Source organism: Chenopodium quinoa, unplaced genomic scaffold, assembly GCF_001683475.1.
Source record: "Chenopodium quinoa cultivar QQ74 unplaced genomic scaffold, ASM168347v1, whole genome shotgun sequence".
Taxonomy (NCBI): Eukaryota; Viridiplantae; Streptophyta; class Magnoliopsida; order Caryophyllales; family Amaranthaceae; genus Chenopodium; species Chenopodium quinoa.
The window spans coordinates 5,412,825-5,557,003 of NW_018743212.1; the positions used below are offsets into that span (position 1 = coordinate 5,412,825).

The 144,179-nt window shown below is 35.5% G+C and overlaps 7 protein-coding genes and 4 long non-coding RNA genes across 28 annotated transcripts in view; 6 read left to right on the forward strand and 5 right to left on the reverse strand.

Annotated features, from left to right (window-relative positions):
• Nucleotides 1-344, reverse strand: part of LOC110734521 (non-structural maintenance of chromosomes element 4 homolog A-like) — a 3,983-nt gene extending 3,639 nt beyond the window's left edge. Inside the window, exon 1 of the mRNA XM_021914686.1 lies at nt 1-344. This exon is cut by the window's left edge and continues 204 nt beyond it. Coding sequence (XP_021770378.1) covers nt 1-28 — 28 coding nt within the window. The 5' untranslated portion in view covers nt 29-344.
• A 10,801-nt stretch (nt 345-11,145) lies between these two features.
• On the forward strand, nt 11,146-11,892 carry LOC110734168. The gene has a single exon (XM_021914212.1). It carries the CDS (start codon nt 11,146-11,148, stop codon nt 11,890-11,892), a length of 747 nt encoding a protein of 248 aa, XP_021769904.1.
• Nucleotides 11,893-25,551: 13,659 nt separating this feature from the next.
• Nucleotides 25,552-26,673, reverse strand: LOC110734169 (protein MAINTENANCE OF MERISTEMS-like). Its single transcript, XM_021914213.1, has 2 exons — nt 25,735-26,673; nt 25,552-25,653 (listed from the first exon to the last, which is right to left on the reverse strand). Exons 1-2 carry the CDS (start codon nt 26,671-26,673, stop codon nt 25,552-25,554), a joined length of 1,041 nt encoding a protein of 346 aa, XP_021769905.1.
• Nucleotides 26,674-49,342: 22,669 nt separating this feature from the next.
• On the forward strand, nt 49,343-53,724 carry LOC110734522. 2 transcript variants are annotated; one of them, XM_021914688.1, is made up of 3 exons: nt 49,343-50,358; nt 50,486-51,113; nt 52,520-53,724. In XM_021914688.1, the coding sequence occupies exons 1-3, from the start codon at nt 50,003-50,005 to the stop codon at nt 53,474-53,476; spliced, it is 1,941 nt and encodes a 646-aa protein (XP_021770380.1). In that variant the 5' UTR covers nt 49,343-50,002; the 3' UTR covers nt 53,477-53,724. The 2 variants fall into 2 exon arrangements, with proteins under 2 accessions (XP_021770380.1, XP_021770379.1); XM_021914687.1 differs by having other exon boundaries at nt 49,346-50,358; nt 52,487-53,724.
• On the reverse strand, nt 53,693-60,434 carry LOC110734523 (protein EMSY-LIKE 3-like). 5 transcript variants are annotated; one of them, XM_021914691.1, is made up of 10 exons: nt 60,185-60,434; nt 59,185-59,384; nt 58,991-59,100; nt 58,365-58,548; nt 58,097-58,237; nt 57,948-58,016; nt 55,826-56,026; nt 55,665-55,733; nt 55,516-55,579; nt 53,693-54,032 (listed from the first exon to the last, which is right to left on the reverse strand). In XM_021914691.1, the coding sequence occupies exons 1-10, from the start codon at nt 60,216-60,218 to the stop codon at nt 54,013-54,015; spliced, it is 1,092 nt and encodes a 363-aa protein (XP_021770383.1). In that variant the 5' UTR covers nt 60,219-60,434; the 3' UTR covers nt 53,693-54,012. The 5 variants fall into 5 exon arrangements, with proteins under 5 accessions (XP_021770383.1, XP_021770382.1, XP_021770381.1 ...); XM_021914690.1 differs by having other exon boundaries at nt 53,693-54,062; nt 60,185-60,431; XM_021914689.1 differs by lacking the exon at nt 53,693-54,032 and having other exon boundaries at nt 55,272-55,579; nt 60,185-60,433.
• Nucleotides 60,435-60,690: 256 nt separating this feature from the next.
• On the forward strand, nt 60,691-63,794 carry LOC110734524. Of its 2 annotated transcripts, XR_002513838.1 has the most exons (6): nt 60,691-61,105; nt 61,187-61,318; nt 61,464-61,516; nt 62,011-62,210; nt 63,009-63,078; nt 63,390-63,794. It is a non-coding gene; the product is annotated as an uncharacterized LOC110734524 (long non-coding RNA). The 2 variants fall into 2 exon arrangements; XR_002513837.1 differs by having other exon boundaries at nt 63,009-63,794.
• A 1,940-nt stretch (nt 63,795-65,734) lies between these two features.
• Nucleotides 65,735-66,686, forward strand: LOC110734525. Its single transcript, XR_002513839.1, has 2 exons — nt 65,735-66,076; nt 66,607-66,686. It is a non-coding gene; the product is annotated as an uncharacterized LOC110734525 (long non-coding RNA).
• A 2,992-nt stretch (nt 66,687-69,678) lies between these two features.
• LOC110734526 lies at nt 69,679-72,885 on the reverse strand. 6 transcript variants are annotated; one of them, XR_002513841.1, is made up of 7 exons: nt 72,328-72,885; nt 71,877-72,010; nt 71,616-71,671; nt 70,957-71,489; nt 70,744-70,860; nt 70,323-70,661; nt 69,679-70,222 (listed from the first exon to the last, which is right to left on the reverse strand). It is a non-coding gene; the product is annotated as an uncharacterized LOC110734526 (long non-coding RNA). The 6 variants fall into 6 exon arrangements; XR_002513844.1 differs by lacking the exon at nt 71,877-72,010 and having other exon boundaries at nt 72,328-72,459; nt 72,571-72,883; XR_002513845.1 differs by lacking the exon at nt 71,877-72,010 and having other exon boundaries at nt 72,328-72,459; nt 72,568-72,883.
• A 4,863-nt stretch (nt 72,886-77,748) lies between these two features.
• On the forward strand, nt 77,749-81,083 carry LOC110734138 (cytochrome P450 81D11-like). Its single transcript, XM_021914190.1, has 2 exons — nt 77,749-78,612; nt 80,431-81,083. Exons 1-2 carry the CDS (start codon nt 77,749-77,751, stop codon nt 81,052-81,054), a joined length of 1,488 nt encoding a protein of 495 aa, XP_021769882.1. The 3' UTR covers nt 81,055-81,083.
• A 1,430-nt stretch (nt 81,084-82,513) lies between these two features.
• Nucleotides 82,514-90,412, forward strand: LOC110734527. 7 transcript variants are annotated; one of them, XR_002513850.1, is made up of 7 exons: nt 82,514-82,854; nt 83,360-83,567; nt 83,772-83,846; nt 83,932-84,002; nt 84,320-89,199; nt 89,277-89,544; nt 89,642-90,412. It is a non-coding gene; the product is annotated as an uncharacterized LOC110734527 (long non-coding RNA). The 7 variants fall into 7 exon arrangements; XR_002513853.1 differs by having other exon boundaries at nt 83,470-83,567; XR_002513848.1 differs by lacking the exon at nt 83,360-83,567.
• A 33,142-nt stretch (nt 90,413-123,554) lies between these two features.
• On the reverse strand, nt 123,555-124,211 carry LOC110734170. The gene has a single exon (XM_021914215.1). The coding sequence runs from the start codon at nt 124,209-124,211 to the stop codon at nt 123,555-123,557; it is 657 nt and encodes a 218-aa protein (XP_021769907.1).
• Between the last annotated feature and the right edge of the window lie 19,968 nt (nt 124,212-144,179).

The window sequence follows — 144,179 nt, forward strand, 5'->3', positions numbered from 1 at the left end:
TTCCTTTCTCTTTCTTTACTTTCACCATTGTTGCTAAAACCCTAGAATTCAGAATTAGAAATTAAGGTACTTTCCCAAAAATTTGATTGAGATTGAAGAAGATGGAACCCTAAAAAGGAGAAAATCTGAAAATTGGGGGAATTAATTAAAGAAGATGTATTGAAGAAAAAGGGAAGAATGAAAATGAAAAATTACAAGTGTAGAAATAATGAAATTGTGGAATAATTTAATGAGAAGAGAGCGGGGTTTGGGGTTCGAAATTTCGAAGAGTTGGGGTTTTTCCCGCACTCTCTCTCTTTTACCTCAAAATTGTGAAAATTGGATAAATTTTGTGAAAAATTTGTTTACTCGTGGTTTTGATGAAGAGGTCAAGAGGATAGGTTTAGGTAAGATTTTGAGGACTTTACCCCCAAGAGCTCTACTTGTTGGAAGTTCTTTTCTTTTCTTAGGTAAAAGGTGAAAAATAGAATAAGGTTATCTACCCTATTTGGCAAGTGTCGTAAGGTTATGGGATTCGACCATTATTATTCAGAACACTTTAATGCAACGAAAAAAAATGAAACTTTGATGAGTAATAATTAATAAGTTGTATTTCTAATACTAGTACTAGTATTTGCTTGAGTTTGGTTCTCTAATTGCTTTTAAGACTTTTTTGCAATTTGTACATGTTTTCATTCTCCTCCCAATCGCAGTTCATCTTATATCCCTTTAAAAGCCTTCATTTGAGCTAACTAGTATTGGACGTCATAATATCATATTGTCTTTCTAACCACTTTTTCTATTTGTCACCCTATTCTTGCTTTCCACCTCTTATATTGCCCCACATATTTCTTCCAAACACCTCATAATGGGAATTAAAATCTCGTTAATATATTCCTCTTTGATTTGTATGTCATTTCCCTTTCCAAAGAAGGCTTGTTTCATATGAAAACAATTTCATTTCTACGGTAAAAATGCTCCACAATTACTGTAATGATGTACTTTGTGTGCTGTAAGTTCTTCATTTTTCGTATTGATAAAGTACTTAAGTGATTTTTTAATCAACAAACCAATCCCTTAGTTGCTGGTCTCAATTCTAATTCCCAACTCACTACAAGTCCCTATCCTTCTATTAAGATTGCAATCTCAGAATCAATGAGCCCCTTTTTCCTCCTCCCTTGGATGAATCACGAATGACACACTTTTCATTTACGTAAACACGATAACACCCATTTTTCTAGGCCCCCTTCTTCGTAGCTAGCGCATCTTTGTTTACCTTAATTTTCAAGTGAATATGATGTATATTGGCATGACATATATTTTCTAAAAATTCTTCCATGTCCTGAAATATTCCAAAGATAAGTCAACCCTTTTATTTATGTGTTAATAGTCCCATTTCACCCTATACTCCACATTTTTGCCCCCTCCCCCCCCGATCCATTTGTGTGATAATTGTGCATGTTGATTAGGCTCACCTGAAATGATACACCTTTCTAATATATTTTCTCTTTTTTTTTTAATTTAATGGTTGTTACCCACCTTGTTGTCATAACCAAATTAAGCTTGGGCTAACCTAGGCCACCCTCCAACATTTTTGTTTCAACGTTAACAAATTATACAACAAACAAGTCTTCTTAGATAATTACAAATCTAAAAATAATCTGATAATTTGATTTTTGAAATATAAACTCCCTTAATTTAAAAATCACATAAAATTCAGTATAGTTTTTGGAAAAAAAAATCCAATCCAACTTAATAATTTGATTTGAATTGGATTGAAATTTGAAATTTATCTAAATAGTTGACACTCTTATTAGTTATAAAGAAAGAAACTAATAAACGAAGTAAATCTATTGTGATCACTTTTCCAAATATGTTGATCAATGTATTGTTAATTTGTTAGGTTGATTTGATTCGAATCTTTACCAAATCAGATCTGATTTATGATTTGATAGTTTAAAAGAAAAACTATTAAAAAAAAAAAAAAAAAAAAAAAAAAAAAAGAAGCCAAACTCATTGGAGTTTGATCTTAAAATAAGCAAACTTTTTTTACTAACTAATAATAAGTTGTCCTTTATGGGGTATTTTATTTAAATAACTCTTCACTGGTTGACAACAAGTTGATTAAGTTAATATGACACGTGTTGCAACTTTAATGGTTCAGCTTTAAAAAAAAAAATCTTTAACTTAATTTTTATATGCTAAATTTTTACCCCATTCTCTCTCCTTTTCCCATTCTTCCACTGTCACTTTCTCTTGCTGCCACCTTACCACTCCTTACTCTCTCATCCTTTCTCCGTCACTTTCTCTTTCCTCCCCCCTCATCACTAGGGATGGCAATGAGTTAGATCTAAATCGGATCCAGATCCGCTTTTAGTTAATATAAGTGGTCCGATTCGCGAATCCGAAATATATAGATCTAGATCCACGTGAAAACTTTTTTATGCCATTAAAAATACTTGTTTTTCATTGATTTTGGAAAATTTTGATGATTACCACCTACTATAGTTCACGTTTTCGTAATTACCACCAACAAAAAAAAATTATATTACCACCAACAATTGTTCAAAATCTTAAATTTTACCACCAGTTTGCCCAAACGCCTTTGCATTACGTCATTTCCTTCAATTTCCCTTCTTTTTTCCTTTTTTTATCTCGATTTCCCCTTATTTGTTCTTTCACTTATTTTCTTTCTTTTATAATTCCCTTTAGTGACGCTAACCCACCATAATTTTTCCTCACAATTTAGATTCCCACTGCTTCTCTCTCTCTCTCTCTCTCTCTCTCTCTCTCTCTCTCTCTCTCTCTCTCTCTCTCTCTCTCTCCTCTCTCCTTTTCAATTTTTTTTGGTAATTTTTTTCAACAACACGGATCGAAGAGACTAAAAATGAACAAAGACAACATTAGAGGAGTACCAGGCTTTGGAAATTTATTGTTTTTAAACTCATGCATATCAGACAAAGAGCTAGGTAAATTGGGGGTTTTTTTTTTATAGATTGTGGTAAATTAAACATCAATGACAACCATAATTTTGTTAATCATAACATGAAATTTATGAAATTTGAGTTAATTTAATTAATTCGCCGAATGCTTCACTATAATCAAATCACAATTTTATTTCAAAACCCTAATTTCATTTCAAACCCCCAATCTAAGTTTCTGAAAGCATAAAACAACAATAATACATACCTTTTTCCTTGATTGTATTTGAGTATTGAAGCAAGGAGTATGATTTTTGAAACCCTAATTTTAGTTCTCACTTTTCAATTTTATGTTTTTGCCCAAATTTGAGATAGATGAATGAATAGAGAAGGGAAAATCATGAGAAGAAAGAAAAAGAAATAGAAAAATAAAGGGTGGGCCCCAAAGTGACGTCATGCAAGAGGCTTTTGACAAAGAAGTGGTAAATTTTGATGTTTAAGGCCTTGTTTAGTTCAACTTATTTTTACTTATTTCAAAAAAAATAAGTTCAGATCAAATTATCGTTTTATGTGCAATTTTTTTATCGCTAAATATCTTTAATTTCGTAAGACAAAAATTATGAAAATTACATATTAATAAAATACACATTATTACGAATGTAATAAGACCCCGCTTGATACATTTTTTCCTAATAGATTATCTTACATTTAAGGTCAAAGTTTAGACAGATCAGATCAGATCGAATAAGATCAAATAAGATCAGATAAGTTCAGATAAGCAAAAATAAGGTGAACTAAACAAGTCCTAAGAAAACTATTGGTGGTAAAATAAAATAAAAAATTATTGGTGATAATTACTAAAATTTGAAGTATAGAGGTGTTTTCCATATATAACAAAAAAATCGCCAATTAAAAATATTTATTCAACTTATATGTTTGTGTCATCAATTATCCAAATTAACTAAAATTAAAGTTGTTGAATAAGAAATATAAAAAAAATAAAAAAAAAAATCACAAAACAAAGTTGGTAATGATAAACAACAAGAGTAACGTCAAAAATATTTTATATTTTTAAAGAGGAAAGTCAAATTAAATAATGTACTCGTATAGTTATTTAAAAAAAATAGTTTTTTTTTTTATAAAAAACAGAATAACAGTAGTATATGGTCCAGATCTGGATTTCGAAAGTGAGTGTAACACCCCCATAATTCTCAATTGTATAAAATACTTAGTTTGGTGCATGTCATCATAAAAATGAGAATCAAGAGGGTATAACTGTCATATGCAATCAATTCTATTGATTGAATATTACGACATTTATCAAAGTAGGATAACGAAACTTTAAAATAAAACTTCTTGAAAATTTATTTAAAAATCGCTTAAGTCAAACTTACAAACAAGAAGGCGAGAACCATTAAAGGCCTCTTTAAAAATACTCCAAAATAATTAATCCTTCAAACATTGTCTCAAATAAACCAACATAGTATTTATTCATAAAAATAAACAAGAAACTCTCTACTCTCAAGTAATTCCCATGCAATCCTTTAACATATATAAATAAACTTGAATCACCTGAAATTCAATAATTTCTGCCCCCCCAAAATCATAAGTGTGAATATGAATCATCACATTGCAATCGAAGAAAAAGATATGGCAAAACAAATAACGTAACACAACAAGTCAGCGAATGCTGAGCATGTACACTAATTAAAAGAACTTAATCTAATTAATTAAAACTCATAAAATAAACTCCAAGTTAGGCTCATTAAAAAACTTCATTAATTAAAACCCTTTAAATAAAATTAACTTACTTTAGAACAAACAAAGCAATACTAGTCTAATTCATTTTAAAAACGAGTACCTCGAATAATTAAAACTTCATTAATTAAAAATCATTTAGACATGGTAGCACACAAATCAACAATTAATACATTATCAGCACTTTACTCAACTTGACTTGACTTACTTTAATTTTTCACTTTAAACTTTACTTTACTCTTCACTTTTCTTAGTTAGGTATATGAACGAAAATCATGGGAAGTCATGACAATACTTATTGCATTGTCCTCCGTCAACCCTATTATTTCTAACAGGAAAGAGATCAACTTTCCAATAAAACAATGTATGCACTCTGCTTCCACATAACACCAAAACCTTGGGAATTTCACTAAAAACAGTAGTGCAACGTCTCACACTACAATTAGGAGACTAATAAGCATTAAAACATTAGACTCCCCCCCCCCCCCGGTACTCAATACTTGTAGGGATCCTTCTACAAGCATCATGCCCTATTAATTAATTGATCTTGACTTACTTTAAATTCACATAACACTTAAATAATTCTTTCTTGACTTTATTAATCACTCTCTAGGTGATTAATAAAAATAAACATACTTGACTTAACTTGCTTGACTTAACTTTGACATCATATTCATACTTTAATTCGCATAATAAAAATCATCATTTCACTTTACTTCACTTAATTAGCATAATTCACGTAATAAAAATTCATGAATACATACTAATATAATAATATGAATTAATCATACATACAATTAATTATAATATTCTTTCTAACTTTTTTTTTTTTGAAAGAATATATGCTTTCTAACTTGCATAAAAATTCAAACCTGCTTCTCATATATCAAGTAGTACATCAAAATAATATAGGCCTCTCATTGACCCTATATGCTTCACGCATAAATTTTGAGGCCTAACATGATACTACTTGTGATAAAATAAATCTACCTAACATGATACTACCTAGAGTGAGAGTATGTGTGCACATACCTTGCCTAGCAAAATCCAAAAACTCAAGCACAAGCACTAAAACGTGTCTTCTACGATTTACTCTCCTAAAAATCATAAATAAACCATAATCAATACTACTAGTCCATAAACCATAATCTAAAATAAAATTTCAACTTTATAAATAAATTAAATCTCTTTTTATAAAGCTTTAAAATCCTTTTTAAAATCAAACAAATAAACTAATTCAATACTACATTCATACTCTTATAAAACCCTTTTGAATTCAATGATAGATATTAACTAATTTTCATGAATTTAAATATGAAAATTAACATAAAAACCCCTTGAAATTAAGTAAATTAAAATCTGAAAAGTAATTAGAAAAGAATAAAGAAAAAATATTTTTTTTGTATATATATAAAAACGAACACCACTCACACCACCATCAAGGTGGCGGTAGCCGGCTGCGCTGGCTACCCCATGGTGGAGGGTTGTGGTGATGGGGGTGGCCAGTGCTCTTTGGCCGGCTGCCTTCATCCCCTTCTTTTTTTTTTCTCCAAAAACTTAAAATTGTAAAATGCTTACTTGATTTCAAAATTCAACAAACTTTGAAAATTCATGAATAAATGAGTTTATATAGCTCTCCCATTTAGTCATGCTTGCCATAAAAATCCATTGACTTGTTCCTCAAGGTTATTTAGTTATCATAAAATGAAAATAGAATTAAGGCAAAGATTTTGCAACAATAGAAAAGATGCTCTAGCATAAAATTATTTTCTTGTCATTAAATACTTTCTAGAATATTTACTAAATAAGATTATCATCTTCATCCCTTAATTTTGGGTGATCATAGTAGTTTATTATTTTAGAATATTCTTACATAATAAAATCCATGTCATAAAATAAATTCAAATACTTACTTTAAAATATGATAATAAATATTCTCAAGATACTTATTAAATACTTGTGTAAAATACTAGTATAAATACTTGTTACTCGTATTTATACAATTCAAATACACTTTTTTTTATATCGTATAAATACTCATAAAATACGGGGTATTACAGTGAGATCTAAATTCGATCCATAAAAAACGAATTCAAATGCACATTCGAATCTGCATGTCTACCTTTTTAGGTTCCAGATCTTATAAAACGGATCTAGATCCTCCAAATCTGGACTGAGTTCGGAATCCAATGCCATCTATTTCTCCACTTTTTTCCAATATATCACTTGATAAAATGATAAAATTTCTCTAAGCTCGCCTTCCCCATCACCACCCCTTTCTCTCTTCTCCTTTCACCGCCACCTTATCTCTCCTCACCCTCATCTCCCCTTTTTCTTCCCTCACCCTCACCACCCTTTTTTCTCTCTTACATACATAAAGCTTTCAACAACAACATCTCAATCTCATCACATACACTTGCGAACACTATATAACCACCGCACTCAGTCATTGGTAAAATTTAAATTACAAACTGACACTTTTCGGTCTCACTCATCTTACCATTATAAACAAAATCCAAATCATTATTAAATCCAGACACTTTAGACCAGTTGGCATATTTATGTGATTTCAACAATTATGAAGACTATTAACTAAGGGGGTGCTTGGTATTAGCTAATGAACAAGCTTGATTCCTTGGCCTTTGTTAGGTTGTTGCTTGTAATGATATTTTTGAATATTCCCTTTAATTCCCTTATTATTACCCCCAACTCCTCTACTTTGACTCCCCTCAATCTATGGTATTTGCATTCCCTGCCCTTTTCCTTACAATCACCAATGCACCTTCACACCCACTAACACTAATGCATGTCCACCACTGCACCACTAACTAAATTGACACCACCGCTACTTACACCAAACCACCATCACTTGCACCAGAATCACCCCCACTCTAATCGGCAAGCCAAAACCACCATTACCCATCCAAATATCACCCTTACCCACATCGAATTCACCCCACCACCCACCCAAAACCATCCTAGTTGGATCAGCTTTTGACACCTCTATTTTGATACAATTTTCAAGGTGATTGTCCTTATATATGAAAATTAATTATATTTCCAAATTTTGTTTTGTATTTAAATTAGGCTCGACCTAATCCATCCACCAACTTTCTCGTGTCAACACTAACAAATAAGAGCAACTTTCATGGTTGTAGATAGTGACTTGCTTACAATTTTAAATAGTCTCTAGCTACTAGCTTGACCATTGGAGCAAAAATATGCTATTAGCTTAGCTAAGCAAATTAGCTTGGCACCATTGGAGCAAAAGTATGCAATTAGCTTAGCCAAATAAATTATCTTAGCCAAACAAATTAGCTTTGCCAAGCTAATTTTCTCTAGCTACTAGCTTGATCATTGGCGCAAAAATATGCAATCAGCTTAGCCAAGCTAATTTGCTTGACAAAGATTTTCCAAAAAGAAAATGCTAAATTTCCATTAGTAATTAAGATAAAAATAATAAATTAATAATTTTAATAGTAAGCTAATAGCTAGCCATAGGGGCTCAAACTAGCTACAAAGATAATTAGCCATTAGGGCTCAAATTTTATGTGACGTGAAATTTGACAATTAGCTTATCATATTGGAGTTGCTCTTAAACAACCAAAACGCATTTTCAATAATTAACTAGTGTTTAGCCTGGGCAATGCCCCGGGTCATACGTTGTATATTATTGTTTTATAGTTTTCATGTATTATACTTATATAGATGAATTTGTTAGGCCTTTCGTCCCCAAGAGGTATGAGGTAATAGTTACATTGAATAGTTATTGAATTTATTTTTTGAGTATCTTAATTTTTATAAAAAATTGAACCTTATGCTTTTCACTTATATACTTTTTTTTTTTTAACATATTGATAACGTAGTTGGTAATTGGCTTAGATGGTTAAATAGTCATACTTCTTATAAGATGTTAAACGATTTAATTTGTTTTTTTAAATCTAAATTCCCTTTAACCTTACATTCACAAAAATAAATAATAATAATAATAATAAAAAAATCATCCTATTTAAAAAATTTGATCCAAGGAATTAATTTGATTTGAGTTGGACTGAAATTGATCCGAACATTTAACACCCCTATTATTTTAAGAAAGGAACTAATTAACGGCAGCATATCTAGCTACTATGATCACTATTCAATAATTGTTTATCAATGTTGGTTAATTTGATATGAATTCACCAAACGCGATACAATATAGAATTTGGTAGTTTTTATCCAAATCGATTTGAATTAGATAGAAATTTGTAATTTATTTGAATAGTTTTTGCGCTCCCATATATGTACAGGTACAATTATTGTATACCCTCTCTGTCCTCATTTATGTAACCTATTGCACTTTTGTCAATTAAATATTAGTATAAACTTTGTCCACACTTGTAAATAATCCAATAAAAAATTTGTTGCATTCATTTTAACGTCTGCTTTTAGTTTATTACATTATTATAATTACTATATAGCTAGATTGTGAAGAAACTTACGCTGTAAGAGTCAAATAGGGCAAATGTATGATAGGAGTAATGATCCATACAAGGCACTACTAACAAAGTCCTTAAAATAAAGCTCTATCCAGCTAAACTTATTTAAGTTGATACTTCGTTCTTATATAAACTTATTTAAGAAATTATTAGATCATAACATATTAGATCAAATTTTATCTTTCTGGTTGCTTTTATTTATTGTCGAATATCTTTGTTATCGTAATTTTAAAAATTATGAAAATTTCATATTTCCTTCGTGTTATTTTGTTGACACACTTTTACTTTTGCACTGGTAACAAATTACACTTTGATTCGCTTTTGTGATTATTACCTATGATAAAACATAGTCATGTGAGATTTTATTCGAATCGTCTCGATTACAGTTTATTAATTATTAATATCCGCTTTTTATAATTTTATAAAGTTGTTAATTAGAGATATTAATTGTTAAATTTGTGCGTTGACAAGCGTGATAAAAGTAGCCTGTCAACTTAAAAAACTAAGACAATATTTTTTATTTTATCGGCAGCTTATAAATTAGGAGAAAATACAAGTTTTTCTCATTAATAAACAAAAACTATTTATCACATAGCATTTTTGTAAACAAATTAATAAATTTTTCAATTTTTTTTGAAGGAAAGATCATTTCATTAATAAGAAGCTATACGACATTTACAAAAGAGATAAAAAACGATAAATACAATGAAAATTGAATCAAATAACAATTCTAATTATGTAGAACTACGATCGCGAGTGAGATTTGAAATTGATGAATACCCTCGTCTCTTGAATCGCTGTCCTCTACAGCCTTCTTCTACAAGGGGGCCTTGCGATTTTGATAGTTTTTGAATTGAACAAAACCTGATTCAATTAATTGTAGTCATTGATCTGACAACTGATTCAGCGCCGCACGAACTACCACCAAAAAATTAGAACTTCTAATGACAAAAGAGAAATCATCTACACCGATCAAGACCATCGTAAGGATGGGATCTATTATCATAAGCAATTAAAAAGGGATTTTGGGGCTTACCACTGATCAAGGAACCAGTGGTAGCCCCTACCAGTAATCACAATGGAGATCAAGGAGAGAAGGATGAAGGAGGAAAAAGGGAGAAGGGAGAAGATTGAAGGAAAACCCTAAAAAACTTGAAAAACCCTAGCAAAAAATTAGGAAAAAACAAACTCCCAAGGAGAAAACCCTAGCAAAAAATTAAGAACCATTATCATATTAAACGGCATTAATAACTTTTTCATTAATGTGGGCTCTACAGTTGATGATGATGGATAAAATTGTTGATTTGTTTACGAAAATGTAATGTGATAAACAATAATTGTTTATTTTTTGTTTATCACTAAGAGTAAATGAGGCAAACTCATAAATTATATTCAAATTTAAAAATCAAATCACATCAGAGAATTTTCAATTAGGTTATGTGAAATGACAAAGTATTCAAACACAAACCTAAAAATCATGGATCCACTTCTGAATTTACTCATATTTAAAATTTGAATTACAAACAGACACTCCCCCACAGTCCCACACATCTCAACATCGCAAACCAAATCCAGACAATTTTTTAAACCCCGGAATCTCCGCAAACCTTACAAAAAAACAACGTAACGCATCAATAATTCCCTTATTCATTTCAAAAATCTCTCTTATTATAAATTAATCAAAAAAATCCCTTGAAAAACCTACCTTCATATTACATTCTCTCTCATAAAAAAAACCCAGAAAAAAAATGAAGGCTTCACTAAAATTCAGAGAAGAGCAAAAACCCCTTTTCAAAGCAAAAATACCCCTCAATATTTAAGGATTACCCTTTCAATCATCTCTTTCAGCTGGAGATTCAAAAGAGCTTTCATTAGGTTTAGGAACCTTCTTCGATTCCGGCCCTTCGTTTCGCCTCTCGTATCGTCCAAACGATGCGTTTAACCCTTTCTCTCTCCTCGTTAAAACTGGAATTGGGCATTTTGGGTCTCCAATTGAAGCTCCCATGACTATGACTGCCGAATTCAATTTCGTCGCTAATTCATCATCTTCAAACCCTAGATTTTCCCTCCATTTTAAGCCTCATTTCGGCGATTTCTCGATCAAAAAATCGCATTCTTCTTCTTCGTTATCGTTATCTCCGTTCAATTCGATCAACCGAAACGACACCGTTTTTGAGGCTGAGGATAATTCTTTGGAGATGGTTGAGAAGCCGATTGTAGATGCGGATACAGGGGATTATTTCTCGGTGAAAAATCCAAATTCAGAGAGTAAAATTACCACATTACCCTTGAAATCATCGGTTGAGAGAGCCGTTGATGGGATGGAGTTAGGGGCAAAAACGGTACTTCCAATCAAAAACGGCGCCGTTTTAAAGCTCCGGTGGGGAGTGAAGATACCCGAAGGATTCAAATCTCTGATGAAGAATCCGACGGCTAAGATGTCGCCACGTGGGATCCCGCAATTGGTGCTGAATAAGATTGGGATTGAACACGTGGCAAAGGAGGATAGGAAGGTGGGTCCCAATGAAGTGGTGGGCCTGGGCCCGTATGGTGGCGGTGTTAGTGGTGCTGACCTGGCAGAGACTTGCTTTACTGTGAAACGGCAGCTTGAAACGCTGCGCTCTGAGAATGCGGTGTTAGGGAAGGCGTTGGATGATTTGAAGGCTGAGTTTGGGAATAAAGGGTTTAAGGTTAAGGAAGGAGGAGAGAGAAAATTAAATGAGATTAAGGAAGGTGATGCTGGGGTTGGAAATTAGTTTATAATTCTGTTAATTAGGATTATTTGGGATGTTAATTAGTATTATAGTATATGGTTTAAACTGGGCACCGTGTCGGGCCGGGCCGCCGCGGGCCGTGCCTGGCGGGCCACGGGCTGGTTCGTGCCGTGCCGGCGGGCCCAGGATTTCGTGCCGTGCCGGCCATTTTCACAGGCCAGCCCACGGCACGGCCCTCGTGCCTGGCGGGCTCGTGCCGTGCCGGCCTGCGGGCTGGTGCAGTTTTCAATTTTTTTTTTTTTTTTTTTTTTTTTTTTTTTTTTTTATGACAACATTATAAATTAATAAGTTTATAATGTATATAAGTTATAAAATTATAATTATAAGTTTTATAAGGTTATAATTATAAGTTTATAACTTATAAGTTATTAAGTTATGAATTTTATAATTATAAGTTGAATATTTATGTTTTATAATTTGTATATTCAATATTTATATTTATATATTTACTTTATACTATTACTTTAAAATTTAATGTTTATGATTTATTAGTAATTGGTATAATTTTTTTTTTTTAATATGAATTTACAAATTGTAACAAAACGGGGAAAAAAGGCAAATTGGATTTTGGATGTGAATAATGCGTACTTTATATTATTATTACTTGAGTTGAGAAAATTGTACAATGATAACAATGATAAAAATCATACAATGATGGTATTAAACAAAAATTGGAAAATGATAAAATTGATATTTTTAAAATCGTACAATATACAATAATTGTCTATTCTTCTTCTCCTTCTTCTTGCTCGTCTTCGTCTTCGTCTTCGCCTTCAAGGTCATCGGCTAGTTGCATAGATTGGGAACTAGCCGAACCCGAACCGGAAGCGGAAGTTCCTTCTTCGTTGTCGTTGTGGTCGTAAGAACGGTCTTGTGAGCGATTTTCCGCATCCAACCAATCTTTGAAACACACGCACATTTCTAGTGTTTCGGGTTTTAGACTTGTTCTTCTATCGTCTAAAACCCTTCCGGATGCGCTGAAAGCTCGTTCGGAGGCGACGGAGGAAACTTGGATAGCAAGAATGTCTCGTGCCATTGCCGCCAAAGTTGGATGCTTCGAGCTTTGTTGTTTCCACCATGCAAGGAGGTCGAGGCTGTTTATCTCATCGTCGTCCATGCCTTTGGTGAAGTCGTAACTCAGGTACATCTGCAACTCCGAGACGTCGCTTTGCGTTCTCCTGATTGATGAATCACCTGAAAACCTTGAAATCAAGTTAGTAGCTTGTGAAAATAAATGTTTGGCCTTCTTACTTACGTTTTTTGATGTTTGGGAAGGCCCTGAGCGAGGAACGGTGCCATATTTGGCTTCATAGACTCTATATAAAGCAAAAAACTGATCCTTCACATTAGTCTTATAGTTTTCTACATCATCGTCAAGAAACATGCATTGAAAGTAAATGTCAACTAACATAAATGTGTTTTCATACTTTTGCCTAGGATCTAATATGGAAGCAAAAATATAAATCAAAGGAATCTCACTATAATATTTACGCCACTTTTTTTCCATTGCTGGAAGATACTGATCATAATCATTTTGATGACGATGATCAGCGAAAAGTTGGGCGAGTAAGCATGCATTAGAAAGAAAGTTTTGAGCACAAGGATTGTAAACAGTAGAAAAACAATACGTCATGTTATATAATAACTGTAAAAATTGCATATATCTTTCACAGTTATTCCAATCATCATCATATAAAGCATTTTGTGGAAATTTTTGGTTGTAAAATAATGTTAACGGGCCCTTGTACTCAATTGCCTTTGTTAACATGTCATAGGTGGAATTCCACCTAGTTGGGCAATCGGTTCTAATTTTTATTACCCTTATCTTTTGTTGTTTTAGAAAACTCTTCCATTCTTGGTATCTCATGTTAGAGCTATTAATAGACATAATAGCATCTCTGATTTTGTTGTAGTATGGGCCAATTGCCCGAACTCCATCCTGTACACATAAGTTAAGTACATGGCAAACACATCTAGTATGAAGAGCTTCACCGTCTAATAGTACATCGGTTAAGTTTTGTTTGATAAGATTAACTGTGTATGTCATAGAGGTTGCATTATCAAAAGTCATAGACATCATTTTATCTCGAAGGTTGTATTCGTCTATTGCTTGCATTAAATGGTGAGCAATGTTAATGCCGGTGTGTGGGTATTCCAGCATTTTGAAATGTATTATTCTTTTTTGTAACATCCATTGATCATCTACCCAATGGCAAGTCACACATAAATAGTGATATTTATAACCACTATCCCAAGAATCGGCTGTTAAAGATACTCTACAGTTAAGGTTACTCAATTCGGCTTGTAACCGGACTTTGTACTCTAGGAAATTTTTCATTGCGGCGGAACGAACGGTTTTCCTAGAGATTCTTTTATGTTGGGGTTGTAGTGCTTTGTTAATGTAGGTGTTGAATGCGTCACTTTCCGAGAAAAGAAAAGGTTGTTCGGCGTGTACTATCATTTTTCCTAGTTGATCCCTATCCCTCTCATAGTTGTATGTAAAGCCGTATGGATGGAATTGGGAAATTTTGGGCTGGGTTGGATCACTAGCTGGTTTTTCACAAGCTTTCATGTGTCTAGATAAGTGTCCCGTCCCGTTTTTGGTAACTGCCGTGAATACACTATTACATGTTTTACATTTTGCCCATTGTTCACCATCTTTACTTAGGACAAAATAACGCCATACCTCACTCCTTCGGTTTTTCAAAAGTAGCATCTCAGTTTCGGTTAACCATTCATGATGTGTGTGATGGTTAGTAGTGGGACTAGTGGGAGTGGCAGTAGAAGGGGTAGAACCGGAGGGAATTCGGGTACTTTCTTGGCTACCTTGGCTAGAACAATAGTTTTGTTGATCACCGATATAATTAGGTGGAAATTGGTATGGTGGTAGTGGAAATTGGTTTAGTGGTGGTGCTGGAAATCCCGACGTATTATATGGCTCATAGCCCGGGGGGAAGTAAATGGGGTCATTGGTTTGACTCGTAATTTGGGGGCTCGTTGTATTTGGTGTTTCCCTAGAACTACTACTACGAATAAGTCGGCCTTTCCCCCTAGACCTAGATGATGGGTTGTTCGATGCCATAATTAACAATTAATTTTTTAATAAAAAGTGGTTAACTATAATAATAATAATTAATAACAACAATTTTAACAATAAAAATATCAATAATATTAATTAATAACAACAACTATAACAATAACAATAACAACAAAAATAAATAATAACAACAATTGTAACAATAATAATAATTAATAACAACAATTATAACAACAACAATAACAATTAACAACAATAATAATTAAACAAGATTATTCTAATAATAACAATAAAACAATAATAAATTTAAGATTAGTTTAGATCTTACAACCGTGCTTCAACGCTCCACTAATTACGATTACGAACTTTTTAATTTTTTCCGATATTAGGAAAATAATTAGAAAATTTAAGAGAATAATTAGAGAATTTAAGAAAATAAGGATTATTAGAGATTTAGAGAATATAAGAGATAAGAAGAAGAGATTGTGATTTGGGAATGAAATGGAGGTGAGTATTTATAGAATTTTTGGGGAGCAAATTGGCAAAAAACTAGCCGTTTTTTAGCCGTTTTTTTGGCTTATTAAGGAGATAGAATAAACGGTAACATTACCGTTGGCCCGCGGGCCGGCACGACGGGCCATGCCCGTGCTCGTGCCGGGCCGTGCCTGGGAATTCTCAACCCTGTCCGTGGCACGGGCCGTGGGACGGGAGTTGAACTTCGTGCCGTGCCGTGCTTGAATTCGGGCCGTGCCGGGCTGCGCCGAACGGCGGGCCGTGCCGGGCGGCACGCGGGCCAACCCGACCCGTGCCCAGGTTTAGTTTAAAATGGAATGTATAGTTTTATGTTGGTTCAATGTTTTTGGTTCAAGGGTAGCATGTATTATGCTCTCATTTTCTATTTTATTTTTAATTTAAAGATCGTATTTATTTCCAATAATTCTGTTGTACTATTATTTTTGTAATAAGTTAGTAACACATAAGTACATATGGTTCAATCTCATAACTCAATTTTTAGATAAACATTAAACAAGACTAACATGATGCATCACTCAACTCGACATGACTAAAGCCTTCCTCATCTATAGAACAAAATTTTAGCCTACCTGTTACATATTCTTATGGTTGGTACTTCAGAGTTTAGACCCTTGAAGTCGTCTTCTTCCTCATCTCGTAACAGTTTGAGAAGACTTCTCCTCTTAAGAAGAGGTACCTAATGTTTTCCTCTTTTTCTTTAACTTTATAAAGAAAAATATTTATACTCCATAGGAGCAAATAGCAATGGGCTGACCTATAAGTAGCAAGATACTATGCCATATGCAATCATTCATTTCCTTTTTCTGTTGGACCAAAATACACACACTGACAACCATCTGCCCCAATTGACATGTACTCCATATAATGTACTACGAAATACAGATTACGAAGTAGAAATAAACAATACTCGATTAATGCGTGTATTTTGGTTGTTAAATTTTAGGAAAAATTGGGCTGAGGGCTGGGGACTTGGGCTGGGCCGGTGGGAGGAGGGACGCTGGACGTGGGTGGTGGCGTGGTTGTTGTAGGTTGGGGTTGGTTTTTTTTTTTAAAAAAAATTTATTTTCAACCATTCATGCGGTGACACGTGTTACTTTACTCAAAAAAAAAATAAAAAAATTATCTCTTTAACAGGTTATCGGTCACTTGAAATCATTTAAAGCGAATGACCCCAACGTTCGAATTATTTAAAAATAATCCAAAGTTGAGAATATTTAAGTGAATGCGTGAACGTTGAGATTATTTTTACCAATTTTTCCTAAATTTTAATATTACAAGACCTATAGTCATGTACTCCTGTCTGAAATTTTGTCATATTAAATCTCTTCCTTGTGTACTTCTTTAATCAGAGAAAAAAAAAAAAAAATCATTTCACCAATCAAATTAACTCTGGATCAACCTTCAAACCTAAACACTAGTGAAGACAGAAAGTAGCCCAATTGTGCCGATACAACATCCTGTCCTCCTTTAGTTCTCTTTATATAACTCACCAGCTATTGCTGAACCTTCAATCTCACAATCCACCACCAATAGCACCGCCGCAGCAACCACCATAACATCGCGGAATTAGATTGAAATTTGCATTTTATCAGTACAGTCAACACTCATAGTACCAAACATATATTGATCACGCCATAATTCAATTGTAGTTTACACGCTATTCAGCTATACAAGCCAATAATAAACTCCTCAAATTATTAATCCTAAATGACAAAACTTCGATGATCCAAATTTCATTAACCACTAATCAAATTATGAATTACGGAGTATAATATTGACATCTCACCATTATTAACAAAAACCCACACAAATTTTTTATATCCGGAATCTCCGCTAACAAATTTAATTAATTTCAATTTCAAAAGTCTTTGAATACAACTAATCTTTTTTTTTTTTTTTTTGAAAGGGGATAGTTCATTTAATTAATTAGAAAGATCGTCCAACAGTATATATGGGGAAATCTCGTGAGGAACGTGATTCACCCAACATTGTTCAACTCCACAAGCATTATCCTAACGAGATGATGGGCAACAAAATTCCCATCTCTCTTCCCATGAGACCAAAAAAATGAAACAAAACTATTACATGACGAGACAATGTCTTCCAGAACACTATCAACCATCGAAAGATTAAAAGAGCACTTCAGCAGCTTTAAAACCATAAGTTGCGAGTCCAATTCCAAAATGATATTATTGAACCCAAATTCCTTTGCCTTGTAACACCCTAAAAATTTCTTTTCTTTAAATTACTTGTTTGGCTCTTTATAAAATACGACATAGGAAATTCTAAGACATTACTGTCACCGTGAAAACAGCTAAGACAATTATCAAAGACACACAGCGAAAGATTTATTTTAAAACCATTCAAAACAAGCTAACTTAAAAAGTCAAACTAAACGAAAGTAAGGTCAAACCAAAGTCAACCTACAACTTAGAACCATTGTAGGCCCTTATCAAAACCCAAAACGAATGTTAAAACCTTTGTGTTAGTCTCACAAACAAATATATAACAATCAAAGCAAATAAACACATCATATTCTTATGGAAACTAAACAGGAATCGCTCTTCACTTATGCCCATCATGAATATGCTTCAACACTTGAAAAAACTTCCCTTTATTTTGTCCCACTACTCGCCATTAGAAATGGGTCGTCGTAGGGCCAAGATAAAAACAAGACCAATCAAACATACAAACACACAATCAGCAAAGCTGAATACATAAACGTAAACAGTACACACTAACATGCTTTTATCCTATCAACACACAACTTACCTTGTTACACCTCTTACAAGCATACAACATACCATATAACCAACCAATAAATAAATGAATTGCTTATTTAATTTGATTACGTATTGAATAGGTTTCCCTCCAAATCCCAGCCCCATATAAATTGAGGTAAACTACACTGGGAGCTAACCGGATAGGCAAATGCCACATGAAAGTGACTGGATGTCCTACGCATAAAATAAATAAAGGAAAATACAGTGTGCTGTACTCCTAGTAGAAGCTATGGTTAAATATAAAACCCCATAACTCCCCCCATATGTTTATACTTAAGGTATATACCTTCCAAGAGTTTTGGTGCGTAATATCTTTCACTTTACGTTGTTTACATATTTTTAAAATTATTGATGACTCTCAATCCATAACACAATCAATCATCATAAATCATTCAAGCAATCAAACATATCGATTTAATTCTTGAATAATTAGTGACCACATAAATTTAATGTTGAACCCTTTTTAAACTACCTCGGCGTTAAATAACACCTTAAGCGCATAAAGCACTGCAAATCCTATCCCTCGGTGTTTAGAACACCTTAAGTGCACTTAGGCACCACATTTCCTTTTTTTTCCCGTGTACTAAGACACTCGATAGCTCAACTCCCAGCTTAAAGCATTAATAAAAATTATATGAACCATAATAAAATTCCCTTTTTATATTCCAAACCAAATTAAATATTTAGTTTAATTAAACATGTTCTCAATCATGCCAATAATAAAAGTGTGGTTCATATCAACATGCCAACATAATTAATTCCAATTATCAATTCACCACAAATAATCCATACTTCACAAATCAATTACCAACATCAATTCCATCAACAATTCCAACCAATACCTATCATGATACTACCTTGGAATTAATTAAACAAAGTGTAGCATGCTTCTGTACACTTAAATTATTAACAAGTACGCGAACGTACCTCAAATATGATCTCAAAATCGCCACGACTACACGAAATCACTCACTTGGAAATCTCCTACAACCCAAAATTACAAAGAGACATTAATACCTATTTATAATGAATTTCCAGCAATATATACACTCTTTAAATCACTTTTAAACCCTCTAAAACATGCTGAAAATTAATTTAAACCACCTACTTTTATTCCCAATTAATGGGTAATTAAAAATCCTTTCAAAAAACATAATTCTAACCTTTATATAAAAATTCTAGTTTTATAAACACTTATAAAATTGCTGTAATTATGTTTTTGAAAACACCTATTTCCTTAATTTCAATATACTACAATCAATTTCCATCAATATTCATTAATTTAGAAACCTAGGGTTTTCAATTTGGGGCTTTTTAATTCAAAAAATAAATCTGAAAATTATATGCATACTAATCATAATTAAAACATCATAAAATCATCACACAATCCAAAAACAATAATTAAATCAAGGCTAGATTAAATTAAAACAAAGAAGATTTTTATTTTTTTTTATGAGGGTTGCGCACGCACACCACCACGGCAGGGCTGCTGCTGCGTGCCCTCTGGTGGTGCTGCTACCTGCGCCTGCCGGTGGCGGTGGCCGGCCGGTGGGTGGCTGTGGTGGTGGCCGACCACGTGTAGGTGACATGTGTGGTGTATGGCGTGGAGGTGAGAAAATAAAAGGGGAGGGGTTAAGGGGAGAAAATAAGAGGCGAGAGAGATTTTACCTTTGGGTATTTTCCACCTTGGCAAAGGTCTAACTTGCTCATGTGATGGGTAGTTATACCCTCTCTCAAAACCCTCATAGTTTAAATTCCCCTTCTACCCTTAATGATTTCTTATCCTATTCAAACTAGTCTTTGACTATCTTGAAATTCCATTGACCTTAAAACTTTCTTTTATAAAATAGTATGCCCCAAAGTTTTTAAATAATAAAATAAAATATTTTCAAAACAATTAAATAAATAAAAATGGACCTTTAATTAAAATAAACCTTTTTAAATTAATAAAATATTATAAATAATTCATTTTGAATTATTTAAATATTTCATAAAATAATGATTTAATTTAAAATACGTATAAAAATACGGGTTTTACATTCCTGATCCCAAAAAGAGCAGCCCTGCACTCTGCTACCAGAGGTTCCCAACTAGAGGTGGGCATGGGCCGTGCCGGCCCGCGGGCAGCACGAGCACGACACGGTGGTGGCACGGCCCGGTACGAGCTCGCCATAGGCACGACACAACACGGTGGACAAGCAATAGGCCGTGCCGTGAACAAAATTTTGATAAATTGGCACGAGCACGGCACGACCACGGTGGGCGGCACGGTCGTTTGGCCTGCGAGCACGGCACGCGACATGGCCAGGTACGACCCAGCACGACACGCGGCCCGCCAGGCACGACCTAGCACGACACTCGGCCCGCCAGGCACGGCTCGTGCATAACGACTACTTTCTGCAGCTTCTAACAGCCATAAACGGCTATATTGTAACAACCATATTAATGGCTATATTCTAACAACCACTCTAACGGCTAATTCATCATTTTTCCTATATATACTTCACTTCTTCCTCCATTTTTTTCCACAATTCATCAACTCATTTATTCTTAAATCTCTTATTCTCTAATTCCTACTCTCTTATAATCTCTACTTCTCAAAAAAAGAAAAAAAATCTCATATAATATTTAATTCTCTAATTCTCTCAATTATAAAAATTAAAAAAAATATTATAAGTTCGGGGAATTAATTAACGGAAAACAATCGAAGCGTCGTTGTAAGATCTAACTCTACGTTATTTTAATTTATTATTATTATTGTTATATATTAATTTATTATTATTGTTATAATTATTGTTCTTGTCACAATTATTATTGTTATTGTTATTATTATTATTGTTAGTATTATTGTTATTATTATTGTTGTTGTTGTTATTATTATTGTTATTGTTATTATTATTATTGTTATTGTTATTATTATTTGTATTATTATTGTTGTTGTTGTTGTTATTATTATTGCTATTATTATTAATCATGGCATCAAACCCGAACCCTTCCTCCTCCTCTAGGAAAGCCAAGTGAAAACGTACTAGTATTAGTAGGGAATTACCAAATTCATACACTTCAATGCCCTCCCCTGACATGCCCATTCCGAACACTTCCACCCCCTTCTTTCATCCCCAAACCATGGGAGGATTCGAACAATTTGACAATATGTCTCCTTGAACTATGTCTAGTTCAGGATTTCAAAAACCAATTCTCACCTCATTTATACAGCTCACAACATGAATTTTCTTATCTTACTAGTCAAGGTAGCCAAACACATGCCGCCGGGTCGAGTGAACAATCCAACCAAATGCCAAACACCCAAATTCTAAATACATTAGAATGGTGTACCAAAGAGGAACAAGCCGCTACCAACCGAAAGAGTTATGTTTGGACACATTCTCAATTAAGTAGAGATGGAACCAAAGCCAAGTGTAAGACATGTAAGAAAATTTACTCGGCCGAAACCAAGGGAGGGACGGGACATCTTACTAGACATGTAAAAAAATGTGGTGAACCATCTAGTGATCTAACCCAACCCAAAATTTCTCAATTCCATCCACATGGCTTCACTTACAATTATGAGAGAGATAGGGATGAGCTTGGGAGAATGTTAGTACATGCCGAACAACCCTTTCTTTTTGTCGAAAATGATCCCTTTTACAATTACATTAACCGAGCACTACAACCCCAACACAAAAAATCTCTAGAAAAATTGTCCGTTCGGCTGTCATGTATAAATTGAAGTTATATGATGAATTGAGTAATCTTAATTTTAGAGTTTCTTTGACCGCTGATGCATGGGATAGTGGTTACGGATATCACTATTTGTGTGTGACTTGTCATTGGTTGGATACTGATTGAATATTACAAAAACACATTATCCATTTTAAAATGCTTAAATACCATCACACTGGTCTTAATATTTCTCGTCATTTAATGCAAGCTATTGATGCATATAATCTTAGGTCCAAAATCATGTCTATGACTTTTGATAACGCAACTTCTATGACATTTAGTGCAAATTTAGTTAAAGCACAATTGACCAATGTAATATTAGATGGAGATGCACTTCATATTAGATGCATTTGTCATGTTCTAAACTTGTGTGTGAAGGATGGAACCTAAGCAATTGGTCCGTTTTATCACAAAATTAGAAATGCTATTATGTCTATTAACAGCTCTAACACGAGATATCAGGAATGGAAAGCTTTTTGCAGGCAACAAAGGATAAAAGGTATTAAAATCAAAACGGATTGTGCAACTAGGTGGAACTCCACCTATGAAATGTTGAGTATGACAATCGAGTACAAGGGTCCATTAACAATTTTTTATAATAAAAAATTTCCAAAATTTGCTTTATTAGATGGTGATTGGTCTAACTGTGAAAAATATATGCAGTTTTTACAATTATTATATAGTATGTCACATTGTTTTTCTTCTGTTTATAATCCTTGTGCTCATTCTTTTCTTAGCAATGCATGTTTACATGCACAACTTTTTGATGAACACTGATCACAACACGATTATGATGGATATCTTCCATCAATGGAGGAAAAATGGCGTAAATATTACACTACTCTTCCTATGATTATATTTTTGCTTCTATATTATATCCAAGGCAAAAGTATGATGACACATTTTTATTAATTGATATTTATTTTCAATGCATGAAATTTGAAAAAGATGTTGAATCTTATAAAACTAATGTGACCAATCAATTTTTTGCCCCATATAGAGTTTATGAATCTAAATATGGAACCGTATCTCGATTTGCTCCTTCTCAATCATCCAAAAATGTAAGTAAAAGGGCCAAAGTTTTATTTGCACAAGCTGCTAACATGATGTCTAAGTTTTCAGGTAGTGAATCATCATTTAGGAGAACACAAAGCGATGTTTTGGAGTTGCAAATGTATTTAAGTTTCAACTTCATGAAAGGCATGGACGACGAAGAGAAGCACGACCTCAACATCCTTGATTGGTGGAAATCACAAAGCACGAAACTTCCAATTTGGCAGCAATGGCTCATGATATTTTTGCTATCTAAGTCTCATCTGTTGCCTCCGAAAAAGCTTTTAGTGCGTCAGGAAGGATTTTAGACGATAGAAGAACAAGTCTAAAACCCGAAACACTTGAAATGTGTGTTTGTTTCAAGGATTGGTTGGATGCCAAAACTCGCTCCCAAGATCGTACTTATGCACAAAACGACGATGATGAAGGAACGTCGGGTTCTAACAGTTCCCAATCAATTCAATTGGCCGATGAACTTGAAAAAGAAGAAGAAGACGAAGATGAACAAGAAGAATAGATTACATACTATTAATTATGGCTATTATTTGTATTATCGAACCCGGTATAATAAAATAAGCAATGAAGTTAAGTTATTCATAAATTATTGTACCATTTTTATCATTATCAATTATTGTTTTATCGATTTATCGTACCGGCGTATAATAAGATAAGTTATTCATCAATTCTTGTGCTATCGCACTAGTCAGTTTTTTAAGTATATGCATTGTTGTTTTTTTCTAAATAATAATAAAGATGTATCATAATAAAAAATAAAATTAATTATAATATATTAATAATAAAAATAACATAAATAATAATAAAAATAAGAAAAATATAAAGAACAATAATAATATAATAATAAAAAAACATAAATTAATAAAATATTTAAATATATCGATTTAAAAAAAAAAAATTGGGCGGCACGTTGCCCTAACCGGCACGGTACGCCAGGCACGTGGGTCGTGCCGTGCCGTGGGCTGGGGTGTGCCAAATGGTGGCCCAGCACGGCACAACCCGCCAAGAAGCAGGCACGACACGGCCCGGCACGAGCCATCACAAGGCACGACGAGGCATGGCTCGCGGCAGCCCGACACGTCCCATACCCACCTCTATTCCCAGCGAGCCTGAACCCTCTTGACCGCAACAAACTTAACAGCCCCAAGGCTGTGTCGAGCCACAACACCCACACTAATTCAACCATCTTCCTGAGTTGAGGCATCCACGTTAATCTTCACCACTTCAAGGGGTGGGGGGAGACCACACACCTCTGGTAACAGGTTGCTTTGCAGTGATAGTACTGTATATACGTTCTGTGTAATTGCTAAAATCTACCACCAGTCTCCTATGCCTGTCAAGAATAGCCTCATCAGGTTCACACTGCTGCTCAAACACCCAATTGTTTCGTCGAAACCAAATGAACCTAGCCAAGAAGAGACATCTTTGTCTAACATTTTTAGACAATTTTTCTGACCAAACATTCAATACCTCACCAAAGCTTTCAACATCCCTAAAACACAAAGCATCCTCACATCCACTTTTTTGCCATAAATTACGAGTGCTCGGGCAGGATATCACAACATGAATAATAGTCTCTCGCTCAGTTGGGAACCATGGGCAATGAGAGTCATCAGTCAAGTGCCTAGCCTCAAGAATATTTCTGGTAGGAAGTGAATTTGAGCATTTATTTTGTGTAGAATATCAATGTGACATCAGTCAATGCAGGTATTTGCACTTGCTTCTAGGACCGATGTTGCCTTACATCAGGGCATGGAAGGATGTAATTGGTGATGGAAACTGTGGCTTTCGTTGTGTGGCTGACTTCTTCTTTGGTGATCAAGCGCAATGGTTTACCGCTCGAGAAACAATAGCAAACGAGGTCGCCGCTCATCCAATATTGTACGAAAGGATTTACAGGATTGGATGAATGTAAAACGTATTCGATGGGATGGTGGGGCGATTGATTCACAGCATTGGATGGTAGCAATTCAAGATTTATTTCCTATTGCTACTTGGTTCAACGCAAGGGTGATTCTTCTCGGTGTAGGCACCGTACCAACTTGCTACTACCGATGCATCACGGTGTTACCGTTACGGGCACGAAACACGGTCAGGGCACCCGCTCGAGAGTTCGTGATCGCTACAGTTGGTGGGTCACACTTCATCCGTCCTGATCTTGCACAAGATTCACCTCTTCCCCCGATTGCAGGTTGGTGGACCGAGCACCACGAGCCAAGTGTTGATGGATGGGATCAGCAATATGAAGTTATAAGGAACATGTGGGATGCATTAATTAGGTAGTGAACTCATTTATGTACTTTCACTAAGGTTGGACATTTATAACTATGTAATATAGGTTAATAAAAGTAATTAAACTAAGTTCCAACCCCATCATCGCCTTCAAGTTCTTACATTACATGCCGAATACAAAGTAATATAAAATAATGAAGACAAGTAATAAAAATGCAACCAATAATACGAATAAAGAGTAATCTACAACCCCATCATCGCCTTTCAGTCAATTACTAGCTGCTTAGTCATTGCCCTTGTTTCAGGCGACATGTTGGGATACTCATCCAGTGCTCTTTGGTGAATCTCCATGGACCGATTCATCCACTATAAATAAGAAAACAACATATTATAGAAATTACAATTATTGGAAGTCGGATTAATAGTATAATAAAACACAACTATTACATAATCCGTGTTAGTCCTCTCAGGTAGATTGCTACTCCCAGCTGATGAACCCCCAGGAGATACACGAGGGTGAGAAAATCTATACAACCACTTCATGTAACCAGGAGCGACCATAGGAGCTCGACGACCAAGTCTGGTGTGGGTGCCTAAAACTACACTTAAAGGCGAACCAGGGACAAACCTAGTCCACATCACAGATGTCATCTCGGTCAGAAATTCTACTCGAAACGTCTTCAAGTTGGTCGGTCTCTTGGCCTTCTCAGGCGTGATAATGCTCTTTGGAATGTCCTGCACGAATCCAAGTTGTCGAACTACTCGATTAGGCATGTACGGCTCAATGATGCTACGGTACTGGATGCACCCTGTAAATAAAGTGGGTGGCACGTGTTGTGCAGGATCAACTCCGTACGGGGGCCAGTTAACCTCACGATCAATCAGCTTATCCAGTCTAGCACGAAAAGCTAAGAGGCGCTTCATGCTCTTGTTAGGGCATCTCGACCCAACATCCCAAGCAGACGCACGAGGGATATTAAGCTCCTCCGTCAAGGTACCCTGATGAGGCCGAAAGCACAGAAAGTACTCGTAAATCCACGCTTGCAGAAGTGTGAGACAACCAGCGATTGAATCAACATCTTTTCGTGATGTCGTACTCAACTTCCAATACAGGTAGGCTAGAGTAGCTGAGCCCCAAGAGTACTCATTAATTGGTACATCATTAATATCAAGCTCGTGGAGGAAGGAAGGATGAGTGCGGTTACCACTCTTGTCTAAAAACAGTGATCCTCCTAGTATTAACCACATATATGTAGTATAATGGACACTGAAGGGCCGCTGTGCCTCCAAAGTCGTACCAAAAATCCTCTCAGTCAGCACCCAACTAACCTGCCAATTGGTTTTAGTACCGCACTTCTCATTCAACTCTTCCGCAGTCATATCCATGGTAACTGAGCACGCGTCCCGTATGGCGTCCGTGCTAGGAGTAGTGGAAACCATGGAACCATCAACACGAAGCCAAAGAATATGGTACACATCGTGCAGCATGATCGTGATCTCCCCAAATGGCATATGAAATGTGTTCGTATCTGGCTGCCATATCTCAACAAAAGTAGAAATCAACGGTCAGTCGAGACGCTTAAACATAATCTCGGGTAAGTGAGACATACCACTGCCATAAATAAATTCGAGGTGCTCCTGTGCAAGACAACCTCGCCAGTTAACCAATTTAGAACACAACTGTGTCCTACTCAAACAGCGCAAAACATTTCGCTCTGTCCCGCCCCATATATATGACGCCTTGTGACCACCAAAACTAGGGATAACAGTCCCATCCTCAGGACCACTTGGCATCGGCTGCTGCACTAACCATGTCTCTGCTGAGCTAGTAGTAGGTTGACTCGCTTGACTACTAACAAATCTCCCATGCTGACCCCTATATACTGTATGATAATCCTTAGGGTCATACTCTTCGTCTCGATTAGCATGACTTGCCCGCTCTTCGTCCTCATCGTCAGATGTAGGCAGTCCACCCGACGAGTACATGGGGAGGCTCCCTTGTGACTGATGCTCTCCCGACCAACTACTAGGAGACCCATATTGCTGCCCATGACAAAACGGTTCCCCTGTAATTACTGAACGACCTGACTTCCTCCTAATAGACGCATTCAAACGTCTTGATATTGCATGACGAGCACTTGAACCCTCAATCTACATTAAATAAGTACAAAATCAAATATCAGTAATAATTACAAATATAACTATTTGATTACAGTTGAACAACAAATATTAATATTCAAAAAAAATAATTTCAGAACAACACCATCACCAACAACATTATTAATAATAATAAGGACGATAATAATAATAATAATAATAATCATAATAATAATAAGAATAATTACAATAATTACAATAATTACAATAATAACAATAATAATATTAATAACAATAATAATAACAACAATAATAATAATAATTATAAACCACATATTTCGCAACATACTAATAGCAATAGTTCAAAACAACAACTACAAAAACAACAATAATAACAATAATAATAATATTACCAACAATAATAACAACAACAATTACAACAACAACAACAACAATAATAATAATAATATTACTAATAATAATAACATTACTAATAATAATAATAATCAGTTTTTTTAAGAAAATTAATCACGAAAAAAAAAATATAAATTTGGAACATCCGCCTGAAATTTTCAGATGAACCAAGGAGGATCCGGAAATTTCAGACGGATCCACCTTGGTTTTTCTTGAAATTTCAAGCGAATGTTCCAAGTTGCGATTTTTTTTTCGATTTAAACACATACCTAATTGCCTCCGGTGCTGCCGCCTCGACCACCGTATGTCACCAGGATTCGCTGTGGGTCCGCCATCGCCGAATTTCTTCTACCCTCCTTGGATTGGTAGTTGTCGATGGTGGGTTGTGGATGTGTTTACTTTTTATTTTATTTTATTTTTATTTTCAGATTTTTAAATTTTAGAGAGATAATATGAGAGGGAAGTATGAGCGTACAATGTGTTGTGAGTGTCGGGAGTATTTATATACGAGGGGTAAATACGAAATTTCAAGCAAAAAATACGAGTGACGCCTAGTAAAATGGGAGCGACGTTTAACAACCCCCAAAAGAAAGATGAGGAACGCGCCTCACGTGCGAGAGAACAAAACTCCCAAAAAGCAAACTGCTTTCAAGGCCCCCAGTTTTCTAATTCTAGTTTCTCTAGCATTCTCCGGTGAGCCGCTGGCGATCTGAGTAGGCCGTGTTCCCTCTCGATCGCCGGCGAGTCCATTAAAGCTCATATCCGACCACTTCGCGGAGTCGGCACCACCTGATCGCGAGGAGGCCTTCATTTCTACAGGCTGTACCTCGTGTTGACCGAACAACTGTTGTCCTTGCCGCCTAAGGAAGTGCTATTCGGTTGCCGACAATCTGATTGACGGCCGATCCGCCGCTTGATTCCTCTCTCGTTTGTTTTTTTGGGACTTGTCAGTCCTTCGTGAGGGAGCCCAAGGTGGTTTTACCGCTGCCAATGTCTGTCTTGGTGGTAGGGTCTCGGCCACCGTCGATCTACGACTGTTGTCTGGGTAGGCCGCCAAATGCCTTCCCGTAGTTTTTCAGTTTTTTAATCTGCTGTTCTACTTTGTTGCCAGTTTCTTTCGTGAAGTTTTCGTCAATTTCCTTTCCCTTTTCAATTTTCTAGTGTGGACTGTCGCTTATTACTTGATGGCCTAATGCACATCCACTTGAACGATGATTTTGACGAAACCATTGTCAACTTTGCCAAAAATAATTGCCCTCAGAACATTCTTAATCAAGCAAAAGATTTGAAATAGGAGGGTAATTCTTACTTCAAGAAAGGTGAAGTCGTGTTTGCTGGGCCTAAGTATGACAGAGGGCTAAAACTTTTATGCTTTTGTCTGCCGAGAAATGAAGATGATTGTGTCTTCCTATGGAACCTTGCCATATCCCTTGAGCTAAACCTTGCATCTTGCACCCTGAAAGTATGTGATTTCAAACAAACTAAGTAGCTCTTCTCATTAGTCATTGTGCTTGATGGTAACAATATTAAAGCCCTTTATAAAAGGACTTTAGCCGAAATCAAGCTTTATCAACTTGAAGAGTCCCATGAAGATCTTGGCAAAGCAGCTAAGACTGAGCCTAAAAATCAGGACATCCTTCGCGAATTGGAGAAGGTGAAGGGGTTAAGAAGAAAATCTAGCATGATCAAGGGAAAGAGGGGCACTGAGGAGTTCGACTTGTCATACACAACATTCAACAAAAAAGGGAAGATCAGCAATCCCTCTATCAATCTAGACTCTATCGGGTTGCCTAGTAGCGATACTCAGAGTGATATTACGGCCTTACCCTCCATGGAAGCTGCTAATAAGATGATGGTGTTGGGTTTCGTAGTGACTGACACTACGCGGAATGAAACCTCCCAAAATCCGTACACAAATTAAAGTAACTAAACATGCATGTTAATTAATTAATTATCACATAATTAATTAACAAGGAGAGAGAAAGAAGAAAAGACGATCTTACCCTTGACGCGTGCTTCTCTCTTTCTAAGAGCTCGTACTTGAAAGCGTTAGCTCCGCAAATGCGTAAGCCTCCAACAGCTCTCACCCTCAAGACCCGACCCGAACGGTCCCTACCCCGAAGCTTAATCAGGGCTAGACCAAGGAAACTTAAAGTATTAGAATTAAGGTATTCTCTTCTTGGAGATCCCTTAAAATTCACAACTCAAGTGTCTCTTCCCCAATCCCGAATGATGGGTATTTATAGGGAAGGGAGCCTTGAATTCCAATCTCCCATAAATGCGGGAGAGTTAGTAAAAATGCACTTTATTCAATTTATTTTAATTCAAAAATCAAATTGAAAATGCAAGTGAATCAATAAACGCCAAGTGTCAAGAAGTGAGCAAGGGGGTTAGGTGGGGACCATAAGGGGGGGACCAAACTCCCCTTGCTCCCCAAGCAACCCACCAAAACCGGTCCCCTCTTGAGAATGTGCTGGCACACGCATGAGCTGGCTGGCAGCATGCCTTGGCTGCCAAGGCTGCCTCGCTGGCGCCTAACACCATGGCCGGGCTTGCCAGCCAGCTCGCATTTGCATATGCACAGCAAGCAGGCCACGCACGCCATGCGGGCTACTGCTGCTGCTGCGTTGCTTATGTTGGGCGCTGCTAGCTCGACAACGAGTGCGAGCAGCCCAGCACGCATGCCACGCTTACTACACTAGCACCTGGTGCTATGCTTGCGAGGGGTGATGCTCGCCCTTGCACGCCAGCTGCTTGATGCCTTCGCCAAGGCCTTGATTCCCAGCCATGCGTGTTGGAGCTAGCGTGCGAGCGACTAGGCACACTAACCCTGAAAGTATGGTTGGCCAATAAGCTTAGCACGCACATGCATGCTTGGCTTGCGGCATAGCCAAGCGATGCGGTTGGTGCACTATGCTAGCCTAGCACTCGCATGGCTAGGCCAATGCGAGGTTACGGCTTAGCTTGAACTTGTCGTCTGCTTGATTTCTCGTCTCGTCGATTTTAAATTCGACTCGACTTATGACGCTCGGTTTTGACGCTCTAAGCTCAATATCTAACGTCTTTGTTTGTAATACTCTAATGACTCATCTAATCCTTCAGATTGATTTGTCGCCTCGGATCGGTTACTCGATTGGGGTGTGGAAGGGTTCAGTCAAGATTAAGCTGTAATATTAATTATATATTAATATTACTGATCGGAAGCGGCCTCCAGCTAGACATTTCGATCACTTGACCTTACTGAATAATTAACTTTCTAATAATTCCGAACCCTCTATCGGAATAATACACTTATTGGAAGGACACCATTCCTTTCAATCTTCCACTTGTCCTTCTGGACAAGTGTGTAGTTAGTGTATAGCCCATTTTCTATGTCACTTAATGTCTCTTCATGAACTATAAGGTAAGATTCTTCGTAATCCTTATTACGTCCAGAAGTGTTTCCCGATTTCCGAGTTTGACTGTCAATAAGCAGATGATTTCTAAAATCCATTTGAGCAAGATCATGCATTTTCACAGTCTCGCTCTTTGAGAGGCCTTGTAAACAACAAAGACATGTTCCCTATTATTAATAGGGGGACATTCCCAGTCTTGTATTGTTAGCTTCCCTTACTAAGAGGACCCAGCCACTCGAGTGTTGCCGTTATAATCTTCATTTACGGCAGACGTTTGACAACATCAAACAGACTAGTACTCAAACAAGAGAACTTACAATTCTCATGGGCGAGGAAAAAGGTTTCGATAGCTATAATGAGAAATATACTTATGACGATTTTAAATCTCTTAAAGTATTTTTATAGGTCTATCCGGTATAGTTCCAAACCAATACCTGTGCAAATGATTTATGACAATCATGTCCTTGTAGCACAAGAAACAGTGCTATAAATCATACTAAACACTAATCTCAAGTGGTCATTGATCGTCCATCATTTAAATGACCTTGATCAGGGATAATTTTCGATTTGGAATATTCAATGTTCACTTAACAGGTGTTTCTTTATCCAAGACATGATCTTGACACCCTGTTTTGAATATTCTCAGAAATCGAATGGACTCATTATTTAATTTCTAAAGCACAATTAAATTGAAATGGAGTGATAATAATTTTTCAGAAGATTTAATTACTCCAAAAACGAATGGTTCAACATAGTTTTAACAAGGGAAACAATAAAGATGGAAGACACTACTTTTGCAGAAGATGCAAGAATAACCACCCTGGGAAAGATTGTGACGGTAATTTGGTTACCTGTCGTGCTTGTAACAAGCTAGGACACAGAGAGTATGAATGTTACTCCAAGGATCCCAATCAAAACAAGCAGGGCAACGGTCAATATGGGGCATAGAGAAACCTTCAGGGAGGAAATAACTATTCTGGGAACAAGGGGGCACAACAGAATGGAGCAAAAACCAACAATAACAATAATGGAAGCAACCAACAGAAAGGTTGAGCTGCAGGGAAGTTGAATGTTATGAGTAGACATGAGGCTGATTCCACGAAGGATGTCATCACTGGTACTTTTTCTATTAACTCTATTCCTATTAAAGTCCTGTTTGATTCCGGAGCAACTTTTTCTTTTATTTCAAAGGCTGTTATTCCAAAACTATCAAACTTTTTGAAAGCCGTAGATGAGATAGATTTTCCTGTAGTAATTCCTACGGGTGAGGTAGTAAAGTGCAATAAGATCTATAAATATATACCTTTAGAAATCGAAGGAAAAGTGTTTCTATCAAATCTCATCGAATTTGGGTTGAGTGACTTCGATGTCATCTTGGGAATGGATTGGTTGAGCAAGTACAATGCAGAGATTAGCTGTCGATCACAGAAAGTGAAAATGAGTACAGCTGATAATGAGTTGGTGACACTATTGGGTGCATGGTGAAACAAAGAGCCTAAGGATCATATCCGTGTTAAAATTGGAAAAGTATATTAAGAAGGGGCATCCAGTGTATTTTTGTAGTGTGAGGAATATGGAGCATGAGGAGACAACTAAGCCTGAGGATATAGAAGTAGTAAATGAGTTTCTAGATGTGTTTCCAGAAGAATTTCCTGGAATGCCGCCCAAAAGGGCAATCGACTTCACAATAGAGCTAGTTCCAGGAACAACACCAATTTCCAAGGCACCGTATTGAATGACACTTGCAGAGATGGGTGAGTTGAAGGAGCAATTACAGGTTTTGTTAGAAAAAGGTTATATCAGATCAAGCGCATCACCATGGGGAGCACCAGTGTTATTTGTAAAGAATAAAGATGGAAGTATGAGGTTATGTATTTATTATAAGGAGTTAAATAAGGTCACCATAAAGAACAAGTACCCATTACCAAGGATTGATGACCTATTTGACCAGTTAAGAGGCGCAAATGTGTTATCTAAGATTGATTTAAGGTCTGGATATCATCAACTTAGAATTGTAGATGAGGATATTCCCAAGACTGCATTTAGAACAAGGTATGGACATTATGAGTTCACAGTAATGCCATTTGGATTAATGAATGCTCCAGCAATTTTTATGGACTTGATGAATAGGGTGTTTCATCCATTTATGGACAATTTTGTGGTAGTGTTCATAGATGATATACTAGTGTACTCTAAGAGTAAAGAGGATCATGTAGAACATTTAAAGGAAGTTCTGCAAACACTAAGGGAAAACAAGCTTTATGCAAAGTTCTCTAAGTGTGAGTTTTGGTTGGAGAAAGTGGCGTTTTTGGGACATTTTGTGTCCAAAGAGAGAATAGAAGTAGATCTAGTAAAGATTGAGGCGGTGAAGGGTTCACCTACGCCAACAACAGTGTCTAACGTTAGGAGTTTCTTAGGTTTAGCAGGGTATTATAGACGTTTTGTGAAAGATTTCTCGAAGATTGCTAAACCTATGACCTCTCTAATGAAAAAGGACAAAAAGTTTGAATGGGATGATAAGTGTGAGGAAGAATTCCAACTCTTGAAACAAAAGCTAATCACAGCGCCAGTTCTTACACTACCAGACGATAATGGAGTTTATGATGTATATAGTGACGCATCCAAGAATGGTTTGGGTTGTGTGCTTATGCAAAATGGGAAGGTGATTGCATATGCATCAAGGTAGTTAAAGACTCATGAGGTAAATTACCCTACTCATGACTTAGAATTAGCTGCAATCATATTTACGCTAAAGATTTGGAGACACTACTTGTATGGGGTGAAATGTAGGATTTATACAGACCATAAGAGTTTGAAATACATTTTCACTCAAAGGGATTTAAACTCACACCAAAGGAGATAGTTAGATTATACGACGGATTATGACTTAGACATACAATATCATGAAGGGAAAGCAAATGTAGTCGCAGATGCTCTATGTCGTAAAACCAGTCATGGACTGAATACTTTGATAGTGGCGGATGAGTTATGTAGAGAAATGAGGAGAATGAATCTAGAGGTGGTAGAATAGGGAGTGCCAGCAGGCATACTTGCGAATCTGAGTATTCAACCAACAATATTTGATGAGATAAGAGAAAATAAAAAAGGAGATGTAAAGTTGGATAGGATTCAGGAGAAAATAAGGCAAGGAGAAGCCACGAATTTCAAGATTTATGAAGATGGGAGTTTCAGGTACAAAGGCCGTTGGTGTGTACCACAAAAATGTGAGGAGGTGAAGAGAAAATTGATGGAAGAGGGTCACAATACCCCATACTCAGTACACCCGGGAGGGGAAAAGTTATATAAATACTTGAAAAAGGTGTATTGGTGGCCCAGAATGAAGAATGAAGTTGCAGTATTTGTGTCAAAGTGTCTAACTTGTAAAAAAGTGAAGATAGAGCACAAAAGACCTCAAGGAACTGTGCAATCATTGGAAATTCCTGGATGAAAATGGGATTGTATCTCAATGGACTTTGTGACTTGCCTTCCAAAGTTAAAGAGTGGAAATGACACCATTTGGGTAGTTGTGAATAGACTCACAAAATCTGCAGTGTTTATACCAATGAAGTAGACCTGGAAGATGGAACAACTTGCAAAAGCTTACATAAAAAATGTGATGAGATTACATGGATTTCCAAAGGATATAGTGTCCGACAGAGATTCTAGGTTTCTTTCAAGGTTCTACAAGAGTGTGCAGGAAAACTTTGGTACAACACTTAAGATGAGTACAACTTTTCACCCTGCCACAGATAGGCAAATTGAGAGAACCATTCGAACCTTGGAAGACATGTTGAGGGCTTGTGTAATAGATTTCCAAGGGGGATGGAAAGATAGCTTGGACTTAATTGAATTTTCCTAAAATAATAGCTACCATGCAAGTATCGGCATGGCCCCATTTGAGGCATTATATGGAAGGAAGTGTCGCAGTCCAATTTGTTGGAACGACATAAATGAAACAATGATTCTAGGGCCTCAAATGATCGAGGATACAATTAAGAAGGTGAGGGAGATTCAAGCTAAGATCCAAGCGGCGCAAGATCGTCAAAAGAGCTACGCAGACTTGAAGCGTAGAGAGGAGGAATTTGAGGACGGTGATAAAGTATTGTTAGAGGTGTCACCAAAAGGTGTAATGAGATTTGGAAAGAAATGAAAAATTAGCCAAAAGTATATTGGTCCATATGAGATATTGCAAAGGATAGGCAAAGTGGCTTATAGATTGGCCTTACCTATGGAACTAAGTAAAGTGCATGATGTATTTCATGTATCTTAGTTAAAAAGGTATATCCTTGATAAGTCACATGTGCTACAACCAGAAACTATTGAGTTAGATCAAAGCTTAACTTATGAGGAAAGACCTGTCAAGATCCTTGACAGTAAAGTGCGTAGTACACGCAATAAGGAAGTTAAGGTTGTCAAAGTGCTATGGTCTAACCAAGAGCATGAGGAAGCAACTTGGGAAGCCGAGGATGAGATGAAGAAGAAATATCCTGAGTTGTTTAAGGTATGGTGAGTTACGGGGATGTAACTCGTGTTCTTTAAGGGGGGTAGAATGCGGTAGAATTTCGCGTTTTCCCGTATTTTTCAGTTATTTTTGTGCTTTTTGCACATTGTTAACGGTTATTTTGAGTTTTCGATTTCAAAGAGATGTTAAAGGTAAAAGTACAACAATATATACAAAGTGAGGAATAAATTTTGAATTTCGTTACCCAAGTTTCGGGACGAAACTTCTTTTAAGGGGGTAGACTGTAATACCCCGTATTTTAATACGTATTTTAATTTAAATAAGTATTTTCTTAAAAGTATTTAAATAATTTGAAATGAATTATTTAGGGTTTTTCATTAATTTAAAAAGAATGATTTTTATTAAAAGTGTATTTTAAATTATTTAATAATCTTGAAACTATTTTATTTCGTGATTTAAAAATATTGGGGCATATTATTTTATAAAAAGATAAATTTTAAAGTCAATTATATTTATGGAAAGTCAAAATACAAGTTTGACTAGGAAATGGATCATTAAGGGTAGTAAAGGAATTTTTAAGTAGGAGGGATTGAGAGGGTGTATAAATACCCATCATATGCCTAAGGTGGAGTGCACCTAAAGGTAAACTCTCTCTCTCCTCTTATTTTCTTTTCTCCTTAATTTTTCCCCTTCCCTTAATTTTAATTTATGTTATTTTTTTTAATCACCACACACACCGGCCGGCCACCACACACCACCACAGGCCGGCGGCCACCACCACTAGCACTCGCCGGCAGCAACAACCACCAGGCGGCGGCGGCAGCTAGCCTTGGTGGTTGTGCACCGGTGGTTTACAAAAAAAAAAACTATTATGATGATTTTGGTTTTAATTAACTCTACCTAAATTTAATTATTGTTTTTGGGTTTTGTGGTGATTCTATGATGTTTAATAACAAGTATTTTGTATATAAATTTCCAGATTTTGGTTTTGAATTAAAAAGCCCTAAATTGAAAACCCTAGGTTTCTAAATTAATGTTTATTGATGGGATTTGATTGTAGGTGATTTAAATTATTGGAATAGGTGTTTTAAAACTTAATTACAACAATTTAAGATGTTTTAATAATGCTGGAATTTTTATATATAAGCTTTAATTAAGTTTCTTAAAAGGATTTTTAATTACCCATTAATTGGGAATAAAAGTAAGGGTTTTAAGTTAAATTTCAAATTATTTTAGAGGGTTTATGAGTGATTTAAAGAGAGTATATATTGCTTGAAATTTGTGTGAAAGAGGTATTAATACTTCTTTGTAATTTTGGTTTGTAGGAGATTGCCAAGTGAGTGATTTTATTTAGTCTCGGCGATTTTGAGATCATATTCAAGGTACGTTCGCGTGCTTAGTAATTACTTGAATATGTAGAAGCATGCTAGGCTTTGTTTAATTAATTCCAAGTAGTATCATGATAGGAGTTGGTTGGAATTTGTTGATTGGATTGATGTTGGTGAATAATTTGTGATGTATGAATTATTCATGGTGAATTGGTGATTGGAATTAATTATATTGGCATGTTGGATATGAACCACACTTTTATTATTGGCATGTTAGAAAGCATGTTTAATTAAACTGAGTGTTTAATTTGGTTTGGAATATGGAAAAGGAATTTTATTATGGTTCATATAATTTTCATAAATGCTATAAGCATGAGGAAGGAGTTATTTAAGTGTCTATGTACACGAGGATTAAATTATAGTTTGGTGCCCAAGTGCACTTAAGGTGTTTTAAACACCGAGAGATAGGTTTTGTGGCGCATTATGCGTTTAAGGTGTCTCTGACACTGAGGTAGATTTAAAAAGGGTTCAACTACAAATTTATGTGGTCACTAATTATTCAAGAATTAAATTGGTATGTTTGATTGGTTGAGTGAAGTATAACGTTTGATTGTGTTATGGTTTGAGAGTCATCACCAAGTCTAAACATATGTAAACAACGTAAAGTGAAAGAGATTACGCACCAAAATTCTTGGAACATATATACCTTGAGTATGAACATATGGGGGGAGTTATGGGGTTTTATATTTAACCATAACTTCTACTGGGAGTACAGGACGCTGTATATTCCTTTTTATTATGCGCAGGAATTCCGCCACTTACAAGTGGTTTATTTTATACTTTCACGGTTAGCTCCCGTGTTAGTACCCCCTTTATTGGGGCAGGTTATAGGGGAAACCCGTTCGATGCGTAATCAAGCTAAATAATTGGACTGGTTATTGTCTAGTTAGGTGTTGAGTGTCTTGTGTGCTTGTAAATAGGTGCAACACGGTAAGTTGGGTGATGATAGGATGAAAGCATGTTAGTGTGTTTTTATTAAGCTTATGTACTCAGCTTTGCTGATTGTGTGTTTGCATGTTTGTTGGCCTTGTCTTTACCTTGGCCCTACGACGACCCATTTCTAATGGCGAGTAGTGGGGACAAGTAGAGAGAAACTTTACAGGTGATGAAGCATATTCATGAAGGGCATGAGTGAAGAGCGAATCATGCTTAGTTCTCATAGGAATGTGATGTGTTTTATTTGCTTTAAATATTATTTATTTATATTGGTCATGAGACTAATGCAAAGGTTTTAAGTATGGTTTGGTTCTAAGGGCCTACAATGGTTCCAAGTTGTAGGTTGACTTTGTTTGACTTTTACTTTTGTTTTGGTTTGACCTTTTAAAGTTGACTTGATTTTTAAATGGCTTCAAAGATAGTCTTCCGCTGTGTGAGACTTTGATGTTAGCCTTAGCCGTTATCACGGTGGCGGTAATGTCTTAGATTTTCCTTCTTCGTATTTTAAAAGGGTAAAATTGGGTTTTTAAAGGAAAGAAATTTCTAGGGTGTTACAGATTCACTTGAGGCAAAGGTTTAGTGAGTGGATTGGCTACATTGTCGTCCGTTCCAATCTTACAAATTCTGATTTCACCCTTGGACTTCCATTCCCTTATCATTTGAAATCGCCTCTTGACATGTTTGACCTTCTGATGTTCCCTTGGCTCCCTGGCCTGAGCAATAGCTCCATTGTTATCACAACATCAAGTTCACTAATGAACTTACGAATCCAAACTGCCTCCTTAGCTGCTTCTGAAGCTGCTAAGTATTTGGCTTCAGTGGTAGAATCTGCAGTAGTGCTTTGGTTAACACTCTTCCAACTAAACGCTCCTCTATTTAGACAGAATATGTACCCTGACTGCGACTTGTAGCCGTCTCTGTCAGTCTGGAAGCTTGCGTCGATATAACCTTCAATAACCAATAATTACATCCACCATATACCAGGAATTTACCCTTGTTCCTTTTCAGTTACTTTAGGATATTCTTTGCTGCAATCCAATGCGCCTCTCCTGAGTCTGATTGGTATCGGCTCGTAGAACTCAAGGCATACGATACATCCGGCCTAGTACATATCATGGCATACATGATCGATCTAATAAGCGAAGCATATGGAATCTGATTCATCCTCTCTCGCTCATCAGGTGTCTGTGGACACTGCTTCTTGCTGAGAGTTATACCATGTGACATGGGTATGTGCCCTCTCTTGGCCCCTTCCATGTTGAATAGTGCTAGTACCTTATCAATATAAGTACTTTGGCTCAATCCAATCATCCTTTTAGATCTATCCTGATAGATCTTGATGCCTAATATGTACTGTGCCTCTCCCAAGTCCTTTATTGGAAAGCACTTTCCAAGGCAGGCCTTTACGGACTCTAACATTAGAATCCTATTTCCAATGAGCAATATTTCATCGACATATAAGATGAGGAATGAGATGTCACTCCCACTGACCTTCTTGTAAACACAAGACTCCTTTGGATTCTTGATAAAACCAAACTTACTAACGACTTCATCGAATTGTAGATTCTAACTTCTGCTTGCTTGCTTTAATCTATAAAATGGACTTCTTAAGCTTGCATACCTTCCCGACATTGCTTGGATCAACAAAACCTTCCGGCTGTGTCATGTACACAGTTTCTTCTAAAATCCCATTAAGGAAGGCAGTTTTGTCATCCATTTTCCATATTTCATAATCATAATATGCGACAATTGCTAGGATAATCTGGATGGACTTAAGCATGGCGACTGGCGAAAAGGTTTCATCATAATTAACGCCGTGAATTTGCCTGTAACCTTTTGCCACCAATCTAGGTTTGTATACATATACATTTCCATCTTTGTCAATTTTCAACTTGAAAATCCATTTGCAACTGATAGGTGTGTAACCTTCGGGCAAATCAACCCAAGTCAGTACCATCACATCAAGGCGACATTCTTCCGGTGGCTTTATATTCATGTTTGAGGGTGACTTAGTCACATCAAACACAAGTCCATCATAGTTTCCATTGAAACTCTTGGCGACTCTCACATTAACAATGTCCTCAAGTACTTTAAGGAACGTGTCCGAAAAATAGGAGAAATTTTCCTTCCATTCTTCCGGGATGGAATTAGCCATTAGTCATGAGACTTTCTTGCAATCGGAAGACCATGCATCATGAGTCTCATCACTCATGATTCCCTTTAGAGAAGAAGCTTGGAATGGGAGTATCAAGAATGTACTCCATGGAACAATTCCAAAGAGTTTTCCGGAGTTCCTCTTCCCATTCCTTGAAGTTAACCAAGTTTAGGCTAAATGTCAACTTGTCTGGGAGTTCCAGGCACATAAGGTTGTTGTTGTTGTTATTAGCAGACATGATTCTACAATTGAAAGAATTCGAAATGAAAAACCATTCATAAAACCAATAAGTTTGATATTTAAAGCATACATGCAAATTTTTCAATCTTATTGAGCGTCTTATCCACGCATTAATATTTGTCCCCTTTTGGTGAGAATAAAACGATTCCAAGATCCCAAAAATCAAAAAGTGATTAAGCATGCTTTGGCTTGTCTTAACACTTAATATTTTAAGGTAAGAAATCTAATTGCTAATAGCTCTAAGCTACTCTTTGTTCGATACAACGTCGCATCTAATGCTTTCTTGACGTTTTATCTCCATTGCCACGACATCTAAGGACTCCTTACTGATATCGTTGAGCTTAACCAAGATCAACTCGTATACCTAGTATACTTTACGTTCCTAGGGAAGTAGTGATGCTTTGCTTTGGCGTAGCCCATCACTATGCGCATTAGTTTGGTAAGTGTTGTTCTTGGAATGGCAAATTTGGCTCAATATTATAGGGACCTAGGGTTTCTATGTTCGTTGATTTAAGTGAGCTTAATAAATCATCGCAACACTCGAAATCCTAAAAATGCATCTAACATACCATTCATTCATTTATAAACATAATTATATAAATAGAAAACATAAGTAAAAGATGCAATTGGCAACTAGCATGACGCCTTGAGTCTTCGAGTCTTCAAGGTTCTTTGATGCATCCTCTTGGCTTTTCTTCTTAGAAATATCGTGTTCGAGACATCTCCACCAAATATGCAACTACTAGTTATTATGACAAGGACTAATCTAAATATTAAGGTACAAAAAGACGCAACGGTATGCATACAATATTTAGATTTACAAAAATACATAAAGGATCCCAGTCTGTATTTACTATCCTAATCAGACCCCACTAGTTGCCATTTTCATTAAACCCATGATAGAATATACATTCCATTCATCCATTCACTATATGTGAATGGCCCATGCATTTTACAATGAAAACAAGTAACAATGCATAACACGCGCAAACTAGTAACTAACTTAGGTGGTTAATCCGATTAACGCGCCTAATTAAAACTAGTCAAAGTTGTTAACCGATTATGTGATTAAAACGCAATAAAATTAGCTCAAGTAATTAACGAAGCTCACACTAAATTCCGCATCCAACTTAATTAATCCAATTAATTAAGCCGGTTAACCCAAATTTTGCCAAATTATTTTGCAAGTGCCGGCAAAACCGAGGCCTAGCCTCGTTAAAATTATAAAATAATTAAAACGGCAAAAAAATCGCAAAACAAATAGCCCAACGATGCCCAAGTGCCTAGCACCAAGCCCTGAGGCTCGGTGTTCTAGGCACTTAAGCGCGGCTGCCATGCGTGGCTGCTGCCCTCGCACACCCCTTGCTGCGCCATGCACGTGGGAGTGGCTGACAGCATCGCTCGTGCGTTATGCTGGCCACATCAGCAAGACTCAGCCTCAAAGGTCCTAGGCTGTGCGGGGTTGTGATGCCTACTGCCGCACACCACAACACCCCACGCATCGCACCGAGCTTGCACCAAGCGTGCACGAAGCTCGCACACACGCACCACGTCACAGCACTAAGCGTACACGTAGCTCAAGCATACCATACAGCAGCACACCTTCGAGGCATGAGCAGCCTACACACGCACCTTGGCAGCCACATGTGGGCTGCGTGAGCAGCCCAGCTAGCCGAAGGGTGTGCTTTGGCAGTCTTTGCCTTGATTTTCATGCTCTAAGCTCGGGATTTTATCCCGATTTATGTGTGATATTAAGATTAATTCTAAATTTATTTTAGAACCAATTTTGAGCAAAAATTAAAATAAATCAAGTCCAACTTAAATAAATTCAATTTTAGTGCACAAACCAAAATCAATTAAAGAACCATTCTTTACATTATTTTTGGTTCATCTTGATGCTACAAAATTGAAGGGCTATACTCACAATTAATTTAACTAAACACAAATTAATAATGAGATTTGACAAAATTAAAGGGGTTGGAAAAATAAACACAATCATCCAATGATAAATTTCCAACACTAATTTGTGTAAACTTAAAAAATTACGTCTTCCAATATGAAGATTAATTAAATTTCATTCACCAGTTTTGAACTTTCAAGACTTTAATCAACTCAAACATGATTAAATCCAAAATTAGTTCAACATGGAATCTAGAAAGTTAAGTTCCAACCAAATAAACAATTAAAGATTGGATCTTTAACACTTTTAAGGACTTCAAAATTACAAATTCACCATTAACATTCACACTTGAAGCAATTAATTCGCAAAAATGTGAAATTGCAAGTTTATGTGAAAAATGAACTCACCAAATTAAGCACCAAATATGACTTCATAAACATGCTTAATAAGGGTTATTATTGCAGTAGATTAATGATGTAACCATACACATAATCTAACATTAACATGCCATAATTAATCAAGGTTTAAAGATTTAAATTTTTTTCGTCAAAAACGAAAACCCCCTCGAAAAAACATGTTTTTGGGTGGATTTTGGCTTTTGGACAGTTCTCAAAGAGGGACAAAAACAATTTAGAACATCGATTCCACCCATAATTCACTATTTTTGGGTCGAAATCTGGGTTCTTGAGCCAAAATTAGTATAAATACGGGATTAAAACTAATTAAAACGAGCTTCTAATCTAATTAGAAAGCAAAACCAGAAATTTAAATCCATTTTAAACCACCTTAATTAATTATAAGTTACAATAATTAAATGAGCGTGGCTCCGATACCGCTGTTGGGTTTCGTAGTGTTTGACACTACGCGGAATGAAACCCTCCCAAAATCCGCACACAAATTAAAGTAACTAAACATGCATATTAATTAATTAACAATCACATAATTAAATAACAAGGAGAGAGAAAGAAGAAAAGAAGATCTTACCCTTGACGCGTGCTTCGCTCTTTCTAAAGCTCGTACTTGAAAGCGTTAGCTCCGCAAATGCGTAAGCCTCCAACGACTCTCACCCTCGAGACCCGACCCAAACGGTCCCTACCCCGAAGCTTAGTTGGGGCTAGACCAAGGAAACTTAGAGTATTAGAATTAAGGTATTCTCTTCTTGAAGTTCCCTTAAAATTCATAACTCAAGTGTCTCTTCCCAATCCCAAATGATGGGTATTTATAGGGAAGGGAGCCTTAAATTCCAATCTCCCATCAATGTGGGAGAGTTAGTAAAAATGCACTTTATTTAATTTATTTTAATTCAAAAATCAAATTCAAAATGTAAGTGATTCAACAAAGGCCAAGTGTCAAGAAGTGAGCAAGGGGGTTAGGTGAGGACCACAAGGGGGGGGGACCAAACTCCCCTTGCTCCCCAAGCAACCCACCAAAACTGGTCCGCTCTTGAGCATGTGCTGGCACACGCATGAGTTGCCTGGCAGCCTGCCTTGGTTGCCAAGGCTGCCTCGCTGGCGCCTAGCACCATGGTTGGGCTTGCCAACCAGCTCGCATTTGCATATGCACAGCAAGCAGGCTACGCACGCCATGCGGGCTTCTGCTGCTGCTGCGTTGCTTATGCTGGGCGCTGCTAGCTCGACAGCAAGTGCGAGCAGCCCAGCACGCATTCCACGCTTACTAGCAGGCTGCTGTTGGGTGCATCCTTCGCTAGCGATGTCTAGCGTGCTACGCTAGCACCTGGTGCGATGCTTGCGAGGGGTTATGCTCGCCCTTGCGCGCCAGCTGCTCGATGCCTTCACCAAGGCCTTGTTGCTCAGCCATGCGTGCTGGAGCTAGCGTGGGAGCAACTAGGCGCACTAACCCTGCAAGCATGCTTGGCCAGCAAGCTTAGCACGCACATGCATGCTTGGCTTGCGGCATAGCCATGCGATGCGGTTGGTGCCCTATGCTAGCCTAGCACTCGCATGGCTAGGCCAATGCGAGGCTACGACTTAGCTTGAACTTGTCGTTTGCTTGATTTCTCGTCTCGTCAAATTCTAAATTCGACTCGACTTATGACGCTAGGTTTTGACGCTCTAAGCTCGATATCCGACGTCTTCATTCGTAATACTCTAATGACTCATTTAATCCTTCGAATTGATTCGTCGCCTCAGATCTGTTACTTGATTGGGGTGTGACTCGAAGGGTTCAGTCAAGATTAAGCTGTAATATTAATTATATATTAATATTACTGATCGGAAGCGGCATCCAGCTATACATTCCGATCACTTGACCTCACTGAATAATTAGCTTTCTAATAATTCCGAACCCTCTATCGGAATAATACACTTGTTGGAAGGACACCATTCCTTTCAGATGGTAGAGAGCCTTATCACTACATCCAATGTTATTACCTCTTTGGAAAAGGAGGAAGATGATGTTGCTAGCTTTCTAATCAACCAGGATTTTGGACGTGCTAAGGACAAGGGACCGAGGAAATTTCATATGTTTCTCAACAGATCAAGAAGTAATCAGTCCCTTAAGATTTTCGATTTGTCTCATTCAAATCTCTGTCAAGGGAAAACCTTGAGTTTCTGCAAACATTCTGCTACATCATGGATGACTGAACGAGTGAAGGAAAAGACCACTTATGATGGGCTTTCAGAATCCCATTAGGCAAAGGAATCTAAAGTTCCCGAACCATTACTCTTCCCCAATAGGATGGTGGGTCAAAAAAAGAGGTTTCGCAACATAAAGGGCCAAATGGAAAAGGCCAAGCGAACCCTAGACTCCACCATGGTCAGCCACGTTGTTGGACTTCCCAAGCCCAACAGCGTTGCCTTGGAGAAGTTATATGATCATTTACCTAGTAGCCTAGCTTCTAGCAACAATGAGGGTACGAATATCGAGGAGGGGAGCGAGTTACCTAAGAGAGATTTAACTACCACTGATTTCAATGAAGTAGAATATATAGGTTCTAACGACGAAGACCCCATGAATGTTGAACCCGATCAAGTGCAGTCCTCTCCACCTCTCATCACCTTCATGTTCTCTGCCACGTCAAGAAAAAATGGAAGGCCAATCAAGTCAAGGGTGAAGAACAAGAAAGGTATAAGGTATTCTAGTCGTTTTTACAGGATCAAGAATCGCAAGGGAACAAGTTTGGAGCAGCTGAGGACTAAATCTGGTGATGGATATCCTCAGCCCCCTTATTTGTATTGTCAAACATTTCATAGCGTTTGTAACCTCAATCCCCTTTTTAGCTCTTGTATAAGTTTGGATAAGAGATTTGAATTTTCTTGCTTTTGTCCTGAGTATGTTGGGAGCTAACCTCCTTTTTGGACCGTTGTAAAAAAAGAAAAAGAAAAAACTATTGTCATATAACTGAACAAAAAGATATTTTTAGAGGAACCTAATTAAATTTGAACTATATCAAACCTTAAAACATTCTCGCATTTATAAACGTTCCTTTTCATTCTGATACATAGTAATTTAAACATTGTAAGTTGTATCAATAAAAATGAACATTTTTACATACTGGGGTAAACTCTTCTTAGTAATTTGAAAATGAAAAGCAATACGATGATGTTATTATAAAGGAGAGGAGGGTGTTAATAGTGATTGCATAAGGTTGTAGGCTTGTGGGTGTGTAGGGAAAAACTTGTATGGATATTATGGACAATGGGATAATAATATATAGATATCAAGATTTTCCATACACGTTTCCTTTTTCAATTGGACCATATATACATTGATATCAATTTGCCCCAATCACCATGTACTTCTTCTGTTCCTTTATATTTGTCCAATTTTCCTTTTTATTCCGTCCCTTTAAGTTTGATCATGTTATTTTTAACTGTCAGAACTACTTCCTCTGTTCTTTTTTACTTGACCTGTTTCTTTTATCACGCTTGTCGATGCATAACTTTAACCATTAATAACTTTACTTCTCTATAAGTAAAAATTATATATTGTGATAGTACTTATTGAGACAATTTCAACAAGATCCCACATAAAAATATATTTTTCCTTATATATAATTCACAAAATACGGTCAAGGAAAGGGTGGTGAATAGTGTAAAAGTCAAAGTGGGTCAAGTAAAAAAGAACGAAGGAAGTATAACTTTACTTTCACAACCACCACATTAATCTCACCACTCTTCTAACCAAAAATTTAAAAAATCAACTCCTTTAACCAAAACTTTTAAAAAACAACTCACCTCTATAGCGAAAATAAAAATAAAAAAAACGGAAAAGGTAATAGAAATAAACAACACAACATACACTATTACACTATACAGCAACACTGTACAATGATTTTTAATTAAGCCCACGTACGGAATTTTTCATAATCAACCTTGAGCCCCATTGTGATCATGCTTTTAAGTATGATGGCGTCCAAAGGGAAGGAAACTAGAGATAGAAGAGTCGCCAACAAGTTTTAGGAACTTGTAAACCGTTCATAGATGTGAAGGTTAAACCCCCATTCACGATCACGGAGATCGCTAACTTCATAATGGTCCGGAACCATGACTGAATATTCGGAGATGATGGTACGAATCAAACCTAAAAGAGATTGAACCCGCCCTAAATCGACCTCTATTTAATTCTTATGATATTCATGTGCGCTTTCCGATCAACATACATACAACAAGTTAGCCCTAAACTTGTTTAATCTATGTTGGTTGACTATTAATGCACAATCAAATCCATTATGGGCGATCACTTGAATTAAAATAATATTAAGCCTAAATCAAATTATTAATTATCCTATTAGGCTTGATTTCAAATACAAATTCCCTTTAAACCTGCAAGAAGGACGTGATGAAGAAATAGCAATCAATCACGAATAATCAAGAAACATAATTATTGACACATCAATCATCATCATCATAAAAATCATCAAAACATGATTAGTAAGATACTAGGCATGATACTAAACGGATTAAAACAAACCCTAGTATGTCACTAATAAAAATCATGATCAAAGCATTATCTTAAACATGATACTAGGAATCAAAATCAACATCCTAACATGATATTAGGAATCAAAATCAACATCCTAACATGATATTAGGAATCACAAAAGCATCCTAACATGATTTCTATATCGAAAGAATAACTAAGTAATCAAATTACTTATTTTGATGCCTCGTATCACTTTCTACCAAAACAATACACACATTATTAACTTCAAGAAAGGTTAAATCAAATAAAAATTGAAATATAGATTAGGGACCAAACCCTCAGAACTATCAACCTTTCACGTCGAGGTCGAAGGCAATTTCGAGATTGGCTGGGAGTATCCAAAGCTCGTGAAGGAGGTATGGTGTTTGCTTAGGGAGAGCATCAAAAGATGTGTGTTTGGATGTGTTGGGATGTGTTTAGGCTAAGGCTAGTAATCAAGAAAGAAGAGAGAGTGAAACTTTTAGCTTAGAGAGAGGATTAGATAATGATTGTTGGTGATTCAAAATGGGATGAAACGACCTCTATTTATAAGGAAATAAAAAGGGTTGAAGGATCAGAATAGAGTCATAATTCAAATCAAAGTAAAACAGTTTCCATGTGCTGTCGCTCAACGATGGGTTTTGGAAAGACTGAATCCGTACGGAATTCTATTCCCAATCGGATTGGGTTAATCGAATATCCGTACGTATTCTATTTTGATTGGGATTAGTATCATTGAAAAATAAATGTTTTATCCGATGAAAAACTCTTAAATCTTTATCTTTTTAAAAACAGGATAAATTAGAACCCCATAGAGGATTCTAGAAGCTAATAATAAATTATAAGGGATTTAGGATAAAAAACAATCTTTCTAGAGGATTCTAGAAGGTTTTAATAAATCCTAATTGGTTTAGGAATGAGGTTAAGGTTAATGGACCCTTCACATGGTTATTGGGTCGTAGGTAAGGCTTGGTTTGGATTCGGTTTAGTATTTTGGCCTTGACTTCTTCGTTATAAGTCGGATTTGGGCTTATAATATATCGTTGGAAAGCTCTTTTCAATCCCCATCCAACTACACAATAATTGGACTAGGATTGTGGACCAAAACAAACTGGTTTGGACGTTTTATAAAGAGGACACGAAATGAATGATTGACAAAGACACGAAATGATTGATTTTGGTTAAAGGACACGAAATAAATGATTTTGATTTAAAACATATAAGGAAAGGATAGAAATGGTCAAGGCTAAAGGGAATTCACGAGACTCTTCAACTCCTCACCTAACTCGATAATCAAAGACGTGAAAGGTACTCATTACTAGGTTTGATTTTTAAGGAGACACAATCAGGTGTCTACAGCCCATAACATGTAAAGGTCCATTAGAGCGTATTATAATCTCCTCCTTGTGTACTTTTTTAAACAAGAAAAAATAAAGGGTTTTTCTACACAATAACACTTCTTATTTCACTTTTTTACGTTGTGCCCCTTCATTTAACACTTTCCACACTGTAACCCGCAGGTACATGTAGTAAGTATACAGTAACCTTGCCGTTATCCCGCTGTTAACAAATTCCGTTAGTTGGGTCCACTTTCCAATTATTAATATTTTTTTTTATTGTTTTGTGTGTTAGAAAATGTTATGTTAAAGGTTTTAAGGGCTATTTTGGGAATACGGAACCAAATTGAGCTCAGAATTGACAAAAAAATAACGTAAATGCCTCGTTTTGCATATTAAAAACGTAAACACGCAAATTGAGACATTTTTTAATACGCAAAACGAGGCGTTTACAATTTTTTTGCCAAATCCGAGCTCAATTTAGACCATTAAGAACCAAAGTATCCCCCAAAATCATAAACGGAACATTTTTCAACACACAAATCGATAAAAAAAATATTAATAAGTAGAGAGTAGTCCCCACTTACAGAATTTGTTAACGGCGGGATAACGACAAGGTTACCGTATACTTAATACAAGTACCTGCGGGTAGGGATGTGCAAAAAAGGACCAAGATCGGAAACCGGACCGAGACCGGACTGTTGGATTCTGGGTCGGTCTTCGGTCCTCACAAATTGATGATTCAGGGTTTCTGGTCTGGTCCGGGTAGAAATCGGAATATTTAGGACCGGACCGGAATGAACTAAAAAATGTATTTTTTTTTTTGGGTGAAAATTTTAAATTTTATGTTTAAATTTCTAAAACATTTAGTTACAAAACTTGTTATTTATAAATTATAGGTGCCAAATAAGAAAGCACACAAATAAAAACAAGACGTTAAAATTGATGTATATATAAAGATATTAAAATGCAAAAAAAAAAAGAAAAGAAAAAAAATATAATCGGTCCATTTTGGTATAAAATCGGACCAGAATAAACAGGTCTAGATCGGAACCCAGATTGGTTGATTATGGTCCGGTCCGCAAAAAAAGGTGATTTTGGGTTCCGATCCGATTTTTGATGGATGCACAACCCTACCTGTGGATTACATGGTGAAAAGTGTTATATGAAAGGATACAACGTAGAAAAGTAAAATAAGGAAGATTATTACGTAGAAAAACCAAAAAATAAAATAATCTTAAAACACATTTCCCATTTCACCAATCAAATTAACTTTAGCTCGACCTTCAAACCCGACACACCCTCCAAACTTCCATTATCCAAGCCGCTAATCCGAGCCACTTATAGCCCAACCCAAATCCAAACCCAAAAAAAAACAAAAAAAACCCAGTAAAATATCAAACACCACCACCAACAAAACATATGACAACAAACCAGAGGAGAGAGAAACCAACCCAACCTCCTCTCCATGGCTGAACCTTCAACCTCTCAAATCCAGACCACCACTACAACCGCCGCAACAACCACCATCACACCGCCGTCACCTTGGGGAACTCAGGAAGAACTCTTACTAGCCTGCGCCGTTCAACGTCACGGCATCGACGCTTGGGACTCCGTTTCCAGAGAACTCCAGAATCGCACCTCTTTCTCTCACTTCACTCCTCTCATATGCCAGCAGAAATACCGCGACCTTAAACGCCGCTTCGCTTCCGATATCGCCGGAGAAATTGCCGGCGATGATGCCGGTTTGTGGCTTGAGGAGTTGCGCCGCCTTCGTGTTGCCGAACTCCGGCGTGACCTTCAGCGTTACGATCTTTCTATTGTGTAATAATCTCGATCTAAAATTATGTTATATTTGATTAATTCGGTTTTTTTTTTATTGATTCTTTGATTGATTTAATTTATAAATTTAGGAATTATTTTGATTTATTGTGGATTTTTGTTCATGCAGTTCGTTGCAATTGAAGGTGAAGAAATTAAAGGAGGAAAGAGAGAGTAACGTGAAAGAAGAAATCAAAGAGGAGAGAGAAAAGATTTCCGATCCAAAGAAAATCGAGGAGAGAGAAACGGAAATCGACGAGGTGAAAACTTCCGAAGCTGAACCGGATGAGCCGGTAGGAACCGAACCGGGCCGGGCGAGTGAACCGGTTGGCGGTGAGGAGGATGACTCGTGCAACGGGAGCTCGAACTCGAAGGAAGAGCGAAGAAGCGAGCAGGAGAGAAGGGAGCGAGTTGATTCGGGTGAGTTGGTGGAATCGGTAGCGGAGTCGAGGGATGACGGTGGTTGTGGAGGAGGAGGGGTGAAGGAGAGTAGTGACTTACAAAGTACGGCAAGTTTGTGGAGGAGTGAGAAGAATGATGATGATAATAATGTTAATGATAATGCTAAAAATGGTGATGAGAATAAGTGTAGGGAGAAAAAGATTGGGGTGTTTTCCGGGAATAGTAGCGGCGAGGAGAATCAATCTCCGGCAGTTAAAGCGAATGGTGAGGGAAAATTGCGTTCGTTGGTTGAGTTTCTTGACGTTGTTCGTGCTCGTAAACTTGGGTCGTTTTTTGAGCGTCGGCTTGAGAGTCAGGTAATATTATGGATTAATTACGATGTTATGTATGCTGCTAAGTATATTTATTAATTTTAAATATTAAATTATCAAATTATTATACTCCCAATATGTAGTTCCTGTTTGTGTTTGTAGATGAAGGACGTTAAAGGTGGAAAAAAACTACTAGTGGATAATTTAATGGAAAAAAAAAAAGTATAATCAGAGAAAGGGAAAAAAAAAAAGTAGAAAGCTAGTGGATAATTTAAGCGTAAATTAAAAAATTTAACAAATAAAGTTAAAAAGAAATTAAGGGTATTATATAGTCTTTACATACTATCTAAAAATAGAAACAGAATCAATATTTTGGGTTTTCAAAATAGATAAACAGGAATTATAATATAAGACGGAGGAATAGTATCAATGATTAGTTTATAAAGGTGATATATGGTGATAATGAGAATAAATATGTTTACCGTTGTACTTGTGGCTGTGTGGTAATACTAGTTTACCTTTTTTTTTTCATTACCATTACTAGTCAAGTTGTCAATTTGTCGTTGACCTTTATGTAAAATAACATGAGTTTGAGAAGTTATTTTACGGAGTATTATTGATGGAGGAATAAGAATAGAATAATACTCCTTTCGATTGCAAAAGTCAAAGTATTGCAATTATTCCGAAATGAAGGAGTACTCTATATCCATATTTTGTTTGGTATTTCATTTTTAATTATTGATATCTATAACCTACCACCATATATGTCATACCGTATTATAAGAAACAAAATTTTTAAGTCATAAGGGATTATAGGAAACATAAGTTTTAACTTTTAAGTATTCCATTTTAACACTCCTTATTGGCTATTAATTATTGTAAAATAAACATATACTCCTTATATTACAATAAGTTATTGTGAGTTTGTGTCCTCTCAATTGAGATTTGAGATTGATTTTCGTCCATTTTATGTCCTTTAAAACTATCTCTATATGGAGGGTGACCGAGGAGATAGCTCAGAGTCGTTATCCTTGATTGGGATGCTTCTTTCCTAGTGAATGGTTACATGATGTTTTTTTTTTTTTTTTTTCTTCCGAATTAATCAACTGGAGAACATTTTAAATCAAAAAAAATAAATAAATAAAATTACATATCAAAGAAGTGTTGGGCAAAAGAAGGAATTTTGATTTTGCTCAAAAAAAAAAAGTCAGAAATAGAAATAATGATAGTAGCTAACCATTGGGGTACAACTTAACTAAAAGTGAAATCAGTTTAAAATCTCATGTGGCAAGGTAAGCCAATCTGAAATTTAACTTGCCATTGGACTTCAGTGACACCTGCAAACCGATTTTTGCTTAAATATCTGTCCTGTGCTGTACATTTATCATTAAGAATGAAAGTGTTCATTGTGATTGCAGGAAAATCCCAAATATACAAACCTAATAAAACAGCATATTGATCTGGAAACTATCCAGAGAAGACTGGAAGAAGGTCAGTATTCAGATTGTCAAACCAAATTCTACCGTGACCTAATGCTCCTCATCAACAATGCCATTGTCTTCTTCACAAAAAGATCTTCAGAACACAAAGCAGCACTCGAGCTTCGACAACTACTCAACAAACAATTTCAGCCACACTTATCATCTCCACAAGATCACAAGTCTCGCCCTTCCAAACCTGTCCAACCAGCACCCCTACCAAAGCCAACAAAACCTGAGGCCAATCAAGCTGATCTCAAGCAGCCTAGTTTAACTGTAAATGGTCTGGTGATTGCTTGTAGAAAACGAAGTTCCATAGCAGGAAAATCATCAAGAGGAGTAAGTGAGAAAAGGGAGCCAGCACCGGTTACACCACCTGATGAAAAAGCTTCTATTGGGGAGATGGTGAAGCAGCAAAGGGAGAAGGCATCATCAACGTCATTCAATGCTGTAACTAAGAAGCGAACCAGAGATCAGAGTTTTGGGTCAAGAAGCTCATCAAGCAGGAACAACAGCAATCCGAACCCAAACACTCCTATATCGAGCAAGGGAGAAAGTTCAGAGGTTAAGGCCGATAAAAAGAAGCCAAGTCCTGGAAATTCTTCAAATAAGGTAAAGCAGGTTTCAGGATCAGCCTCAGGTAAAACTTTATTTTTGCAGTCATTGAAGAACTCAGATAAAAGAAAGACTGGTAATGGCGACAGTAGTGGTAATGTTAAGAGTGACAGGAGGAAAGATGAGGGTCCACAGAAAGGGTCAGGTAGTAAACTTAGTAAGGAAAAGACGGGCAAGGAGGAGAGAGAAAGTCCAGGGAATAGGAGCAGCAGTCGACCACCTAAGAGAGCTGCAGCAATCGCAGCTATGGGTAAGAGAGGCCGAGATGGTGGCAGTGTAGATGTAGAGTCGCACTCAAAGAAACGCCAGAGATAGTAGGGGGGATGTGTATAGTTATGGTGGGAATTGGGATCTTTTCGATTTGATTTTGTAATGTTTAGGCAAGTAGATTATTATGGCACACAGGCTTGGTGTGTAACCCACCTATTATTTGTTGTATTTGACGGTGGGTGCTATGCTCAATGCATCTAATAGAGGTGTATAATTACCCTCTCATAAGTCTCATTGTTTTTGAAATGCTTAATCTAGAAATCAACAAAAATTACATTGTTATTCCTGCAAAACTAACGTACTATCTATAAATACATATCAAAATATTATTAATTTTCACATGAAACCTACTTGTACAATTACTGATCACTACTTGGTCAGTTTTAAAAAAGAATTTCCCGGTTCATCTGTTCTATAACAATTACAAAGGACCAGCAGCAAGTCAATTGAGGAACGTGCCTCTGATTCACAGATAAAGCTCGATTGTGCGCACAACTTGCATCCTACCTTAAGCAACTGCTAATATGTCGGCTTTTGCTAATTGCCAACTCCAGATGCGCTCAAATATCTGATTCGCTACGCTAGTATTGTTGATCTCCATCTGGTTGAAGTCAATGCATATCAGTCCGTTCTGTTTAACAATCACGGACACAAAAATCAACCTAAAAATGAAGACAAGAGAATTTGCCTAAAAGGCTAAAACATTTAAATGAAGCCAAATGAAATTGCATATAACAGAGAAATGAAACAAAAATTACATTGACTTCGGTTCTCACCCAGCGTATTCACCCTCTACAACACATCCACACCAGATGATATGAACTACAGAATTATAGCTTCGATAAGTAGTGTTAAAACCCTTCTACCCATTTTGCATAGTTACACAGCTTACACCTCTAGATGAAAGGTGAAGAGGGTAAAAAGGAACAATCCCTCCCAAGCATAGATGAATATAGGTGTCATATATATGGCTGCAAGAAAGTACAGTGCATGTTCGTACATCGATTTTTAAATTCTTCATTCCAATTACTCCCAACTCCATGCTTGACCTGAGGGTATGGGATGACCCTTGTAACCTTGAGGTCATGAGATCAAACCCAACTTTGGGCTTTTTATAGGTGGCGATTTCCAGTTTCCCTAAGACAAAGAAAAATCACTTCCAAAGATATCCTCCCCCTCCACACACACAAAAACAATTTTTTTCCCTAAGTGCTCTGCAATTGGGTTCGTCCAAAAACAGATATCAACGAAACCCTTATAGGTGAAAAGATGAGTTTAGAACAACATAATTTGACATAAAAGTAATAAAATGTCTCAATTTCACATAAATGAATACTTTTTGATTACTTTGAATATTATTTCCACCGTGTTAGTTTTTAAGTTGTCAACCAATGGAATGATATGATTGCATCATTTCTATTTAAGCCCAAATCACAATTTCCCTTGCTATCAGATTCTCATTCATTTTAGTAATTTCTAAAAAATGAACCTTCTTTTTGGGAGGAAATACAGCTAGCTCATAATCTCAAACCGTTAAAACACATTTTTTTTTAACATCAATAACATTTTGGTAGTGGAATCCAGAACTTGCAAGAAACTGATCAAACTACCTTCATATTTCTAGTCAATCAGCAATGAGGCCGATAACATCACACTGGATAACCAACAAGAAAATTAATAATTTAGCATGTTGGGTAAGCTTATCATTGTCTGATCACCCTGACCGTGCAACAGTTGCTCATCTTCCACGCCTAAAAAGGTAACATCCACCACAAAAGGATGTACTGCAACCCTCTGTTGTTTTTTTTTTATTTTTTAATTTTTTATTTTTTTTTGGGGGGGGGGGGGGGGGGGTTAAGAGTTGGAAGTTCTAATGCTTTTTAACTAATGCTAAGGGAATGTTAGTATTGGCATGCAAGTTGTTCCTCTATGTTCATTTCGTTTCAAATTTCAGAAGAGATTAGAGTGGAGAGAGGGAGGGGGAGAGAAGGGGGGGGGGGGATGCTTAATCAGTACTTCAAGTTATGTCCTGGTTATAGGCGGTATACAGACTTTTCATCACATAATATATACGAGTCTATTACCACTGTCACCATCTGATACATATGAAAGCCTTGAGATTGCATTGACAAGTGCTTGCTCGTGTTCCTGCAAAATGTACATTTGACTGCTTATCAGTGTCTAGCAGTTGCATGGAACACTAGAATACTTGCACAAGCAAAGAGGAATATACCTTCAGCATCTTCTTTGCCTTCTCAATTTCAAGACGGTCAGGATTACTTGCAGCAACTACCTTTTCAACCTGGTATGAAAACAAAGAATAACACATAAATCAAACTTGCAACATAAGCATAAAATCCTGCCTACAAATACAATCCGTTTCATATTGTTTACCTCCTTAATCAATGTGTCAGTATGGAGAATCTCAATGTCATCTGTCATATTTCCAGCGCCATTCTGAATCTCACTCCGATTCTGCTTTCTTCCAGCACCTGGAACTGCACCAGTGTTGTTCATTGATCTCTTTTCTCCAGGGCCCCCTCTATGAGATAGTCCAGGGTCTTCATTCACCCATTGGATATCCTCAAAAGGTATCTACGAAAATTTGAATAGACAAGTTTAATTCTAATAGAAAAAGTAAAAAAAATAAGCAAAAGGCAAAGAAAGAAACAGCTGACAACAGAAAGCATTTCCCTCAGATCAATAGCAAACGGGCATGTAAGTTCATGAAATGTGTCTTATTTTGATTGATATGCACCAGTTAATTGAATTATACAAAAAAAAAATTAGTATGATTCCTACCATTGGCAACGTAAAATTAATATTGTTTGAAAATCAGAAATACACCCATGTGCATGAAAGCAAAATAGTTCATTTACCACTATTGAATTATCTCAAGTTTCAACAATCATCATAGCATGGTTGTAATAATATCATCAACATCTTGCATCCTCAGTACGCGATTATTCTTGATTTTAAGTTCTCAAACTGCTATAAATGCACAGGTTACCCACACCCACCCCTACTACTGCTTGGAGGGGGAGGGAGGAGGCCAGAGGCAAGGAAAAACCACTATATTCTTATCAGGTAATTCTAGCAAACAGCAAAGCCACCATCTTCAGTCAGGTAATTAAAGTTACCAACCCATCAAGCAAAAATAGGTGATCAGCATTATAGACACTCCAAGCATCATAGTGCATATGAAGTTCAATATACCCATCAGTAGTTAGCTTACAGGTGCGTACTCAAAAACTGCTCAGTACTTAAAAGTTCAACATAACCTACTTTGTCTTCATTACAGTCATAAGTTCTTTTTTTACATGGTCATTCTCCAAATTTTGACAGTTATACACTAAAAATGGGTTTGATTGACGGGACAAAGGTGATCCAAAGTTGGTAATCATGGACTTTTCAAGATTTGAAAGTTCCAGCACACTCCAACCTTTATCTAATTCCTACTACACACCTGTTCGGCTCAAAAAGTTGCAAAAACAAAGCTATATAATTGACCAATCACCACGGGCTAGAGACCATGAGCACAATACATCTGGCTATGTTCTTGAAATTCTGAGTAAACAAAAATCGTTTGTTCAAATACACCAATTCAGATAGGAACTTTTAATCTATATGATCAGGATTGCAATATAGTCAATAGCAGGTGAGCTTACACCAGCATTCTGCTCATGCTGCTTAAATACATCTGTGTCGTTTGAAGTAGGTGGTATGATAAAGGATTTTCAATTGACCGAACCAAAATCGGCCAGTTCATTAATGGATGTTTTAAAACCTGCATTCTCGAACAAATCAAATGTTACAACCCTGAATTGCCCCATGTGTTTCATTCAAAAGTTACTTTTCAAGATATAGTGGAAAATTCCTCATTCCTCCTCATTAATGGTTCTAAGCCTCTAATAGTCTAATGTAATTACTCTAATAACATAGAATTTGATATAAGTCCTTGAAAGACATTGAAATTAAATTCGTATCATGATAAATGGCAACACGGTACGCGATCAATGCACCTTTTCCGCTCTTGCAACACTGTGACCATTCCCGCAACCGCAACCAAAATTGTATTTTCAAACCATGATTCAGCATTACTAATCAATATCAGGAGGTACAGAATCCATAACTCTAGTCATTAATACATGTGTAGCAGAAGACAAAGCATGAGATGAGGGCATGAGGCAATGAACGTCACAACTTACAAGCACCACTGCCCTAAAGCTAAAATCTCATCATGTCAAGGGATCCTACTTCCTTATTGGAGGGGAGAACTTTCGACAACCTCTATTATGGTAGAATAAACTAGCAATTAGGAGACATAATGTCACATAACTCTGAACCTAAATTCACACAAGGCATTAAGGCAACATGTCTTGCTCATGTCCTCTAAAAACAACTAATTGATGTCATTGCAGAAACCTAGTAGCATACCACAATCAAATGCAGAATATATTTGCATTGGATATCCCGTTGAATTAAATTAACACTTATACATACTATTCACACTCACCTCCTTGAGATTAACCCACTCAAAAGATTCATCTTGTGTTTGAGTACCATACACTAACTCATGTCGGCCCTGATAATTATCCATAGAATAATTAGAATGGTTCTTGATTTTGAGAAAACTGAATATCTATTTGAAATGATATGACATACATCAGATGCATTGTATCGAGTAATCATGGCCTCATAAAAATGGTTGTCATCTGGCCACCTGGTCAACACTTTCTTTCCTACCAACCCTTCACCATCTCCAGGCATAGAAGTTTCATGCGCAGCAGAGTTACTGTATGGGAACTGTATGGACATGAATGAGAATACATCAGATATGACCTCAGATATATCAAACAGGTTAAGAAACTACAGAAATGGAAGTTGTCAACAAACATCAGATGATATACTTATACAAGTAAGATCTACAAACCTGTTTGGGTTTTCTGCCTCGCGGTCCAACAGATCCAGTTGGAGGTGGTGCTACATGGCCAGCATGGGTGGGAACAGATTGTGTTGTTCGCTGCTTCTTGCGGGAAACAGGAGTTAGGCTGGACACATCATTTATAGGATGCGATGTACTCAGAGTCTGATGCCCTCCAGCCTGTCTCCATTCCCTTAATAAACAGTACAAATAACATATTGCATCACAACGAAGAAACAGAAGCATTTAATACCTTCAACATACAAGAGATACAAGAGGACTTGTCCTTGCCAAAAAAAGGGGAAAGTCTTCCTAAGAAAAGAAAGGTAGGATTTTTGTAGCAATCTATTTACATATCAGCTAGAAAACAATGATGTTCAATTGAAATGCAAACTTTTCAACTTAGGCGTATTATTTCACGCAGTGTTTAGCATCTTCTGACAAGACATACGATGGAGAGCCATAAAACATGAGCAACTATTTTTCCAAGACAGAAAAGTTTAATTTTGAGTTAGATTCTCAGTAGAAGCATTATACCCTACAGATTCACAGGTTAAAAAGTAACTGAATAATCATAAACATATCTCAGCAATAAAGCAATAATATATAAAACAGAAAACATAAAAAACCCAAACCTTATTCTGCGAATGATATCATCATTATTGACCCTCACGAGAAGATCTCTGTGTTCGTCATCTGAAACTCTCAACTCTTTCCGGAGTTCCGTTATCAAACTTTCTTTTTCCTGAAAAACAGGTTTTTTAAAGTGATTCAGAATCTGACAACATTGGCATCTGACACCCCACTGACTTCAAATAGAATAAATTACCCAAGAAATTGCATCAGATTGTGCTTTGAAGGCTCGAAGAACTCCACAATAGGCTTCCTTTTCAAGATGATGTATTTGGTGCTCCATATCTCCCTGCACTCTACGATAGGGTCCTGAACCTAGCATTGAATTTCCGTTTCCTGAGATGTGGGGTGCTCTCTGAACTCTATATTGGTGTGGAGGAAGATCTTCATCAGTATCTACGGTATTCTTCAATCAGAAAACATGATTATTTTTTTAATAACCGTGTATCCTTTACAGTTAATTTTAAGCGCGTATAAATACAGAGATAAATAAAGCTGATACAGCAAACAAAACTAGTAAATCAAAGGCAACCTCCCAAACATAACCATTTTAATTTATATCTCATGCCAAATGTCCCTCATAATCTATAAATACTGGGCATTTCCACTGGAGTAAAATAACACTTCCTACTAGACATCCCAATTCCCAAATCATAATCTCAAGCACATGTCTGGCATTTCCTGTCGTCCCGAACCCCGCTATAATGTAACGAAGACATAAAATCACTCAATTTGGGCAACAATTTCGACAACATGAAGCAGAAGCAGTTAAAGTCACCAGAAATTTGAACTCCCATTAAACAAAGCTTAGCTTCAAAATCAAATTTCCCGCCTACCTACTGCAATTACTAAATCATTGAACTATTATCGCATTCGCTCAAATTATTTTACTGAAGTTCGTAAACCACTAATAGAGAATCACCAAATAAAGGGAGCAAATAATAAGCAATTCCAAAAATATCAATCAATTCAAATGTAGCAAAACAACCCTGATAATTAGATGCACAATCAAAGCAAAAAAGTTTGGAACTGTATAATTTCAACATAATTCAACACACAGCAACAATAAAATCATTAATTCATGAAAAAACAAGAACCCTAAACCCTAAAATTCGAACAGAAATTGAATTAACTCAAAATTATATCACAATACAACAATGTAATTTCTAAAAACAAGACAAAATACACAAACATACCACTGATATCAGAAGGACAAGGCTCGTAATCCATAGCCAGAATGACCAAATTCTTCAATCTTCACTTCAAATCAAAAATTCAAAACCCCTAAAAACCCTAGAAACCAAAATTGGGGAAAAACAAACTGACGCTTCTGAAGAAGAAAATTCGGCGCAATAGAAAACTAACAAAAGAATTTATTTTTTTTGGTTATATTTTTTTTTATGCTTTGGAATTTCAGGAAGAAGTAATTAATGAGTTTAAAGAAGCGTGGTTTATATAGAGAGGAGAGAGAAAATAAGAGGATTAGGAAGTTTTTAGCCTTTTTTCCTGGGTTTAATCGATGATTTTTAATAAAGTTTTGAGTTACGGGGTTTGTTATTATCGGGCCCAAAGTAATGTGGTATGGTTTCATTAGGGCTTGTAGCCTTTAGGTAAAGGCTACACATGTGGGCCAATCATACACAATGACATGATAGTAAGACCTTTTAATCGGGTCAGTTGGGTTATTTCGGGTTACGAGTTATTTCGAGTTGGGTTACGGTTACGAATCGCTCAACCCTATCTCAAAGTTTCAGGTTTGTGTCAACCTAACAAGCCGAAAACAATTTTTTTATTTAATTTATTTTAGCTAATCCCTATCTTTTAAAAAGTGGGAGAATATAACCTTAAAAATATTTATTTACCATTATACCCCCGTTAATATTGACTGTTTGTCTCGCTGTGCGTTATCCCTGATGTGACTAACTAATGCTTTTCCTCTTTCTTCCTCATAAGCGTCCCTTTCTCTCCTTCCTCCTCTACCTCTCTACTCTCTCTCCTCGATTGAAGCAACTCCATCGAAGTAGTTTATGCGGTGAAGCAAACAATTAGTTCTCCATTGAAGCGCCTACTGTGCTTTATCTCCTCCATCGAAGTAGTTTCTAACTTGCTGCATTGAGGTAATTTTTTTTTATTTTTTATTTTTTATTATTGAATACCAAATTCACAATCTGGGTTAATCATTAATTTAATTGTCACAGGTTCTCTCTACATTCACTCTTGTTCGCCCCCAAATTTTGGCGTTTCTAATTACACGACTTCGTTAATCTCGTTTTTCTGATACATATTTCTGTAGCTGTTGAATTTGTAAGCTCAATTTAGCGCAATCGAAGGTAAATTTATACTTAAGCAATTTGAAATCTCGAATTTCTGAATTTTAGGCTATTTTCTCAAATCATCTCTTTAATCATGTTAGTGGAAAACCTAATTTGATTGAGTTTTTGATTTTTTTTTTTTTTTTTTTTTTGGCTCTATTAGTGGAATTGCTGAACTTTGCATTTGGATATTCTTTAAATCGACACTCAATTGATGTAAGTTTATGATTTTCACTTCAATTTCTTTTTTTGCTCTATTTGTTTATTTATTTTTATTATTGAATATCAAATCAATTGGATTGCTTTGCTTTTGCCTTTCAACCATCCTAATGGTGCTAGCATCTGATAGAGATTCATTCTACCCTGACTGAAAGTTTTTCTTCTCACCTATTATAATAATTTCGGTTGAAATTTGTGTTCATTTCTAATCTATCTTGTTCTACTTCGCTAATTTCTTTGGTCATTTATTTCTAGGTTTATTCTCATACTTTCTTATTGGATTTTTTTTTTTTTTTTTTTTTTTTTTTTTTTTTTTGTTTAATATGACTTATTGCTTGAATTTTTTTATTTTCTTTGTAACCTAAAAATTTGGCCTAATTTAGTGTCTAAATTGAGCTCTAAAATGGTAGCCGATTTCGTAAATTTAAGATTATGTTTCCCGATTTCGTATTTTTTGCTAACTTTTCTCTATATCCTGTCAATCACTGAAGTGTTGGAGTTGGCTGTAAACACAGCACAAAACAAGATTGCAATGATGAATGTGCAAATAAGGCTATTATGCTGGAGTTCCCTGCAAGGATAACAAAATCGAGTGCTTAGAAGTGTCAGAATAATTAATGGTTGCTTTGAGAGTTTGAGTCCACTAAAGGGAATGAGCATTAAAGGAAAAAGTAGTCTCGCTCAAGGCCAGGTTTGCAACCTCTTGGCTTTCTAAGTGATACTTTGTATATTGAGTTCTTATTAATTGCAACTACTACGTATAACAAAAAAATTATGAACAAAAAAAATTACATTTGTTTCTGCTGTTTAGTACATCTTTCATGTTGAGATTTGAGCTGAGGTGTATCATGCATGTGTGTATTAAGTAGGATTAGAGCAAAACATCAATTGGCTTACTTTTAATCACAAGTCGATAATACATGGTTGCTTGGTATGAATGTCTGTCCATATGTAAAAGAATTTAGATATTGTTTGCTTAGTTGTATCCATTTCTACATGATATGCTAGATATTACAAGTAGTAAAATTATCACCTTGTGTTCTTCTGTGGAGTAGAGAAGATCAAACTTTAGAAGTCGGAAAATGCTTTGTGCCTGTTGGATTTCACTAACACTAGCTAGCTTCTATGACAGCCTTAGTGGAGGGTAATTTACTCGCCGATTAAAAAAAAAAAATATATATATTTCATGAAATTCAAACCCAATGGTTACGACTTATGAGGTTTTAAAAAAAAAATACTAGTTATTTCATGAAATTCAAACCCAATGGTTATGACTTGTGAGGTTTAACAAGTGCAAAATATAATTATTTAATGGATTTTAAGATCGGGAGAAAACAATCTTGTATATTAATATTAAAATTAAGTTGTTAGGTACCCAATACCTATGTGTATGTGTATGTTTTTGTTTGCAGATGTGATTAAGAGGCTTAACACATGATATGGAACACATGATGCTGATATATACGTATGTGTATCTTTTTATTTGTAGATGTGATTGAGAGGCTTAACAATATGAGAGGGAGAGGCATGGCTTCAATGTATTCGTGGTCTTCTTAAAGGTAGTCATACATTGTCTTGTCATCATTATTTTTTAAGGCTCAATACGTAAGTTTCCATATTCTTTATGTCTAACACCTGCTGGACATGAATATAGCAAGGTAGTGGTGGAATCATAGTTAGTGTTATAAGTTGCATACTATTAATTTGGATGCATAGTAGTGTAGCTGAAGTAGATGTAGCAAAAACTTGAATGTTCAATATGAAGCCCAAGGAACTAAGGAACTCAAGTGTAGGCTGGTGAATCGGTTGGATTTCGTAGACTGTAATTACAGAAAACTGATGTCCATGCTCATGATATTAAATTTACAAGGGTATTGGTTCGTGAAAGTGAAATCCGAAAGATCATATGAGCAGCTCTAGCAAGGAGGGGGGAAAAAAACTAGAAGCTAAGACAAAGGTTGGTCAAATACAGCAACTAGAACTCGTGTCCAGGTGCAAAGCCACATTTCTTGATGTATTGGAGGCGTGCTTGCATCACATAAAAGAAGTCAGTTTCAACCGTTCGTTACAATTACTGGTATTGTCTTGTCATGACTGTCACAAGAATTCTTCGATTTGGCATCTATTAATCTAAAGTTTTTATCGACATGGACCAAGGCTATAATTGAAAGTTAAAATCATTGTAATTATAACACCATACATCTGTACAAGTAATTAAACAGGTTCCTATCTTTCATACTTGTTCGTTATAATGCAAGTTTTTTTTTGTCGATAATTCTATTTTTTTTTTTTTTTTTGGGGGGGGGGGGGGTGGGGGAGGGATAACTCTAAATTACAAATAAACTCAGCAAAATTTGACTTGAATATGAATACGATTATTGCTTGAAAATGTAAGTTATTAAGAGATTTCGCATTTTGGTTAATGGTTGTTGAGATAGTTTAGCTAGCTTGGTGACTCTTAGGTCTAAGCAAAATATTGCCCAAGTTTTTACTAATTGGACCTGAAGACAAGCTTGGTTGGAATTTGGGAATGAGCTTGTTTGACACATGCAATCATTCAACATCTATTGTTTTTTATCCTTGGAACTTTACTTCTCCACTTAACTTAGTTTTTGAGGTTAATAGGTCATTTTTGCCCGTCTACTACATTTTTTTTTACCCCATTAAGAAAATAACTTCAATAGTTTTGTAACTTTAACAAAATAAATTAATAACTTATAATTTCAATTTACTCCTTAAAAAATTTGTTTTACAGAGAAGAATAATAAACAATAGTTATATGACATTTACAATAATTATTATGATCACAATTGTAACTGATTAAAATTTAAAGCGAGGTGTATTTGGTATCTTATGTTTTTCAAAGAAACTCAATGGACAAAACACTAAGAAAATTAAACTAAAAGAAAAAATTATCCTTAAAAAATTAAAGGTAAGAAATATAGAAAATAGACTATTTCATCCTAAACAATTAAGACACATGGGATCCCAAAATAGTGATTGCTAGGTTTTAGATTTAATTGTCATATTACAATTAAATAATACTTCTATTCAAGAAAAAAAAATGAATGATAAATAGTTTTTTTTTTTTCTTTGTTCACATCCCTTCTTTTTCTTAAGGCTAAATGATTGATAATTCATAAATTAAAATTTGTGTTTTTTCACATAATAACCGTACCTCTTTTACTCTCTCCAAATTATTGATAATTCATAATTCTATTATTGTGGAATACAAGAAAATGTAATGTCTTGTTAATTGAATCATCTCAATGTGTACTTTAAATATAGCAAACATTTGCATTTATAGAAATCGATACTTTTTGCAACTCTTTCACTAATTCTAAAGTAACTTGCCAAATTTTTGAACATTGCAAAGATACATAGCATTTAACACATTAATCGCGTATGCACAAATAACTTAAATATAAAAGGTCATGCAAACATGCATAAGGTATTAAGACCTACTGCAATAACTCTTCTCGAAACACTACCTATATCGCACGCATCGCACGCGTAGGTACCCCTAGTTTTTAGAAATATTTGATTTTTTAATTTGCTATATATTTTTCAATTTTTTTAATCAAACATTCTCACCAATATTATTTTTAGCCATCAAATGTCTACTACATAATTTAAATCGTCACCGAAACACATCAATTCCTAACTAATCAAAAATGATAATAAGTTAAAAATAAAACTTTTTGTAAGTACAAGATTTAAGGAAGAAGCCAGCCTTACTATATATGTGGAGTATAGTATCTCTCAACATTATTCTTAATATCATTTAATTATCTCTTCAAATCTTATATTTGACAATGTTAATATTTAGGTGTATATAATCGCTTTTTTTTATGTAATAATATTCTCATATTGTTGACCATTATCTCCCTTATCAAAATCGGAGCATTATGTTTTATTAAAAAAGAGTTATAGCATTGTGTTATCTTTATTGACTATTTTGTAATATATACGAAGTATTATGTATAGTTTATGAATGCAATACAATATAACCAGTGGCGGAGCCACGGTGGGTTCAAGTGGGTTCATTGAACCCACTGATTTTTTGAAAAAAATTAAAAACTTTTTTTTTTAAAAAAAAAAAATCAAAATAGGTTTAAATAGAATATTTGTGTATTATATGGCAACAAGTAAAGTTGTAGCCCAGTGGTTATTTTTACCTCTCATCATACAATGATACAAGAGTTTGTGGGTTCAGGGTTCGAAACCCATAACTCACACTTTTATTTTTTCATTTTGTTTCCTTTCATCCTGCTTCCCCTAATCCCCTGCTTCCAGCTTTCCTCTTCCTCATTCCCCCAAATTGCAAAACCCTAACTTCTTCCTCCTTCTCTTAATCTCTTCCCGTTCTTCCTCCTTGGCTCCTTCTCTTCCCGTTCTTCCTCCTTGGCTCCTTCTCTTCCCGGCGCACGGGCGCAGCACCGCAGAAGTCCGCAGCAGCCACTCAGGCACTCAGCCAGCACCGCAGCACGGCAGGTCGGCAGTAGGCCAGTAGTCACTAGTCAGCCCACTTTGCCGGTTTCCTTTAAGGCTTTAATTGTATGTCGTCTTCTATCTAGTTCTATCTGGCCTTCTGGGTTAATAATATATAAAGTTTTTGGTTTCATGATTTTTGTAGATAATTACGTGAATACGTGGTGTTTGAATGTGTGAATGTGTGATGAACTTTAGCTATCAATTTTGGGTTTTTGGGTGACTACTGTCTATTGAAAAAATGGTTGAAATTGGGGTCTTGGGGAAGGAAGTATCTGATTTTCATTTACTGATTTAGGGTTTGTAGATTGTAGAAGTAGTTCATTTGTTGAATTGTTGTCTGTTGACTTGAATTAGTGTAATTTGTATAGCCTGTACTTGAATTGTTGTTTGTTGAATACTTGAATTGTTGCCTGTTGAAGTGTTGAATGTTGATTGTCGGTTGAAGTGTTGATTGTCTATTGTTTTAGAGTGTTTATCAATGATTCAATGGAGGTTGTTTTAGAATGTACTACATTGTTCTCATGTTCTGTAATTAGTGTAATCTGTACATTGTTCTTGACTTCTTGTCATGGGTTATCATCGATTTATTGCAGAAGTCGATTAGAAGGGGATAATCAGTGCTCGGTGCTCCACTGCTCCGTCATCCACTCATCCATATTTCGTGGCTCTGTAGGTGAATAACTGAATTTTTACTTCTTAATTTCATATATTTTACATACTATTTGTTTTGATCTTGAATGAATGAATTCTTGATAATAAATTATGATGTATTGATTTTTATTATCTAAAAAAAAATCTGAAAAAAAATTGTATGCAATTGCAAAGATATTCTTCTTCTTAGTTTGCTGTATTGCTGTATGCCTCTATTGCCGTATTGCCGTATGCAAAGATATTCTTCTTCTTGAATCTTGATAAATTATGATGTATTGATTTTTATTATCTAAAAAAAAATCTGAAAAAATAATTTTATAGTGATTGTGTGAACTTCTGTATTGCAGTATTGCCGTATTGGTGAGTGGTTTGCTTATTGATATTTTTTGGTTTATTTCTTTCTCGTATCCATTCTTTCCAGTTTCCAGTTAGCCTATTGTTGCTGTATTGTTGCATGTTGCTGTTAATTGGCGAGTGGTTTGCCGTATTGTTGCTGTTAGCCACTTAGCCTATCATTGAAACTGGTGAAATTCGTTGAGTTACTTTTGGTCTTTACATAATTGTATGCAAATATGCAATTCGTATAATTGTATTCAAATATGCAATTCGTACATAATTGTATGCAAATATGCAATTCATTCAATTGTAAATTATGATTCTGAACTTTCGAAATTTCGAACCCCCTATTTGGAAATCCTGGAGACGCCACTGAATATAACATTTACTTACAAAATAAATGTTGATTATATGGAACCAGTGGCATGAGGATGATATTGATTATATGGAAACTATTGGTGTGGGTCGATAGTTGGTATAGAAGATGGTTGGTGTGGATTGCTGGATTTGAGACAAAGTTATCTGACACAAATAGATGAGTAAAAGAAATAATGTAGGATGGTGAACAAGTGATCTAATTCAATAAAAAAAATAAAAATAATAAAAAAAAATCTAGATTTTTATTTAAAAAAGGAAAAATTGTCAGGAATAGTATGACCTTTGGTCAATCTTCCAAAAATAGAACGACCTTGTGATTATCCCAGAATAATATGACCTTTGGTCGATCTTCCAAAAATAGAATGACCTTGTGATTATCTAGAATAATATGGCCTTTGGGAGGTATATGTACAAAATATAATGTTACAAGTTGGTAACCTGATGAATGGGTTAAACCAGAAACGTGCCACGTTATGATTGACTACATGTTTTTTAAAATATATTTTAACAATTAAAATCTTTAAAAATAAAATTTTAAATTAAAAAAAATCCATTCCTTTTCCCCTACCCCATCCATAACTTGCGGCAGAGCACCACCATGTCGCACCCACCAACCAACTCAAATTACTATCCTTCATCACCACACAAATGATATCGCTCCTTCCTCCACCACAGTCCGCATCCACCAAACACTTCATCTCCCACCTCCATCACAACCACCTTCAAACACACTAGTACAAAACTAACCTCAAGTAACACCCAAAAAGTGTTACATAAAGTGGTAAAAATGTTATTATAGACAATAGGTAACACTTTAGTGGGTGATACATCCGCCCATGTTACCTAAGGTCTTATGTAACACTTTGGATAATGTACGGTAACACTTTTAAAAGTGTTACTATATAACCTCTTAGGTAACACTTTTTTATATATTTAGTATCATTTTTAAAGTGTTACTTTTTATTTTTTTATGTATCACTTACTTATCTTTAGTAACATTTTTCAAGCATATAGTATCATTTTATCCGACATTATGTATTACTTTTTCGAACTAATGTAACACTTTGTTGATTATTAGGTAACATTTTTCAATCATGTTTTGACATATAGTAGCACTTTATTCGACATTATGTATCACTTTTTACAAAGTAATGTAGATTATTATTATTATTATTATTATTATTACTATTATTATTATTATTATTATTATTATTATTATTATTATTATTATTATCTCAAAAACAGACAAAGTCATACAACCTACAATAAATTAGTGGGAAGCCGAGATACAATCTAGGCCCCCACTCCTCTAGCTATAGCAAAGCCTACCCTAGTGAAGATATAAGCTGCAGCACGAGCCCCAATGTCTTGCGTCGTCGAGAACCTCTGAACCCGCTTCAGCAACGCAACTGCCTCCTTCTCTAATTCCCCAAGTGAAGAAAAGGAGAAGGGAATGAAACCGTATCCAATCAGCCGACAACTAGCCTCATACTTCACACGCTTCTGATTAGCCGCATCAGCTACAACCCGCCCAGGAACAAAGTCAGATAGCCCTGTCTGTGTCAAAGGAGAAGACCCTGTTAAGTCCACACAAACATCGCGACCACGATCCCAGGAATAAAGTAACACATCAGCAGGTCTGAGGGCCCCATCATTCCCTCCAGACAACCCTATGTCAACTTCCTTTCTTGCTGAAATCCCAGATCTGTAGCAGATATCAACAAGGGTATCCTGGACAACATTATGTCGATGTTTAATACCCACAATACCAGCACACGATACCGCGTGATCACCGAAAATATCCCCAGTAAAAACCCGAGAACAAGCAGAGCACGACATCGAGATAGAGAACAATGGAACACCCATCCTATAACACAACACACATCGGTAGGTCTTTGGGTTCATTGTCTGTCCCAACCCAGAAATAGGGACTGCCCGAAGCCAAGCACATGTGTGATCTCCCTACTGCGATTTCCATAATGCTGATTGCCGAGGAGACAAAGAATATGCGGATTCTGCAGAAGCGGTAACCTTTGTGAAATATATATTTATTATTATTATTATTATTATTATTATTATTATTATTATTATTATTATTATTATTATTATTATTATTATTATTACTACTACTATTACTATTACTATTACTATTACTATTACTATTACTATTACTATTACTATTACTATTACTATTACTATTACTATTACTATTACTATTACTATCAAATATAAAAAAAAAATTATATGTACAACAACTATATGAATAAGAAATCAACACATATAATAGAAAACAATTTGGATTGAAATACTTTCACAATTCTTATAAAAAAATCCATAAACACCAATTTTAATGTTTAGCCAAACAATAAAATAATCCAAACAAAAATTAAATTAAGTTCGATCTCTAGCTTGGAAAAATAAAAAAACTTCCAAATTTCAAAAAAGTCAGCAATAACAGTAAAGAGCATTAATAACAACGTATAGCAGCAGCTACACAGCTAGCTAGTAGAATGGCAGCAGCTACGCAACTAGCAGAATGGCAGAAGCAGTAACAGAAGCTGCTAGCAGCAGTCTTTAGCAGCAACCAGCAGTAGCAGACAGGAGTGGCAGCTTCCAGCAGTAAAAGACAGCAGTTGGCAGCAACCAGCAGTAGCAAAGAGCAGTGACAGAAAACCGAAGTAGCAAGGGTCAGCAACAGATCAGACAGCACTAGCAGTGAAAAAACAGCAGTAACGGCAAATTACAGCAGCAAAACAGCGGTAGCAGCAGCAAAATAGCGATAAAAGTAAGTTCTTGTAGCATCATCAATTGCTATCCTAATTCTTCATCTTGATCCAATTGATCCTATGTGTGAAAGCATCATATATCAAACAACTAGAACAAAAATGAAATAACGCAATAATAAGAGTTAGTGCTTTTTAAAAGATTATATATTAACCATTACCTCATTTTGCTGTTGTTCATTAGAGTGTATAATGGGAATATGATCTGTAAGTTCGGGATCGGATGACACATTTTCAAGTGATCAAGTCAAAGTATCCAACACTTCAAGATCAATTTTCTTGAGTGTCTTCATTAATTCTGCTACAGTTTCTTTCACAATTTGGTCTTTATAGGGCTTCAAGAACTCATCGGGAATTATTGGTTTGTTGCTCTTTCCCCTTAATGAACATATCCCCGGTTGCTTTTTTCTATGGCCAAAGTTATTTGGTTTATTCATTATTTCATAGTATGCAACATCTCCATCAATTTCACTTTGAATTCGTACCTCCTCCATCTTGTCCTATAATGGAAATATAACAAATAAACAACTAATTTGAGACAAATAATCATATTTTGAAAAATATGGAGACAATAGGACTTACAATGTTACTTTGGGTGGGCTCATAAGATGTTTTGTATCTTTTGTCTGCTTTCCTTTTACGACTTTCTTTGTACATGAGTGCTAAGGATGGTGGCTTGTTTTCAATATCTAGTTGTTGCTAAAATAAAAAAAAATCCAAATAATAATTGAAATAAGATTGTTTACATGATCATAGTGAGAACGATAAAGAAGGAAGAACGGTATAAAAACATACCAATTTATGTGTTTCCTCGCAAAAGTCATAGGACCCATAGTGTGCCTATCATTTTGATCTATACTTATTTCCCTTTTCTTTTTGCTATCTTCCTGCATGCATTCATAACACACGGTTCATAGCTTAATACATTTCATTTTGAGAGGGAAATAAGCAATTGTAATATAATGGAAACAAACAACATAACTTTACATGGACTAGTTCCAAATTCCAAAATTCTAGCAACTCATTGAAATGCGCTTCCGGAATTGTATTAGGTGGATTTGCCAACCTATCACCATCATTGTCGTATGGAGTTTGGCTTGGCAGATTCCTGTTCAACAGCGTATCTGCACCTTTAGTCCATTACAAGGAACTGCAAATATACTTGGCAGGCACCCTAGGCGTGAAATCTTTGTGAGGTGGATAGTGCCACTTAGCAGCTGGTATGCTCTTAATACAAATGGAGCAGCCAAGGGCTCTCCAGGATAGGCTGGTGGTGGTGGAATGATAAGGGACTGTGTAGGTGATTTTGTTAAGGGATTTGCAGCAAGCTTTAGCATAAAAACACAGCAACAATAAATGCCAGCTTTTGTATACGTAAATAAAAGGTGCATACCTTCACGAAACCCAACATAAAATAGCTAGTAAAAGAGCATTGAAGGTTAGATTAAGCTTACATTTTATAAGGATTAGCACTGGTGTATCCAATTGGCTTCAGAATAGGAATCAAAACCTATGCAACATTCAAATAAGTGAAGTTAAGTATTCATCACCCAACTTGTTCAAAGCAAGAAATTAGATAATTGAAGAAATAATTGAGAGGTAATTTACCGAATACATAATTAATTGTGCAACGATCATCAAATCGAGCATTGTGGTGAAAAAAACACTAATTTATGAAATTGAAGAAATAAAAAAGTATAAATTAGGGGAAATACCAACAACGACTTCTTGGCTCTGCCTAATTCTCTAAACCTCACCACGGTTGCACTATTGATAGAATCAAAATTATTGAACTTTTAGAAACCCTAAAATGTTACCCTTTGCCTTGAATCAGCACCAAAAATAAACCCTAGATTGAAAATATTGACAATGGGAAATCAAAAATCAAAGAAAACTCACAGCTTAGTGTAACTTGATTGAAATTACATAGTGTAATTTGATGAACTGTATAAAAAAAAATTGATTGAATCATTTCCCTACAATTAGAACTTTGAAGTTTTTTTTAATCCACCTAAAATTCGAATCAAATTACTGCAATTCGAAAAATACGATTGATTTATTACTACTGAGTACAATTTAATTAAATAAATCGATTAACAAAAACAGCTATTAAATAGATTAATTCGATCCAAATTATTGCAGAAGAAGAAAAATTCGAAAGCCTACCTGGACAATGCAGTGGTGGCGTGACGTTTAGAGGCGCAACGTTCATAGTTGCGAAGATTCAGTGGTGCATAAGTGTTGCAGCGGTGCGTTGGTAGATCAAAGCAGACTTTCCAAACTGCGAGGAACCCTAAACTGTCAAAGAGACAAACTGGGGATCGAATTAGCGTTCAAAATGAAGAACCCTAGAAATTGAAGAGTTCGACAAGAGAGAGAAAAAGGGGAGAGGAAAGGTAGTTCGACCACCATTGTTAAGTTGTAGATTTCCTTGATTATTTGCCTTCAAAGTTTGAACCATCAGCTTCACAGAGGAGAAAGAAGAAGAAGAGTGAATGAAAAAAGAGGTTGTAGTCTTTTTTTTTTTTTAAGAATGAATGAAAACCGGGTTAATTCCAAGAAAACCGTGGAGAAATTGAATAAATAAATAAATTAGTGCTACCATTAAATGTTACTTATTTTAAAAGTGTTACTTTGTAGTGTTACCTACGTTAAAAGTGTTACTTTAAGTGTTACCTTATATAAAAGTGTTACCAAAGTTGAAGACAGTCAGTCCTGGTCTGCGTAAAGCCCAAGTATTCATATAATGCAAAGCTTGAGGAGGCAAATCAGCAGTATACTTAGAGTCTTTTTATTAAGATTTTAATAATTTATTTTTGTTAGGATTGCTATAAATATGTTTGGTTTGTTTATGCATGAAATCTATTAGAATCGTGACAAAGCTTTATAAATATGGAAAGTCTTAAAAAAAAAAGATAAGTTTTAAATTCAGGAAAAGGTCTTTGAGAGATTTTATCTTATAAAATCTGGTTTGCAAAACAATAATCTTTTTTCTAAATTATATCTTTGTTAAGTTTTCTAAAAGATTTTCTTAAAAGATTTATTTCATAATTGGTTTTATAAAATGGCAGTTTTAGAGATTCTATCTTTTGAAAACCCTACTTTACATACGAGAGTTTCTTGTATATAAACAAGAGATCATAATTGAAATTACTTGTGAGTTTATGCGTGAAGAAGAGTGCTTAAGTGTAAGTTTGCCATGTTCATAGCTTTGTCATATTAGTTTCGGATTTCATGTGTAGCTTTCCAATCACATATTAGAGTCAAGCGTTTGTGTTGTTTTGGGTATTGGGTGAGTATTTAGCATATTGCATACAGTTTGTAGGCTTCAAGGGTGAAGTTGAGTTGTTAGTACTCTGGGAGTGCCGCGTGAACTTAAGTCAAGGACTTAAGTTGGGTAGAATAGGGTTCTACTGTGTAGCAAGTTTAGTCTAAAACTTGTGAGTAAAGGTCTGTGAGTAATAGGTTGTAACTAGGTGTGTTGCCTTATTATAGTGGATTGGTTTGGTTGAAATCTCTTGGAGGGTCGAGGTTTTACTTCCAGTTGGGCCTTGGAAGGTTTCCTCGTAAAATCTTGTGTGCATTGCAAGTTCCTATTATATTTTGTTTTATTATTCCGTAAAAAAGTAGTCACTAGGAACTCACTACAATTCACCCCCGCTCTTGTAGTAGTTCGTCTCAACTAACAACATTATTTTTCAACCAATTCAATTTATCATAATCTAGTTTGGAGCAAACTCAATCTTTCCTTGTATACCTTTGGAATCGCAAGAAATACTTTTCACTACAAGAATCGAGTAGAGGTCAATTCAATATGGGAAAAGTTAACTTCCATGACTCAACTTCATACCATCATCACCGATCCTTCATTCGTGGTTTGTAACCATATAGCCACGAATTTAAGGCGATTTTCTAAATGAAACACGTTCAAGTGTTTGATTATCATATGGGTCCCCTATTGATTTTATGGGGAAGAGAAAAGACTACTTCTAGTTTCTTGTCGACAAAATTGTTAGTTGCACAATGACGCTCAATGTTGTCCGGATTTCTCAATCACAAAAGTTAATTTTTCATCAACTCAATTCTGGTAACTATGGCTTCTGATCTTCTTTATTGATTTGAAATCCCAATCTCAATAGCTGAAAAAATTGATGCCTTATTATTGAATTTTTTTTGGTCACATTCGGGAAGTCATGGTATGCATTGGGTTAATAAAGGGAAAATTCATCTACCTCAGGGTATGGGTGGATTAGGAATTCTGTGTATCTCGACTCTAAATAAAGATCTTCTTATGAAGCAAGTTTGGAGAATTGTAAACAACCCTCAGCTGCTTATTTCCAAAATCTTTACTGCTCGAGCTCAATTCTTATCTCCTACGCCACATCATGCTCGACGCTACTCGAGTTAAAAATGCTATGGCCTTCATGGACTACTTTGCGCATATGACATTCTGTCAACGGGGTGTAGCGGGAAAGTTGGTAATGGAAAATTCATATTTAGCTTGCAAGGAACTCTAATTAGGTCAAGAGTACTACTCCTGATTTTAAACCAAGAATCCTCCTAGACAATGCGAAGGATTGAACTGTAAATTCTTTGTTCATCCGCAAACTCTCACTTGAGATGTTAACAAAGTACAATAGTGTTTTCAATCCACAGACTTTTCCACAGCCTTTTCTATGGAATGTCTTGCTATACATGAGGCTAACTTTCAGTTTTAGGCGCGGACAACTTCGGGAAATTATTTAGTCAAGACGGGTTATACACTGCTCATGCAATCACTTACTGCTAAAAATTTTAATCCTTTTTGGAAAATCCTTTGGTCCCTACATTTACAACCAAAGTGGAAACTATTCTTATGAAAGTTATTCCATAACAGCTTAGCGATTAAAGGTAAACTTCATTGCAGAGGGGTTCTAATTAGGGGTGGCAATGCATCCGTATCCGACCCGGATTTGTGGATCCATATATGTTTTTCACGGATATAGATCTTGTAAAATTGGACCCGACGGATCCGGGTCAGATACAGATCCTGTACTAAAAAACAGATCTGGATAAGGGTTAGCCGGTCAGACCCAAATACGCATTTCCAGATCCGTTTACCCATTTTTTTAAAATATATTTTTAAACTACAACTCTACAAGCCCAGCCCAAATGATATTAAAAATCTAACTCTGATTCTAACTCTACCAAACCCCCCAAACCCTAAAATCTCACACACCTATCAGATTCTCTCTCCCCTCTCCCAAAAGGCAGTTCTAAACTCCAGCAACTCCACCGCAAGTAGCTCCAGCAGCTCCACCACAAACAACTCCAGCGACTCACCCTCTCCGGTGACCGTGATTCCAACACTCCAGTCGCTTACTTAATCTTTAGAATTTAGATTCTTTACTATAAGTATGGAAGTTTGGTTTTATTATGCTTACTAATTTGTTAGTATATAGATGAGTGGATTTATATGTTTGTTACTAATTTGTTCATTTCTTCACAAGCTTGCTTGTTTTAGATTTTACAGTTTTACTTTTTGTTTAGTTTTATCAATTTTTGTTTTGTCATTTTAGTTAATTGTAAATTGTGGTTATATTGTCTTAATGATCTTAGCTTTAAAAAGCTACTGAAATTGATTGTAAATGTTGATGAAAATTAGTTAAACTGTTGTTTTAATTGAAATCTAGAGTATTTTGTTCAAAAAATAAGTTCAATGTGCAAGATTCGTTTTGGACCTACTTCAGACTCGGATATGTGGGATCCAATAGATATGGATATGGATCCTCCTCCATACCCGATAGATCTGGATTGGATCGGATCTGCATCCAGGGTGCAAAAACGTATCTAGATCTAGATCCAGTCGGATTCGTTCCAGATCCGACCCGTTTCCATCCTTAGTTCTAATGCAGGATATGTCCTGTGATCGTTGTAGTACGCAGTTAAGAGATTTTAACCATCTGTTTAGGTATTTCAATATTGCAAGAGTAGCATGAAGGGTGGCATTTGAGCATCCACTCAGAATTACATGGACACCTTTCTCTCTCAGATTGGATCCAAGATTATATCCGACATTTCATTAGTCCGGACGAGATTTCGAGTCCTAGAATTAGCACCTTCATTGGTACTCTTTGGGGTCTTTGGTTATTCAGGAATACCAGGGTGTTCACATCTAATACACCTATTACAACACTAATTGGATTGCAAATTTTGGATATCCTACATTCTCATACTATCTTAATGGCTGAGGACGCAGGTATGAAATCTTCTCCATCTTCTACTATTCTCGTTGGTTTGCCCCCCGCTTGGGATTTATGTAGCCCATTTAGGGAAAAATCATATAGGCTCGAACTTGGTTAAGATTAAGATCGACGAATCGTGGTTCAAAGACACAAGCCGAGCAGGAATGGGTTGGTGTCTCGACAATACAGATCCTTTGGACGAGAGGATTATTGGTGGGAGTAATTTTCACCTTTTCATAAGAAAGCCTTAGCCTGTTTTTATGGATTACAATGGGCTTCAAATACTAACATTCAATCGCTTATAATATTTACGGGGGATTCTTAAAATCTGGTCACTCTTCTGCGGGGCAATGGCCATGGGGATATCCATTATTTATGGTTGGTGCAGCAGATACAACTTTTAGGGTCCACTTTTCAACACTGCAGTATTTACAAGGCAGATAGGCAATGTGTTCACAGAGCTCACCAAATTGCAAGAGATGTTGTCGTCCATTTCATTTGCTTTAATAGTAATGTGTATTAGTTTTTTTATTTGATTTAACCTTTTTCAAAAAAAAAAAAACAAAATATTTAACTTACAACCAATTAAAATCTGATTTTCAGCCACTTTAATGGGAATATAACATCATTAATCATTAATTGATATAAAAAATAACCCCCAACCAATAGTCAATACTAGTTTGGAATCATTTATTGATATAATGAAGTCATATTTTGTTCAAAGAAAAAAGATAATGAAGTCATATTCCGGTGAAAGTGGCCGAAAATCGAATTTTGGTTGTAGTTTAAAGTGTTGGGTGACTTTTTGGTTGTAATTTGCAAAAATAAACTTTGATGGTTATAACTCGCAAAATGTGTACTTTTACTGATTGTAATTGGAAAATTTTTCTAAATACTTCCATTCAAAAAAATTAAATGTTTATCAATTAAAGGGAATTAAGATTGTCAATTTTGTGTTTCCTTAATAATATTTACTACATGAAAAAAATAATCAAATTAGGATATAATCTCATCTTACCCCTTTTTCTAAAGTTTAAATATCTTCCTTATATGTTAAGAATATTTAATTTCATAATAAATATTGTTTTATTTTTATTTCCTTACGTTTAAATATCTTTATTTTATGTTATGAATCTTTAATTTCCTAATAAATATTGTTTTATTTTATTTTAATTTCCTTACCTGCTACAAGCCCACATGTCTCACATGCATTGTCATCATCTTTGACCACCACATAAGACCATGGAATTTTTTTATTGCCTGAAATCGTGAACTTAGGCCTTTTTGACTATATATACTCTCTCCACTTTAAAATGTAACAATATCCTTATCGCAAGCACCTACATTCATAGAACAAAAACCCATGAAAATGGAGAAAGTGTACTTATTTTTATCTCTTTTTGCAATCACAATCTTTCTTTATAAAATCCTTCTACCATCTAAAGCAGAGAACAAGAACGTCCCACCTAGTCCACCATCAATTCCTATATGGGGCCACCTACACCTACTCAAGTCCCCTTTTCCCAAAACATTGCTAACCCTTTCCGAGCGCTATGGCCCAATTTTCTCCCTTCGTTTGGGATGTCAGCCCGTTTTGGTTGTCTCTTCTCCATTGGCCGTTGAGGAATGTCTCAACCAAAACGACAATGTATTTGCTTATCAACCTAAGTCCATTGTTGGTGAGATTTTAGGATACAACTACTCGATTCTCATATGGTCCACATATGGAGACCTTTGGAGGGTTCTCCGACGTGTTGGGGTCTTAACTATGTTTTCCTTTCGTAAGCTTAATGAAGGAAGCCCCACTCGAAAAGCTCAGATCCATAACATAATCTTAGAGCTTCAGATCGAGTTTGAGGGTGCGGATCGAAAAGTGAACTTAAATAATGTTTTGAAAAAGGTGGCGCATAACTTTGTGATGAGGACAATAAATGAGAAGCCATGGGATGACATGGATTTGATACCCCCTAGTCCCATGACAATGTGTGACTTCTTTCCCATCTTGAGGTGGGTACGTTTTAGAGGGATTGAGAAAAATTTGAAAAAGCTTTGGAAGAAGAGAGATGAATATTTACAAAATTTGCTTGATGAGTGTAAAGAAAGTATTAAAAGAAGATCATCTTGTGATGAGGAAGTTGTGACAAAAAATTTGATTGAAGAATTACTAGACTTGCAGGAAGTTGAACCTGATTGCTACACTGATGAATTCATCAAAAGTTTCATTTTGGTAAGATTACTCTCTTTTCCCTCGAGAATTACATGTTAATTCCTTAAAATTTTAATTAATTGTGATAATTTGACCTTAGTACATGTCAATGCATAAATTTGATTACTATCGTGTCATTAATTGTGTATTAGTTTAAATTATAAATTAATACTTCGTAATATTATTTTTGGAAACTATAAAATAAGGTTATGTTCAATTCTAATTATTTAATTTGAAATATGCTTATTGCAAGAATAATTAGATTGCCTAAATGGTTTGGTCATATAAGATCTTATCTTACAAAAAATCATCTAAATATATATTTATGCTTACATATACAAATTATAACATATAATCAAAGGAAGGTTCATAATTAATAAATAATTAATAAAACGGGAATTATTATAAAAAATTTTGTAGCTTAGATTTAACGAAAAATTTTTAAGAACACAATGTGTGATAAAAAAAAATTTGTTACAAATTTAATGTGGCAAATGATGTGGAGAATAGAGATGACAATGGATCAGATTTGGATCGGGTAAAGCTTCACCCACATCCATCCATTATTCCAATCGCTACATCAATATCCATCCATCACCTATTTCACCCATCATTCATATCTGTTCGTCCGTCATCCGTAGATAAAACGAGCGGATCAGGTGCCTAATGGATGAATATTTAAAGTGAAAAAAATTCACATAAACTTTGTTTATGGTTATTTATACAATAGTTTTTTACTCTATTTTATTAATAAAAAAGGACACAATATATTGTTTGAAAAAATTAATTTGCAACAAAAAAAAAAGTAATTTTCTTGCATATTTTTCTATTAAAATTCTTAGATAAAATATTTAATATACGTTAAAACTGTAGGTGGATTGTTAACGGGTGGAATAAAGTAGCATCCACATCCATCATCCGCTTCATCCATCACCTGCTTCTCATCCATTTAATTTGTATTTTCGTTCATTTATATTGTTTGAAAAAATTAATTTGCAACAAAAAAAAGTAATTTTCTTGCATATTTTTCTATTAAAATTCTTAGATAAAATATTTAATATACGTTAAAACTGTAGGTGGATTGTTAACGGGTGGAATAAAGTAGCATCCACATCCATCATCCGCTTCATCCATCACCTGCTTCTCATCCATTTAATTTGTATTTTCGTTCATTTATTTAAACCGGGTAGATTGGTTAGCGAATATCCATTTAAGATTGACATCTTTAGTAGAGAATAGAAATAATGAAGTGGCAAATAAGAAAATGGAAATAAATAGAATAATAATATCATATATTCTCTAGGAAACTAGAAACTCCATAACATACTAGAATATTTTTAGGATAAAACAAAGTAAGAAAAGATTTTATTCTAATTTGCCACAATTTTTATGAAAAATGTAGTAAATGCAATATTTATTTGTAAGGACAAGATTCGGCTATTGTTGCTGTTTTTAGTCATCAATCATCATCTCACAAGTAAGGATGACTAATGGTTCATAACAAGAAACAGAGATGCACTAATGTAGCATCAATAATGCAATGGGGGGTTTTAATATTTGTTGAAGTATAGACTTCTCAAACAACAAATGTAAGTGTCCCACATATACGACTTAGAAGGTACTTATTTTGTTGTCACATGGTTTTGTGATAAAATCTTCTTGGACCGGCATAGTGAACTTTATTCTATTGACAAATTTTTATCTCATACTTGTAACGTTAATATTAATAATGTGGTAATGTCATACTAGAAAATAATAAAAAGTAGGAATTAATAGAGTTTCTTTTTATTATAATAAATGGATGAAGTGTTATAATAAATGTGATTATCTATATATCAGATGCAACTGTTAGCAGGAACAGATACTACAATTTCCACAGTGGAGTGGGCAATGTCAAACCTAATAAATAACCCCGAAATTATCGTGAAAGCAAGGGAAGAAATTAATCTAATCATTGGCAACAGAAGACTCGTAGACGAATCCGATGTACCAAAATTGAGTTATATACGTTGGATAGTCAATGAGACTTTAAGACTTTTCTCGCCAGCACCACTGCTATTCCCACATTGCTCATCCAAAGACTGCACTATTGGAGGGTTTCATGTACAAAAAGGCACTATGCTCTATGTCAATGCTTGGGCAATACAAAGAGACCCTAGCTTATGGGACGAGCCGAACAAGTTTAAGCCGGAGAGGTTTGCAAATGAGACTAAAGGGTACAAGTTTTTTCCGTTTGGAATTGGGAGGAGGTCTTGCCCCGGAAGCGCCTTTGCCACTAGGAACATCACTTTGCTTTTGGCTACACTTATACAGTGTTTTGATTGGGAAACTCCCGAGGATGGAGTAGTAGACTTCACAATGAAAAGTGGTGCCAATATTTGTCCTGAGGAAAAGCCTTTAGAGGTAATTTGCCACCTTAGGTCTTCAATGGTGGATGTCGTTGCTCAACTCAAAGTTAATTAATTATGTTTTTTATTAGTTGGCTAGTAATATTGAAGGGGTATGTAGTTTTAAAATTTGGATGTATGATCCATTTGTATGTTATCTTTTACTTCGTATGACTTTATTTATAAGTTCTTGTGTACCCTTAATTAAATAACGAGCTAAGACTTTTACTATATTTACCTTATTTCACTTATTTCTAAGTATTTATTTTCTGTTAAATAAATTCATCATATAAAACTAAGATACAGGTTATAAGGTTGCGTTCTTTTCACCTCATAAAAATAAGTTTCAGGTTAATAATTTCAAATTGAGAAAAGAATACTATTAGTATTACTATTTTTATCGTGCTTCATAGCTGATAAGATAATTAATTTAGACAGTTTAATTGTGACTCAATGATCCTAAATTCATAATTGACTAATAACTTTTTCAACCCAAGCTTAAGCATGGAATCATGTACTAGTCACCATTTTTATTTGCAAGGAAATTATAGTTGTTAACTTGTTTTTAGCATCACTCATATCTATACTAATATATTAAAAGACGTTTATAAAAACGTCCATGTGCCACGTGGTTTAAATTACGCCACGTCACTTCATAAATACTTTATGACGCCACATCACCTACTCAACATCTCTTTATGCCACATCATCATTGAATTAAGCTTAATCATTACGCCACGTCACCCATATAAAAATATAAGGTTAAGGGGATTCGAACACCCAACCACTTGTAATAGTGTTAGGTATTTAACCATCTTAGCCCATTATCAAGCATGTTATTAATATGAAAAAGAAATGTAGATAAGTGTAAACAACATGATTTAATTATTTAAAAAGAACACATTCAATAATAGCGATTTCAGATTTCAAAATCCTTGAAAAAAGATACCCCAATTACACGATTACAAAAATAGCAACCCGGGGCAACTCGGGCTACTCACTAGTTAGTGCTTAATTTGTGGTTCATTATCATCATCACAAATAGGGTGGTCCAATGGATCATCACAAGAAACAGACATGACTCACATGAGACATGCATTAATGCTTTGATAATGTAATGTAAATCAACTATTCAACTCTTTATACAACCTAAATATATATGTCTCTTGAAAATATATTTATTTCTACAAATCAATCGTTATGTTATTTAACTTTTTTACAAAATACATCAGATCAATTACATCTTTTAATTTGTTGTAAATTGATTTTTTCAATATAATGTAACATTATTTATACACTAATGTTGATTCTGTACTTGCTATTATAAATTTATTTATTATTTATAGATATTATCAATGAATAAGAACATATATAGAAAGAAAATAAAGAAACAGTACAACATAATTTACATTTTATAGCGTTATTTATATAGCGGTTTTATCACTTCCGCTATAAAAGGTATGAAATTTAGCTTATTATAGAGATTATAAAACAAAACACTGTAATATTTGTCATAATTATAGTGTTTATTTACTTGTAAACCGCTGTAAAAGGCTGTTAAAAATTACTGTACTAGAACTACTAGTACTCCGTATAAGGAAATCCCACTCTTTCGATTTCGTCCTATTCTACTTAGAAACCACCGCTTCCTCAAAATCCTTTGAACGGCGACCTTCCTCGTTCTAGATGCCGACCACCGTGCGTGCTCTCCCTGTCCAGGCTAGCCGCCGACCACCAATAAACGTCATCCACCTCTTCCTCATGGTTCTCCAGCATCGTTCGTGGCCGCTCTAACAAGGATTTGAACTCTGTAACCGCCCTTTCTTTCATCTCCGTTCGTAGTGTTCTCTTTCGATATGGTCCCAAGTCTATGCAGGTTCATCTATTTACTTTGTATTTTTTTGATTTTTTTTGGAATTGGATCCTTTTTATGCTATTTTTATAATTTGTGTTCTTAATTGTTTGATCAAATGTGGGTTATTTTGGTTTAATTGAAAGAATTGTGAGTATGTAGTGAATCATGAAAAATGCATCTACAAGAAGAAATTGTAGAGAATGGTTTTGTATGGATATTGGATTTGAATTTTGAATGTGAGGTGTTACCAGGAAAATGGGGGATTATGTTTGGATATTATGAACTAGGGAGTAAATAAGTCAAAATTCGAATTTCGTCTTTGTTATTCTTCGAATTTTATATGTTGTTATTGTTGTATTTGTTATATATACTACTAGATTTCACATTCGATGATTATATTTAAGTGGGAAATGGTATATATATAGTCTGTTTTTCAACCAATTAAATTGGATGGATATAATGAGTTTGGTTTTCATAATTTTATTGTGAAAGATCTAAAATTTGTTGATTTTTTTGGGGTTTTTAGGGTTAGGGTTTAATTTCTTTGGCTTGTTGATGGATGATGCTATGTCCCTGTTGCCCTGACCTCTAGCTCTCTTTGTTGGTGTCTTGGTGTATTGCTGCTGCTTTATAAAGTTGTTGTTGCGGAACTCTGATTCTGATACCCTGTTGTCTTGAGTTGCTGCCACTTTGCCGTACTGGTTGCTTCTGCTGAGATGGCAGCCTGTTTGCTGGTACGATGTAGTAGTGATGATATGATTTACTTGTTCTTGTTTGTGTGGTTTTGTTTTAGATTAAAGTTACAATATAAAGCTGTTTATATAAGTGCTTCGGCGTATAAAATAAGAAATTATCTTAGTCTAATCATGTTTTCATCAACTCTATCTGAAGTTAAAATGTGGTAAATTTTGCGAAAATGTCTATACTATATTTTGCAGAAATCAATAACTTTATGCATGTTCATCCCAAGTTCCTTCATTCAAATGCCACATCTTATAAATGGGATTTTGGAGGTATCTTCAGCTTGTGGACTTGCAATTTAAACAATTTCTTGTATTATCCCAATATTTCTTACTCATTAATTGAGTATTTGTGCAGCTATTGCCAAACTTTTTGACAAGGAACTTGATGAGGTAATCTTTTCAGATGCAAAAATTGTCCTTTTCCTGGTAATTCTTAATTTCTATTTCGCTTAAACTTTATTTTGGATGGTTTTGAACGATAAGGTGGAATTGGATGCTTGTGACTAATCTTTTATTTGTGTTAAAGTTTGTATCTTTAGACATGTTTTTATATTATGCTGTCTGGTTTGAAAACATTTCTTGTGAGTTGAAATAAAATTCAAACATTGTTCTATACAAGTAATCAGAATTAATGTCCTATAAAAGTTAATGTTTCTTTTTTTTTTCCTTTTATTTGAGTTAAGTATAGAAGTGTACTTCGGCATAATGTTAGCTAAGACCTTTATGTTTTGCTCTCTTTTTAGCCATATTGGCAGTTGTGGCTTGCGTTGTTCCTTGCTCGACAAAAGTGCTGCATTACATCTTGTCTTTTCAAAGGTTAGTGAATTTGAATTGGAATTTCAAGATGGAAAATGTATATTTTTGGTGAGTATAGGTGCTGAATAGTTAAATGACGGTGTGGGTTATAGTGGACAGATTGATGGTGTTTTAGATATGAGATGTTGTTATAGCATAGCTTGTAGTTTCAATTTCTATTCTACTTACGCATCTACTAATTTTAATTTGTGACTAAAACTTTTTTTGTTGGAGTTTGGAGATTAATGAAAAAAAATTCAATTTTAGCAAACTATTTATAACTTAATTTACTGTATTTTATTAAGTGTGTTTATTTTAAGCAATAATGAAATTATTTATTTTTTAGAAAATAATTAAATCACTATTAAAAAAGTTGGCGGTGAACAACATTTTATAGCGGTTCTAATTTGCTGTAATTGCAAACTTTGAACTGCATCCTAAAAGTACATTTTATAGCAGTTTTATGAACAGCTATTGAAAGTGTCATTTTCATTTTACGGCAGAGCCATTAATAGCGGCCCAAAAACCGCTATAAAAAGAAAATTGAACCGCTATAAAATGTAATTTCTGTTGTACTGAATATTTTATTTTATTTTATTGGAAGTGTTTTTGGGAGGGAAATGATAGCACCAGTGACACGTGTCATTCTTGGTGTCTGTTTTAGTATTATGTAATTGATTGATAGGTGTCGTTTGAATTGGGTCTATCTTAACGTGTGAGAATATGCTCGACAATCATAGGAATTAGGAATTGACTAATATATGATAGAGACAAAAAAAACAAGGCATTGGTAACACATTTGTAAGGAACTTGTAAATCATTCACATATGGAATATTTAAGGTAACCATGAAAAGGGACAAACCCCATATATCTCATCTCTGACGAACGGAAACACCCAACTACCCCTCCCCCACCCCCGAAACCCTAGCCGCTAGGGTTTCAAGGGTGATGAGAGGGGTGGTTTTGTGTTTCCGGCCGTCGGAGAGGAGTTATATGGGGTTTTTTGAATGAGGGAGGGGTTACAAGGAGGGTTGCAATGGTTAGGGGAAGGGAGAGGGGGGTTTGGGCGCCGGGGGGCAAGGGCCGGGGTCAGCTTGCACGTGGGTGGAGGGGGGTGGCTAAGTGGGAAAGGGTGGTTGTCATTTTTAATTTTTTTCAATTTTTTAAAGTTTTTTCTGGACTAGTCACGTGTTGACACGTGTCTTGATAACCTGTAATAATGGTTGTAAACCGGTTGGGACTACTAGAGGCAACATGATAGGAAAGTTAGGAAGGTAACCTGTTACACCACCTCTCTTGTCTTTCAGTTTGCTGAAGCTAGTTGGGCAAAAAGGTTAAAGGATTAGGTTGAGGAGATTAGGTTAAAGGAGGAAGAGAATAGGAGGAAGGTAGATCAAGCAGAAGCTAAGGAGCAGCTTAGAGAACAAGTGCCATTTACTATAACAGTTGAGGTTCCAATTTTGAATGCAGAAGATTTAGGGGTTGAATAATATGTAAGGGTATTTAACACTGATGTAGTTGATGAGGTTTTTCCAAGACATTTACAGCCTGAGCCTTCCTAAAATCAATCACCACCACATTAACCCCATTCACCTCCACCAAATCAAGCTTTACAGTCCTCAAATGAACCAAAGCAGACACCAAAACAAAATAAAAAAAATTGTTAGGAGGAAAAAAAATAACTCCCTAAAGGGAAAAATCAGCAACACCACAACAAACACCAATTCATGACCCTTCTCCACCAGCAACACCACCACATCAACCATCAACAAACAACCCAAACAAGCAGCCTACACCACCACCATCTCCACCAAGAGACCCCACACCACCAACATGTCCACCAAGAGAGGCCTCACCACCACCATTTCCACCTACACACCCCACACCACCACTATCTCCCCCTACACACCCTACACCACCACCATCTCCACCTAGACAGCCTACACCACCAACTAGGTAGCCTAGTAGTTCATCTGCTCAACCTAAAAGAACTACTAGGGAGAAGCTTAAAGAGTGGAGAGTTCCAAAAAGTACAACCATAAAGAAGGGCACCTACATTAAAAAGGGTCAAGCAGGGAGTAAACAGGGAAGTGAAAGGGTGAGAAGGCATGTACTCCCTCTGTCCCTATTTTTTTGCCCCATTTGACTGTGCACGGTCTCCAAGACGTCTATTAAAACGTCTATATCTTTATTTCCATACACGTAAAAGTTACAAAAACGTCATATTAATAAAATATAGACGAATTTAACGCGGCCTAAATTTTCTTTTATAGATTAACGGTATTTTATGGTCAAAGGTTTCAAAGTTTGACCCCAAAAATGATAATGGGGCAAATATAAAGGGACGGAGGGAGTAGAAGTTAGGGAAGATGATGGTGATGATGATTTCACTGAAAATGATGACAGTGATGATGAAGATTATGAGCAGTCTGATGTAGATGAAGATGATGATTGTGTAAGTGATCTTGATTTTATTGAAGAAGAGGATTTTGTAGAGTATGATGATGTGTAGGAGAAAAAATTTTGAAGATTATTTGGATGGGAGTCATAAGTTTGATAAGTTGTACAACAATGGTAAAATCTGGAGCCACTCACCACTTGGGTCTGATGCATTAGAGAAATGGTTGATTATTGAGAACAAAATCGAGTTTCTACAAGTGTTTAGAGATTTCTACATTCAAGAGGGCTTTGCTGTGACCAGGCACAGGGCCCCCGAAATTTTAAGGGCCCAAAATTTCGGAGCCCATATTAAAAAAATAATAAAATTCTATCTCTTTCTCCGCCTATCTCTTTGCCGTCAAACAACTCCATTAATGCTCTGGTTTTCACAACAAAACAGTCTAGATTCATGCTCCCTTCATTTATGTTCCCAAGTTTGTAATTCCTCTAATTACTCCATTAATTCCGCATCTCTAATAATACAAATTTGTAAAAATTTTCATATTTCATTTACCTGTCACACCGTATTACTTTCTTGTTTTGCCAGTATTTCCTTAAAACTCTCACCTTCCAAGATGCCTCCTAATAATTACTTTCCCTCATCCCATTAATCTTGCAATTCCAAGAAGTGCAATAGTTTCTAATCTTCAATCTTCCTCTAAAATTTTCCTTAAATTCCTTAAATACTTTATTACTTTCTAATCTTCAATCTTCCTCTAAAATTTTCCTACTTTCTCATTTAATTTTTTGTTTTTCCCCCAAATTTTAAATTTTCCAAATTAAATGTTATACCTTCTATCAACTACAACGGGTATGAAGAAATTGATTTCAATGGGGAAATTAAGTTCGTTTTTTCCACAATTAAACCCCTTAATTTTAGTTTATCAAACAACTAATTTTTTTGCCCTCTATAAATTTTGTTTCAATCTCCTATCTTTTTCAGATTTGAGAATTAAAAAAAAATTAAATTTTATAGTGATAATAATAAATTGGGTATAAGGGTTAAGTGGTTAAGTAGTTAACAAGAACTCAAGAAGAGCAAAGGAAAGAGGCAAATTGTCAATTGTCATGGTCCCTCATGGAGTTCCGGCAAGGCGCAATTAATCAATTATAGAGGTCATTCAAAGACGGCCCATTTAAAAGAGTTGCCGCAAGCCAGGTTGTTTCAATCCTTTTCTATTTTTTGCATTTTTATTTATTAGATTAAATTGCATAATTTGTTGTTTTTTGTAATTTTGTTAATTGTTTGACTATTTGTTTAATTACTACATATTATTGCAATTTTTATTTTATTTTTAGATTTTAATTATGCCTCCTAAAAGAAAGTATCTGTCCGGTTATGATAAACGTATGAAAAAGAAAAAATTGGAAGAGTTAACTCAATCTCAAAGCGGGGCTCTTGACAAATTTTTATTAAAAGAACCGCAAATTGTAGATGAAAATCCAAATGTTGTTGATGTTAATGCTGAAATTTTTGAAAAAATGGCTGTTAATGAAAATATTAATTCGGATAATCAAAGTGTTGATGTTAATGTGCCTGCCTCTGATAATAAAAATGTGGATGATATTATAATATATAGTAGTTTGAGTATGTGTTTCGTTTAAAAATGTTGTTATAATATTATAATATATAGTCATAGAGATAATTTCGGCATTTTTTTTATTAGGGCCCAATTTCAAAGTTTAGAACAGGGCCCCCAAAATGATTAAGACGGCCCTGGCTGTGACTGTAGAAAGAGCTGATAGTGAGAGGTATACAACCAGTTGTGTAGTGGAGTAGTCATGCAATTGGAAGATACATGCAACTATGTTAAAAGACAATGTCAGCTGGGCTATCAAGGCATTACCTGGTCAACACAGCACTTGTGGCAGACTAGAAGAAAATCCCATGGTGTCTTCAGAGTGATTATGCAGGCACCTTTTGCAAAAGCAATGTATGGAGACGGAGAGGTATAGGATAAATGTGAAGCCAAGGTTATTTTACAAGGTTAAGAGAATAACTAGGGAACAGATACATGGTGGAGTCATATGGTTTGTTCCCAAGTTATGCTAAGATGATTAAGGCTACAAACCCTGGAACATGGACAAATCAAGTTCTTCAGTTCAAAGCCTGTTTCTTCTCATTTGTTGCTTTTGTCAAAGGGTTTTGGAATGATGTAGGCCTATCATTAGGATAGATGGTGCACGTCTAAGTGGTTATTACGAGGGTATAATGTTGACTACTGTTGGCATTGATGGCAATAATGAAATTTTTGTAATTGCATATGGTATTGTGGATACTGAAAGCATAGACAGTTGGAGCTATTTTTTTTTAGAAATTTAAGGATATTGTTTGCAAATGAGAGCTGCAAGAAGGATGATTAGACATTCATAATTGATAGAATGAAGGTAAGAATTACAACTTGATAGTTCATTACAACTTGATTCAATTCAAACTGTATGCCTTTAACTATGTGTTTTATCAGGTTCTGCAGGGAGTTGAATCAGCATTGTATGAGGTCTTTCCTAGAGCTACAAGAAGGGTTTGCTGCCAGCATATGTACTCCAATTGCAAGAATACAGGTTGGAGTAGAACAACATTTCACAAGTCGTTCCGGATTGCAGTTAATGCTTACAATGATTATGTGTTTGACACACTATGTCAAAAATCAAAGAGCATAATGCAGGCACAAATTTGACAACAAAGTTTGATGTGATCATAATACAACAAACTTGTCCTGACATTATTAGAAGGTAATCATAATTCCCACCGCTTATTCAATAGCACTATACATATTACTTTAACTGTAGGCTGATTATATGTTTATTTTTGGCATGTTGCATTCATTAGCTGTGAGATCATGGACATGAAAAGGGTGGGATCAAGATTTGACAAGGCTATTGACATGGACCCTAATGAACTAGCTAAGCATGCACAACACATTTTGAAGACTAGGAGTGATGATTCTAGATTTTGTCTTGTAATTGCATGTGGAGGTGGGGAGTTTGAAGTGAAAGATGAGCATGTTAAATTCCCTGTCACACTAAGTACTATGATTTGTGGTTGAGGCAAGTGTAGGGATCTGGTATACCATTGTTACACCCAAAAATTATATTTTTGACTTTTCTTGACTTTTCCTTGACTTTGACCAATTTGACCGAGTCGAATGGACTTTAGAGTCTGTAAAAGGTTTTGGGTCAGTCGATGATAACAATTAAAGATGGCTGGAGTTAGTCAAAGGCCCAATATGAAGAAAGGACCGGTTTGGAGGCATAGTAGACAATTTGATTTTTTAAAGAGAGTTAGGCGCCAAGAAGAATAACTACAAAACAATTATGGGAGTCAGCTATAACCGTTCTAATTTGTATATAAATAGAGGCAGGGGGCCCGTTTGAAGGACATCAGCAAATCTATCAACAAGCATTTCATATTCCTTAAGCTTTCTTTTTAACTGTCTTAGTTTTCCCTTGGCTTGGTAGCCAAACGATAACGTAGTTTTCCATAACATGTATTGAAGATCGATATCTTTTCTTGAACATAGAGGTAACCTTCCTTCAACTTGTACAATTATGGACCTGGCTTTATCCTTTAATTAATGGAGAACATTTGTATCTTTTGTCATATGTTTATCTACTCGTTTCTTTAAGCAATCAAACTTGTTTAATTTCTTTGGGAAATTTTCTTATTGGTTGTTTTTGTTATGGTAGCGAGGTTATGAATATTTTGAAACCAATAACTTGAGGGCAGCCCCCTAATACTCTAAAACAAGATAGGGTATTTGACTTGTTGGCAAAGAACAATATTTGCCTCAACAACCATACTTTGCAAACATGGTTTGAGGGTCATATACAACCAAAGATTGGAAGCTTCCACCTTTGTTTCTGCGTACTACAAGGGGGCAACTTATAAGGCTACTTATGCTTCACATATTCATTCAATGTCCCTCAAATCAACCCACCTATTGTAAAGAGAAGTGCAAGCAGACCACCCAAACAGAGAAGAAGGGGCCAAATGAAGCAAGAAAAGGAAAGAGGCATAAGAACAACAAATGCAGCATCTACAAGGAGTTGGGACACAATATCACAACATGCAAAAAAAAAACAAAACTCAAGCTGGAGGTTCTTCTGCTGGCCAAGCTTAAGGCAGAGGGAAGAAAAGAAAGGCTGCTGATGCAAGCACTTCTCAGCAACCACCCCTAAAGGGAAGAAACACTAGGAGCTTAAATCAGGCTTCATAGTGTAGTCACTATTGGAGATGGATTTAGACAGTTATGCACCTGATTTTTATTTGCAAAGAATTGGCAGGTGGCTGATCAATTTTTTGCAAAAATTCTGCCAGTTGGTGTTATTTTTGTACAGCCTTATGATTGTAGGTGCTATTTTTTAACAGAATAATGACAATTATATATGTTGCATGTATTTAAAAGGCAATATATATTTTTGCAAATAATATTTTGTTTACATTACATTAAGTGACCAAAAATCATTTGAATGTTGCAAAAACAAATATTACAAACATCACAAGCCCTATTTTTATAGCTGCACCCACTAATCTCTCTGTTGCTGTTCCATTTTCTTCTTTAATATCTTCAATTCTTGCTTCACCTTTTTGTCCCCTGCATTTTCTTGTCTTCAATGCTTACCTTTCTTTGGCATTCTTCATATCCAACAACATCATGCTCTGCAATTCCTTACACCATTTAAAAATGTCACAACTATCACATTTGTAATATAGCCTTTAAGGATTTTTTGTTGTTTCGTCCACAAGAACATGATTTATTTGGACTCTAATGTACGAACTTTCATATGATGAAGATGAAGTTTTAGAATATGAAGATATGATTTTATGGATTTTGGAGTTTTGGAAGTGAAAGGTTGAGAAGGCAGGGGAGAGGTTTCATGGGTACATTTATATACACCAAACTAGCCGTCATAGCCGTTTGTTAGCTAAAAGAGCATTTGATGACAATGTATAGTAACTGAAGGGTATATGGTGAATTTCAAAAGTTTTATGGGTATATCATGAATAAGTAAATTGCTCAGGGATATATGGTGAAAAAATTATTTTATTTATTATATCATATAATGATATTTATTAGATCTTTTAGTAAACTATTTTAAATGTATGTTAATGTTCTTTGATTGTAAATATAATGTATTTTTATTTTCATATAATGTTCATTGCTTATATGAAATGTTCTTTAAGTTTTGTTTTTGGATCATGCTGGGTAAATATAAATAATGTACATTATTACATAATATAAGCATGTCTTATTGATATTACGGATTTTCTTTAGCTTATTAATAGAGGAGTTCCCAAAAGAACATAGACATCAATCTTCATGATCCTGTACCAGAAAAAATACACAATTAGATAATAATTAATATACAAAATTATATACAGAATTAATAAATGATAATATTCAATGTTAAGGGTCAAAATCAAATAGCATAAGAGATAAATTCAAAAAAAGTAATTCCTAAAACACATACAAGCTTAATAAAAAGAACAAGAACCTTAAACAATATAAGAGATAATATAAAAGAACACAATGACAAAAAAAATGAATACCCCATAGTTAAAGATTGATAACAAACGAACATTGAACATAGAAGATCAATTCTTCAAGTAAATAGAACATACTTCGTATCATTGAAAGAATTTTTTAATCTACGTACCTTAAAAAACATAATTTATAATGTAAAGAACATATAATTTAGACCTAGAGAACTGTTAATCATACTCAAAGAACATATTTCATTCAATCAAAAAAATAAATATGGATTGAAAATATGATAAAAATAACATTCATTATAATCTGATGAACATTATCGTCAACCTCATAAAATAACAGAAAAACAGGAAAACATGAAAAACTAAAAAGTACCTCATCTCTCAACAAAGAGTTCTTCAACTACATCTTTATATTAAATGATTCATCAAAACTATAATATCAACTCCATAATTGCACATTGAATCACTTCGAAATTCAAAATTTACCATTGTATCTGTCTATGTAAAATCAATTTATCTTTTATTCTATACTGAAAAAAATGAAATTATGTTCACCAAAAATTTCTATTAATATATAATGTAAATAATAGATCAATTGCTTAATCAAATAATACATATAACAAAATCAATCCCTTAAATATAGGAGAGAATCGTTTTGAATTTTTTTTGCCTGTGTACTTTATATTAGTATACAATGTTCTTTCCACGTTTTTTTTATAAACCTGGTATTTTGATTAATTAGGTGCACCATGCCATTGTACACATGGGTGTATGATAATTTTTATTTTTTGACATATGCTTAATAAACGAAATTAAAATTACAAACTATAGAATATGTTTGGTGAACTACCCAACAAAGCCTTACCCGCTTCAATGTTACAAGCGTTACAAATAAAACTATATCCCAGCTTCCTTACAAGAAACTTCTGGTTTGAAAATCCAACTATTATTTGGCTTCGAGCATGCATCAAGAGCTACCAAAAAACATCATTGTTTCATTTGTATTATATATTCCATCGAACTTGGTGAAAGAGAAGAAGAGCAGATAACACACAACCTTTGTTAAACAACAAAACGAGCTCAAAAGGACACCAGTGATATAAAGAGTTCGCAATAAATGAGGAAAAGTAGACATGTTATTAAGAGTCTTATTAAACAGGGGAAAAAAAATATGTTAAGAGCATTATGAAACGGATGTTGTAAATACTCCAGACTTGCATTATTGGTACTTCTTTTGCACTATCCAAAAAGTTGGCAGTAGGACTGTTAATGAGCCGAGCCGAGCCTGCGCTAAGCCGAGTCCGAATACTAGCAGGCTCGGCTCGAGCTCATGGCTTGTTGAGCCTTGAAAATTGAGCTCAACTCGAGCTCGAGTGCTCTAAAATAAAGCTTGGCTTGTGGCTTGGCTAGAGCTCGTTATGTGCTCGAGCTCGAAATCAGGCTTGTTATAAGCTCGATTTTGAAACTATACACTTTTAGGCCCATAAATACACAACCTATGTCACATAACTTACCCAACTACCCAAGTATAGTAGTGGGTTGCTATTCTTGTGCTTATTAACTTTATTTAAATGTAGAAAACATATAATATTTATTTTAAAAAGCAATTCGAACCGCTCGCGAGCTTTTCGAGCCGACCTTAGCATCGTGTATTGTCTTGTTTGGTCTCAAGCCAAATTCGAACTCGAGTTGAGCCTAGTCGAGCCAAGCTTTGACCGAGCCGAGCTCGAACAATTCACGAGCAGGCTTGGCTCATTACAACCCTAGTTGAAAGTGATGTGTTATAAATTTCCAAATTAGTAAGTATGCCGATCTAAATTGAAAAAAGCGTAAGCTGGTTAATCAAACTAATAAGGAGTAAGGAACTAAGGACTGTGTCTTGGGTCTAAAGTAGTGAAAAGAAGATTCAGATTTGGGTATTTTTATTTGTTTTTCACGTGATTAATCACATGCTTAAACATAATTTAATAATTTTGGATTGGAACAAAGTCAGATAACACATTTCATCAATTCAGCGTCACATGATGATAATCAATAATTAAAAAGATTTCAAAACTTGATTAACAACTAAGCGTACTGCATTTTCCTTCTATTCTTCCCATTGCTTCTTAACTTTTACTTCATTCATATATTACAGAAAGTACAGAGTATACTACAACAAATTTGTAATTTACCTAAAGAAGATGGGGGCTGATTCGAATGTAAGATGCTCTTTGTAAAGCCACTATAATCAATTCAATAAGATAAAATAATAATAGCCGGCTCACTCTCGTAATATAATTGAAGGATCCCATTTATGTAACTCTGATTGTCAATCTGTATAGATCATACACAAACTCACGTTTAAGTAGAGTTTGGCTACATACAAGCATATTAGAATTTAACGTAGGACAGCTGGAATTTTTTCCAAAGTAAGTTTTATTACAAAACTATTTTGTAAAGTAGACTCGTGGCCAAACTATTTACCAAACTAAGCTTCTGGACATCGTTTTATACCCTGGTTTTTAAAAAAAAAAAAATTCAACGCGTAAAACGCTGTCTACATGTTGACTTTTTATTTTATTTTAAAATTTCGAAATTTTTGATTTAATACACTAAAAATGCTGACTTAAGAAAATTACACTAAAAAATTTCGAAACTTTTTTTTAATTCTTATTTTCTGATTTAAAAAAAATCAGAAATTAAGAATTTAAAAAAAAAATACTAAAAACGCTGACTTTTTAGTGTAAATAATTTTTTTATTTTTTTATTTTAAATCAAAAATTACGATTTTTTTAAAAAAAAGTCAACATGTAAAACACTGTCTCATGTTATCCAAAAGCGTTTTACACATTGAATTTTTTTTTTAAAAAAATCAGGATATAAAATGCTATCCGAAACAGCGTTTTACCCTAGAAGCTTAGTTTGGTAAGTAGTTTGGCCACGAGTCTACTTTATAAAATAGTTTTATAATAAAGCTTACTTTAGAAAAAATCCAGGACAGCTAGTCATAATGTACATGTGAGTTATATATCTTTGTAATAACTAGCTAGTAATATCATATTTGTATAGCTTAGCTTATCGTCTCATCCAACAATAAAATCCAATCTTTGAAATCTAAAATTTATATAAATTATCTACAGTTTGACACTTAAAAGGTTTAGTGTATTTAATTTGAGACAAGATAAGGAATTTTGTTTAGCCAACCATAACAATACTCCTATACCAATATGCATAGGGATACTTAAAAATAAAATTACATTTGCATTCTAAAATTTTGCACTAAATAATTAAATATTTTCCTTATATATGGTTGTTAAATAATTAAATATTTTCCTTATATATGGTTGTTAAGCTACTCTTATACTATAAGATTCTCATATATAGTATGTAGTCCAATAAACTTACATTACATTGGTCAAAAGGATCACACTATTTTCAATTTCCAAGTGAGCTTTAGACATCTAGTCTAACATAACATTATTAACAACCCACACAATAATTGTATCTTTAAGCAGATTTTTTTATTTGTATTTTCATTTATTTATTTACTTATATTCTTTTTAACAAATTTTATAAAACTTTGTAACTTGTTGCAGACCACATGCACTACACATGCACCCACACCACCCTACAAAAAAAGTATATATAAAGCCAATTTCCCTACACTCTCATTTTAATCATTCATTATACTTTAAATTTCATCACATCTACCTTATTAACTTTCCTAATTAACCACTAAATCTCATCATCTTCTTATGATCTAATCTTCTCATCTACTAATGAAGATCCTACGTTCGAAATCTACTCTAACTTTGTTAACCTTGATCTTAATTCTCATGCTTTCATTCAATTCCTCCTTATGCATTACAGACCAACAAGTTTCTTTCCGGTCAAGAAAGTTGTCTGCCGCGGCACCAAGGGGTAAAACCACAACATTAGATTTACGTGACGTAATAATTGGCGGAGGAGCAATGAAAGAGCCCAAGAAAGCTGTGGATTCAAGCTTGAGATCACGCCCACCGAGTAGGGCGAACCCTACTCAAAACAAGTAACTTTAGTCTTGGATAATATTGTTAGAAACAGTTTGATCAGCTAAGCTAGCTAACATCTACGCGTTAATAGATAAGTAACAACCCCCCGCTAGAAGTCTAAATTTTTCCATATTAGTTCATTCTATCTTTTTTCTGTTCAAAATTTTGTTTAAGCCTTTTTTCACCTAGTTGAGTTTCATTAGAGATCAGGGAAGTAGCTAGAGAAAGCTACCTTATGTATATACATAAACTTTGTAGATTTAGAATGTAGCATATTTTGCAGTTTTGCTTAATTAGTACGGAGTTTATTTAAACTTTGTTCTTAAGACATCTTATATTTATTTAATTATATAGTAATACTTATTGTATGTACTTTGTTATTCTTGGTCACATTTGCTGCTATTATGATTGTTCTGAATAGAATGTACGTATATTCCTGCTAATTGAGGTATTTTAATTAATCCAGTAGATGAATGATACATTCCCTGCAGCTTTTTTGAGAAATATATCTACGGAGTGAATAAATATAAGTGGAATTCAACTTGTAGAAATCGGTAGGGCTCAAAGCTTACCCTTCCTCTCTTCCATTGATCAATATATAGCATACAAAGCTATCACCCAAAAATATGGGATAAAATCAAAAGATACACCAAATATATTCATGTACCAATCTAATCCTATAAACAAGGAAACAATGAATAAAGATATATCACGAAATATTCTCCTAATATTCCTAACACCCCCCCCTAAAGTTGGAGCATGTGGATGGAAGATGCCAACTTGTGAAGTAGAAGATCAAACCGTGTTTTCCCGAGAGCCTTAGTGAAATGTCGGCCAATTGCTCACGAGTAGGAACATAAGAAGGATCAATTAAGCCATCAGATATTGCATCATGAACAAAGTGACAGTCAACTTCAATGTGTTTTGTTCGTTCATGAAAAACAGAATTCTTGGCAATGTGCAACGCCGACTGACTGTCACAAAATAGCTTAATAGCCTTGGGATGGTTAATACCCAAGCTTAACAAAAGACCCTTCAACCATTTCAATTCACAAGTTATAGCTGCCATGGAGCGGTATTCAACTTATGCGGAACTTCATGACACTGTGTTTTGCTTTTTATCCATGAGATAGGAGAATGGCCAAGAAATACTAGCTAAGCTGTCAATGATCTTCGTGTCAAGGGAGACACGGCCCAATCAGAATCACACCAACCCTAAAGAGTCAAATCACTGTCGGATCGTAACAAAATACATTGACCTGGAGTACCCTTCAAGTACTTCACAACTCTCAATGCAGCTTCCCAGTGGTCTGTTCTCGGTTCTTGCATAAACTGAGACAATATATGGACCGAATAGGCCGAAATCCGGCCATGTGATAGCCAAATAAATTAACCTGCCAACAAGTCTTCGATAAGGTTCTCACTACAAGAAAAAGGGTAGATTCCGACGGACATCTTTCGACGGACACAAAATTCTGTCGGAAATCTTATATATTCCGGCGGATTTATATTCCGTCGGAAATTTCCGATTCCTACGGAATAAAAATCCGTCGGAATATATGGGCATTCCGACGGAATATTCTGTCGGAAATAAAATCCGTCGGAAGTTTCCGACGGAATATTCCGTCGAAACATTAAATTTCCGACAGAATGTAAATCCATCGGAAAATTAAGTTTTCGACGGAATATTCTGTCGGAAATTAATTAAATAATAAAGAAAAAACCTCTTTAAAACCTAAAAAAACCCTAAAAACCCATACACTCCTTTATCTCTCCCCGCCTCCCTTCTCTTTCTCTCTCCTCTCTTCTTTCCTCTTCCCCTCTTTCTCCTTCCTTTCCTCCCTTCTCCTTCCTCGGCGCACGCAACCTTTCCTCTTCGCTTCTTTCTCCTTCCTCTCCTTTCTCCCCTCTTCCCTGTTTCTCTTTCCTCTTCTCCTCTCTTTTTTTTTTTCGTTTCGTTTTCTTTGGCAACTCAAGATTATTTCAAGATATTCAATGGCAACTCATGAAAATCAAGGTTTTCATGTCAAATTCGACCATGAAAACTCTAGATCTAGAGTTTTCATGGTCGAATTTGACCTTATAAACCCAATTTCGACGTTTTTTGGTCAAATTAAAGTATGTTTCTCTTTTTTTTTCTTCTAAATTTTGATTTTAATTAATTTGTTGAATTTTCTGATTTTTTTGAAATATATGGTGTTGGTGAAGTATGGATTTTTCTTATGTTTTTTTTTGGTGTTTTTGGTGGTTGTTTCGGGTGGTGAGGTGGGTTTCGGTTTGGGGAGGTGGGTTAAGGTTGTAGGTGGGGAGGTGGGTTTCGGTGAGGTGGGTGGGTGGGTCTGGTGGAGGGGCTGGGCGATGGGGGCAGTGGGTTAAGGTGGTAGGTGGGGTTGTGGGTTTCGGTGAGGTGGGGAGGTGGGCTGGGCGATGGGGGCAGTGGGTTAAGGTGGTAGGTGGGGTTGTGGGTTTCGGTGAGGTGGGAAGGGAGATGGGGGCAGGTGGTTGGGTTGGTTGTGGGTTAAGGTGGTAGGTGGGGAGGTGGGTCTGGTGAGGTGGGGAGGTGGGTGGGTTAGGTGAGGTGGTAGGTGGGTGGGTCTGGTGAGGTGGGTTAAGGTGGTAGGGGGGCAGGTGGTGTGGGCTGGTGGTAGGGGGGCTGGTGGTGTGGGCTGGTGGTAGGGGGCTGGTGGGGAGGTGGTGTTTTTTTTTTTTTTTTTATTGAATTTTCTGACGGAAATTTCCGTCGGAATATTCCCCTTCCGATGGAACTTTCCGTCGGAATCCACTTCAGCTCTGTCGGAAAATTCCGTCGGAACTTTGCGACGGAATTTCGGTTAAAGTCAAAACCAGCTTCGACAGAATGTATTCCGTCGGAAAAGTGGCTTCCGACGGAATTTCCCTCGGAAAACGTCGAATTTCGTACAAAGGATGTTCCGAGAGACAGTTTCCGACAGAATTTCCCCTGTTTCCGACGGAAAAATTCCGTCGGAATTCAGCTGTTTTCTTGTAGTGTCTGGATCTGAGAGTAGTTCACCATTAGCTAAGCCAAGTTTGTGGTTTGTTCAATCGGAAAGCCAACAGGTTTAGAACCTAACAAGCCAGCTTCCGATATGATGTCAAGAGTATACTTTCTTTTACAAAGGAACAAGCCGGAAGAGCTTCAAGCAACTTCAATGCCCAAAAAATATTTCAACGAGCCAAGATCTTTCATATGAAAACAATCAATGGTAAAGTTCTTGGTTAACTATCATAATGATAATTGTATTAAGTATTTATAATGGTATTCCTACATTAATATTTGGCCAAATTAGAAAATAACACCTGTTAAAAGACCGTATTTTGATTTTAACACCTTAACATTTCAAAGTTTTATTATAACACCTACTAAAAAATTAAAATTTTGGTTTCACCACCAGAAAACGGATTCCGTGACGGAAATTTTGCATGGGCCCCACAAATTAGCTTACCCTCCAAATTTCTTCCTATTCATTTCGACTATCACTCAAAATAGGAAAATGGTAGAAAAATTATGAAAAGTGGTCCACCTAAATTATGTATTAATGCTAACTGCCCAAAAAACTGTCTCAATAAATGATTAAATTTAACTCAAATTTAATACTCAAACAACAACAAACAACCCCTCAAAAAATAAACTTGTTCATCATCTCTCTCACTTTCTCTCTCCTCTGCTTGTTCAACGCTCTTTTACAGAGCTGTAGAAATTTGCTCTAAACCAGCTTTATATACTGTTATTTTTCTGGGTTTTTGTTTTCTATTAGCAAAATCGATCGAAAATTCTTCAAATTGCAGCAGATCATGCCATGGTAAAACAGTAAATTACCCATTTTGATTCGTGGATTTGGGTTCGCGTGGGTGAGCTAGGTGAGTCGAGAGTTTTGGTTTCGCGGTGTGATGAGTTTGTGTTCGTGGTGGTGGGTTCGTGGTTCTGGGTTCGTGGTGGTGGTTCTGGATTTGAAGGGTGGGTGTTTCTAGGTGGCGTCGGTGGTGGTGCTAGGTCGTTCTGTTTAACTTTGGTGGTTTTGTGGGTTGGTGGGTGGTGAATCGTGGGTTAGGTGGGTGGTTCGTGGGTGGTGGGTCGTGGATTTAGGTTCGCGTGGGTGAGCTAGGTGAGTCGGGGGTTTTGGTTTCGTGGTGTGATGAGTTCGTGGTTCGTGGTGGTGGGTTCGTGGTGGTGGGTTCTGGATTTGAAGGGTGGGTGTTTCTAGGTGGCGTCGGTGGTGGTGTTGTCGCCGGCGAAGCAGGCAGGTCGCCGACGATCTGGGGATATTGATTACGATTGATTAATCACTGGATTGTGAAATTGATTTTCTAAAATCATAGAAAGCACAAATAAAAGTTAAAAACATCTTACCTCAGAATGTTCAATGGAGGAGAGAGGTCGAAAGCTGATTCAATGGAGGATTCAGAATGCGCTTCAATGGAGGAGAGAGAAATGGAGGGGGAGGGGGGGTGGGGGGAGAGAAGGGGGGTGCAGTCTGTGGAGTGACTCAGTGAAGCAATTTGGGAATGTGGGTGATAGTCGAAATGAATAGGAAGAAATTTGGAGGGTAAGCTAATTTGTGGGGCCCATGCAAAATTTCCGTCACGGAATCCGTTTTCTGGTGGTGAAACCAAAATTTTAATTTTTTAGTAGGTGTTATAATAAAACTTTGAAATGTTAAGGTGTTAAAATCAAAATACGGTCTTTTAACAGGTGTTATTTTCTAATTTGGCCTTAATATTTTATGTATAAATTCGTTGTACATGATAGTAAACTATTGATTGGGATCAATATAATAACTATATTAAGGGTTAAATTTTTAGGAGCCATATTCAAAACCTCGATCGAATCTTTTCTACATCATTGCTCTTTTAGTTGTCTTCACACGCACACATAAAAATTGAAATATACCCGGCACACTCTTAAGAGTATTAACTCATTCATGTATGCATAATTAGCTGAATTTATATTTACTTAATCCCACATAACATAACGATAACGGTAAAGTTCTTGGTTAACTATCATAACGATAATTGTATTAAGTATTTATATTGATATTCCCACATTAATATTTTATGTATAATTGTATGGTTCTTGGTTCGTTGTACATGATAGTAAACTATTGATTGGGATCAATATAATATATTCCCCTGTAAGATGTTTAAGTCCACTAATGTTATTATATTTACACCTTGATATTAAAAAAGTAATTAAATTTTTTAAAATTCATTTCAAATCAACTATTGATAATGAGATGCATAGTTGAACTATATGGGATCGAAAGTACTTCGTAATTCATACAAGTTGGATGTACCTTAATACAATCATACATACTACATAGAATACTTGTGATTTGTGAAGTTGATATGCTTATTTTGAAGGAACATTATGATTATTTTTTTTAGCGTGACGTTATGTGAACTGCTAAACATCGTCCACAAATCTTTATATAAATCCCACAAATTTTAGGGAAATTGACACTTTTGCCCTTATATGTTAAAACAAATAAAAAAAACTCTTACACACACTCATCTTCTCTCTACTCTCATAATCTCTCTCTAAAAAAAAAAAATTCAAACTACAATGCCGAGGCGGCAAGGCAAGGAATTGGCAACAGTGGAGGCGGAGGGAAGGCGGCCACACGGTGGCAAGGTAATTTAAAAAAAAAAAAATAAAAAAAAAACCTCGAAGAGGCGGTGCGGTTGGGCAGGACATCGTGGCCACAGTGGCGGCGCCCAAGCCAAACGCTAGCGACCCGTGGCCTTGACGTCCTGCCCAGCCGCCGCCGTGGGGCTGGCGTTTGGTTGGGACGCCGCCCACCTTTTTTTTTTTTAATTTTTTTTTGTTTATGTTTATATTTTTTTTTTTTCAATTTTTCTTATATTTTTTGGTTTATTTTTATATATTTTTTTTCAAATTTGTTGTATTTGTTTTATGTTTATATTTTTTTTTCAATTATTTGTATATTTTTTTTCCATTTTTGTTGTATTTTATTTATTTATTTATTTAATTTTTTTATGTTTATATTTATTTTGTATGTTTTGGTATTTTTTTCATTTTGTGTGTATTTTTTTTGTTTATATTTTTTTTCAGTGTTTTGTAATTTTTTTATGTCAATTTGTTAGTAATTTTTTTTTTGTTTATTTGATATTTTTTTATTAATTATTTCTAATTTTTGTTGTTGGTACTTAAAAAAATAGATTATTAATATAAATAATAATAATAACAATTGCTATTATTTTTCGTTATTTAAATGGAGTTAGGAATCGCATTTTCGACCCGGTGCGGGGAAGAGTATGGACGTTATTAGAAGTAGAAACTACTCAATGGAGAGCTCGGGGCCCAGACACGTTAGATCCCGTGGTATTTCGGTCTCGGCTCGTAGAGAACGGATTCACTATCCTGAGGAGGATGAAGATGATGATGGTGATGATGATGAGGAGGAGGAGGAGGACGCAGATGAGGATGTGGTGCTTGGGATGGACGATCAAAGTGGACCATATGATGATTACGGTCCATTTAGTCAGAGGCTTGATGATATGTATGAGACGCATATGGTAGATGTGCGTAAGGGTAGAGATGGTAGATTTGTTAGTAGATCTGGCACATCATCAGTGTCCACTATGTCTGCGGTAAGCAGAAAACGGTTGAGGGACGTTAATGATTCTTGGGTGGTGAGGAGTGAGGTGGATGGGTGTAACACGCAAATACTAATTAGTATGCATGCAAGATATAAATTTAGTCAAAATTAGAATACAAAAAATAAATAAATGGAATAAAAATAGCATAAAAATAGCAATACAAATACAAGGTTACATAGAAAAGGTATACACATGAAAAATTAAAAGGCAGCTAGGTTGTTCCAATGACGCATCCGGTCATGATACAGCACATCCCAACCCTCTACCCTTGGTCTGCGAATGGTGTACCACCGAGGTATGATCGGTGGCACCAGAAAATTGGATGAAATGCTTGTATGACGACCCTAGAAATGCAATAGCTAACTCTCTTACTGGTCTGGTGACGGTCGCATGCGAACACCAAGGGAGAACCGTGGTACATGGAAGATAAGCTCGACTATGCAAACCAAGCCCGAAATGCATGACTGCACACTTGTAGATGTTTGCCACGGCAAAGAGATCAAGTGGCGCGTCGAACCAATGATTTTGACCGCAAGGTCCTCCTCCCACCGGATACGCCACAAGAAAATATCCAAGTCTTGGTCGTACACATGACGATAAACATCTCGGTTTGAGGCAATTTCACTGTACATCAATTGACACACTAAAGCGTGTTGTCTTCACCCATCTGAAACACATCAGCCACGACCCGGAATCCGCAGTTACCATCTGTAACCACATCATTCCACCCGTCCAAGTAATCCATGATGATGTTAGGGATCCTGTCCTTATATGGAAACTGATCAATATCCACTCTTCCTAATGCACATATCAATAAACACGATTAACAAGTCAGCATTATACTAAACAAACATTCTAAAAAGTAAATTAAAGTAAAATATTGTACTGGTTTCGGGCATATTCACCGACGAAGAAGATTGGCTACTGATCGGAGGACAATAGGTCGTGTCTACTATCCTAGATCAAATCAACAATTTATATTCCTAACCTAACTCTATCAAGTTTACACTATATAGTGGCAAGCTAGGGTCGAACTACAAGGAAACATGGTATTGCACAATCAAGGTGAAATAAAGAATCTATTGCAAGTGACAAGGGGTATATTGGTTTTTTTTAGAGTATCTAAGATTAAACTATCTACTAAGAAGTGATTAAAACAAGCAAAATAAGAAGTTAAACTAGAATCACTAAAATAGAGATGAAAAATAAGATATTAATGAAAATATGATTTAAAACGCTAGGGAGAGGGGGTTCCAATCATGATGTACTAAGACAACTATGATAATCATCATGGATTCATGCCAAGGAGTACAAACTCTACTCAAAATGATTCATTCTCATGCAATCACTCAAAGCAAGTCAATGAAATCGATCTAACCTAAACTAGATCATTCTCATGCATCTAATCTAGAACTCAAATATTGGGGCTAGAGGTTCACAACAATAGCTCCAAGCACAATAAGCACAAAATCATCAACTCAAGGCAAAACCCAATCAGTCATCAATATAAACTCCATCAATCATGATTTTCACCCTTTTCCCTAGCTAGAAATCTAAGCTAGAGAAAGGAAGATAGCCATATTAACTACACTAAACATGTATTCAATCCCAACAAAACTAAACATGATTCAAAACCAAAGAAAAAGCAATGAAATAAGTAAAATCAAGGAAATTTATAGAAATAAACACTATTAAGAGCAATTACTACTATTAAACTTGAAGGATTAAGCAAACATGGACTAGTTGTATTGGGAAGATGAAAGCTTGAAAAAAACTTGAAAATATCTTGATTACAACAATGGAAACTTGAAGGTTAAGCTACTTTCTCTCTCTAGAATCTTGATGTTCTATCTCTACAATGTTTTTCAATGGAATAGTGAATGATAGTCAAAAGTTGTCATGAAATTCAAGCTAAAGACTATATATAGTTTCTTGATAAAACAAAGAAAATGGGTGAGGGAGAGGCCTTCCAGCACGGCTGTCGCGCCCTCTCTTTTGTGGGTACGTAATTGGAAAATCCCAGCTCGCCGCACCCGCGGCCACCGGGGCCGCGCCCTCTCCTTGCCATCTCCAGAAACTGTGTGTTTAGCTCATGATCTCTGTTCGCGCTCGCGAATATGGCACCCGCGCCCGCGGCATTGCACTCCTGTCCGCGCCCGCGGCAATAGAGCTCGCGCCCACGACTTGCTGTGGCAGTGCGCCCTCTCCCTTTTACATCTCCTTTCCTTGGAACAAGCTACTCTAGCAACTTCGACTCCGCTTAGAAATTCCAATTACGCCCACGAGTGCTAGGAGCTATCAAAGCGAACAAATAAAGGGTAAAAAGCAAAAGAAAAGGAAAAACACGAGAAAGAACGAAAGTAACTAAAACAAAGGTAAAAACGGTAAGAAGAGGTACAAATAAGTGACAAATAAGGGGAATTCACTAGTTAAAAAGGGTGAAATGGTGGCGTACGTAAACGCCACTCATAAAAATCCCCCACACTTTCCTCTTGCTTGTCCTCAAGCAAAGCTAAGAAAAGAAAGACAAAGTAAAAACTACAAAGACAAACACAACATGGCAAGGCTTAGAAAAGCAAATCAAGTTTTAGGGTGGACATATGCTCTATTCGGACTCAAAAGGGTAGACAAGCGCCAAAGAATACTAGCTTTCCTCAATTACATGATGTAAACACGCCCCAAGATGCCAATGGTTGCAAGAGTCAAACCTAAGCTAAGCGTAGAGCACTAATGATTCATTCTCCGCCCTAGTCCCCTCCAAAACGATCCACGTTCTCCCTACTAGCTTCAAATCATCCCCCTAGTTGGCTCCTCATGATTCCACGAAGGAACCGGAAAAAGATTCATTTTAAGGAGGTATAAAGTCATCCTAACATCTCAACTATGCATGCTCTCTCCATAGGGTTGAAAACTATCTCCCTCTACCGATTTTTGACACGCCCCTCTAAAGTCTAAGGGTCTTTACTAGGGTTGTAATGACTTGGCTAAAGGTAAAGGTAGGGAGATCATTTGAAATAGTGGTGGTGAATCCTAAGTGAAGCAAGAGAGTGGCCGACTCTCATAAACAAAACTCAAGAAACGACCAAAACTCAAACAAACAACCATCACTTCGATTTCATTACATTACCACCCTTATTCAAGGGAAAGGAACTTCAAAGCTCTCATTTTTTTTATTCATTTGATCTTCTTACATTGCATCTTTCTTTTCAATGTTCATATTCAAGCTCAAATTTCAACTCTTTGCTTAAAACCAATTCTCAACATAATTCTTACTCATATTCACTATGCTCACAACATTACCCTTACATACCAAATGCTTCACTAACTAAAAGGGTTGGTAAAACATAGGTCGTTAGGCTTTAATGCGGTTAAGTCAAGAAAGGGAAACATTAGACTCAAATTGGTTAGCAAGTAGGTTGATGCAAAATAGAAAATCAAATTTGTAACTAAACATAATAAAATATAAATGAAAATGAGAAAATGTGCCCTTTTCCTCCCCTAAAAGTGCTAGGTCATGATATCGGGAGCTAGAAATCAACACAAGGATTAAGACACGCATAGTCGAGGATCCTAAAATGCCGCACAACAAAATGATGAAGGCTTGAACAAAATAAACCTCACAAGGGATGGAAAAGGTAAGCAAATGCCAACTAAAGGGCTTCAAATCCACTATAGGGAGCAACTCCATCTTACCACTTCCCATGAACTAAGGGTTCAAATGTCCTCAAAAGTTCTTAACCTTGCTACCTTAGCTAAGATTCGTCTAATTCAACCAAAGACAATCTCAAGCCATGCATCCCATCATAACGTTAAGAAGAAACAAGCATTCTAAGGCGCATCATCAAGGAAATAGAGTCCAAATGTACAAGCAAATTCCAAAACACATTTACATCATCTTGCCATAATCATGTTTGTCACACAAAAATGAAAACTAAACAAGAGAAGGAGGAAGATATAAAAAAGGTTCGCAAATGAGGCATATAAATCCAAATAAATCCCAATCGACATACAATGATCGTTCGATATCAACAGCAACGATCTCAGGTTCCTTAGTTACAAATGCAAACAACCTCGAACCATTCAACTTCTTCCTATACTAATCCTAAAATAAGCACACCAAAAGAAAGAAAAGAGAGAGTAAAGGAAGGATCTCACCCATATGGCTCCGAAAGTGGCTTCCAGTTTTCTTCAAAGCTACAAAAGAGAGAGATAAAAGCAAAACCAACACTGTACAACGAAAAAAAAAAGTTAGAAAGAAAAAGAGATAAAGATCTCTCAACTCAAATTCTTGGGCATAACCAACTACCCAAACCCAACTCATTCTCGAATCTTCATCATTAAGACATCATTGACCAACAACAAACAAAAATAATGCTACCAAAAAGCTTATCAACAACACCCAAAAACAAGACCCAAACCCAAATCCCCTCATCGTTCCCATGAGTCCTTGGTGCCTTCCCCTACACTTACCCAAAAACACTCCCTTTTGACTCGAACACCCCCCCAAACTAGATAAGAGCATCGTCCCCGATGCTTCACATGCAAATGGAATGAAAGGGAGGGACAAAAAAGGGAGGGAAAAACAAACAGACTGAGGGGGAAACTATTGGCCACTAGGGCCGGCACCACCGTCATCCCCATTCCAACTATCGTATGAAAAACCCGAGGGGGGGCATGGGGATCCCAACCTCCGGTGTAACCGGGAGGCCACCCATAATGACCCTTGAAAAGGTCTAGTTGGGATGCGGATAACTGGTCAAATGGCTCGAGTTGAGCTAGAGGCAAGGGGTGAGAGGGATCAACGTAGGGGTAGTTAGGGTCACCCCGATAATCACTCCCACCCGAAACCCGGTAGTCATAATGACCGGACTCATTGGGAAAGTCAAGACTTGGCACATTGGGGTCTAAGGGACCCTGCCAGTAAGGGTACGTAGGTTGGTTGTCACCCCCCCAAGATGGCATAGACCCTTGTTGGGCCGGCTTATATGGATAGTTAACCGGGGGAGTGACATCCCCTATACATACGCTAGCATCGTAAAGGGCATTGGTTTGAAAAAATGTTGTTGTTGGGAGGCGATCATACCTTGTATGCCGAGTTGCATGCTCTCCATTTGGGCCCGCATTGCCGCCATTTCTTGATGGTAGTCAAATTGTTGTTGATTTTGTTGTTGTTGTCTTCGTCTTCCATGTTGATGTTGTTGTTGTTGTTATTGCTGTTGTTACTGATGAATAGGAGGGAACTCCTCCACCTCATTCTCATCCACTTCATTATCATCATCATCCTCATTACCTTCACCAATTTTCATTCTCGCAACCGGGAGGACACCTGAATCCTTCCTCACCCACCACGGGTGATTAACTCCCTCCCTAGTAAAAGAAGTGAACTCCGGTTTGGGGAGGAGGCAATGATGCTCATGGGAGACAAGCAAGCTCCAAGTCCTTCCTCTATTCTTCGTATCCCCAATAAACTTCATCGTCTTCAATTGGTCAAGGTCTAACCAAATGTCACTTCCATCACTTCTTCCAATGGGGGTACAAGAACGCAACTTGTCCATATGACCCAAACTTTCGGCCAACCTCGTGACCATCCCTCCACAATGAATTTCCCCCTTATTTTTTCCCGAGAGAATTCCTTTAATGCACGTGGTGAATAGAAAACCAAAATTCACTCTACGCCCCAATTCCGACTTTGTAGCTTGCCACAAAATACGGATCTCTTCAGTGGTGATCTTTCCCAAGTCTTTCTTATTGAAAACCATGTACCTAAGTATTCGGTGAAGGAGTCTGATAGCGGGGTGCATGATTTGACTGGCTAATGACTATTTGGCATTGAAGGCATCCATCCTCAAGATGCATTCCACCACTCAAGGGGGTTATAATCATGAAGAGATTCATGCTCAGGGAAGAACATATCGACGTCAGGGTTGAGGTCGAGGAGTTGGTTAAATTGGCGAAGGTTTATGGTTTCTTTTTTATTAAAGAGTTGGAAAGATATGGTGAGGTCCCTTTCTCCTGTGGCGTGGCATTCGAAAGAGGCTAGAAACTCGAGAGTGGGCTCTTTGTATGTTCGGTAAGAACTTGACACAAAAGAGCCTAGCCTTATATTGTTGAATAGGAACCAACAATCGTCATCGATGCCAAGTTTGGTTATAGTTGGTTGGTGGTAATTTTTGGTGGGTCGAAACTTGCAATTTTGCAAGTTGTCGTAGATGGTTTTGTGATTTTTTTTGTGAAATTTGAGAGGTGGCAAAGGTGGTGGTGGTTGTTCTTCATTTTGGGGGTTTTGGGAGGTGGAACTTTAGGGTTCCTTCCCACTCTTTCTCTTCTTTTACCCAAACACCATTTTGACAATAACCAAGCTCAATCAAACACAACTTAAACCACAAAAATAAACCACCCAATTCAACAAGCCTTCACATATACCACACTTTGAACTTCACTCAACAACACCAAACAATCAATAATATTTTCCAACAATCAACAATGTCAGCAAATAATCAACAAATAACCAAGCTACAAAGACAATACAACATGAATCGACATTCAATCATAAAAAATCCCCAAACAACATCACAAGAACAACAATGTTTCTCATCAAAGAAATTACTTCAAATTTCAATTGAAACTAAAGAAAAAGTGAAATATACCAACATAGAATGATCATACTCCACTTCACTAGCCCTTTTGAAAAAGAAATTTGAACTACCTTCAAGAAATAAACAATGGAGACCTAAGAGAAATCCGCGAGAAAACACCTCGTAGCAAGCCTTGAATGGTAGAATTTCCAGATTTTTTATGAGGAAACCGAAGGAAAGTGGAGAAATTTGATGATTTTATGATGAATTTGTGAGGTTTGAGGGTTAGGGTTTGAAGAGGATGAAGTTAGAGAGAGAATAAAAGAGAGAGGTGTCGATTAAGTGAAAAGAAAGGGGTGCGAAAATGCTGTAAAAATTCAGAGAAAATCGCAGACCCGCAGTGCCGCGCCCGCAGGTAACCTTGTTCGCGCTCGCGGGCTTAACTGCCGCGCCCGCGGCACATAGAGAGCGCCCTCTCCTTGGGCGCGACGAGGCATCTCCAGGATGTTTGGGAGGGGCTTCCTCTTCCTGTCCGCGCCCCCGGCACGCAGGGCCGCGCCCGCGGGTAACCATGTCCGCGCCTACGGGTTCCTTTGCCGCGCCCGCAGGTCTCTGAAGAAAGCCCTCCTTTGTGCGCATTCCCTTATAGCTCTTGAAACATAAAATTCGACCCTTTCTTCTTTCATAACTCCATCTTGACTCTTCAAAAGGACTCCCTTGAGGTGAAAACACCCTCAAACCTTAATCCTAAAAAGCATTGCCCAAAAATTCAAGTACGTACAAAATAATAACCAAAGACCATAAGACACAAACACTTAAAAGAGATCAATCAAAATCGAGTAAATAAAGGAAATAAAGAACAAAGGAGTTGAGAACTCGGGTTGCCTCCCGAGAAGCGCTTCTTTACGAGGTCACTAGCTTGACCATAAGAAATTATCATCCAGAGGGTGGCTCAAGATCCATCGGATCAAGCCTCATATATTCAATCAAACCAACTTCATCCTTGCAAAAGTAGTGCTTCAAACGATGACCATTAACCATGAACTTGTTGTCACCCACCTCTAACTCAAAAGACCCATAAGGAGTAGTCCTTGAAATCACAAAAGGCCCCGACCATTTGGATTTGAGCTTTCCGGGAAACAAACGAAGCCTAGAGTTGAACAACAACACCTTGTCTCCAACCTTGAAGCTCTTGTTCCTTATATGTTGGTCGTGCCATTTCTTGGTTTTCTCCTTGTATAGCCTTGAGTTCTCGTAGGCATCATATTGAAGCTCCTCAAGTTCATTGAGCTTGAGCAATCTCTTCTCCCCGGCAAACGACATATCCATATTAAGCTCCTTGATTGCCCTCCAAGCTTTATACTCCAACTCAACCGGCAAATGACAAGCCTTCCCATAGACCAACCGATAGGGGGTTGTACCAATTGGAGTCTTGTACGCCGTCCGCAAGGCCCAAAGTGTGTCGTCAAGCTTGAGGGATCAATCCTTCCTAGACTTTTTCACCATCCTTTCAAGAAGGTTCTTGATCTCTCTATTTGACACCTCCACTTGCCCTTGAGTTTGAGGATGATAAGGTAAACCTACTTTGTGATGAACTCCATACCTCTTAGAAGAGCCTCGAATCGCTTCTTGGCGAAATGAGAACCTCCATCACTAATTAGCACCCTAGGAACCCCAAACCGCGGAAATATGATTTTCTTGAGAAATTTAAGCACAACCTTATGATCATTGGTAGGGGAGGGTATGGCTTCGATCCACTTAGTCACATAGTCGACCGCTACCAAGATGTATAAATTCCCACATGAAGAGACGAAAGGCCCCATAAAGTCGACACCCCTAACATTAAAAAGATCAACCTCCAAAATGTTTTGTTGAGGCATTTCATCTTTTTTGGTTATGCCACCACTTCTTTGGCACTTGTCGCATCTTGAAACAAACTTTTGAGCATCCTTATGCATCGTCGGCCACTATAGGAAAGATTGAGAAATCTTTGCCACCGTCTTATCAACTCCCCCATGTCCTCCACATGGCAACGAGTGGCAATGCTCAAGAACTCCTTCGATTTCATGGTCCGGAACACATTTCCGGTAAAGGCCATCTCCACACTGTTTAAACAGGTAGGGGTAATTCCAAAAGTACCTCCTCACTTCCTTGAAAAACCTCTTCTTTTGTTGTGAAGAGAACTCTGGGGGAATGACTCCACAAGAAACATAATTGGCTATATCCGCATACCATGGGCTAGATGTTGAAGCCATAGCCATGAGAGTTTCAAATCCTACTTCTTCATTGATTGGTACATCCTCCTTGTTCTCAAAAGGAAGCCTAGACAAATGATCCGCCACATAGTTCTCTGCTCCCTTTTTATTACTCATCTCCATGTCAAAATCTTGAAGCGAAAGAACCCAAAGGATGAGGCGTGGCTTTGCTTCCTTCTTGGTCATAAGATAGTGAACCGCTATGTGATTTGTGTACACAATCATTTTGGAGCAAATAAGATAGGAGCAAAACTTTTCCATGGCAAACAAAACCGCAAGCATTTCCTTCTCCGTCGTTGTGTAATTCTTTTGAGCTTCATCAAGTGTTCTACTTGCATAATAGATGACATGAGATCTTCCTTCTTCCTTTTGCCCAAGCACCGCACCTACTGCAAAATCACTCGCATTGCCCATTAGCTCAAAAGGCAAGCTCCAATCCGAAGCTTGCACAACGAGAGAGGAAATGAGAGCTTCCTTGAGTTTTTGAAATGCCTCAAGACAAGCCCCATCAAAGTTAAACAAAATATCTTTCTTGAGTAATTCGGTCAAAGGTTCGGCTTGATGAGAAATTTTTGATAAATCTCCGGTAAAAAACTGGCATGCCCTAGAAAAGCTCTCACTCTCGTAACGGAAGTAGGAGGGGCAACTTTGCAATTACCAAAACTTTGGCCGAATAAACCTCAATGCCTTTCTTTGACGCTTTTGCCCTTTTTCTAATTTTTACCCACAACGTAATTCTCTCTTACAAAAAATGTGGAGCAGGACTGGATCGTCGAGGGACACCGGAGAGCCGTCATCGTCGCCGGAAAGCGAGATACTTTGCGATAAAAAATTACGAAATACTAGCCGACGTATGGCCTGACCGCCACCACCGGCAAGTCGTATGGCCCGTTTCATTATTCACACAATTGGGTTTATTTTGGGTCCGAGTGGTGTGAATAATGAAACGGGCCATACGGCTTGCCGTAGGTTTGTTTGGCCTCGGCTCTCATGTACTACTAGTATGAAATTATGAAGTTTATAGACAATGTAAGTTATGTGACATTACATAGAACAAATTTACAATGATACCAACTCCCACCATGCTTGATCGAATTAATATTACAATAATACCCTTTGGTATCCTCACCAGGTCCACGCATGTGGCTCGAGAAAAACTTGAAACCCAGTTCAAATAGATGTAAGTTATTATACATCCGATGTGACCTCTAGTAAAAGTAATGAGCACCAGTCTAAATCAAATGAGATTGAATATAATACCTCCGATTTATTTTATATGCAACTTTAAAATATTTTATATCTCTTAAATAATATTTCAAAGTTGCATATAAAAGTAATCAGAAGTAATAATACGAATTATCAATAATTTAAAATTCATGGTTCAAAGACTAAAATTGTTTGTGATAGGAACAACTTGGAGTTTCAGATTGACAAATAAAGTTGATTTAAAACCTGGACCAAACCAGTTATAGAATTTTTTTATGAGAAGAAAATTATTTTTTAACGCCAACTTTGAAAGTCGAATTTAATTAGCTCATTATATAAAAATATTTTTAACATATTAAAGATAAAAAAGTTAGACATTATAATAATTTTAAACAAAAAAACCAATTTTTTAGGGTTTTGAATCAAAATTAGATTTCTTGATCCAAAGACGACCAAATTAGTTCTCTTCTATCCGGTCTGAGGTTGTTCCATTTTCCGGCTTGGACCGGTTCTTGAACACCTCTGGTGGAAATATAAGCTAACAATAATCTTATAACTCAATCATTGGATGATTGTTTGATCATGTTCTATCTATGCTCATAGGATGTCATAAATGATACTAGATTTGCACCTAGATGTTGAATGTAACCACTAGAAGAAATTTAAAATTATCGACTAGTTTTAAAATCTACTTTCGGCAAATACCTTGTCCATATATAATCTTACACTTAAACAAATCATAACATTCAAAAACTAATGAAATTAAACTAAGAACTGTCTAATTGGGCAGCAATGTAATGTATTCTTCGGCGCTAAAATGATCATATAACTCCAAACAAGAACAAGTTAAAAAAAAATATATAGTGAAATAATTGACAAGCTAGTTGGCTAATTGCTAAGGATGCTAGTCTTAGGCTCAGAATTCTGGTCAAAAAGCAGAGATAAGTCGGAACTCAATCAACAAAATTGTAGGCATTGCCAAGTGTTCACACCTTTTCTCTACTTTTAGGTGCAATTTTTTTTGTCGTAGCACCAAGTACAATAAAATCTGGTTTTCTATTACTTCCGAACTGCCAATTTCTATTACAAAACACGGTATTGTGTACGTCATTAGATATGATTCTCTAACATAGCCGCACACTTAATTTAATAATACACCAAATGAAGTACATGGTCGTGAAGGTAGGCATCAAAAAAGGGCTCTTTCTCAGCATCAAACACTAAATTATTGAAGGTGATGATATTTCGTCATTTGCTTTATAAGGAAGATTGAGGAGTTTGTGAACTAACAACGATATTATTGTTGATTTATTGGGACGGGTTTGTCCCATATTGAATAAATAGGAGAATGACTAACATATAAGATTATATTGGCGGGTTAATTGACTTGTCATCAATTGATTTTAGGATATAACTCAGTCGAACTTGTATGTAATTAGATTTTCCTTCGACGTGGGCTTGTACTTGGCTAAGTGAAGATTATCATGGTTTTAAAGCGGACGATCTTGTCCATCATCAGCACCCAAGAAGGGAGGGCCTAGTGAAGTGAAGAATGCAAGATGAAAAGCAGTTGAAGATTTGTTTGAAGCAAGTAACCCAACAAAATTTTGATAGCCGTAATTAAGGGCCATTTGACAACACTCTCATTTGGCGTGGGCTTGTGCTTGGCCCAACAAAGTTTATCGACCTTCATTTTTTTTCTTTTTTTTCTTTTTCACCCAAAATTTTTTGCTCTCCAAATTTCACTTTAAAAAGATTATTCTGTAAAAATTAAAGTTTTATAAGTGAAATAAGTGTAGCTAGTAAAATTCTTCATCTAACACAACATAGTTACACAATTTACCTTTTACATCATTCATGTACTTATATTGATCACATTCCTTTACTACTCTTTTCCTTTGTCTCTAAAAGTTCTTAACGTTTGGTGTTTCGGTGGCTGGTTGGGATGGGCAAGCTTTTCTAGCTGATTTTCTCTCACTTCTTGTTTTTTCCTTCTTTGTTATAGTTGACTTTCGATGGATAATGGGAGGGGAGGGGGATGAAAGGATTTTTAATCTATGTAAGATCATCCACGTCGATAATTAATACATTTAGTCAAAAAAAATTAATTATTTTTTATAAAACAAGGGCCAGAAGATTATTTTCCCAAGCGTAAAATGATCATTAATAAATTTAAAGAAATACATTTGGTAATTTCAAGCGATAATAAAAACAGTCAATCAATGTTGTTACCAATTGGTTTTAACAATTGCGATTAGGTGGTTGCTATATTCTTTATATAACCTAGCTAACGAATATTTATCAGTCGTAATATAGAATTCTCGTAGTGAACTATCAAAGGTGTTTGATTTTGTCACAATAATATCAATGCTAGAGATTAGCCACAAGAGCAATTCAATGAGGTTCTTGAAGCCATGGAAGATGAGAAATTCGCTAGGAAGGATTAGCAAAGATGGAAAAACTAGCTAAATTAGGAAAATTTATTGTCTTTAAATAAGTCTATGACTTGATGAGCTTGTCTATAGTGACCTAATGAAACAACATAATCTGTTGTTCGTTATCTAATTACTTAACCACTATGCCACAAAGTTGGGGGGCCTAGGTTTGATCGTCCTACCTCTTGCTAACAAAAACAATACATAACCACCAAAGTTATCAAAATCAGGATTCTACTTTGAATTGAAAGGGGCTCTCATAATCGAATCGTAGAATCGTCTACGAACATGCATAATCAAGACGTCATATCCAAATTTAATTAAATATATTTAAATTATGAGTTTGAAACCTAATTATTAAAAGAAAGTAGTTATTTACCCATTAAACAACCAATAATTAACACTATATATTTATAAATAATTTTGTAGGTTTGTTTTAAACTTGTAAGGATTTCGCTAGTTAAGAAAATATATGTAAAATCGGGTAGAATCGTAAATCAAATCATATGACATACATGAATCGTAAAATCGTAAGATTCTCAGATTTAAATCGGGATTTTAATAACAATGATAACCACTATGCCACAACTTTTTATATGCAATTAATAGACATCATATAATAATTTAGAAATACTAAGGAAGGTCGGGCCCTTACCCGCCCAAACAAAAAATCCGTCCCGGAACATGCCTAACTAAAATGTGTCATCCAATATGAAAAGAAAGAATTTTATGCACACTAACCCATCAAAGTGACAACGACTGAAGGAGTACCTTGTTGTTCAAAACTAAAACAACAAGCTGGTAAAAATATGAAGCAAACCTGACATGCACTAACATTTATAGTAAAGCTATAATTAAGCAATTGGGTTAATTGCTTCAAAATAAAGTGTTGGCTAAAGATTGGCAATGAGTTGGTTCAAACTTAACACACTTTACATTGGCCCATTAACCTCAAGTGGTCCACAATGGTAGGGTCGACAATTGGATCAGTCCAAATCTACTAATTTGAAAGTGGGTGGTTCAACTCGTTTTAGGATAGTAAGTTCTATTTTGCACTTTTGCACCTACAAAAGTACACTACACTTGGGTACAGCCGTACGGGACAACTAATGAGGCATGGCGATTCAGGCCTCATAATAGATGCCTTAGACACAATTTAATACGTGTATGATACGATCAATTCACATTGTCATCACCAATTAGTAATTTACAGGAGTTAAAGAGTTTTATCAGATATCACCAAAAGCAAACGATTTTTTTTTTTGAGGGAGAGTGAGAGTGGTTGGTTTAGATAACCATTGAAACATTATTAAACCTCACAAACAGCTGGCCAAAGACGTAGTCAACTTAAGGATGATGTAAATTTAAAATTGTTGGAAGGGACTTCAGTTCAATCATCATAATAAACGTGTGCTTAGTTCAAAGGTAAATTCTCTTCTCTTTCATTTGCTCTTCTTCCCCTTTCTCTCTATATCTCTCTCACAAAAAATTGCTCCAATGCATCTTAATAGCTTAAAAATTTGACAATGAATTTTTAGTAAGCTAATCTGTAAGAAATTTATGCCAACAAAATGTTAAAATAATTATGCTCATAAAAAGTGCCTTAAAAATGTAAAAAGTTAAATGAGATAGTTTCAAGAACGAAAGAGAATAATTAATTTGTGTAATTATCTCATGACATCACATGCAAGAGTTGCATGTGCGCAAAAGTATATATACATGTGTCACAACTCACAAGATATATTTTTAGGTATCTTCTTAATTAATTTAATTAGTTTGAGTATGGATGTGAAAAAATCTATGTTACAAAGAAGCCTTATCTATTTACAATTAGTGAAATCAATGGATTTTTATTTATTTATTTATTTATTTTATAGCATATTATTATTCATATAGTCATATGCTTTGTATATATTATTTAACAAAATATATATTGTGATTTGTCATGAGGACCAATATATAAACATTTTCATATTTAAATCAAGATCTAGGTTTTCTTTACATTTAGTTGTTTAGACATTTGCTAAATGACTATATACGTAGTCAAACTAGTGTTTGACCCCCACTCCTAAAAACATGCATGCATGTTTCTACATCAACTTTGTAGAAAATACAAAAAATTATCCATTTAAATGTAATAGTTTCCTCAACTAGCTGAGTAGATAGGTTGAGACATCTTTATATAATCTGCTCGATCAATCTTGTTGATGCTACACATGTGGTAGATATCCTGGATATATATATATATATATATATATATATATATATATATATATATATATATATATATATATATATATATTTTAATTTAATAGTTAAGCTTTTAATTAGTACTATCCATAATCGTACATTTTTTAATTAAAGAGCATAATGCGACAATTGAATTATATACAATACTTTCAGTTTTAGCAAAGACCTATTTGAAAATTCGTTCATAAGGCAATATTATTTTAAAAATGCGACAACTTATTCTAATTGCATATGCATGTGACTATATATATTTCATGAAAAATCTACCTTGATGACAGTTCTTGATTACGGCCTAACAAGTGTAAACTATACGTATATATATGTAATAATACAACTAGTACACCATAATAGCTTAGCTTGAAAACAAGCTAGAAAATGGCCAAAAATCTAGCACCCTAGTACCGTACGAAAATTCGTTTATTGTAGTACCTTTCAGGCACCAAATTTCCAGCGCAAAGGATAAATAAGCATATAATTTAATTAGTGGAAGATTCGAAATAAAATTCATGTATTATAAATTAAAATTAGTGGGGAAAATGAACACTTTAAAGAAATGAACTTTTGGGGCCCAATGTCATATGTTAGGTTGGATCTATAACCCCACCTCATTCTTTGGGGAGATTTTTGGATCACAAAAAGTCTACACTTTTGAATAATTTGCGCTTATCTTAACATAGGGATTAAGAACTATTGATTAACCTAATTATGAGCCTTTAATAGAAAACTTAATTTATTAAATAATTAAAGTTACAGCAAATTTTATGGAAGGTTATATTATTAATTATGAAATGATGATCTATACATTAAAGATATGCTGTGGACCTGTGGTGCTACGGAACCTTGAGTCTTTATTTAATTGTTAATGATTGAACATGAATGAAAATCTTTGCTTTTGTGAGTGTATGGAGACACATGTTGTTTGAGAACTTGACAATGGTTATCCTATTTTTCAACAATTTCTTGTATATAACTTGTGTAGACAGTCTGGCATCCTAGGTGCATGATATATAAAAATAGATCTTAGAAGACTTGACTTATAAGGTCATCTTTCGTTCGGAATTGATTGCTTGAGTAGTACTTTCTCTGTTCTTTATTTGCTAATACGACATATAGGGTAGATACGTTAATTAAGAAGCGAGAAAGAGGATGGAGATGAGTCCTTGTTGATCACTTGGCCTACGTAACAAAATGATTGAGAAAATCATTGAAGCATGACTGTCTAATATAAGAAATGTTGCAAATAGTATGAACTTTCAAAAGAATGGAGGAAATTTGTTGATAGTTCTCATTATAATGACAGATTTGGTAAGCAGACTTACAATTACACAAGTGAAAATAAAAGAAGCTAAGTAAATTCACCAATTAATAGCTAGTTTTTTAGAGCTACCAATTTGCATCATTAGACCAAAGATTTCCCTTTCGAGAAGACCATTAAAAAAACGGTGATAGTTCATGAAAGTTTCCATAGAAAGACCTCTTAGTTCTAACAAATGGATCACATACTGATAGAAACAAAATGGGCTTTTGAACTTTCAAAAGAATGGATTAACTTTCAACAAATTTCGATTATGGGCTTCATCCATCATGGCCTCTCATTTTCTTATTAAGGAATTATATTTTTACATGGTATCAGAGCTACCGTGACACAAAGGTCACTAGTTCGAATCTCATCCACCTCTCCTTTCAAGTGGAATATCTCGCGATGGGTATGAGGGGGTTCATGGAGCATCCACATTTCAAGCCTAAAAGGCTTTCATGTGATTGTATTGACGAAATTGAGCCTCACTGAACATACCCTACACGAGCCCCAAAACAACCCAAAACCCAAAACCAAAACCAGTTTTAAGCCCCTAGTTTTATTTCAATACCAGCACCTTCGTTGGTTGCTCATGCAGGCCGCTGGGGATCGGAGTACGCGGCCTTTCCTCTCGATCGCCGGCAAGTCCTTTGTTTCCCAGTACACCGTGATTTTCACCCTCGTTTCCAATACGCTGTTTTGCTAGCGAAGGGGCTCGCGATCTTAGCACTCTGATTATTGGCCGACCTGCTGTACCGGCCTCCTTCTATCACGTCCTACCGGATTTCTTTACATCGGGACTCAAGGTTGGTGTAGTCCCCAGCCTCCCCTTTTGTTTCTTTTCTTGCCAGCTTTCCCAACTCTGGTGGTGGTGCTCCGGTCACCACTTGGCTGATTTTTCATCCCTCTTGCCTCTTGCGGCATCTGATTATCTTTTAGTGTATGTTTGTGGCAGCGTCTTGGTTGTTGCAAGCCCGCTCATCGTTGTTGTTTGATCTTTGTTGTAGTCCCTTCGCGGGATTGGTTGTGTGTATTTCTGTGTGTTTTGTTACTCAATCTCCTCTTTTTCTTTTAGAAGTTTCGTTATGGACTGCCGAAACCTACTTGACGCCCTTACGCATATTCACTTGAGCGATGATTTTGACGAAAGAATTGAATCGTCAACTTTGCTAAGAACAATTGCCCCTGGGATATCCTCATTCAAGCAAAAATATTAAAAGAGGAGGGCAATGTTCACCTTAAGAAAGGTGAAGTCGTTCTTGCTGGGGCTAAGTATGATAGAGGATTGTAATTACTGTGTTTTATACTACCAAGAAATGAAGATGACTATGTTTTTCTAAGGACTCTTGCCATTTCCCTTGAGTTGAACCTCGTAGTTTGCGCCTTAAAGGTTTGAGATTATGAACAAACTAAGGACCTCTGCTTGCTAGTCATTATGCTTGATGATAACAACATGAAAGCCCTCTACAGAAGCCCTATAGCCGAAATCAAGCTCTTCCAACTCGAAGAGGCTTTTGAAGACCTTGGCAAAGCAGTCAAGGTAGAGCCTAATAATCAAAACATTCGCCGTAAATTGGAGAAGGTGGAGGGCCTAAGAAGAAAATCTAGCAAGCTCAAGGGCAAAAGAGGCACTGATGATTCCGACTTGTCACATGCCATCTTTAACAAAAAGGGGAAGACCAACAAGGCTGTTGTCAGCCTAGAATCTAACAGGTTGTCTAGGAGTGATATTCAGAGTGATGTCACGGAGTTACCTAACATGGACGCTGCTAGTGAGATGGTGGTAGAGAACCTTATCCCTATATAATCTGTCTTTCCTCCTTTGGAAAAGGGGGATGATGAGGCTACCAGCTTCCTAAATACCCAGGATTCTAGGCAAGTTAAGGACAAGGGATTAAGGAAAATCTGTATTTTCCTCAATAGATTGAGAGAAAATCAGTCCCTTAAGATTTCAGATGTGTCTTATTCGAACTTGAATCAAGGGAAAACCTTGAGTTTCTTCAAACATTTTGCTGTTTCATGGATGACTGTACGAGTGAAGGAAAAGACCACTCATGATGGACATTTTGATTCTCACAAGGCAAATGACTCCAAAGTTTTTGAAACCTTGTTCATGCCCATTATGAAGGATGAGCCGGAAAAGAGGGATCATGTCAAGAAGAGCCAAAAGAAAAAGGCCAAGCGACGTCTGGGCATTGCCGTGGTCAGTAATATTGTTGGACTTTACAAGCCCAATACAACTGCCGTTGAGTAGTTATATGATCATATCTACTGGCCTAACTTCTAGCAGAAATGAAGGTTCAAGTATCAAGGAGGGGAGTGAGGTTCCTGCGAGAGATTTAACTGCCACTGATATTGCTGATGTGGAATCCGTAGGTTCTAATAAGGTAGACCCCATGATTTTTGAACTTGAATAGGCACAGTCATTTCCATCACACTCTACCTTTACGTTCGCTGCCACCTTGAAGAAGCATGAAAGGCCAATCAGGTCAAGGGTGAAGAACTAGAGAGGTAAATGGTATTCCAGGTTTTGTTTTTGCAGGATCAAGAAACGCAAAGGAACAAGTTTGGAGCACCCTATGACTAATACCGGCGATAGATTCCCCCAATCCCATTATTTGCATCTTCAAGCAGTTCATAGTGTCTGTACCCCCAATTCCCAGTTTAGTTCTTATATTATTTTGGCTAAAAGAGTTAAATTTCCGTCTTATTGTCTTGAGTCAGTTGGGAGCTAGCCTCCTTTTTGGACTGTTGTAAAAAAAAAAAAGGATAGATATAAACCGATCATAACCTTTAACCATCAACTTAAGTTTTTAGTTGAGTAGGTTTTTTAACACATCCCATAGAGTACAATTACAGGTACCATGAATTTTGGAATGTGACAATGATATAGAATTAAACACAAGTTGTACTTGAATACATGTTGGATTACTTGTGATGCACGGAGTAATTAGTAAAATACTTGAAACACAAGTAGTACTACTTATCGTATATTAACACTTTGCGTTTGATAGGATACATCTAACTTAAATGTATTTTCAAAGACTTGTGGAAACGAGAGTAGGTTACATTTTTTTAATTACTCTAGATGCATCATGCCAAGGTGATTTTCCTTGAAATTCTTAATTAGTAAAAGGAATTTACGGAGAAATTCGAAGTTTAATAATAAGGTACCATATACTAATAAGTAGTTTAAAATGGATTGCATACATTTTCGAAATTTGAATTCACTCATTTTAAGGCTTCATTTCTTCACTGCACCCTAAATTAATACATAGTTATATTTAGTAAAAAATACATTTCATTTAGTAAAAATAAGTTAATTTTAATAAAATAAATTAAATCATTAAGAATAAATTTTAATCAGTAAAATTCAGTAAATATAAAAAACAAAATAAAATAGCGAATCAACAAACTAAGTTAAGTTCTACAAAAATAAAAGGATGATATGTGGTCTAAATCTCTTGACTCATATAATTAATTAAAATAAATTATACTAGAAATACCTTATCTTCCTTCAATTTACTACTCCGTGGCAATGATGTAATGGATAAAAGTTTATATAATGATAATTATTGGAATTAGAATAATAATCTAACATACCTTGCATAAAACGGATATGCTGTCAGAAGGTTGATCATTTACGCATATTGATGACTTTTTTTGCGTAAAATAAATATGCAATTTTCTTGGGTGCACATATAAATAGTAGCCATTGAAAAAGAATTTAGGAACTTTATCTATATATGCTATGCGGGCGTTATTACATGTTATTAAAATATTTCATGCAATTTTACTTTTAAACAAACTCTTTAATATTGATTAAGTCGTAGGAAGATAGAGTTTGTTATAAGGCAGTGATTATCCCCAACATTATACTATTGTTAAATACAAACATATTTATGTATGGAATAGGAGTACTAAACTTAGATTTATATTGAATCAATCTTTGTTTATTAGCCTCGAATTTCATAGTAATTAAATTACAATCACTTAACCAACTCTCTTTAGCAGAGAGCAAGAGTAGAATAGCTAGATGTTCACTTTTTCAATTGCAATAATAGATTAATTAAGAATTTAAGACATATATAAATTAAATAAACAAATCAAAGAAATGAAATTGCACAGAATTTTTGATAATCTCCCAAATACAATACATTATCATCTTCCTAATCCCTTCATGTACAATTCCCTAAATACCCATCCTTTTTCGTACAATTAAATCAAAATTATTTAGCAGAAAAAGTTATAAAAAAAAAATTAAAAAAAAAAGAAAAGAAAAAGAAAATTGAAAAAAAAGAGAGGTCGACATACATACCAATATTTTAATTAAGCTCACTATTATATTCAAGAAAATCACTTTCACAATCATCCACTCCCCAATCTTGCTTGATTTTCTCCCCTTCTTCTTTCCATAGCTACTAACACAAAAATAAAATTAAAAAATAAAAAAAATAAAATAAGATATCTAACTAAGCTAATTAACTAACTAATTAAAATTGCTTAATAATTAATTAAGCTCTAAATTCACCACCTTTTTTGTATCTTTTTTTTTTTTTTTTTTTTTTTTTTTTGAGTTTTACAAAGTTCTAGCAAGCAATTCTTGGTATCTTCTATAAGATTCAATCTTCTCCAACCTGAATTTCTCATGGCAATTAGCTATAAACAAATCAGCAAGTTTATCTATTTCATTCTCAACATTTTCTAATTCTCCTTCATTTAACTTCTCATTTTTGCCACCTTTTTCTTCTAACCATTGAAGATAACTTGAGAGCTGACCTTCTTCTTCATGTATCTTGTTACCATTACTCTTACAAACTTGATCATCACCTTCCTTATGAAGATCACGAGTTTCGTTGTCGGTGGAATAAACCGAGTTCCACGTAGAATCATAATATATATGGCTAGTAGGAGTGTTGACACCCTCTAGTATGGTGGGTGAAGGGATAGGCAATACGTGAGCCGACGAAGAACACCAATTGTAATGAAGTCTAAATGAGCCAAATAGTATTTTCTTCCTATACTTGTTCTTCTTCTTGGTTTGTTTCAAGTACATGAGTTGATTCTCCCGGAAAATCTCTAGGAAGATGGATTTGGCCTTGGAGAGTGCTCGAATAACGCGACAAATGTGGGAGAAAATTAGGTTGTGGATTAGGGTTTTGACCTTCATGGTTGTAAGAGAAGATGAAGTGGTAGAAGTTGAGGAAGATGAAGGTGATGATGATGATTTGTTCATGTTGTTAGAGAAAATGTGAATAGAAGAGAGAGGCTTTTAGGGTGTGAGAGGTTAACCATAATATTATTTTTTTGATGTTTATAAGAGAGAGGGATGGTGTTAATGTGTTATTGAGTGTTGTTCAAAATGAGATTTATAAAGGGACTCGTTTACCAATATGCCAACAAAATGGTGGGGTAATTTGAATTTTCAATAAAAGAAAAATAATAATAATAATAAAAAAATTGTTGTTAGCCACTTTTTTGCATGAGATGTTGTTCATATCTTCTTTTGCTTTCTTTTTCACTTTTTTTCGAGTGTTTGATTTCCCTCCATGTTTGTTTTGATGTTGAGGGGTAATATGATATATTTAAATATTCGTTTTTTTTTAAAAAACTATTTTGATGCTTTACTATGATAGGTATATATACTTACCTTTCTAACAATGAGTTAAATTTTTATAAATTACTAGAATTTATATTTAATTTCTCCCTTCATCCTGTCTGGATTAATAATCATGTTGATAGTGTACTTTATTTGAACCAACTAGCAATATATATATATACGATGGCCAAAATTTGGACATTAGTGTATCTCTTTTAATCAACACTCTTAGTGACATATAAAAGGATTGACAATGACACAATTTTCTTAACAGTGTAAAGATTATCAAATTAGCCATACATCCCTTAAAATGACATATATTACAAAAAGACAACATAACAACGTAAATTCAAAGAGCCCGTTATTAAAAAAATAAAAAAATTCAAAGAGGGTAATTATCTCATCGATTTGTGCCTTTAAGCGTATTACAAATCATATCAAACAAATTAAAGTATTTAAACATGAAGGCCAACCATGTTCATTTGATGTGTTACTTTTTCATGGAAAGAAGAGATAATTAACCGAAGTAACGGTGGTCCTAACTTCAGTTAATCTACTTGATATTACATTAATAATAGATTAATAACAGTAATTATAAATTCCCTTTGGTGTAACGTTGAAGTTTTATTAGGACTGTAATAAAAGCTAAACATATCCCAAGGGAAAAAATTAACGAAAATTACTAAAATATGAATATCTGACACTCGATTTAACCGCTTTAGTAAGAGTATTTTCAATAGTGAGGTTAAAATGGTAATTTGATAGTTGCTGATGCTCAGCCGTTTATGCATGTAATTCTTGCTTCATGCATATAGACATTGACCGAGTCTCCCGCTTCATCAGTTTATTAGCTAGTATTTGGCCTTTGCTCACATTGGGATTTATACAAATTAAGCAAGAACAAAATGTAGATATTTAGTCAATTATTTCCACCAATCTAGGGATTTTTTCACCTTTTGAGATATAAGGAAATTCAACAAAAAATGCATTCACTCTAATGTCTCCGTGTACAAATTTACCTCATCAATCAAGAAGTCCATGGTATAATCGGTTGTATTATGCGGTATGTTACAAGCAATGCTATCTCTCAACCTATTTACTCATTTATAGATCACCAAAATAAGCAAAATTGAGTAAATAAATAGCTTTGGACCTTTGGTTGTACCTTACACATTGTATAACCTATTGTACCAATAGACTGCCCAATTCATACATAGTAGCTAGTTGATCGAAAACTTTTTCACATTTTCTGATAAAAATGAATAACGAATGAATTTTCGAGCATACTTCTACTAGTATTTCAATGAAATTGAGAAAAAGGAAGGGAAAAAACAATTATAAAATAGATATTTTGTAATGATCAAAATTTCAAATATGAGATACAAACACATTGCCTCGGTAAATGTATGTCTCCTCTCCAAATTTAGCGATCCTGACGTACTGAACAAAGGTAACCCGTATCAGAATTAATTTGAATAAATTGGACCTAAAACAATCTTATGTATCTTATCATGATCATACATATTTGAACTTTTTGGCCGTTTGTTTGAACTAATTATTGTTGGCGATTGCAAAACTTATTTTATATGAACATAACAAATTAAGCTTCAGTGTGCATGATTAAGAAAGTACCTTAAATAATCGCTGTTATGTACCTGTGTGCATGATTGTAACCTACAATTTTTTTCATCGCATTCTTATGATTTAGCATAGTACTTTGATCTCGTCAAAAAAAAAAGCATAGTACTTTGATCTCTTCAGTTTAGAGAATATGTACAGTTGAATGGTATATTTGTCACACCCTCTGATCATCAACAAAATACCCTAACTACATACAAAAAAAAAAAAAAAAAAATGACATACACTAATCAGAAGTACAAAAAATAATTAATGAATACTAAAACTTTGATGATGTTACGGAAAATCATGAAGATATAATCAGATCCAAAAGAAATGGGTAAAAGGTACGTGTTCCAACAACATAAAGAATCTTGGAGAGTCACATTTTGATATTCCCTCGATTAAAGTTGGAAATTATTAAAAAAAAAAAAAAAAAACATAATTTAAAATTAAAATAAATTATAATGAAAAATATAAATAAAAAGTAAATAAAATAAAAAAGGGGGTGTAAGTCAGGACAGTGGTATACGCAGTAGGATAGGAGAGGCAACCGAGTCTGTCGCCTCTTAATCCGGCTGAGCCAAAACTCGATGAGGTAAATAAGCCCGATTCTACGCCGATCATATTTTTAATTTGGCTTTAATCTACAACATAATGACAAATTATCTATGAATATGATTTTAATTAACTTTGTTAATTGTATTTAATTTGTTTGATCTTTTTGTTATGTTATAGTTTTGGCACTAGTCATATTTTTGTAAATTAAAATGTTACTATGTATTTTCCAAAAAAAATAAACAAAAAAAAAATGTTACTATGTATAATATATATTGTAATCTGATCTAGTGTTATTATAATTATTGTTAGAAACATGGGAGATGATTATGGATAGCATAACTTGCATGTTGATCGATGATTGATCTATGTTTGCAAATTTTTATTATACGTTTGGGTGTGCTTAAAGAAAGGGTATTACATTTAGTGGAGCTTGTAGCTTGTTAGATACTTGCTTTTAATTAATATTGCCTTACTAGGATAATCTAATCTATAGTCCTATTTATCTCAACAATTATAATTGATGTTTAAGTTCTAAAACGCTATTGCTGAACAGGATCAATGTCATTCACACGGCAACAAGGACATGACATGCATGCACTACTACAAGATGCATGCATATCGTTGAGTGCATACGTTGAGATGTTGTTACTTGACTTGATTTGAAACCAATAAAATCTAGTACATACAATAATACAATAGGGTTAGAGTTTATTTGAACTTGATCATTTATATTGTAACAAAGCTTCAATTATTTTGTCAGAAGTTGAATTGGTCATAAATCTTATGATACATTATGACTTTATGAGAGTGTGTGGAAGTAATATGTGAGTTATTGGTCGTCATGTATGACTGAAATTCTTTCAATCCTTACGAAATTATAAGGTTTGGAAGAGTAAAGACTTGTAATACTTCATACCTAAGCTATTTAATTATTATCATACAGACTTTCTAAGTTGCTTCACATATGCTAACAGAACACGTAGACTAGGAGGAAAACAAGTAGTACGAAGTAAGTATAAGAATAGGCCAACTAGAAAAACGACACGTAACATATTACACATACACGCTCTAAATCTCTCCTAGTTACGAAGTACAGAGTATTAAGTAGTGTTATAATGTGCTTGACTGCTTGAAGCAAGTAGTCAAAAGATTTTCTACGGACCATAAATGGAGTTTGGAGTGCTTAATAAGTTGTTTCATCATATTAATGACCGGTTTAAAGTTTGATTAGGTAATATGCGACTATTCCTTTAGATGCTGCTACAATAAAGGGCTTGGTTTTCCATCAAATCTCAAAATTAATTAAGGCCCGGCCTAGACTTGTCTCTCGGAAAATGGCGACACCGGGTGGATCGAAATATGTGGATGTATGCTTACTATCGAATTTCATACTCCTACCGTTCCTAAATATAGTTCTCGATTGGAAAATAACATGGGAATTAACAAATATGAGGAAGAAGTACTAAAAGTATATGGGAAAACCAAGTTGATTTGATGATAATCACTTGCAAAAAAGATATGAGAGAAAAGATACATTTTACTTTTTTCGATGAGAAAAATGATTAATATAAACAAGGAGAGTAATGATTAATAACGAAGAAGAAAAAAATTAGAGAATACTTTTGGCACTTCACCTAATAAAGACAAAAAAAATTAAGGATAAATGGGTGATTTCCAAGAAAAGAAGAAATGAGAACTATATTTATTAGGACCACCAAAAATGAAAATGGGAACTATATTTACGAACAGAGAGACTATGTTTTAGGTCTCGTATATAATCTCACTTTTAGAAGATAGTACGCCAAAGAATATGCTAAATTAAGAGCCTATATATATCACAATTTGAGTGTTTTGACATCAAATTTGTGCGGTGCGCTCTTGTCTTTTGTCAACAAGGACGCTAATCAGGCGTGGAAGACACTTGTGAGCACAAAGCAACACTAGCGGGAAACGATCTTAAAAGGCACTCTTGTCATTCTAGGGTCTTTAATAAATTTATCTGATTTTGGGATGCTTTAAAACATGTATGTTATGACACAATATTTATATTCCCAAGCACACAAGTATCAAAGTAAGAGGAACAATGGGTAAAAGTTTGGATTTTATCAAACATTTGCCCTCTAAAGAGCGCATTTTTGGTTTAACAGTATTCTCGTAGTGAGCACTTAATTGTAAGTAACAATAATTTCTTCTAGAACCTATAAAACTAAGTAAAGACCTAAAAGGCTTGAAATACATTCAGAGGGAGTTGAATTCTAACACTATGATATGACACAAAAACAGAGTTAATGATTCGATTAATCATGTGATCATTAGGTTAATTAGGCATAATAATACAATCAACGAGCGTTGGTTTGGAGGTTATTACTATACTTGTTACATAAGTTTTTTTTTTAGGAACTTGTTACATAAGTTTTTATATATTGAGTAGCTTGCATTGACCGCTTAAGATCGAGTTCCAACATTTAATTTGTACACAAAAAAAGTAGCATAACAAATTAATCTCATAATGTTTCCTAGTATACTCGTATCTAGCTAATAATTGCCATGATTATGTATTTGTTACTCAAAGCACATCTCATCTACTATACCTACTTTGCCGTGAGAGCTAGTGATCTGATTAATACCTAGAGATAAAGTATGTTGTATACATAATGGTTAACTAACTTTTAGCTTTTATTACGCACTTTCATGCAACTAGTCGGGAAATATAATGATCAATAAGAAATGGATTGCCAAATTAACTGTGGGAATTGAAATATAAGACACAATGATTGAAGTATTGGAAACATAGTACAAATTAATTTTCAAGTTATATTTTTAAGGCATATCTTCTCAAACAATACATGTATTTACCCTACTATGATAAATTATGAAAGAGTTATACATTCTATAAGCCTTGAAGGGAATGTGCCACTTATTACAATAGAGTTTTGGAATAAACCTCTAATAGTCTTGTGAAGTTAATTCTCTCTTGATAACGGGTATGGTGCAGATTCATAATTGATATGGTATCAAAGATATACCCACGGTTGGAACCTTAATAGCTTAGGAGTCATCCCAACTCGCATGTGTTATTTGAGAAGATTAACTTTGCTACTCAGGTGAAACAACTCACTTATAAACTTTAATTTCTTTCACATTTAATTATTCTTGACCATTTAGATATAGCATCATAAACCAATAAAAAAAAAAAAATACATTCTTTGTATGGATCAGGATAAAACTATTGATAATAAATCAAATGTATATAATTGAAATCTGATCTTACTCAATATCATTATTTCACCCAAGTTAATTGCTATTACTCGTCAAATATATAGTGTCTTGTGTTGTTGTGTAGTATGGAATATGATTAAATAAATATAAATATCTATGCATGTAAACATCACCACTTTATAATTTACCGACCTAAGAAAAACACGCCATTTGTATGGAATAATAAATTGATAGAAATATAAATATAAGTCAAAATAATCGTCATGCAAATCGGCTCATAATCCTCGTAGAATTAAATTACCTACAAGCAAAATCCAACACCTATATCAAATGGTCACTTTCAAGATCACACGGATAGGGAAGGGAATAGAAAATGTTAGGCTTATTTGGAGCAATTATCTTTGTTTTTTGTGCTTTAACTTGTCTATAAGTAAAAGTTAACCTTAATTAGTTGTACAAAAGTTATGTTTCACCTAATTAAGAAAAATGCAAATTAAAGCTCTGAATTACTTCTTTGTATTATGACCTATCTATCACTCTTCTCCTTTTATCATGCCTAATTAAGAAAAGCTCATTAGGTTAGGAAAGATTAGAAAATGCATATATGTCATTTTTATGGGAAACCTAATTGAGCTGAGGTGCAAATTGAATAACCTAAGCTAGTATGGTGTCTCCTCTCCCCAACCATCATGTTCTTCAAAGGATTCTCGATCTTACATAGTTGAATCATGAGCTTTGTGAATTAGTCTCTATTCTAGTTGGTACTTGATAGTAACTTTTATTATTTCGGTCCGGTCTTCATATAAGAAAAATAATAATTGTGGTGAGATAACAATTATAACCATATATAGAAAGCATTATCCACTAAAAATATTGAATACAGAGACACAGAAAAAGTTAGTCACAAATATAAAGAAAAAATTTAGAAAACACACATATTAAATACGTTAACTCAAGTTACGTATCCTATACGAAGTAGGTATATTTTCATCGTGGTCGCTCTTATAATGTGCAAAATGGCAAATGCCACCGTAATACCAGAAAGACAAATCCTGTAATTTTATAAACCAAATTTGCAAATCGACCAATTGATTTAAAGCAAAATATCATTCCCAATCCTCTGATTAATTGTCGCCCTCTGATGCTCTCCGTGCAGTGCTCAGCGAGGGATCAGAGTGTTCACAAAAATTTAGGACAATATATACCCTTAAATTCCCTAATTTTTTGCAAATTTTATTTTTATTTTTTAAGCTAACATGCAATAATTTCTTATTGGTTCCTCTATTGTAGGGAACAACCAGTACAGTAATAAGATTAATATATCTTGTCAAAAAAAAAAAAAAAAAAAAAAAAAGAGAGATTCATATCAATGTAACGAGGGACAATCGATGAAATTAATATAAGCTACAAAACAATTTTTATTAGGCGCCAAAAATGCACATAAGTTTAAAGAGACCAAGAACTAGTTTCTAGTTTTAGCCTCGGTTTAATCTATGGAGATTTTACCAAGACGTACGGCATGTGACAATTAAATAAATTATTACTGGTATAACCGTATAACTATTACTGCTATTATTATTGTCATTATTATATTGCCAACAACATAAATTTGGATATATTTGCCTAGCAGTCTAGCACGTTTTGATTTTTTCAATATACATCACCATATTTTTATTTTTTTTTGAATAGTTTTCAATATACATCACATAATTTGCTTGGATGATGAACTTTTTTAATACTTCGTAATTTATAGTTATACAGTCACGTGGAATCTTATTAATTCATCGGTATATATATCACTTGTAAAGATTTGATTTTTAAACTGTGCATTGACTATCATGAAGTCCACAAATATCAAATACAGTAAGAAAAATAAAATGGAAGTACATCATATTATCCCTCTGTTTTCTTTTGCTTGTCCTATTTGAAATTTTAAGAGATTCAAATGAAAATGGAATCTAACACTTAAATGATTTTTCTATGTTTTAAAACATAATCATGTGGAGCTGGTTAGATACGTTTGATTATTAGCATAATTTAAGGCTTGCAAAATGCAATGTAACATAAGTTTAAATGTTACACCGTTCAATTCTTTATTATAAGTGTAACGTTTCGACTTTTTGTAATATTCACCAAATCATTTTGACTAATATTAGTGATTTATACATAAGAAAAAATAATAACATTGTAAGTACTTGTTGGAATTGTCTCAATGAATAGTTTATTAATATTTATAACTTACTGATAATTGAAAATATTATTGGCAAAAGTTTTGCATTGACATACATGCCCAAGACAAATGATATAATTAAAAAAAAAGGGGGGACTGAAGAAGTATATCAATATATATATCATTATCGGTATAATTTATATACTACGTATACCACTATTAGTATAATCTAGGGCTTAAAATTATAGAGTAGATTTTTTTAAAAAACTTCTATTATTTAAGTTGTTAGGATATATTTATGTAAAGTAGATATATCTTGTATATATATTTGTATATATCTTATGGTTAGGAGTTTTAGGCAACTTAGGTTAAGTTGTATGCCTATATATATTGGTCTTTAATGGTAAAGTGTTTAAGCCGTTTTCTCCAATCTCTCTTGAGTTTACCATGGTATCAAGAGCGAGTTAGATCTTGGGGTTGTTAAGAAAAATTTTCAAAAATTTTCACCCTACCAGTGCGTTCGAAAATCAAACCCACCGGTGGGATTCATGAACCTTTAGCCTATTATTTTGATTTGGTGTGCGATTTCTTGACGTGTTCTTGAATTCGTTGTGTGTCGAGGGTTAGGGTTTTCCTCTCTCGAATTTTTGGTGTGTTGCGAGTAGTATGTGTGTGAGGTTTTTTTTTCCTCGCTCCATGTGGGTATGGTCATCCTTGTGATCCTAGCTCGTGATGTAGCGCATCTGTGGTGTGTTTGATTGTGGTGTCGCAATCAGATCGAGGCTTCGTTTATTGTGTGCGAGTGTGGTGTAGTGTGCTTGGACGCGGTGTAGCGTTCATATATATCTAGTTTATTGTATAGTAGTTGGTGGTATTTCTGCAAGTGTTTGGTGTGTGCATTGTTTGTGTGGGCATGCGCAACAGTAGGTGCGATAATTTTGTGTGTGCAAATGGCAGTACAAGTGTCAATGCAGTAGCACTCAAGTGGAGTGTGTATGTGTATTTAAGGAGTCTTTGGCCTCTTATTGAAGAAATAGAGTTAGTGGTTGATTAATAATCAATTATCAAGTCCGTTTGTTCGATTTATCACTAGGCGTGATATTTGAGTAGTTTGGTTTGGTGAGTGGTTTAGTGCTTCCGTGTAGTGTGGTGTTGTGTGTGCTTGGTGAGGTCAGCCTTGGTGTGTTGTGATAGTCTTGAATTCGGAAAAATTGCCAAAGTAAGCTTTTAATAGAAACAATTTCTTAAAGTAGACGCGTGGCAAAACTATTTACCAAATTAAACTTCCACGGTAAAACGCCAACCAGGCTGGCGTTTTTATCCTGGCCATTTATTTTTTTTAAATTTCAATCAAGGCAAAACTGCCATCTAGGGTGGCGTTTTTACTTTGCCTGAATTTTCTAAAAAATTTGGCCAAGGTAAAAACGCCAGCCTGGTTGGCGTTTTACTCTGAGCCATAAAGCGCCAGCCTGATTGGCGTTTTTCCTGAACAGCCAGCCACAGACACAACAACAGCAGCAACAACAACAGCAACAACCACAACAACAGCAACAACAACAACAACAACAGCAACAACCACAACAATAACAACAACAACATCAACAACAACAACAACAACAACCAATTTAATGAAAAGAATGAATATGCATCGTGAAGTTGATAATGGACAGATAATCAATTAAAAAAGTCAGTAAAATTGATAATATTTGTTTGGATACAACGTACTAGAGAATCCGATTACAAAAACTAACAAAAGAAATTCTAAGATACTGATTCATCTATTCGATGTAATTGTTGTCTATCAACTCGCGGTCTCCTACGACGATAGTACTGAGATACTGTTGTGAAAGGATCTGGGGCTGAAGTCTGGGGAGGAGTCTGTTGGCTAGATGATGGTCCCTCATGTGATGAGTATGGCGCATACATGGGTATGGCGAAATCCTCCCGATTGTCAAAAAACTGCAGGGACACTGTAGGGGACGTGTGAGTCTGTCCTCTACTATTCTCGCCTACCTCACGGTGTGAACCCTGGTGTGATTGGTCCCGCCCTTGGATAAGATGACCATGACCATGTCTCTGTAAGCTACTCACAGTCATTGCCTGAATTTCATCTATCTCCGGTATGGCGGGATATGATATGCTCAAGACTCCCAGTGCATCATGTATAGCAAGCATATCAAACGCCTGCATTAGTCAACAGTCAGTCAATTTAATAATACCAAAATTATAAATTGATAAAAAAAAAAAACAAAAATCCAACTAAAACTCACATATCCACTGATGTCTCCAAAAGCTGGCTGATAATGAGTTGAGGGTGGGGTGTAGTTAGGGTTGATGAAGCGCCAGGTAATGCTCCTGTGCCATACCATGTATGGATCGTGATACTCCATCCGGCCTTGGAAAGGCCCACCATCCGCGATGTGCTGCAACCGCTGATCCCACATGTCAATGAAAGGGGCATGTTGAAATCCTGAGCTCACGTCCCCCTTTCCTCGTCGGTCTGTCCTGTGCAAGTGGACACTCGTGTCACACGTGGCGGGGACAGCCTGACGAAGGCCAAACTGTCGCATGACTTTATCAGGGAGGTGAGCCTCCACTACCTCAAAACAGATAAGGACTGTCATGGCACGCCACTCCACCTGATGATCACGAAGATATGGGGGCATGGAATCGACTAGGTCAGGGACGTACGGATCCCACGTCATCTGCATTAACACGCTGTCATTAACATCATAATTAACTTATTGAAACAATGAACGGGGTGTTAAATTAGTTTTTATAGTGAACTATCACCTGAGACTCGCTCTGTTTGTTGAATGCGCCTCTGTAATACGGTAGACCCCTCGCTGCATGCACACGAGTAAGTCTCCGCACCAGCCACCTAATTATATATACTAACAACAAAATAAAGCGGTATGTGGAAAACTTAACAATAAGTCATACATACCTGCAACCGTATGCCAGGTCTGGTGGAGGGAGTGGCGGAGCCTCATATGCATGCTCCTGATCGTCTTCCTCCTCCTGACGTCGACGGCTAGCAGCCCGAGCTAGCCTACCAACGTGGATGTGCTCCCAAGCCCATAACTGTAATAAAAAACACAAGTTATTCTTAGCCACCGTTAAGTACGTAATAGTTAAAAAATGGTATGAAATTAAAGGGCTACCTGAAGCACAATCAAGGGACCGCCGATCTCCCATCTATCTCGCTAGGATGCTCTGCAAAGATGGCGATATAAGGTCGCCAGACATGAACTACACCAGCTGTAGTCATGTATCTGCTCCCAGCACAGCTGTATGTAGATCAACTATATGTGACTACCACTCTTGTTACTAAATAACGATCCTATCAACATGAATAGGTACGCTCGAGCGTATCTTTAGACGACTCCATCATCAGCATCAGGAGGCAACACCCTAAATGTCTCTCGTAACCATACGTGTCTCAGCCCTGTGCCTCTAATATCGGTGTCCTCAGGACCCCTAACACCCTCTTAACAAGGCCACGAGGGTCCTATATAATAGGCCCTGTCACTGCCCTACCACGTATTGGGAGTCGTGTCAGTATCGCCACATCTCGGAGCATGACAGTGGCCTCCCCAATTGGTAGATGGAAGGAGTGAGTCTCTTGTCGCCATCTCTCAACGAGCGCAGTAATTAGCACTCGATCTATAGGTATGAAGGCCATCCTGTGAAATCCACCAAAACCCACAAAATCGATGTAATGTAGCACACGCGGGTCGACGACCCAATCTTCCACGACCCTTCCAACGCGGTGCTTGCAAAGCAAGCACCGAGCTAGATCAACCTATACAACAACAAAAAATACATTGTTGGATCAGTTAACATAAAAATTGTCAAAAACATTAAAGATTTGGTAAATGAAAACTTACTGACTGCTCCCATATGTCAAGGCTCCGATGGGTGCTCTGAAATGTCAGGACAGAAGGGTCAGCTGGTGGCGGTCCCTGATCCTGTCCCTCCATGATCTCTGTTTATTGCACAATGTAAAACAAGAAATCAGCTACATCCTAAGTGAAACATACACACAACATGTTATTAAACTAAGACATAAATTAAGACCAATACCGGTCACCGCCCGTTCGTAACGGACAAGTTCTCTTATTGTGTCCTTCCTGATGACAACGACCACATTTGCTTAGTGGACGGTTAGTCTCATCCATTTCATTTCGTATACGCTTCGACTTTGGCCGACCATGTCCTCGGACCATGTTCTCATCAGGAATGATTTTAGGCCCTCTGTATGTCCTCCACGTCGTCTCACAAGGAATAGGCCAGAAGTGTGGGGCATAAGTATTCGCATACGCCTCTGATCGTAGGAAACTATCCACCCATGGTTCCTCAGAAACTAAGTACTTAAGACACACGGCTAGAACCTAAGAACACGGTAGGTGAAATATCATAGGCTTGTTGCATGTACATGTTCTCAAATTGAAGTTAACGGTATGCTTATGACCTCCTTTTCTGCCTATCTTGTCTCCCCGGTGTGTTTTTACTTGGTATATACCAAGCTAACGGCTATAAAAATCCACTGTATGGTATTTTGCTTTTCCGTAATTCTTCTCCAAAATGGAAGTGACCTTAGGTGAGTATGCATATCCGTCGGCACGCCTAGCAAGTGAACTATCCCTTCTTAAATTAAAATACTTGTTAACTCTATGGAAAGTTAACTCGACTAGAGACATGATCGGCAGAAAACGAGCTCCCTTCAACACATTGTTAAATGTTTCTATGAAATTGGTAGTACATATTCCATACCTACGACCAACGTCATGAAACAAGGACCACCTGCGAAACGACACATCCATAATGTACTCTAGGGACTTGACACCAGGTTCACCGATAGAACGCATATCATCAGTCAATTTTTTTTCTTGGCGTTGGTAAGCAGCAGCCTTGAACATATCTCTCATGTTGTTCGTTGTTCTTGACATGAGTCCTCAAGTTAGAGACCATGTGTCGAACGCAAAACCTGTGAAAGGCCCGTGGCTCATGAAATCCAACATTCGGGTCATTCATTGCGCAATAATCCCAGCATGTCGGTCAGGTATAACACATAGGCCATCTCGATCAGTAATATGAACCTGAATGCAGCTTAGAAACCAAGACCAATTGGAGGTGTTTTCCCCTTCAACTATTGCAAATGGTAGAGGAAATACCTGAAAATTAGCATCAACACTTGTAGCAACCAAAAGTGTGCCTTTATATTTCCCATACAAGTGTGTTCCAACGGTAGAGAGAACAGGCATGCAATGTTTAAACCCATCGATGCAAGGCTTGAAGGCCCAAAACACTCGTTCAAACACCTCCATGTTGCTGTAGTAAATGCCTTCAGCAATAGCTTTATATTTCCATAAAAATACGGTGTTGCTTGAACATATTCTTGCGTAGGAGAGTAACTATGCAACTGCATCGGTGATGAAATGTCATTATTTGAGTTAGATGGACCAGGTTGCTACAACATTGACACCGACGCCCCTTCATGTACAGGTGCAGTAAAATGTGAACTGAATGGAATGTCAAATTGATCGTCGTGTAACATTCTACTGAAAGATCCCATTCCATATTCAAATGACGGAATGTTGTATGAGGGCATTTGTAACGAGCTTGTATTGTATGAGGGAAGATATGTAGGTTGTTGCTCTTTCAAGAGAGTAGTCTGTTGAGTACATATAGGCACCATTTCCACATACAAATCAGTGGGAAGAGACCTCATAGCAACGACACCCCTCAAAACCTCCAAATGGTCGTCATTCAAAACAGGTAAGATTTGAACCCCGCTAACACTCTCAAACCTCATTTAATGTTCAGTTCAACATTCGTTGGGTTTGAAGCAGTTATAGTATAAACCTTCTTCAACAAATCATTGTAAGTCATACAAGGTTTTATTGCCAACGGTTCCATTTTTCCTCCTCTATACTCGACGTTCGATCCGACACACAAAATTTAACCCCCCCAACGGCATAACAAAACAATCAATTGTGAAGCCATGTTCTACATAACAATCGGAACACATATTAGATGACACAAATACACAACACAACTAAAACCACAATGATTCCATTAAATCCTCAAGCTAAGCGTATATACAACTTAGTGTTCAACAATGTAGTATATATTTAAATGTACCTAATTCAACAATGTAGTTTGTAAACATACTTGAAATTTACACACTAAGTATGAAGAATAATGTATGCTTCATATACATGATTTGCAATTAAAAAACATACATATAAATATACTTAATTTCAATAACTAAATAACAATGTATTATGTAGTTATACTTATTTCGCATACTTGAACAACAATATAGTACATACACAGTAAATTACAAACATAAATTCCCAAAAAACATCATAAACAAGTAAAATAGTTAAATTCAATACATACCTCAAATTCGATCAATGTACTGCGTAAAAGTGTTGAACAAAGAAGGAGGAATAATTTTCAGTGAGTATGATGAAGATCTAGGAAATGGGATGTGATGAATTTGCTGCAATTATAGAGGATTGGGCGAGCAATGTGGCGCAGGTTAGGGTTTGGAAATTGGGGCTTTTCGTTTTTTTAAAGAACAATGGAAAAAATAACACTAGTTTGCCTGAAATACCCGATACAAAAACGCCAACCAGGCTGACGTTTTTGTTACGGTAAAACGCCAACTAGGCTGGCGTTTTACCCTGGCCAATTTTTTTAGAAAATTCAGTCAGGGTAAAAACGCCACCCTGGATGGCGCTTTTGCCTTGACTGAAATTTTAAAAAAACAAATGTCCAGGATAAAAACGCTAGCCTGGTTGGCGTTTTACCCTAGAAGCTTAGTTTGGTAAATAGTTTTGCCACGCGTCTACTTTGGGAAATGGTTTCCATTAAAAGCTTACTTTGGGAAATTTTCCCTTGAATTCGTCAATCGTGTGTTTTCTTATTGGGCCCATAATTGGCTCGTTTGCTTGGTGTTGAATCATTCATTCGTGTTCGTTGCTACTTACGATGGTTGATGTTAATTGGAATATAATGATCGTTCAAGTTTTGAAAAAGGGACTAGAGAAACATTAGTTTGCTTTTCTACTTCACAAGTTGGACATTCGTGTTTTACATACTCCAATTTGAGGGGTTGGATTAGGGCAAATTCTTAGATGCATCCTAGTGCATTTAAGCTAGTTGTACCAACTATCAATATTTATACACAAAAACCCACATACACTGTATATACTTCTCCTTCCTTGTTCAATCTTCTTCTTTCCTTATTTCTTTCCTTAATTCTTAAATCTTATGTACATGTTTCCCTCTTTTAACTTCTAATTCTTTCCTTAATTCATAATTTTGTTTAAAATTTTCTCCCCCCTCTAATTTTTACATTGTCTTCTTCTTTAAATATTTCCTCTCTCCTCTATTTTCTGTAATTTATTTTGCTAATTCGTGATGGATCAAATTGGTATTCTTGAAGAGATTGTTAATGCAAGTTAGTCTACGGTATTGATTTATAATTTTGTTTAATTAGATTATATTTTCTTAATTTGTGTTTCATATTGCATATTTAGTTTTTGTATATTTTGTCAATTGGTAAAATGTAATGAATTTGTCATGAACATCAATTAATTGTAGTAATTTTCTCTCTCTTCTCTCTCTCAATTTTTTTTTTTCCTAATCTTTGATTTCTAATCTATCATGTTAAAGATTGATAACTATTTTCTCTATGATGAACCATGATTTGATTTAAGGTGGATATTCAAATTTTTAGAGTTAAGATAATTACAATCAAGCTTGTGTGTAATTTCTGTAAAAAAAATTGAACACGTAATACCTTTAAAGATGAACATTTTGTACACTAAAAATGAACACTTAGTACATAAAAAATGTATTTTAACGATTTATTTTTCGTTAATACTTGTATATGAATATTATGTTATTTTTAATGTACAAAATGTTCATAATTTTTTTGGATGTGTTCATATTTTTACATTTTTTTTTCAATACTAAATGTTACTTTTTTTTAATGTGTGCATATATTTTTTATGAAATGTTATTAGGTAGGTCCAACTATTTTATGATTGTATGATGAATGTTCATACTTAATATACTAAATGTTCATACGTAAAATACTAAATGTTCATACTAATATACTAAATTAAATGTTCATATTTTTTTTTGATGTGTTACTTTTTATTACTAAATGTACTTTTTTTACGTGTTCATTTTTTATTACTAAATTTTCTTTTTAATACGAGTTCATATATACATATATACAATAATAATAATAATAATAATAATAATAATAATAATAATAATAATAATAATATGATAATCATGTTCATTTTTAATATACTAAATGATTATATATATATATTTTTTATATTATTCACTTTTTAATATTAAATGTTCATTTTTTTTACGTGTTCATTCTTTAGTACTAAATGTTCATTTTTTTTACATGTTCATATTTTTTTTAATACATGTTCATTTATAAGACGTGGTGCAGCCAGGGTGCAGCTAAGACTTATTGGTTGTGTTAGGATATATTTATGTATAAAGTAATACATTTTGTTTCCCAAGTTGGGCTTTCGTGGTTTACATGCTCCAACTTGAGGGGGAGTGCTAGGATATATTTATGTAAAGTAGAGATATCTTGTGTATATATTTGTGTATATCTTATGGTTAGGAGTTTTAGACAACTTAGGTTAAGTTGTATGCCTATATATATTGGTCTTTAATGGTAAAGAGTTTAAGCCATTTTCTCCAATCTCTCTTGAGTTTAACATAAATTGTACACCGTGTTCAAGGGCGGCAAGGCATCAGCAAAGTATCAATGAATTTCCAAGGATTCACACGTTTACATTGCAAAAGAATTGTAACTTTGTGCTATAGTTGAATCATTATATTATTAAGTGACCACGTAATTAAAGAATACGTAGTACTTTTTACGGCAATTTTACTTACAAGGCAAGTTGAAAGCAAAGGGAGAAGAATAAAATTATAGCTGTAACACGTAAATTACAAGTAAATTACCAAGAGGCGTGTACATAAAAAAACCTAAAAACTAGTCACTACTAAAAGAAGCCATTATTAGCCTTGCTGCCTTAGGGGAACATATCTTGCTATTTCATGCATTGGTTTATTTATTGAATCCCGAGAGCGTGTGTGAAAGGATGATTTTAAACCCGATGTAATAGACCTGTAGTTTATGAGTAATTTGAAATCATCGCTAATACTTTAACCAACTAATCTAGTTAACATTCATATTTCGTACCACATTAAAAGCAATTGGTAAATTTTTATATGTATCGAAAAGTTAAAGGAGTCACTAGTCATTACAATGGCAAATATAGGGTTGCATCAAATTATCTAGTTTACTCATGAGATAGAATAGATTAGATCATATTAGACTTAGACTATACTAGACTTAACAACCAAACTATGGAAATGACAAAATAGGGAACTCGATAAGAACCTACTAAAATCTAATCCTTTTTACATTGCATTGATCTGTCAAGTTACAATAAGCAGAAATTAGACTTAGATACATTTTTTCCCCTAAAAAAAAAATATAAAAAAGAGAGAGAGAGAAAGCATAAGGAATCAAGAACAAAGTTAAAAAAAAATAATGAAAAAAGCATAATCATAGAACATAAATAGGGAGGAAAAACCCACAATCTAACTTTAGACCAAGGACCTCCAAGTCTAGTAGATTTTGGAATTTATCAACTTTGTTTCAAATATATTCTCAGAGAATATAGAATAATTAGTCAGCATCACAAAAAGACCCAAAAATAGTTCACTTTCTGGGGTTTGAAAACTCCAACAGTTTTTCTCTTTCCTGTTCAACTTCCTTTGATGCTTGCTACTCTGCAGATAAACTTAGCTTTCAAAAAAGAATTTGTTCCTCATGTTGTATACCTGCAGCATCATCTTCACTTTAAACCAGACATATATCTCTTTAGAACGTGCCACGGCAGAAGCCAATTGTTAGATTGACATAGCGCGACAATAACTTATCACCGGTTATCAACATCTGCTGTCCATCTTAAAGCAAGTTCTGATGGCAACCCTTCATTTTTTGCAGGGTAGATGTATGAACATAACAAGTTTGAAATTAATGGAACTGTAGGAGTATAAATATAATAAAATATAGATGAGTATGTTTAAAGATGCTGTTTTTATCGCGTATCATTTGTGTTACACTTTGAATGATTTTAGGGTTGCAAATTGTTGCATGTATGTACCTCCTCAGAGCAGAAAGAATGATACACCCACTTGTATGTTCCATGTACCTACAATGCATGAACGTGGATGCGCATTGTTGCAGAATTATCCAGCATGGGTGTGTTCAAGATTTTTTGATCCAAAGTATTTTCAATATATTCGAAGGATCAAATTCATGTACTCATGTCCAATCATAGGCTCAACTGCCAAACCCATGTTCAATAAAAAAAAAAAAAAAAAAAAAAAAAAAGAACAGTGCAAAGCAGAGTTTGAAAGAGCCTTTTGATATCATATTTGTCCTCAAATAAGTGACAGCCATATATAAACATTCAACAGAGAGTTAGGGATAGCTCAAGGGGTTAGAGCTTCCCTCCCGATTCCAGGAGATCTTGGGATTGATTCTCACCCCTGCCCTTATGGCTCTCTAAACACCAAAAAAAATATATAAACATTCAACAGATACAAACACATTGACTAAACTAGTAGGATACTAATATAGTTGCTCAAGTCTGCATCAAATGACAACAACAAGCTAATATGATGCAAATCAATGCCTGATTAAATGATTCTGGTTCGAGAAGTTCATGGAAAAGTCAAGTAAAGTAGCCTACTGATATTGACAATACTTTAGAAACCACACAACAGACTTACAAGTGCTTGAGTAAGAAATTTGGTAAAAAGTTTGATTATGTAATGAAACATGATCCGACTTCATTCCAACCAAGCTGTAAAGACTAAATAAATCATCTTTAATGATGCAGTGCAAGCCGTGCTTATATCGAAACATTTAAAATTTAAAGAGTTGTAACAAGCTTCATACCAATTCAATCTCAACAATCATTGGCACATGGGAAGGCAGGACATTGATGGCAGCATGACATGTTCTAAGTCCAAGTTCATCCCCAAATCGATTTATGTAGATGCAAGCATAATTAGAATGATATCAGTATCGTCATATGACCTAATTTGTAACACCCACAGGCATCATGATTATGTTAGCAATGTGACCAAATACTAACAGCTTACTAATTGCGCTACACAGTCCATGCTGGTGTTCATATTACTCTCGTCATCTTGAAAGATGTACTGCAATAGCAATTCACCAACGAAATTCATCTTTTGATTACAAGTCAAAGAAAATAAAAAAATCATCCAGAACCTGTAAGAATATTACAATTCAGTATACTTTGTTTAGAGAGAAAAACATGATAGAGCTCTATATAGTCAAGGATGACATAAACTGTTACCGTCTTAGGATATAGAGAAGCAGGACTCCATAGAGTGGACAAAGCCAATCAACAGTTGTACATGTCCTGATTTTATACCAAGTGATGAAATTGAAAAATTGGACAGAATTTAGACAAAAGAATAAGAACTTCTATAGAGCCAGTGCTAATGAGCCGCAGTAACAGCTCATGTGTATCATATATCAGCTTAATACCAAAATTCTTATGTTCTTGACTATGAGATTGCAGATACTACAGGGCAGTGCTCCTGTTTGTCAGTACAAAGCACCATGAACCTGGATAAAAAAAGAAACTTGATCAAGCTTAGATAACAGTCCTAGCCGAGTAACAATTGCTTTTACGAATACTTGCCCATACTTCTAATCTCCTTTAATCCCACCCCACCTCAGCCATAACTCCATAAGAAACACCCAAACCAAAACCTGTGTTATCAGGCTCTGGAACTCATATTGAACACAGTTTAGCTTCTAAGTTTCAGATTTGACTATTTGGCAAAAAAAAAAAAAAAATAAGGCTATCAGTCTTTAATGAAAATTCGAGTTCTCATACAATCATACCTATGTCGGAGTGTCTAGGATA

Excerpts from the sequence above, each read along its gene's own strand:
- LOC110734168 (XM_021914212.1), top strand. The coding sequence starts at position 11,146 with ATGACTGCCGAATTCAATTTCGTCGCTAATTCATCATCTTCAAACCCT.
- LOC110734169 (XM_021914213.1), bottom strand. The coding sequence starts at position 26,673 with ATGGATATGACTGCGGAAGAGTTGAATGAGAAGTGCGGTACTAAAACC. Across the intron at positions 25,654-25,734 it reads AGAGGACTAACACGGATTAT|TGGATGAATCGGTCCATGGA; the intron begins GTAATAGTTGTG and ends TCTTATTTATAG.
- LOC110734522 (XM_021914687.1), top strand. The coding sequence starts at position 50,003 with ATGGCTGAACCTTCAACCTCTCAAATCCAGACCACCACTACAACCGCC. Across the intron at positions 50,359-50,485 it reads CGTTACGATCTTTCTATTGT|TTCGTTGCAATTGAAGGTGA; the intron begins GTAATAATCTCG and ends TTGTTCATGCAG. Across the intron at positions 51,114-52,486 it reads AGCGTCGGCTTGAGAGTCAG|GAAAATCCCAAATATACAAA; the intron begins GTAATATTATGG and ends TTGTGATTGCAG.
- LOC110734523 (XM_021914689.1), bottom strand. The coding sequence starts at position 60,218 with ATGGATTACGAGCCTTGTCCTTCTGATATCAGTG. Across the intron at positions 58,017-58,096 it reads CTCGATACAATGCATCTGAT|GGCCGACATGAGTTAGTGTA; the intron begins GTATGTCATATC and ends GATAATTATCAG. Across the intron at positions 55,580-55,664 it reads AGGCAAAGAAGATGCTGAAG|GAACACGAGCAAGCACTTGT; the intron begins GTATATTCCTCT and ends TACATTTTGCAG.
- LOC110734138 (XM_021914190.1), top strand. The coding sequence starts at position 77,749 with ATGAAAATGGAGAAAGTGTACTTATTTTTATCTCTTTTTGCAATCACA. Across the intron at positions 78,613-80,430 it reads TCATCAAAAGTTTCATTTTG|ATGCAACTGTTAGCAGGAAC; the intron begins GTAAGATTACTC and ends TCTATATATCAG.
- LOC110734170 (XM_021914215.1), bottom strand. The coding sequence starts at position 124,211 with ATGAACAAATCATCATCATCACCTTCATCTTCCTCAACTTCTACCACT.